The 144,179-nt window shown below is 44.8% G+C and overlaps 1 protein-coding gene across 2 annotated transcripts; it reads left to right on the top strand.

Annotated features, from left to right (window-relative positions):
- Positions 1 to 30,501: 30,501 nt before the first annotated feature.
- Positions 30,502 to 98,232, top strand: LOC116952215 (monocarboxylate transporter 2-like). Of its 2 annotated transcripts, none has more exons than XM_032971350.2 (5): positions 30,502 to 30,794; positions 64,807 to 65,186; positions 71,360 to 71,503; positions 84,851 to 85,696; positions 87,440 to 98,232. In XM_032971350.2, exons 2-5 carry the CDS (start codon positions 64,970 to 64,972, stop codon positions 87,670 to 87,672), a joined length of 1,440 nt encoding a protein of 479 aa, XP_032827241.1. In that variant the 5' UTR covers positions 30,502 to 30,794; positions 64,807 to 64,969; the 3' UTR covers positions 87,673 to 98,232. The 2 variants fall into 2 exon arrangements, with proteins under 2 accessions (XP_032827241.1, XP_032827242.1); XM_032971351.2 differs by lacking the exon at positions 30,502 to 30,794 and adding an exon at positions 53,619 to 53,776.
- Positions 98,233 to 144,179: the final 45,947 nt, after the last annotated feature.

Raw genomic sequence — 144,179 nt, 5'->3', positions numbered from 1 at the left:
ATGCACAACGCTACACCATCTGCAGTGTACATACCACATGCTTATGCATAGTTAATGTAAAAGTTGAAATATTTAAATGTATCTAGGCATGTAATTTAACGCCGTTAGTTCATTTACGAAGGGATTTTACATCATTTGGCGAGAAGTCTATTTCTCGCCGTCAAAATTGTCGTTTTAGGATTAACTACATTTTTTTTCGGAGAAGAAAAATAAATCATACCTCAACTTTAAATTGACTGCTGGCTAAATAAACAGCATCAATGCAACTCTTTCTAAATGCAATCGTCTGTATATTTTTACACTTTGTAAGGAAATCTGACAGGCAACCCGTTATCAGGAAATAAATAAATGTGCACTCACCGCGGTCTAACAGCTCCATAAGAGAGGTTTTTTTGGGGTAGATCACGTAAATATAAATGTGCCGTTAAACCCACCAGCACCCAATACAGCCAATCAGTGCGGTTTGTCACGTAAACAAAACATGCCAATTCGTTACTCGTTGAGCACAGTGTAAACCCATAATTTATACAATTTGAGTACGACGTTTCTCCCGTAATTACAACTAGCATCATCAGGCGGACAAGTCTGGCCGATAGGTTAGACGACGTACGTATACATGTAGCGTTAACATATCATGCTGCTGGGTGTATTTGCCAGCGAAACGTCGTACTCGAATTGTAAATGTCGTGGATTTGCTCTCCAACACACCGGTGTGCTGAAGTAATAACAAAATGGCACGTTTTGTTCACGTGACAAACCTCACTAATTGGCTGTGTCAGGTGGTGGCGGGTTTAACGACGCATTCATATTTACGCCATCTAACCCAACAACATCTATTATGGATGGCATTGATCGCAACAGCCTCGTACGTGCTAAATTGGTCTTGACGGCTCTTCGCGAGTTCGAATTGCCAAGCTCGACTCTCATTGGCGAGGGACTGTCACAGGGGGAGGAGCCGACGTAGGATTTGAGGGTGGAGAGCCACTCACATTGGATTGGTTGCCGGGGGGGGGACTTGAATGATAATGAGGGGAATCGGTTAGGAGACCGTGATGAGAAATGAATGGCGATTGGTGGAGAGTCATGGAAAGTTCCAGAAAGGATGGGGAAGAGGATAAAAGGAGGGTTTAGAAGTGGGGCTCGAAATGTGTGACAACGCGCTGTGCGGAAGACGTTATGAAGAAAAAGTTCCACGACTCACCTGAGCTGGAGCTCCTTCACACGCTGATGAGAAAGGACAAAAAAACAACGATAAGAATAGGCTTTTACCCTTTCTGGAAATAAAACAGGAGGTGTTACGATGTTAAAACACCAAATAGATACCTATTGTAAGACATCAAGTCTACATTAATCACACGTACTTGTTGAAAAACATGCAAACAAACATTCTCTAATAATATCTGCATTGTCTTTGAAACTCTTTGTTCTACATTTATTGGCAAAAAGGTCCCATAGATCCTTTGCACACTAACAACATATGCAGTGGTGTATTGGTTGACATGCTGTTCATCTGAGTTAAATTCCTGGCGATAACAAACATAAGTGGCCACTGATGTCTGACCTGGTCCTGGGGCCCCTACTTTAGTGACTCATGCTGACCAGCACGGTGAAGTATTGTCAAATAAATCAACCCTCTGACCGACATGGCGTGGGGTGGTCTTCGTCCAGAAGAAAATTGACAAAGAGCTATAAAGTTTAATCGTTTGTTGCTTAAGTCAAATTTAGAGATGCTGAGACAAAAAGAAGCCCCCTCCTTTTTGTGTTTATCGGTTTGGTAATATTTATATGGATATAGCACCTAATGATATCCACTATTGCCAAGTTGGAATTCATTTACTTGCTGATGGAAATTGAACATCTCTCTTTTATCATGTGATCGTGATATGTAGCCATGAGCAACAGCTTCAACGAAATACTGTCACTATCAATGTAAACGTGTGATTGGATACAGTCCTTTTTAACTTGTTACATTTGCCGGATAGTTTTGGGGAATTGCATCCAAGAGATGTCACAGACATGACAGGAGTGGGCATTGATACTGGAACTGAGACACAGAAGTCCCATGACCACAGCATCCGATTAGTACGGTTGGCTACGTACAGTGGGAAAGAAGATCAACATACATACAGTATATACATATGAAATGGGTTCTATCGAGCCGCACACTAGCACTTGGAGGCAACACGTTTTATTAACTAACATCACATATGTAGTGGAGTACGAAGGTGCGTTGTGGAAACAGCGTGATTACATGATAACAAATGCAGTACAGGTTATGTGAGGGCAATTAGGTTGGGAGAGCCAAGGACAGCTGTGATTGGTTGGTGCTGTTGCCGGGGCTGGAGAGGCGTCTTGATGTCTGGCGAGAAACAGGTGTACGGATCACGCGGGGTGCCGTTGGGACGCGGGTTAATTAATTGGGGTGGCCACTGATCCAGAGAAGATGAGTTGCGTGCGAACGTGGTCAGTACCGAAAACGGTAGCGGAGGTGCGTAGCTTCGTGGGCTTCGCGTCGTATTACCGACGATTTGTTAAGGATTTTGCCACGATTGCGAGGCCATTGCACACGCTCGCCGGTAAGGGTATGAAATTTCAGTGGGGAGATGTAGAACAACGATCGTTTGAGGCGCTGCGGGCCGCGTTGGCGGACGCACCGCCGCTTGGATACCCGGATTTTACGAAAACCTTTATTCTTGACACAGATGCCAGTGATACGGGCATAGGTGCGATTTTGTTCGAAATGGTGGATGGTATTTTGATTTAAAGCTTTCGTGACTGCAGTAATTCATATTCTTAGTTTTTTCGGTAAAGTCACGTTGAAGGGAAACAACAAAATAATAAAATATATATAAAACAATAAAAAATTCTCACGACGTTTCGACCATAACTCAAACGGTCGTCTTCAGGTGACTTTACCGAAAAAACTAAGAATATGAACTAAGAATATGGTGGATGGTGTTGAAAGAGTTGTGGCGTATGGCAACCGGGTGTTGTCCCCGGCTGAACAGAAGTATTGTGTAACATGCAAGGAGTTGCTGGCCATCGTGCACTTTGTTCGACTGTACCGACCGTATTTGTACGGCAGAGATTTTTTGATCCGCACTGATCACGCGGCACTACAGTACTCGTTGCGAGTTGACCAGCCGTTGGGGCAGATGGCCCGTTGGCTCGAGACCCTCCAGGAGTACTCTTTCACGATCCAGCATAGGAAGGGGACGCGTCATGTCAACGCTGACCCCTTGTCGAGATTGCCGCAACCGACTGGCTCGTGTCAGTGTGCGTAGGGCTCGCTGCATTGCGGTCCGCCGCTGCAGGACGTTCCGGCAATGGTCGCTGCAGCGGATTCAATTCGGCCAGAAGCGATTCCCGCTGTGGGATCGGGTTTGTTGGGGTTGACGTTGGGTCAGTGGAAATGCTTACAGGTGGATGACTCCTCCCTGACCAGGATGAGGCTTCGTGCCTCTCGCTCGAGGGGATCGGAAGATCGCCCCTTTCTAAAACTCGTCGATGGTCTCCTCGTTCGCTGGGATGTTGAAGCACGAAAGTTCTGTATTGTTGTTCCGATTGTGTTGCGCGGGAAGCTCATTAGTGATACTCATCACAAATTGATGCATTTGGGGGAGAAAAAGACCGCGCTGACCTTGGGGAAAGATTTCTACTGGCCGGGGATGTATAACGATGTTCAGCGAGTTGTAAAAGCATGCCATGAATGTGCGCGGCGGAAGGCGCCGGCGCGACCCTATCGTGTACCGTTGCAATCGATACGGGTTTCGCATGTCAACGAAATTGTCGCCCTTGATATATTGGGTCCGTTTCCCGTCACCCCCCGGGGGCATAAGTATCTGCTCATTAGAGTGAAGTACCTTACTCGCTGGCCTATGTCATGTCCATTGGTGGACCAATCTGCGGCATCGATCGCAGAGGCTTTCTTGCAGGGATATATTTTCGACAAGGGTGCCCCGGAGCACTTGCTCACTGATCTGGGCAGAAATTTTTCATCACGATTGCTTAAGGAAGTGTTTGATTCATTTGGGACCAAAAAGATTCTAACGTCCCCGTACCACCTGCAAAACCGACGGGATGGTCGAGCGCCTGCATAGGACGCTGACGTCTATGCTTTGCCACCAGGTTAATGCTTCACAGGATGATTGGGACCTGCATGTTGCGGCGACGCTGGCCGCTTATAGACTGGCCACGCATGCCTCGACGGGGTACTCGCCGTTTTATTTGATGTATGGGCGTGGACCAGAAGCGCCGGCCTTGGTCAAATTGGGTGTACAAAAACAGGGGAAGTCATCGACGGTACCTGCTCCTATGCAGGTGGCATTGGACCGTCTGAGAGAGGCTCAGGTTGCCTCGTTGGGTAACACGGCGCGACGACAAGCCGCCAACGAATGGTTGCATGGTACGCGGCGGCCTCGAGAGCCGTGGTGTGTTGGGGACAAAGCGTGGTTGCATTGCCCCATGGTACCGGTGGAAACGTCTCCACAGTTCCATCGGCCCTGGCAGGGCCCCATTGAGGTCGTTGAGGTTCTCCGGGACCAAAGTGTACGGATTCGATTCAGTCGTCAAATATGGTATGTTCACCCGGCGCGCCTTAAGAAGTTTGTATTGCCGTATGACGCGTCATCTCCCATCCCAGAGTGGCCTCTATTGGACGTGTCCGACGAGCCTGTGAGCAGGTCGCATGTGTACGCGCCTCAGAAATCTTCCTCCCGTGTGCCTGCAGGACCATCACTATTGACTCGACGAGGGGGTTCTGGCAGGTTTGCTGGCCGGACGCCGGTTGACCGGCCGCAACCTCGAAATACTGTCCGGCCCGCGCAGGGACGAGGGACGGTCCCGCCGGCAGATGGTCGCTGGGACAGGGACGGGTGTGCGTCGAGGACCAGACGCAGCCCTCACTTAACGGAGGAGCGTGGCCCACCCTTGCCCCACGGTGTCCCGTACAGGGGAAATGGGCCGGCAGCTGGAACTCGCTCCCGAGGACGGATCTTCCATTGACTCTGCGTGTTTCGGTTCTTGTACAAAGTTGTAATGTTTGTTCATTGTTATGTCCAAGATACTCCACTACCCAGAGGTCGAAGTATCGTCGTAGCCGGGACGGCTAGATTTTTTTTATCATGGGGGGGGGGGGGGGTGATGTAGTTGAGTATGAAGGTGCGTTGTGGAAACAGCGTGATTACATGGTAACAAATACAGTACAGGTTATGTGAGGGCAATTAGGTTGGGAGAGCCAAGAATGGCTGTGATTGGTTGGTGCTGTTGCCGGGGCTGGAGAGGCGTCTTGAAGTCTGGCAAGAAACAGGTGTACGGATCACGTGGGGTGCCGTGGGGACGCGGGTTAATTAATTGGGGTGTGATGAGAGCGTGGAAAAATTGGGGGGGGGGGGGGTCGGCAATTGGAGCGAGAGTTGGAGTTTGGAGAGCTTGGAGTCAACAGGGGGAAGTGAAGTGTGGAGAGTTTGAGAGACAGAGTTGGAAGACAGAGTTTGAGAGACAGAGTTGAGAGACATAGTTTGGAAGACAGAGTTTGAGAGACAAAATTTGAGAGACAGAGTTTGGAAGACAGAGTGGAAGGGAGACGGAGTTGGAGATGGAGCTTGGAGAAAGCATAGCGATAGTGAAGCTGAACAAAGACGAAGTAGTTAGTGGTGGAGAGAGCGTAGCGATAGCGGAGCTGGAGACGAGAATAGCCAGCAGTGGAGAGAGCATAGCGATAGCAGAGCTGAAGACGAGAACAGCCAGCAGTGGAGTGAGCACAGTGACGGTGATAGCAGTGAACAGGGATGAAGCAGTAGCAGTGGAGTGAGCATAGTGACGGTGATAGCGGTGAACAAAGACGAAGAAGTTAGCAGTGGATAGAACATAGCGACGGTGATAGCAGAGAGCGGAGACGAAGAAGTTAGCAGCGGAGTAAGCGAAGTAATCGTGGGGAGTAAACGAAGTAATCGTGGGGAGTGGAGAGACAAAGGTGGCGAGCGAGTCGAGTGAAGTACGGCGAGCGAGCCGTGGCGACCAGGATATTGTGGAATGTAGAGGACATGCTGAGAGTTGTAAATAAAGCGGTGTTCGAGTGAAATCGAACACTACACATACACTGATTTAAAGCTTTCGTGACTGCATGAATTCATATTCTTGGTTCTTTCGGTAAAGTCACGTAGAAGGGAAACAATCAAATAATACTTTTATTATTTTATTGTTTCCCTTTTACGTGAATTTACCGAAAGAACCAAGAATATCACATAAACTCTTAACACTAACGGGATAACGACATAGGGTGGTAACCCACTGTTCCTATACTTAACTATAAACACTTGGGGGAGATGGCTATTTACACTCTGGATGAGACAACTACTAAATCGTCCCAGGACAGCCAACACGCTGCCTGGTCCACGCGTGTGACGCCCGGAGACTGAAGACCACGATGACGAAGATTTCTTCCCCGCCAGGACCAACCCCGGTCCCCCCGGGGCTCGGCTTTTATCCGCTGTGGCGTGGCCAGGCCCCGCCCTTGGCCACGCCCCTTTTACAGATCCTTCGTGAGGGTTCAAGACCCACATCAAGTGTCCCTCTCACTCTCACCCTGGCCCTCGTTACCACCTCATCCGGTCACGTGCCCCCTCGTGTTTACTCAGCCTCTCCCCTGGTATGCCCATCAGGTGCCAGGGAAAGGCTCCGCCCATACAGTGCCACTCACACGGTACTGTCGCTACACTACAGTGCCATCATCAATGACATCACACACACAGTACCGCTCACACGGCACTGTCCGCTACACTATAGTGTCGTCATCAATGACACTACACATACACGGGTAGGCTGTAATTTTGTCATGTTGGTGGTGGTGGAAAATTCCAAAGTTTGTGAATTGTGATCTCCTTCTCTGAGTTGTTTTTTTACACGTCTAAATCAGTATACCGAGTGATAAGTGGATCTCTCCCAGAACAGTGCCAAAAAAAAGCGATAAAAAAGTTGTCCATCTTCGAGATTGACCGCGTTGCCAAAGATATTGGGAACACATGAAAAAAGAGATAAAAGAAAGAATGTCGACATCTCGAAGGAACTGAGGATAGGGAAACATTGAAGGCATTGTGGAGCAGTGACACCCGTCATACTGAGCACATGCAATCTGGATAAGCAGTGAGAGGTTCCCACGTACACTATACGCTCATAGCACTGATGCGACAAGGGCACGAGGATGGCTGAGTAAGATGTGGGTGTACGACAGCGTAGAGGACAGCGCAGAGATTGGGGTTCACACTCACAGAGGCAGATCGTCGGACAGACTCACCAGAGGCAGACTCATCGAGAGCAGACAGACTCACCAGAGGACAGATAGACAGACATACTCACCAGGATCAGACAGACTCATCAACGGCAGAAAGAATAACCAGAGGTCAGATAGACAGACTCACCAGAGTACAGACTCATCAAAGACAGACAGACAGACTCACCAGAGGACAGAGAGACAGACAGACTCACCAGGATCAGACAGACTCATCAACGGCAGAAAGAATAACCAGAGGTCAGATAGACAGACAGACTCACCAGAGGACAGACTCATCAAAGACAGACAGACAGACTCACCAAAGGACAGATAGACAGACAGACTCACCAGGATCAGACATACTCACCAGGGTCGAGCAGGTGGAGAGTCAGACTTACCAAAGACAGAGATAGGCTAATCAAGGACACAGAGATAGATAGACTTACCAGTTACAGACAGATAGATTCACCAGCGACACACTATGGTGGAGGTTGATAATTATATTATAGATGGGCTACTGACATGTGCCAATTCTTAGGGTTTTGCCTTCGGCATTGTGGGAAAAAGTAAAGTCTACAATTGCATCAGTGAGCATTCCCTCCTTATATAAGCATTGCATATATTTTCCCACACGCCTCCTTTGCAGCCATTAAATATTTCATGGCACTATTTTTTTTTATCGTGGGTAGATCACCATGTGTTCGAGCCGAGGTTCCATTGAGGTAATTTGAATGCGGCGTGCATATTCCCCACTAGAGGGTAGAGCCAGGCTCGCTTGCAAACAAGGTAGAGCACATTCATATGTATACTAGCGGGAAGTACCCGGCGTTGCCCGGGCGAAAATGACACATTCACACACATCAACTCACACACACACAAAGATACACACACAGCAACCTACACGCACACACACATGGACCCACGCACACATATCGACTCACACACGCACATACAGCCACACACACATTCACTTACACGCAGACATATCGACATACACACACATACAGCGACTCACACACAACAACAACCGCCATTCGCCACTAAGTGGCGGTGACGTCACCACGACGCTTGTGCCAGGCTATGTCCACCCTGAGGCCACGTGAAGTGTCGAACGCCCGCTGGCAGGAGGTCACGGGGCAGACCCAGGTGCCACGGGTCGACTGACTGAGATGACTGAGATGACTGGCTGATGCACCACCTGTGCCCTCTACTGTGCCAACCTGCTGTGCTTTAGCCACCCGGCGCTCCGCTAGCTGTTGTGAGCGTCGCTCCTCCGCCCTCCGTTGTTGTTGGAGGGCGACTACCTCCAACTGCGCAGTAGCGTCCTTCACGAGCCTCCTCCACAGAGGCCGATCTTGACACCGCTGTTACCAGTCATCAGCAAGTCCACTCAGCTCCACGTCCTCCTGTACCACATCACTCCATCTCCTCTCTAGCCCGTGCCGCGACCGTTTAGCCCCCTCAATCCGGCCGAACAAAAGCTCTTTAGGCATGCGGTGGCTGGGCATGCGGGCTACATGACCCAGCTATCGCAGCCTTACCCGCCGGAGGAGCTCACCGATGGGACCTTGCCCAGATCTTTCAAGGATTTGTGAGCTCCTCACACAATCCAGTCTGGTTAAACCCAGGATGGATCGTAGGGAGGCCAGCCTAAATGTTTCTAACCGGCGAAGATGTTCCATTAGGGGGGTCCACGTTTCGCAAGCGTAGAGAAGGGAGGGAATGACCGTGGCCGAGGAGACCTGAAGCTTAGTGCGGAGCGACAGACCAGGTAGCTTCCACACAGCGTTACACAACCGATGAAAAGATATTGCCGCTCGACTGATTCGGAGTGAGACCTCTGCTGTTAAACTGGAGCCGGTCACAGACACACAGACTGACACACACATGGACTTACGCACACACATCAACACACACACATCGACTTACAAACACAGCGACTCACACATGGACTTACACACACATATATCGACTCACACACATTGAATAACACGCGAAATTATATTATTATTTTCGCTTACACACACATACATCGGCTCACACACATCGATGTACACGCACGAAAATGTTGTTTATTTTCACTTAGACACACACACATCGACTCAGACACACACATATCGACTCACGCACACACACATCGACCTATACACACAAGGACGTACACACACATCGACTCACACACACATCGACTTACACACACACACACACACATGTACGCAGACATGCACATTGACTCACACGCACACAGGGACTTAGACACACACGTTATTGTTGTAAAAATTACTAACGTAATTCGTCCAAACACACCACAACAACAACACCAACCGGCATTCGCCACTAAGTGGCGGTGACGCCACCACGACGCTTGTGCCAGGCCACCACTCACAGACATTGACTAACACACACACACCAACTGACACATACACACATCGAATCACGCACACACACAGCGACTTGCACACACAAACATCGACTTATATACACACACACGGACGTGCACACACACATCGACGCACACAAACACATCTACTAACCCACACACATATCGACGTACACACACATCGACTAACACACAAACACATCGACTTAAATACACACATACATCGACTGGCACACACACACACATCGAATCACGCACACACAGCGACTTGCACACACACACATCGACTTTACATACACACGCAAATCGACTAAGACACACACACACGTGGACTTACACACACACATGTCGACTTACAATAGTGCATGCACACACATCGACTCACACACACATAGACTCACACACATACATAGACTCACACACACATGGACCTACACACACACACAGACTTACACACACAGACATATCGACTAACACACACAGATATATCGCCTAACACACACCCATCGAGTCACACACACACACACACATCGACTCACACACACACACACATATATCGACGCACACAACATCGACTTATGCACACACACAGACACACAGACTTATCGACTCACACACACATGGACTTACACACACACCCACACATGGACTTAAACACACACATATGTGGACTTATACAAACACATATTGACTAACACACACACACATGGACTCACAACAACAACAACAACAACCGCCATTCGCCACTAAGTGGCGGTGACATAACCACGACGCTTGTGCCAGGCCATGTGCACCTTGAGGCCACGTGAAGTGTCGAACACCCGCTGGCAGGAGGTCACGTGGCAGACCCAGGTGCCACGGGTCGACTGACTGAGATGACCGAGATGGCTGGCTGATGCACCACCGGTCCCCCCTACTGTGCCAACTTGCTGTGATTTAGCCACCTGGCGCTCCGCTCGTTGTTGTGAGCGTCGCACCTCCGCCCTCCGTTGTTGTTGGAGGGCGACTGCCTCCAACTGCCCAGTAGCATCCTTCACGAGCCTCCTCCACAGAGGCCGATCTTGACACCGCTGGTACCAGTCATCAGCACGTGCACTCAGCTCTACATCCTCCCGTACCACATCACTCCATCTCTTCTCTAGCCCGTGCCGCGCCCGTTTATCCCCCTCTATCGGGCCGATAGAGGGGGATGGCTGGGCATGCGGTCTACAAATACCCAGCCAACGCAGCCTTGCCTGCCGGAGGAGCTCACCGATGGGACTTTGCCCAGATCTTTCAAGGATCTGTGAGCTCCTCACACAATCCAGCTTGGTTAAACCCAGGATGGATCGTAGGCAGGCCAGTCTAAATGTTTCTAACTGGCGAAGATGCTCCATTAGGGGGGTCCACGTTTCACAAGCATAGAGAAGGGCGGGAATGACCATAGCCGAGAAGACCTGAAGCTTCGTGCGGAACGACAGACCAGGTAGCTTCCACACAAGGTTACGCAACCGATGAAAAGATATTGCCGCTCGACTGATTTGGAGACCTCTGCTGTAAAACCGGAGCCGGTCATGAGCATACTGCCCAGGTATGGGAAACTCTCCACTCTCTCCACAACTGCCCCATTACCGATTGGGAGTTGTGGTGGTGGAGTGTCCGATGGTACAAAATACCCAGGCAGGTGCTTAGTTTTGGTCAGGCTGATGGTAAGGCCCCACCTCTTAGTGGCACGCTCCAGTTTCAGCAGCAGCATCTCCAACTCCTCCTCTGAATCAGCAGCAATTACCAAATCATCGGCATACATAATGTGGTTGACCAATAGGGAGCCATCCCTTGACCGCACCCAGGCATCGATCAGCCTCCCATTATATCTGTACCAAATGGAAATTACCCCGGTACAGCTATTTGACCACTACGTGGTCAAAATAGATGTTAAATAATGTGGGAGCCAGAGGACATCCCTGTCGCACCCCAAGGTGTACAGGGAATGGCTCTGACTCCCGGCCACATAGTTTTACCCAGGCCCACTCAACATCATGAAGGTCCTTAATGATCGTGAGCAGAGGGTCAGGGACTCCGAAAGCACGAAGAACAACCCAGAGCCCAGGCCTACTGATGGTATCATAGGCCTTGACCAGGTCAATAGAGCAGAGATGTAGCTCTTGTTGGAATTCCCTACACCTCTGCTGTAGCAGACAGACAGAAAATATGGCATCTTTGCAGGACCGCCCTTTCCTGAAACCGTATTGGGGCTCTGCAAGCCTCTCCTCAGTGTGCCTAGCAAGGCGATGTTGAATTAATCCTTGCCAGGACCTTTCCCGGCACACTGAGGAGTGAGATGCCCCTGGAGTTGTTACAGTCTTAAAGAGGGGGACCACCAGGGCATCCTTCTAATCCTGCGGAACCCGTCCAGTGGTCCAGACTCTTGTTATGATGCTATATAGGGCAGTCTGTACACAAACGCCACCCTAACTCAGCATTTCGCTTGGGAGATGGACTCAAACACATATCGACATACACACACACATCAACTGACACACATCGACCAACACACAAACATATCGACTTACACACACATGTCGACTTACAAACGCACATGGACTCAAGCAGACGCACATTTTGATGTACACACACATCGACTGACACACATGGACCCACACACACACACATCGACTAACACACAAATACATCTACTTAAACACACACATACATAGACTCACATGCACATAACTACGCACACACATATGAACTTACACACACACACACAGATATCGACTAACACACACATGGACTTACACACACACACATCGACTGGCACACACACACATCGACTTAAAGACACACCGCGCATACACACACATGAACATACACACACAAACACAGCGACTGTCACACATTGGCCCGCACACACATTGACGCACACACACACGGACTCGCACCGACACAACGCACACACATATTTGGACTCACATGCACACTCTAACTTTTATATAGACTAAATAAGTTCGTAAATAATAGTTTTCTATGTACGTGACTTGAGCGAAAGAAGCAAGGGAGAGGGGAAATGCACACGTGTATAATAAGTAAGTAATTAGGAGCGACTGCGAGGGTGTTCCGCCATTTTGGTGCAAACATTTGCCGCGAGCAAGAGCTGCAAATTAATTAAAGTCAACAAAACAGGTGTTAAGATGTTAAAACACCAAACTGAAACCTTTTTACAAGGAATCACGTCTGCATTAACCACAATGCCTGTGGTCAGAATGCAAACAAACATGCGCTGATAAATATATGCATTGTCTTCGAAGCTGTCTCTGGTGTGGACCAATCAGTTTCAAGGACAATGCACATATATACTCTTTGTCACGTAGGTAGAAAACAATAGATCACGACGTTTCGGTCGCAACACAAGCGACCGTCATCAGGTGAGACAATCACAGCAGGGGAACTGCTGAAGCAAGGCGAGAGAGCTGCCGTGACAAGAGGCTATATAGGTAGGGCACGTGGGCGGGGCTAGGGATGGGCGGGCGAGAGAGAGAGAGAGGGGGGCGGGGCAGCGAGATCTGCGGTGGGGACGGGAGATTTCGTGCATAAATTATCATAAGTCTCGTTTTTTGTTTGCATTCTGAGCACAAGCATTGTGGTTAATGCAGACATGATTCCTCGTAACAAAAAAAGGTTTCAGTTTGGCGTTTTGACATCTTAACACAGCTGTTTTGTTGCCAGCAAAAAGGGGAAAAAAAACCTATTATCATATTTTGGTACTGGTAAAGGAGGTCCTATGATATATTAATGAAAGTCAACGAAAACAAAATGAACCTAACCTACCTGTAACTATGAGCAGATGCGCACCAATCAAGCGTAATTGAGATGACGTCACTGCTCAGTGTAAATATTATAGAATGAAGATGTAATTGGGCACGTTTATTGGTGGCTGCTTATGCCTCAAGAGTACAGAAAAAAGGCTATTCTTCAAAAAAACACTGGTTCATCCCTGTCATTAAATCTTACCTATAAAGGGCAATTTGTAATGAGTAAACAGTGATGGTAATAAATGTTTGAAGGTGTCCACACGAAAGAGAAATTCCCCCTCACCCCCACTGAACACGTGTGAGTTGGCATGGTCGAGCGCTAATTAAACTACAGTGGGACCTCGGTAAACGTCGTGAATTCGTTCCAGAGGGTAGGAGGACTTATACCGAAAGTGACGTAAATACCAAACGGATTTTTCCCGTGAGAAATAACGGGAAAGGAAATAATCCGTGCCAGAGTATAAGAAATTCTATGCATTACGGCATATTATACATTAATGGGGTTGTGTAACATAATGTAGACACTACTTATTACTAAAATGCATACATAGATTGTAATAAATGCATAAATAAATTGAAATAAAAATAAAAATTTACATCACTTTACCTTGCGACAAAACAAAGTTGATAGCCCACGAGGATGGTGGTGAGGAAGGGGAGGAGGAGGAGGTGATGTTATTTTTTGGAAGTAGAGTCCCCTTCCATTAAAACTTCAGGAAGCTGAAATTCTGGGGTTTTTTTTTTATCTTTTCTGTCTTTTTTCTTGACTTGGACCTGGTTGCGGCTCACCAGGTTTCAGTTTTACTAAAAACCTGTCCATTGAAGTGTGTTTTTGCCTTCTTCTAAGAATGTTCCTGAAGCGTGACATTGCCTGGTCATTCCACACAATACTGTTACGGCTTGTTAGAGCCGTAACAGTATTGTGTATGCGGTGACTCATCCCGACCCATACAAGTTCTAGCAAGCGCGTCATATCCCAAGCAAGAAGTCGTATCCCAAGCAAGAAGTCGTGTCCCAAGCAAGACGTCGTATCCAAAGACATTTTTTTCTCGTCAAAACACGACGTATACCAAATTCGACATATTCCAAAGCGGTCGTATACAGAGGTACGACTGTACTTTAAAGGTGACGGACGCGAATTCGGAATAGCGCTGGCTCAGCACGGGGCTTATGGCGTGGTACCTGTCTAGTTTTTTTTTATGTAAACCCCACAGTTTGCGAGCCAACTCCTTCGCAAGTTTCGGCCGCACACACACAGACAAGGACATTTATTAATAGGTAAACTAGCGGAAAGTACCCGGCGTTGCCCCAGGCTAAAAAGACAGACACACACATCGACTTACACACACTTACAGACATTGACCCACACGCACAAACACATCGATTTCCACACATATGGACTCACACACACAGAAATGGACTAACACACACATGTACTCACACGCACATACACATCGGCGTACACACACATATCGACTGACACACATAGAGACACAAACACACATCGACTCACACACGCACATAGAGCCGCACACACACATCGACTGACACGCAGACATTGACTTACACACACACACAGCGACTCATACACACATGGACTGACACACACATTGTCTCACACACATTGACACACACACTTGGACTTACACACACACAAATTGATTCACGCACACACATCGACTGACACACAATCGACTCACACACATCGACTCATACACACATCGACATACACACACACACACGCAGTGACGTACACACACATACACATGTGGACTTACAAAGACACATCGACTCACACACACATGGACTTACACACACATACATGGACTTACACACACATACACACATCGGCTCACACACACACATCGACTTAAAAATACACTCACACATCGACTCACTCGCACACATGGACGTAGACACACACATCGACTAAGACACACGCATGGACTTACACACACACATGGACGCACGCACACACATCGACTTACACACTCAAACATCGAATCACACACATTGATTTAGACGCACACTCAATTTGTAATTTATTTTCACTTACACACACGACTCACATCGAGTGACACACACACATCGAGTGACACACACACACACATCGACTCACACACACACTAACATCGACTCATACACACAGACACATCGACTCACACACACACATCGACGCAGACACGCACATGGATTCACACGCACACAAGGACTTAGACACAATAACAAATTCATATTCAACAAGTAAATTTAGAAATATGAGTTGTCAGCACACAAACAAAAAGATAGTGATATTTCCAAGGTGATTATTAAAATAACAGTTTTCTATGTACGTGAGTTTAGCGAAAGAAGCAAGAAAAAAGTACTTAACAGTGAGACACACACACTGTGTCTTTGTGTTGTCTCTCTCTCTGCTTGTGTGTCTGTCTTTGTGTCTCCGTGTCTGTGTCTTGTCTCTCTCTCAAATTTCACACTCGACTTATAATTTAGCAATCTTTGGAAGAACGTAATCAACCAGGCTATGCGTTAATTGTGTGGAAATGCATTACATTTCCAAATTTCACTAAGTTTATTTTATTAAGTTTGTCTTCTCTCTCTCTCTGTGTGTGTCTCTGTGTTGTCTCTCTAGTAATTCCTGCAGTCACGAAAGTTCCAAATCTCTCATTGCCATGCAAATTTCTCTACCCCCCCCCCCCTCTCTCTTTGCCCCCATCTCTCTCTATTTAAGGCCTCGACACAGAGGCGTTATTTCTGTGTGTCTATGTGTGTGTCTCTCTCTGTGTGTCTCTGGGTTATCTCTCTCTCTGTGTCTATGTGTGTGTCTGTCTCTGTGTGTTTCTGTTTTGTCTCTCTCTGCTTGTGTGTCTGTCTGTGTGTCTCTGTGTCTGTGTTTTGTCTCTCTCTCTCTCTCTCAAATTTAGCAATCCTTTGGAAGAACGTAATCAACCAGGTAGGGTGTTGACTTATGTTAGCCGACTCTCTGTGTTGTATTGCATTACATTTCTAAGTTTACTAGGTTTGTTTTCTCATTCATTCGTGCCTGATGATGATTGCTTGTGCTGCAATCGAAACGTCGTATTCTATTATTTAGTTTATTTTCTTTCTACGTGACTTTACCGAAAGAACTAGCAAGTGTGACGTTATTGTTGGGACAGAGTTGAGAGCGTCCCCCACTGTGGTCGGGGCAAGGAGAGAGAAACAAGGGCTGCTCGTTCGTCTGGCTTTCAATGAGGTTCTTGTTTTTCTACACCACTGTTTATTGCCAGAAAGGGGGGGGAAAAAACATATTATCATAATTTAATAGTGGCAAAGGAGGTCTCATGATACACCACTCTTGTTTTCCCGCGTCTCATTTGGGCGGCAGTGTCCTTTTCAGCGTATTTTAACTGAAATATTGAACACCGCATTGCAGTCCATGTGCACATTACCACTTTAACAGTTTCCACGTGACAGAAGTATGCAAAGTATTGCGATGGAATATTTGAAGTGGCAGCAGATATAATCTATATATTTTTTAAGACTGATGTGATCAAGTGTGGCTCAGCGATCACAGTGCTGAACTTGGGTCCAAAACCAGTGAATACCCCAGGTTATCAAGTGTAGTGAGTTTGCAGCCTCAGCCTGGTCACCAATAATCGTACGAAAAAAAGAAAACAGTCAAATCATATTCAATTTCATTAAGCACCTAATCTGGGTAAATCGCAGATTTGAGAATTAAATCTATTGTCTTCATTGTCAAGTGACGAACATCACACTCATAATTGCGGAGCAGGTTGGATAGTGCTTCCCTCTGCTGATGTGAAACGAAACCAGTTGAAATAATCTCAGAGGCAGCTCTGTGATATCCACTTTTTTCGGCATGTTCTCTAACATGAAGGGTCGCGTGGCTCTGCGAGAGACATGTAAACTGCGTGTTATCGCAATATCGAAAGCCCAAGACTTAGTTACGTAAAACATGAGTTGTTATATAGTGCTCTAATTATGATACGTACAGTATGTTCAGAATCTGTTTTGTTGATGCTATGGTCTCACGTGCTTATACAATGCCATCAGCGGCATGTTGCGTCGAATATTTAATAACCCACAGGCATTCCATTCTACGATTAACATTTGAAACGCTGCAAATCCAAATGCTTTTCATCACTGCTATACGAACATTATTCACGAACGCCCGATGTTTTGGCTGCTTTAATTTGACACAAAACTCAAGCAGGCACATTTTATACATATGTATAGCGCTAGCTTCTTGCTGACATAATACGAAAGAACAATGTTTGCGTTGGAATGTTGAAACTTGCCTTTCCAATGCCCCCCCCGCCTACCTCCCACCACACGTAACCTCCACGTGCCTGGTTGTCAGTGTTATGAGAGTAAACAGCCCCCTCCCCACGCCCTCTGTTTTCACTTTAAACTGCTTAGCCCCCACCATTAACAAAGGGGGTAGTGAGTGAGTTGCCCTTTTTTCGAAGAGGTCGCCAGCCTTGGCGCAAAGGAAACGAGGCACGGGACCGGCCCGAGGCACGGGACCGGCCCGGGTCACGTGGCGGTGCGGGTCACGTGGCGGTGCAGGTCACGCGGCAAGACCAAGTGGCGGCGCGTGACTGACTGCTACACAGTTAAAACTAAACTAAGCTTCTAAACTGTTTTATTATTATTATACTAGTTCATAGAACCTTTCTTCTCCGGTAAACATTTTTCTATAAGTGTAATAATGAACCTGATATGATTTTTTGTTGAGAATTTTATCTACGATCAAACAGTAACACCTACTCCAAAAATGTGGTATTTTTCCGCAAAAAAAGACTAACAATGTTGACTTGATTCAACTCGTTATGTTTAAAGACGTACCCATCGGAAACCAATCAATTTGATGATTCCGTTATTTTTTTTATTAGAAAGAACAAAATTAATTACCTTAATACTCTATGAGGGGAAGTGGCTATCGTTTACCGTTTTCGAATCATTCGATTTGAACATCACAAAATGCATATTTTTTTCGTTCAAACCCCCTTCAATCTGATATATCTCAAAAACATTAAAATACAGAACAATGGTTCTCGCTTTAATTGCATTTGCTGTTTAACGCTCTAGCAAACGAAAAAAAAACGCAATGTTATATTTTGAACGGTTTCTGAATGACACCACGTGCACAAGCGTGTTTATGTGGCACTTGGAATCGAGTTTTTGGGGGCCTTCAAATCAACAAATCTCGGATTTTCAGATTTTTCCTGTTGTTTGTGTCCTAAAAGCTACCTATGTACCAAATGTCAGCATTCTACCCTGTGGTGAAGTACCCTAGATGTTTTTGAGACATACAGATTCAGGTCTTTATTTACATAGATTATTCAGCTTGTGAACTATGTGTTTTTTTACTAGGTAAGGACCACCGAGCGGCACTTCTCTTTGTGTCAGCGAAAAGCCAGGGGTTCTTTTCACACAGTGGGTCTTGTTGTCTGGAAAATATCCACTGAAGGGCAGAGAGCATTTGGCCAACAACACCCGCAGTCTCCAATTGCACATGCCCCTATGATGGCAATGATGGTTACATGTTGAAATGGAGCAGTGTGTGATTACAGTAAAGCTGACGATTCATGGAGATTCAAACGAAATGAGCAAGGGAAATAAGTATTTCTTTGGTGCAATGAAATCATGTTCAACGAATCACAGCGGGACATCTGCGCGTAAGAGAGCTTCATGGCTCATCGGATTCCTCCAGCGTAAATACATTCTGGTGATGTTCGATCGCCTCCATTTATGGACGTATCGCACAGATGCAAAATCGGGTACGCCGATCAGAGGCGGCCGTGAAATGGTGAAGTGTTTGGTCAAAGTCAAACAACCCCCATGCCCCACGGAGGGCACGGAGGAGGACGGTGGCAATTATAAAGTTGAACGAATTCTCATAAGCATCTGATTCTGGTCGGGTTAATTTTTTCTTTAAGGTTCACGTCACAGCGTGGCGCATTCTGATGCGTAGCCAACTACTACTACTACTACAAAACCAATCCATCACCATACCCACGAGGTAAAAAAAAAGCGTGCGATAACATTCTGTCGGACTAAATCACCGCAAGCGAGCAGTGTCTGTTCCGCAGCCCAGACATACGAGTGCACGTGTTATACACAAAGCCGCACTTTCATAAACCGCTCAGATGACATTATAATCCGGGGAAACGGTGCACACGCGTACGCTGCCTTTGTTACTCGAAGGAGATAAAAAAAAGCTTAACTGATTCGTTGTCTGCAAGAAAAACATTTTTATATCGCTTTTTTTAGCCATGATTGTTCTCAGAGTCAAACGGTTACCATTACCTCCCCACCTGCTTTGTTTGCAGCTCAATTGGAACGTTGTTGCGATGCTTAAGAAATATCCTGACTGCATCTCAAGCTGGCAACCGTGGATCCTTCTTTGTGAACTTTTGGCGACGGTTCTGTACTGCTGAAACAAAACAAAAAACAAAGACTTTTGACTTCAAACTTTCGTGACTGCAGGAATTCATGTTATTTTGGTAAAGTCACGTAGATAGAAAAATAATAATAAAGTGAATGAAAATATAAAAACATTTAAATATATTTTGTATAAAAAATTTTTTATCTACGTGACTTTACCGAAAGAAACAAATAATATAAAAACAATGACTGTCCCGAGTCAAGTCCATTTTACCCCTTATCATGGCATTAGACTGATTGAGATTGCATTGTATAAATGTATGCCCGTATCTTTGACGCCAATAGTAGTCGTTTTTCTTTACATCGATTTGGGTACAAGAACATGCATAATATTTTTGGAAAATTTGCCAACGGAAGATCGCACACAATGGACAACAGAAAGTAACAAAACACAAAAATAGGGCATGTCTGTAAATGGCACGTCTGCAGACAATTTAATGACACATTTCACCAGCTTCATCACGCTGAAGAAATGCTTCACCAAAATCAGCAAAAAAAAGTGCGAATAACATCTCTGCACACACATGGGCGATGGAGATATGTTAATCAGTAGTATCCTTCGAGCAATGAGTTTTGGCACAATGCTCATGGAGTCAGGCGTCTGTCGTCTCGAGCCAAAACCATTGCGGTGTTCCGTGGCAATGTGTTCCAAAAGAAAGTATCATTGGACTGGATCAATGCCTACAACAGCAGCCATATTCTGTAGAAATGTGTTATTGTCATAGCTGTCCTGCAACAGGTAAAGTATACAATTCTCTGGCCAACAGCACATGCTAGTTGACCTGTCAAAATACTTTTTTTGGACAGCTTTTGTAAAAAAAATATTTATATTTTTTGCCACTTGACCTGGCATGTGATGTGGAATATGGAGTGCTGGTGGCCGAATAGAACTGATTGGAGCATAGAGTTTTGTTTAGCCTCGCCATTTTAAGCTTTGCCCAAAATATAATGAGACCTTATGAATGCATTTTCTTCTCTGGATCACAAATCATCCCATACATTCTGTAATAATTCCACGCCGGTGGGCAAAATCGCGTAACCGAAAAAGGACGCGTGACTGAAAACAAAGACGCCCCATATAGCCTTAACAGACTGTTGGGGCAAGTGCTGTTAACGAGCACCTATGAAGGCAGAGGGGGGGGGGTGGATGGCCAAACACCACGCCCGGCCGCCTTCGTCTCCCTAGTGGCGATGTTTACTACACACCGTACTAGGTATTCATTTGAGGCTGAGTCGACCTAGGGGAGGCCCAGAACCGGTTCAGATAATCGTTACCGGTGTTGGCCGCCAGGTTCATAGCGCAGCTCGCTAACCGCTGCACTACCGCTCTCATGCTTACCATCCACTAACAATTAAAAGCACCCCGGACCAATATCTCACCTGAAATACTACCGATCATGGAAATAACATACTCCACAAATAATGTTGACGTTTGGCAGAGGCAGGCGCTGCCAATGCCTCCGCTGTGGTGAAACTCGCCAGCCAGACGTTTTGGCAGGGGTGGCCTCTCACGCCAGTTTGATGGGTTCACTCCAAAATGAAGAGCACATGTCCCGTGCTGTAACAAAACAAAACTGGGCCATGTGTCACCAGAATGGCCGGTCCATTGCTAATCTCGAAAGCTATATAGATTGTCAACTTGTGTTGTTGTTTAACACAAACAAAACAATTATACCAGTGACTTACAAATAACCCTCAGACAAAATGAATGCAGAACAAATGTGCAAGCCAGACATTTTAAAGAAATCAAACATTTGCATTAATTCAAGAGCATGTAAAGGGCATTTTTGTTGTCAAACCAACACCCAGCACCAGTGAGATGTATTATGTATTGGATGCTTCTGTGTTTTGCTGATTTTACAACATTTTAAACACATTTTCCACAACACTATCATATTACAATATTTGTGAGGTCACCACCCCCCCCCCCCCCCCCACACGTAACACTATCAGATCACTTGCTGGATCGCACACACGCATGAATGCATGCATGCTTGCGTGTGGGTGCAATGGATGCACGAGTTGGAAACAATGTAAAATCCGTTGGACTGCAAAGTGTCCAGGAGATGGTGGAGCAGCGAATGGCTTCGTCGAAGCGGTTATTGCGTACATTTTGGGTTTTTGTCCGCGAACTACAAGTTGAAACATAACTTTTTTTAAATATATATATAATACCAGGTAAGGCCCCACTGAAGCTACCTGGCCATCGCGTATGATAGCTAAGCGAAGTGGCTTATCATCATGTGGAAATGTATAGCAGCCAAATACTCTAAACACCTCTCCGAATGTGGAGGGAAAAACCGGAGGACCTGGAGAAAGAAAAAAGCATGCAACCAAGGGGAGAGAGACGCGCAAACTCAAAATATATAGGCGTCAGGGTCGGGATTGTACCCATGACTTCCTGTAGGCTAGGCGAGATAGCTAACATCTCGCCACCACGGCGTCCTAACATTTTGCCCCAACATTCCAATGCAGGCCTCCTATGAAGCAGCCTTAAGACTCGGCCTGGATTTCCTCGAAAAAATATCCATCGCAATGCTCAAGGGAAGCCCATTGAAACTGAATAGATATTTTATTAACCTCACGGCGAATTCAAGGATTGTATTTTATTACTCGCCTTTTGCCCGTCCTAGGACGGAAGCTGTAATATTTACGTAAAGAAACGTTCGCGTAGAGTTATTTATTTGAATAACTTTCAATAAAGAAACGTCAAATTTAAAGCGAATTTGCGTTAAAAATGCCTTGCTTATGATAGTAATGACGAGGAGGGGGGTGCTTTTTCGCAGTGACGTCACGTACGGATGTAGCACTGTGCTGCGTATATTTATTTTTTACCATCACTTTCTGTAAACAAACGTCACATTTGAAGCGACAGTGCGAAAAACAAAATCTTTACACTCGACCTTCCTCCGTGTGAGTGTAAAAATCCAGCCGCCCATGATTATTTAATTATTAATGACGAGGGGGGTGCGGCATGTGGAGTGACGTCACGCGCGTTACACACATTTTTGGGCTATTATAGTAGTCATCATTTGTTAAAATTACTTAATAAAACAATACCTACTATTATGGGACCTCCTTTGCCAGTATCACAACACGATAATAGGTTTTTCCCATTTTTTATGGCAACAAAACAGGTTTTGATTTAAAGCTTTCGTGACTGCAGGGATTCATATTCTTGGTTCTTTCGGTAAAGTCACGTAGAAGGGAAACAATAAAATAATACAAATATAAAACAAAAAAGATTATGTTCTATTAAAATTATGTTTTATTGTTTTAAATTTGTATTATTTTATTGTTTCCCTTCTACGTGACTTTACCGAAAGAACCAAGAATATAACAAAACAGGTGTTAAGATGTTAAAACACCAAACTGAAACCTTTCACCAGGAACCATGCCTGCATTAACCACAATGCTTGTGGTCAGAATGCAAGCAAAAAACAGACTCTGATAATATATGCATTTGTTTTGTTTGAATTTTGACCACAAGCATTGTGGTTAATGCAGACATGATTCCTTAACATCTTAACACCTGTTATGTTGTCCTAATAACACCAAAATACTGTAATAACACAATAACATCAAGTCGGTTCGTGACGCAAATGTAACAGGAGCGAAATAAGATAAGGCCAAAAAAATGTTCCGCCTATGGGTTATAGGGTTTTGAAATGGGGCTAGTGTCAGCATGTTAGACAAAGTATTTGTCCTTCAGTCTGCCAGTCACAGCAGTTACCTGAGTGACTTTCATTGTACAGGGTTGAGTGAGGTCTCATTATAATTGAAACGAGCCAGGTAATAATCTTTGCATAGCCTATGACCTTCAACCGAGGTGATCAAGATTTATATGCTACCGTGCAGCGATTAGAAGGGAGAAGTAGGTGTATCAAAAGCTGGTGCCAGACTGTCCCATGGATGATGGTGAATTCTAACGTGGAGGACCAACAATTAGGTGTCCCGTTATCCTGAATTTGCGGATAATCCCAATAATTGGAATACATTGGCGGTCAACTCCTCCTATCCGCGAAAACATCATGGGTAATTGGGTATGTTGACAACATTTTCAGAGCGCATGCTGGGAAAAATGGCCAGTCAATACCAGCGGATGACCCGCGTGTCTCTCTTTGTGTCTCTGCGTGTCTCTCTGTATCTTAGTCTGTATCAGAGAGACACACACACACACCGATACACAGGGACAGAGCTTGAGATACAGCCATGTGGAGATACAGAGTTATAGAGAGACGAGAGACACAGACACAGGGAGATAGGAATATATGGAGATACAGGTACAAGGGGACACACGGGCAATTAGGATGATCCTTCACACACTGATTTCAATCACCAAGTGTTGGGTAACCATTAAATTAATTTGGGCAGTTATTTTTTAATAGTGTAAGTCATTTGGAAGTACTGTACATAAATGACGTCACGCACCTAGGGGGGTGGGCGGGGAGGTCAGACATTTGTGACGATGTGTGACGAGGGGGGGGGGTGAGTTTGAGAAATGTGACGTCACATCAAAATGCGCAACTTTAAATAAATATAGATAAGTTCTACTTAATTAAATAGACTTTTAAATAAATGTTTTCTCCTACAACATCAGAGTGCAGCGACACATTAAATACGCACTACAATGGGAATAGTTTAAAGCGATTTGAAGCATGTTTTATTGGGGGGGGGGGGGGGTAGAGCTTTGTGACGTCATATTTGAGGGGGGGTCTGACTTTTCGTGACGCCGTGTGACGAGGGGGGGGGGGGAATTGTCCAAAATCGCGTGACGTAATTTATGGACGACCCCTAACGCTTTCACGGCTTAGTTGGAGAGTGTCAGCAAGGACATTCACCAACGCACAAATAAGGTCCTTCATGATTACGAGTTGCAGTGGCAATCGAGATGGCACGTGATAGACGACACAACGGTAGCTTAGGGAGGCAACTCCCACATGGAGGGAGAGATGATGACCGGAGATAATCTGGAGCGATGAAATTACGGCACGTGGGCATTAAATAAACTACACAGGTCTGCAGGAAGTCCTGTCAATGTGAAGCACCCTCCGTCAGCGATGGGAAAATACTGAAAACAGGTGGTTTTGACAATTCCATCATGCTGAATGTGCCGCATCAACCAGGCATATATTTTTTTTGAGGGGGGACGATATTTTACTGGACATCTGAAAAAACTACTGGACATGTTTGAAAAATAGCTTCACAGCTCATAGGATCCCTCCAGCATAAATACATATTGTGATTGTTATTCCCTTGAAATGAGAATCCATTCTTTTCAAACTAAACATTATTCGGTGATACTGCATTGGCTTTTGTGCACAATCACAAATAACACACGCATCACATTCGTCACTAATGCTGCCTTACAAGGAAAGCAAAGAAATAATCGTTGACGGTTCGGGCAATGGACCTTATTCATATAAGGGCCGTGTGCTATTAATAAGGGCCATTGCCTGAAACGTTGCCTATTTTTTTTTTCCTTTCAAGGCCACGGTGTTATTAATAAATGCGTTGAGTTTGTTTGCCATTATTGTAATCAGGTCACATGGCAAAGGTCTTCAGTCATGCCAGCTTTGTGCTTTTGACACTGGATGAGGCTTTCAGCCATTTGGCTGCATAATGCTTGGCTTATTTTGGAGTAAACCATGATAATCACTGTGACTAAAAAAAACAAGTTTATGGTAGGCGTGAGGACACTGCTAAACAAAGCAAGGATTGTGAGGCCGTGTTTTACAGACTTGCATCCTTTTGTCAAAACCTGGGTATGTGCGTACAGTATGTTGAACTTATTTTGCACGTAGCCAACCGTGACCACTCTGCTGATGAGACACTACTGTGCGTCAAAACTAGTCCAGAGTTTGCTTGCACTGAATCAATGCTGCTGAAATTATTCACTCCTAGAAGCCCGTGGAGTCGTTTAAAGAACACTCGCATTGTGTGGAGAGACGGATAGGTGAGGGAGACATTGGCTGATTTTCTATTTAAATATTGATATTCCTCACAATGATACGAGTGATTATTTTGAGTTTTGTATGATATATCATTTTGCAAATAACTAGGAGCCAAATCTAAAAAGAGAGCGACATTGCCTTTAACATCTGGCAGTTCGGCAGCATTGATTCAAGCACGCCTGGCTACTGATGAAACAATGCACTGTATGTTGAAATTGGTCCAACATGTGCTTGTGCTGAATCCATGCATCTGAAATGATTCACTCCCAGAAGGCCGTGGGGCTGATAGGTTGTGTAAAGAATACCTGTATTTGTTTCATTTGGAGAGATAGATATGTAGAAGAGACATCGCTTATCGACTTCACGAGACGGCAGTGTGTGGGCGTGCTTTCTATGAATGTAATAAACTTGAAAAAAATTGGAACAGAAATCATTAAACAGAGCACAGAGATTTGTTCACGAGGCAATTCAGATCTACAAGCACAGACACAATTTCAACCGAGAAGATGGTTTCAAATTAAGCAACCATTGGAAAGATGTTCTAAATCGAACCGAACATTAAACTAATTTTCAATGGTACAGTATATTTTTCAAGTAGTGGTACCCCAAACTTTCGCAGCTTCTTAAAATTCCCTTTTCACACCATCAATAGGGAAAGTCCCCCCCCCCCCCCGCGCCAAACGGCAAGTCCACCGGCATGTACACCACCTCTATGCTAAGTCGGCCAATCTAATGCTAATTTTTATGCTAATTCCTTTGTCAAGGCACCTTGTTTCCTCGCACACAGCTTAAAGGTCGCGGTCTGAGCATGGCTGTGTTTCACTGCAGCGCTGTCCTCGAGACAGCCTGATCCCTTCACCTGATGAAGGCCGCTTGTGTTGTGGCCGAAACGTCGTGATTTTTTTCGATTTAAAGCTTTCGTGACTGCAAGGATTCATCTTCTTTGGTTCTTTCGGTAAAGTCAAGTAGAATGAGAATAAAATAATAAATTGATAAAATAAAATAACACAATAATATTCTCACGACGTTTCGACCACAACACAAGCAACTTTCATCAGGTGAAGGGACGAGACTGTCTGGTAGGACAGCGCTGGAGTGAAAAAGCCACGCTCAGATCGCGACCTTTAAGCTGTGTGAGAGGAACAAAGCGCTTGTTGATGCACGGCGTATCGATGACCCTGTAACCCGTCTGAAGAGATCGCCACGAACTCTCCCGAAGCAAAGTCGCCAACCAGTCGCAAAGCAATCGTGCTCGCCAGTCTGGGTCTCGCAGGAGAAGGGAAATCTGCAGAGCTAGGAGTCGAGCGTCTATCCTCAGTAAAATTCCTCTCGAAACCCAGACTGGCGAGCAATATAAATAGTAGTATAAATCCGGGGGCCTTAAGCCCACCAGTTCAGTTTAGTTCCATCTGCCGAAGTGGATGCATTTTTCTGAGATGGCATCAAGAGGCTGCAAGCATCTGGCAGAAGCATTTTGCTATGTCTGCGGCCAATTTATCAAGACAAGAGCGAAAAAGCCACTCTGTGGAAGCGTCTGCTAAGATGTGTGAGGCCTACAAGGTATATTTCGGCATGCCTGTCGGGGATCAAGACAAACCTTGGGCACCACATTTCACCTGCGAGCAATGCAAACAAAACTCTGGAAGGTAAGATGCCAATTGTTGCTCGGAATTTTAAGTTATAAATTTTGTTTTAAAAAATTCAATTGTGAAAGTTTTAAATTTTAAAATGCTTTACAATATTCAATATTATTGAAAAAAATATCATATAGGAAAAATGTTGCGATAATCTCTTACACATTAGTCATGGATGAAATACATTTATTTTTGTAGGATGGTACAGAGGGGAAAAGAGAGCCATGAAGTTCGCTATCCCAAGAATTTGGCGGGAACTCACCGACCACTCAAGCAACTACTACTTCTGCATGGTGGACCTTTCCAAACGTCGGACTGGCAAGATTGCACCTGCTATCATGTATTCGGACCTTCGTTCATCCATCGCCCCGTGCCACACTGCCATGAGCTCCCCGTACTCACTCCTCCGGAGAGAGAGCAGCCGTCTTTAGAAGAGAGCAGCAAGTCAGAGAGCGAGGAAGACGTTGCAGATCCAGATGACAATTTCAGAGGTGGAGCTGAGGAGAGAAACCCACACTACCCCAACCAAAAATACCTCAACGACTTGATTAGAGATCTTGGTCTCACCAAGTTCAATGCCGAGCTTTTGACTTCTAGGCTCAATCAGTGGAACTGGTTGGATGAAAGTGTACAAGTAGCAGATCACAGGAAGCGTCACCAACCTTTTTGCAGCTTCTTCACCCGTCAAGATGGACTCTGCTTCTGCCACAATGTGACCAGTCTGTTCGAGGCAATCGGAATCGCCTGTAACCAGAATGTGTGGCGCCTCATCATTGACAGCTCATCCAGGAGCCTCAAAGCAGTGCTGCTTCATAATGGTAACAAGTACCCATCTCTTCCCCTGGCTCACTCGGTGAACTTCAAAGAGGATTACAACAGCATCACGACCTTGCTCGATGCCGTGAAGTATGATGAGTACGGCTGGGAGGTCATCGGAGACTTCAAAATGGTGGCATTCCTGATGGGTCTCCAAAGCGATTTTACCAAGTTTCCCTGCTATCTTTGCCTGTGGGACAGCAGGGACACCAAGGCGCACTACCACAGGCGGGACTGGCCACAGCGGACCGAGTTCTCTGTGGGGAGGAACAACGTCAAGTGGGAGCCACTAGTGGACCCCCGGAAGGTGCTGATGCCACCACTGCACATCAAATTGGGCCTTATGAAACAATTTGTCAGAGCTGTAGATAAGGAGTCGGCAGCCTTCAAGTACCTTCAAGACTGCTTCCCTAAGCTGTGTGAGGCAAAGGTCCAAGCCGATGTCTTCATCGGACCACATGAAGAAGATTCTGGAGTGCAATGAATTCCCCAAGAAGCTCACTCGTAAGGAGAAAGCGCCTTGGAACAGCTTTGTCGAAGTGGTTCGTGGCTTCCTGGGCAATCACAAGGCCGAAAACAAAGTGGAGCTGGTTGAGACTCTGGTGAAGAACTATGGCACAATGGGCTGAAGGATGTCCCTCAAAGTCCATATCCTTGATGCTCATCTTGATAAATTCAAGGAGAACGTGGGAGCGTACTCGGAGGAGCAAGGTGAGCGCTTCCACCAGGATATACTGGACTTTGAACGCCGCTACTAAGGACAGTATAACGAGAGCATGATGGTAGACTACATTTGAGGGCTGATTGGTGAAAGTGATTTACAGTATAATCGTAAATCTCGAAAAACTACTCACTTCTAAATCTTTTCTAGTCATTGTTGTATTACTTTAGTATAAATACATGTTCATTTTGATTGATATGTTGTTTTTTCTGACTTTATGTGAACGAAAAGACACAAATTCGCCCGTTTTCTCATTGAAAATAGGTACATTTAAAAATATCACTGTCCTGATCACGAAAGCAAAATTTCTGGGGAATAATAGCCATTTTATATACTTTTTAGGCATAAGCATTTACGATATAACACTTAACTACCCAGGAACAAAAATTGTGTTACATCGTGTTCGGTAACGGTGCAGCCCTGCAATTGCTCACCCACGCCACTGCTGGTGGAAGAGCCTTCCCACCTGGGGGAGCTTTAGAGGGTATTTGGTCTACTCTTTCATGGTAACCAGACGTCTTCAAAGAGGTGTGGGAGCAACCACACTTTCACCACCACGCGCAAGCAATGAGCTGCCCGCAGTGTAGCCATGTACTCTACCTGTGTACTATACAGCTGGGTGGATAGCGGCAGGGGGATTACATAATCTGGCACTACTGCCACATCCGGGAGATCGAATTGAAGCGGCGACCTCTGGACTTTGAAGGTCATCCAAGTGCCATCACCATTACACACTTTGAGATAAATATATATGAAACAATATGTTGATCGTGATAACGCAGTCAGCAGTTCTGGGCACGCGTACATTTCCTCCTGATTTGGTTTTTTTTTCGCGTGGATTTTAAGTTTCCTTGGATACGTTTAGGTTGATTGTTGGTTACGATTGCATTAACTGCAAGTGATATCGTGAAACTTAAAACTCGTTCTAGCATTGCCACATTGGGTATTTTGACCATCAAAAAAATGTGAAATTTTGACCAATTTGTGGCCATGAGTGGCCACCCAAGAGGTTTATTTTGGAGAAATGTACTTCCCTCCCTCGAAGCAATGAGTCAGGCAGTGGTTAGTGCAATGCACTGTTAACCCAGTGACATGAGCTCGATGCCCGGCCACTGCCAACACCAGCGGTATTATCTGAAGCAGTCCTGAAGTATGGTCACACAACCTCCGTGACCCTTCATCCAGCAGTGGATTGACAAAACAATGGTAATCATATCTAGTTTCAAAACCGTTGCAGTCTTTTCTTTCCTTCTTCCTTAAAACCCATTCATACTTTGCCGAGATACGGGCTCGATACACGTTTCCCAAGAGTCCTAAAAAAAACCCCAAATACGGTATCTTGAACGCTGGTTCTCTGCAATCACCACTGTTAGCATTTACATACAACCCTGCCTTCCTTCACAGAAGGTCATCTTGGTTGAACAAAAAATACCGCAGGGGTAAGAGTAATAATAGTAATGACTTCGAGTGAGAGAGGGGGGGAATGGGTGTGGCGTTTAATGTTTGGATTTCATTGGCTCAGGAGTTGAGGTTTGTCATGGGCGTTTACGAAGGACGGAAACTCTGTGGATGTATGCGGTGACAGCGATCACCCGGCACGCGGCACGCACGCACGCACACACGGCCACCGCCAGCCATCCCCATCGCTGTGGTCAAACTTGTGCTCCCACAAGGGCATTTCAAAGCCGGAGGGGGTTGTCGCGAGTCGCGAAGTCGCAAGCGAAGTCCGGACACTCCGCCACTCGACACGGATTGCTGCCAGCCTTCTTTTGCACCAGGCAAGGACTTGATTTAAATGCCATTGAAGCAGGTAGTGTGTGATGACTGTGGTGGCGGCTGACTTGCGTTTGTATAAAGCCGCGCACGCAAGCAGTAACTTTTCCAGTCGCTCAAAAGGAACGAGTTAGCAAGAATTACCAGTGGTTGCGTTTTGCATGAGTAACTGCGATGAAACTGAACTCACGCTCAACACGAGGTGCGAATTAGAACACACTACAAAGTTCCACGTGCAGTTACTCAAAATGCAGCGTATGTCTACATATGTGTGCCTTCAACAGAACCCTCTTGTGTAGGATATGGAAATGAATAAATGCTGTTGGGTACGTGGTTTTATATATTTTTTAATTAGCCGGTACAGTACTGGCACTTTTATAACAAAACTGAACAGATATGTTGTTTAGCACATTTTGTTCGTGATGCACATGTTTGTAAGTTCCACGTGGTAAAAGAAAATTAATGTGGCTGAGCGTGTTATCATAACAATACGTATTATTTAGCGCGATCAGTACATACGATTGTGTCTGTGAACGCCCAACGGAAATGTTTTTTTTATTTTTAGCTGATTTTTTTTTCATAATGTGGCTCTTGAGAACATTTCGCATTGAGTCCCGGAAAGGAACTTAAATAACAGTGCAACTTATTTCGGCCACTTTGGACGCAATATTCAGCCGGGTAGAGCTGCATTTAGACCACGTGGCTGTGAATAATAAGGTTGTGATTTTAAATCGGTAGTGTCAACAACGCCCCTTCATCCCTCGAAGGGGTCGATATTACGAGAACCACTTTGTGGGACGTCAACATTGATTGCCCTTTGGAGTCATCCACCGTCGCCATAGGAACGTGGAATTTCCACCCGTTGGCTTATGCTGTAAATCAAAGATGGGCACTGACCCACGCTCGCTTGGGAAATAATTATTCTTTGACTTAAAAAAAAAACACATCGATGCAAACAAAGCTCGCGTGCATCTCTGAGATAAACCCATGAGCTTTTGAACACTGCATAATTAAACCCATTTCAATGATGATAAGGTGGGCGTGCTAATGGGCGGATCCTATTATCCGTGTTTAACCCCCGTGTTTTACTCTTATCCACAAAAAGAAGTGCGGATAACAGAATGGATGATGTTACATCCGGGAAAGCACATCTGGGTCAATTTGAGCGGATAATGTGACGAATTTGCTGTTAACGTTCTGCGTACTGCTATTATCCACCCGGAAGGACGGATAATAAAGAACTGATAAGCATTTCAACTTGTCACACGCGCAAAAATGTTCGCTCCCTCTCGTAGTAGCTGGTTAATGACACATTTACGCTTATGCAATCTAACCCAAAACAAAAAATAAACTTTAATATAAAGAGGTTTTTTTTTGCTGTGCACTGCTCTGCTTAACCAAATTGCAGAATTGCCACGGGATGTTGGCCAAGCATATGCGGTGCAGCAGATAAGTACGGAGAAACGAGTGTTGCTGTACAGGAAATGATTGTGGGCAGCTGTCAGATCCCCAATGGGGATGCTACCTTCTTCATCTGAACCGAGGTGTAGCACACCAGGTGTGCAATTAGTTTCAGAACATTCGCATTGCCAAGGTCATCCAAAAATAGTCCCCCAAAACGGGGAATTAAAAAAAAAGTGTCAGAACGTGATGGCAGCTCCCGTGGTTGGTAGATGGCAGGAAGTGAACACTGTGTTACAACAACAAATAATGTCCCTGGGTTGTAAGTGTTACTTCCTAATTGCTTATGCCTCAAAAGTACAGAAAATGGATATTATTCGCCACAAACTTTGCTTTTGTGAGCAGGACAGTGACATTTTGAAATGTACCTATTTTCAATGAGAAAACGTGCGGTGTGCATTTGTGTCTTTCGTTCACATTAAGCCCTGGTCACAAAAGCAAAGTTTTTGGGACGAATAATAGCCATTTACTATACTTTTTAGGCATAAGCAATTAAAAAACAACACGAAGACCCCGGAAACAAAAATTGTGTTACATAGTGTAACTTAACAAGAAGTGGCTTTGCATTGTTGTAATGAGTTGTTGAGTGTTAGTGTCATTATATATTTGTGCTTGTGTTTTATGTTCATAAATAGCTTTATTTCCCATCATTCAGAATGAATGCTATGCAGACCGTTTAAATTTAGTTACGCTGTAGACTGAGTTCAAAGTTTCCATGGCCATGCGTTTTACTGCTCGTGACCAAATTATCCCGAATACGCCAGAAGCTAAGCAGGTATGAGCCTGGATAGTGCTTGGAATACCGACCACAACCCATTACAGGTGCTATAGGCTGTGGGGCTACCTAATGGGCAGCAGAGGGCAGTGCAGCCACATCCAGTGTTGTACTAAACTTCTATGCTGTCACATCTATACTCCCCACCTTGACCAACCCGCAAAGGCCAGAGTGGTCAAGTATGGTCAAATAAGTCCCATGACCTGCACGGGATGGGCAGGCCCTCGTACAGCAGTGGATTGACAAAAGGGCTGTACATACACATGCATCTTACTAAAATAATAGTAGTTTTAATTTATAAACTCACAGGGACAGTACTGGGTTTATTTTTTAGAGAACAACAATGAGCGTCCGTGCATTATCTGCATCAGGCGAGACAATAAAGGCAAACATCTCCCGTATAGCCTTAGCAGACCGTTGGGGCAAGTGCTGTTAGTGAGCACCTAATTAAGGGTCCACACGGCACACACAGGAGACGGTGGCCTCCACCACGCCTAGCCACCTTTGTCTCCCCAGTGCACTCATTTAAGGCTGAGTCGACCCAGAGGATGCCCTGGACCGGTTCAAATATTCGGGAATTGAATTCGGGTTGCCAGATTCGTCGCGCGTTGCGCTCACCACAACACCATGGCTCCCAAATGCGAGACACAACGCAGACAAATACACAACACGGGATCTCTAACTTGCTTATAATCAGTACCCCATGTGTTCCATGTAAGACGTGTTTACCAATTATGAGGTGCATGCAACTTAATTTGTGTATTCACGGTACGGTGAAGGTTGAAAGGTGGACCGTGGTGGGTGGGTTGTTAGGACTAGAGTTTGGAACAACCTCGGTTTATTAAAGCCGCAAATTGCGGCAGCACATCTGATGCGCTAATAAGGTGGCACACGTTCTTTGTATTAGCTGGAAGCTATGAAATGGTCTCTGAAGATCAAAACGTGTTTCATAATTCGCTTCTGCAGATGACTGGAGAAATGTAGCCGGCGGTACAGCTGATACGTGTTTTCTACTTCCCATGCCAAATTTCGTCAATGAAGGCAAAAGAACATTGGCTGATCCCCAACATTTATTCATTAATTGTATATTCTGCAGCTGGTACGAGGAGGTGGGATGCCGGATTATTTAATATATATACAAATTGCATTTGTTTATTATCTGCGTATATATATAATCAGGTATATGTGGGATGTGATTACAAGTGCTGATATATAAAGTATGCTGCTGTTAACACACACCGACAATCGCAATCCTCCCAGTCAGCATCAGTTGAATTTCTACCCCCCACTCCCCCCCCCCCCCCCCCCCACTGTTCACCCAGCAATACGAATGGGTACACCACACTTACATCGATTTGGCAGGTTGAATGTGGTGGGGTAAAGCGTGGGTACTACCACGTCTTCGAAGAGATTTGGCTGGCATGCAAGAGAAGGCCAAAATACCCATGAGTTTTTCGGAGGCCCTTTCACTAGCCGAGTCATCAATAAGCAATTGCAGGGCTGCAATTGCTGGGCCTCCCCCTATGTCAACTCAAGCTTGAATATCTACGGAACCTTTTTTTTTTGCCAATATCAAGCACGATGAAACAAAATAAGAATTCGGCTTTTCCCTTTCTGGCAATAAAACAGGTGGTGTTAAGATGTTCAAACGCCAAATAGATACCTTTTACAAGGCATCAAGTCCGCATTAACCACACACAGTACTTGTGGCAAAACATGCAAACTCGCATATGCTCTGATGACATATATATGGCAACCCTGTACAACCAAGCCATACCGGGGCTATGCCGGGATCTTGCCGAGCCAGCCCGGTTTTTTCCACTGCAGAAGCTGAACTGTGCCACTGAAGTCTCCATGCAATGTACGTTATCATTATGCCTTTCCTCTTTGCCCTGCTTGGCCTTGAGTCATATTGAGATGGATTGCGAGGTCAGCGTATGGTGCTTTGGTTCTGGGCTGGATTTTCCAGTGGAAAAAGGTGGTTTGTTATTATTACTGGATAGAGACAGCTGCCAGCATTTGTACAACCTCTGTGTACACCCTTCAGTCTTGTCTTATCAGATCTTGGAAGGTATGCGTCCAGCAGCAGATCGATCGTGCTTGATGATTATGATATAATTTGTGGGCTATTTAGGCTATTCTGTGTGGAAATAAAGGTAACATTGCGGGTATACCGTCATATTTATGACCACATTCACCCAGCTGACTGCAGTATTCCCACTATGCTACTGTTAGGGCAAAGGCAAAAGTGGATTTAATAATCTTCTTTGGTTCTTTCGGTAAAGTCACGTAGAATGAGAATAAAATAATAATTCTACGTGACTTTACCGAAAGAAACAAAGAAGATGAATCCCTGCAGTCACGAAAGCTTTAAATCGAAATTTGGATTTAATAACTTGAGCATTGTTGGGAAAGGTGACATTTTTTACTCTTTTTCAGTTGGTCACTCTGTACAGTTCTTCCCAGCAGCTGGCCTCGACAGGACAGAAAGCGTGTATACGCAGATGACGAGCGTGCAAGGCGCGATGGGAGTCGTGCTTTTCTGCTGTTTGTGAGCAGCACACCTTTGTGTATCGTTAAATATTATTTGTTTCCAGCCTGCGCACGTGTTCCTGTTGTGAATGTTTTTTTTTCCTCATCATTAAAAGAATAAGTTGGATTTGAATGCACCAACAACATCGATTATGAATTCAAACAAATTGTATTGATCTGTTCTCTGGCCCCTCAACCGTGACTGCAAATGTCACGTGACGGGGAATTTTTATTTTTTGTTACCGAAAAGGCGCGGAGGACATTAAAACGTGACTTTGACAAGACCTTTGACAAAGGTCACATCCATAGAGGGCCATCTTGCCATGAATATTTTTGGCAGCTTTTTCGCAATCGGAGGGAAAGCCCCGTTTTAATTTAACAAGCAGTAATTTATATTATTATTTGGTGGGGGGGGGAGGGGTATTTTCTAGGCTGCAATTAACTCACCTCTAAGGCGTATCAAACACGGTATCCTCTGCTATGGAGCAAACAAAGAAATAAATTGTACAATATAGTTTTTTTTCCTCCAAAAAATCTCTCGCTGTTAACCATTAGCAAAGCAGATGGTGCCTGCACATTTGCAGGCCGGTGTAGCAAGTTGCCGGCATGAGATAATTGCGTGGCAAATTGATTAATTGGCTGTGCCAATCTCTCTTTTTTTTAACAAGGCCAGTCGATTGGGGACGTGACTGGAACTAGATGGTGCAATGTTAATTGCCCTCATCATCGACATGGAAATTCTCACAGCATCGTTGATATGTATTTTTCTCAATACTTTTTTTACAATAAAAAAAGCTTGAAGCAACGTACTCAAATCAAAGTTAAATTGTGTTTTCCCAACTTTAATAACTAAGGGGCAGTTCTCATCTCGTGTTCAGAGCTCTGAGACACTGGCACAAATTCCACTTTCCGATGACGAGGCTACGTCAATGTATAGACCAACCAAATTTGGCTTCCTACAAATTGGTTCCAAACTTTATCAACCCCAGTGTGATGTTTGGCTGAGCCTTGCCCTCAACTGGGATTTGAACTCAGATACTTCCAACTATAAGCCAAGTGCTCTAACCACCATATCGCACGCTCGGATGTCTTCAGAACATTGAAAGTATTGTGTTTGTAACACAGCCATTTAAGGTTAATGTTTAAGCTTGAACATTAGAGTGAAGGTTGTGCAACAATCTAATAAAAATGCCCGTTAAGAGATCATTCCCATGGGGACGTTGGGTGATGCCGTGGTGCGACGGTTAGATCAGTGGACTCCCAATCCCTAGGATCGTGTCTTGTGTTCCCCCAACCTCATTCTACCCAGCAGTAGAAATGGGCTGGTTGTGTGTGGTGGGCTAAAAGTGTGGGTATTCCCTCCTCTTTCAAAAAACGTCTGGACAATGTGAGTGAGCCAAATATACCCTCTAGGACTCACTCGATTCGAGGTCCTTCCGGCAGCAGTTGCGTGAGCAGGTAATTTCAGGGCTGCGCTTTTGCCCCGTTGATTTCTTATTAGGGTATATGCAAATGTTGTTGCTGTAGGGCAAGATAATGAAGTATATTTTGTTTTTTTTCTAAATTCCCTACAAAAACAGAATCACAAGTCACATACTGGAGCACCATCAGGATAATAATTAAAACAAAAAACAGCAGAATATGGCCATAAGTGGACACAAAAGTCACTGAAACCTATGGGAATTCCGTATGGGATTTCCCCCCCCCCCCCCCACAAAATTGGCAGTGATTATTCCTAGAGGGAATGCCGATGCTGGGCTCAATTCCCCACCGCTGTTTCCCACACCCCAATTTATGATGACAAGTCAAGTGTAAGCTACCTTTGGGAATGGACACAAGGGATTCCGCTGATGATGCTGACACTATCTGCACAAGGCAAAAACAATGATATGGCATTCCTGGGGGACTTTTACTAGAGGCGGGCAATTACTGCTTAAAAGGTTACCATTTCATGGTGTTTACGGGGAAGGGAGGGGGAGGAATGGGGGAATAATAATAATTTAAAGTCCACTGTCAATCCACTATTGGATGAGGACTCTCCACACCATTTCAATCGTTGGTGGTTCTTTGGCCAAACACAACCGATGTACATTCAAGAAGTGGTCCATACTCTCTGGCTCTTTCGGTAAAGTCACGTAGGTATAAAATAAATTAAATCACGACGTCTCGGGTGCAAAAGGGCTGCTGGTAACAGGAGGCTATATAGGTATATAGCCTCCTGTTACAGCAGCCCTTTTGCCCACTTCAGCAATTTTTTTCTTGCTGTGGTTCCATCTGATGATGGACGCTTGTGTTGTGCCCAAAACGTCGTGATTTCATTTATTTTATTTTATACCTACGTGACTTTACCGAAAGAACCAAAGAGTATGGATCCCTGCAGTCACGAAAACTTCAAATCTAAATGGCCCATAGTTGATTTTTGTTCTTGGTGCCTCTCCCAGTGCTCCGGTTTTACCTGCCCTCCAGACGGTGTCATTAAACCACCCAGGTCTGCATCCCTAACTGTCTCGAATACCTTTGGGCAGTTTTGAGCTAAACTATTTTGTATGACCAGGTTAAAAGCCCTGATGAGCTATTTTCTCGTTTTCAAAAGCGGCCATTGAGCGGCAGATTTGTGCCAGAAACAGCGCCACATATGTTAACAAAAATAAAATTGACTTGACCACGAATCGTTCATTATAGCTCACCATCGAAGTGGCTTATATTACTCGTGGCGATGTACAGTTGCGGACAAATAATCTAAACGCATTGTTTCTAAATGTGGATGAGGGCAAAATCGGAGGACGTCTACACGGCCACCATGGGGAGAGAGAGAGAGCACACGACCTCCAAATATACAATTGGCATCGAAAGGGACCGGGATTGAACCCACAAACCTCCTGAGTACCAGGCGATGGAGATAATCTCTCCTCGCCACCGTGACGCCTCTATAATAGTGCAGAGTCTGTGTTGCTGATAGGGCCTCCAGACCTAACAGGTTGATTGTGATGAATCAAAGGTGTACTTGTTCGTGTGCCCATACACACGAAGGTGTTGCTGCCATAGTAGAGGCTTCATTCATGAAAAATGTTTCGCGAATATAAATTTTTTTTGTAAATAATCAGCCTGCTGGGTGATCCATAAATGTGCGTCATGCGAGAGGCTCCCTAAACCACTAATTTCCCGTGGCATCAGTTTTTGCCCAATGGGGGAGGGGGGGGGAGATGTCCCTGGGGTTCTTGAAAGCTGCAAATGGATGCCAACTGGAGTCACGATTCACTAATTGTTTGAGACGGGAGAGTCATTAGTTGATGGTGGCAGCCTGGTTACTCGTGACTTCCAAAAATAATCATCACATTGTTAAAATATGGTGTTGTGCCTATTTGTGGCCATGTTCCAGGTCTGGGAATTTTACGAAAAATATTACTCCTATCCAAAGAACATTTCCTGAGTAGTTTGTGTAAGAAAATGCAGCACCCGTAATGTGGATGAGATGTCACCTGAAAAGGTTCCAGAAATTGAATCACAGTATTTATTTATCCTGGACAAATCCGATGAGCTATGAAGCTCAAGTAAATCGAGCACTCGCCTAAGATGGCAGTCCCGAGTCAGTGGTGGACATTCCACATTCGGATTCTCGGGAGCTTCCTCGTCTTTGGGACGAGCCCCGTTGACTCTCCACAGAGTGGTATTCACTTAACCCACGTGCCAGAGTGACGATGATGATGAGCTGAGCCGACCCCCTGACCTTACTCGAGGTGTCAACCTTCCCGTCTTGCGCGAGGTGTTCCCCTCTCACGAGGCATTGTCACCAAGTCATTTTAGTCGGCCTCAGATCAGGACCCTGGTGAAAGCAAATAACACAAAGGTTCATTTCTAGCCTCAGTTTTGGAAACGGCAAAAAAATAAACCTGCCGTGAGAGTGGTGATGCACATATCGCGTTGCTTTTATATCTGTACATAGCTCGTCTAGCATGTTACTTTGAAATGTAATGTCCCATATGCTTTTAACAACATTTCCTGTCGGGATTCCCCAATCGTAGTTTACAAGGTGAGATCAATAATTCTCGAGAACGTGACAGCTTCGCGTATGGGGTGTAACAACGCATCGACCCAACAATTAATCTTGATTCCTAAGGGCGCGATACGTGCATCGCACACCACGTGTGTGAGAATCGGTGTATTTTGAATGAATATATTTCATTGCAATATGGTTCATCTGACTGCTGCAGCCACGAGAGATGTTACCATTCACAACAACCCAGTAGTGAGCACGCAAACGTTGGGCCAACGTTTGCGTGTTCACTGGGAATGTACTCTCCGCTCCGCGAAGGCACTTTTAAATCTAGATTGAAAATGAATTTCTTTGGAACTGCTTTTTATGATTAGTTTGCTGTCCTTCCACCCGCACCTCCGATTAGCACGGTTGGCTACGGACGGTGAGAAAGAGGTTCAACGTGCATCCATTCACAATAACCCAGTGAACATGTAACGTTGGGCTACCGTTGGCCCAACGTTTGTGTGGGCAGTCAAGCTTTACCCAGTGAGGCGGTCGCTACGTCTGTATTGTCCCCTGTAGTTTTGAATTCTCTCCCCCAGCCATCGATGCTGTCGACTCCCTTGCCACTCTTTCAAGTCCATGCCCCTCAAGATCTTCCTCTTCTCCTCTATGACTGACCGACTCAAATCATGCGTACATCTCTGAATAATGTATATGCATACGCCTCTCTGTTCGCTCTTGAGTACATCCAGCTTTATTGTACAGGGACTTGACATACCGTACATATGTATCTTAGATGCTGTTTAAAATGTAATTGAATTGTATTGAAACCTCTGTGACTGTTGCGGTTATAGTAAGGCCTTCATCCAGCAGTGGATTTACCAAGGGCTGTAGATTGTTATTGATACTAAATATTTCTAGGTACTGTAGGTACTTATGTACCTACAGTACCTAGAAATAGGTACTTATGTAAGGGAGTTTGATAATATTGGGCATTACATACATCACGTAACCATGAAACTATAACGTAACATTAATTAAATCAATGATGACTTAACATCAAAATAATATATACAGTATGTATGAATCACTCTGACCTTAAATTATATATATATAATTTTAAGATATGGGATCTTTACCAAGGGCGTACTTATCCTCCTTGAAATGGCATTGTTTTTTGTACCTTTCTGTGTATAAACACAGAATAAGTTCCTCTAACCTTGTGTTCGAGTAATAGCAGCGCCCAGATACAACTGCTATCAGGTAATCTGAACGACCTTGGCTACAACTATGCCCAGTTTCCAGGCACTGGGATAAATTATTCCATTACAAAACAGCAACTCGCGCAACGTCAAACATCACGCTGCATTCCCCTTTACAGCCATAGGGGAAGGGCAAGCCCAGGCGGTCAACACCTTTTTTAGGGCCGGCGTGGGAGATATGGCCAACATCACGGCTGGGATACCGTTGTCTCGACCCCAGTGCTGATGTTTTGTACACATACCGTACCAGGTGGTTCAAGGGTTGAGTTGATATATGGGGGGAGGAGGTGGGGTGGGGGTGCCCAGCACCAAGTTCCGATATCACTCGGCGATCAGGTCTACTGTCGGCTGGAAATGTTTACCTGAAGTTGCCCCGGGCTGATATAGCACAGTGCACCAACCGCTACGCCACCACTTCCCCTACAGGTGTGCACCAAACAAAAATGACAAAGATCCCCCGTGTAGCCTTAACGGACACCTATGAAGGCCGGCACGGCACACGGGAAGGTGGGTGGGCCAGCACCACGCCCGACCGCCGTCGTCTCCCCAGTGGCGATGTTTTTTTACACAGAGCACCAGGTGCTCATTTGAGGCTGAGTCGACCTAGGAGAGGCCCAGATAATCGACACTGGTGTTGACCGCGAGTGGGAATCGAACGCCAGTCGCCGGGTTCGTAGCGCGGCGTAGCGCTAACCACCACACTACCGCTCCCCACAGGTGTGTACGCACGCCCAAGGTCATGCACCACATTATTTGGTGATCTTGCTTTGGCAGTGGTGCACAACAAAAAGTCAACACATCCGTCAATTACACGGTGGATTAAAAAGGAATATATATTATACTAGCTTTACTACCCGGCTTCGCCCGAGACTTGGATTCTTACTCTTTGGGTTTTTTTTTCTTTCGGTAAAGTCACGTAGGTAAAACAAAATAAATGAAAACAACTAAATTAAATCACGACGTTTCGGAGGCAACGCAAGCTTCCGTCTTCAGGTGGAACAGTCACAGCAAAAATAGCTGTATCAAGTGATAAACAAAAGAGTATGAATCATTGCAGTCACGAAAGCTTCCAACTTGGATTCTTGTCTCGGATTAACACACTACCTATGCGGAGGGTGGGGGGGGGGATGCGTGACGTCAGTAGGCACACTGCGTGACGCTGCCGCATGCGGGTGACATCACAGATGTGACGTCACCGCTCACTTGCCGTGCAAAATATATAAATTTTTGCGCCCCCCCCCCCCCAATACAAAAGTATTTTTTATACTTTTGCATTGCATACAGTCTGGAAGCTACCCACATGCCAAATTTGAAGTTTGTTGCATGTCGGGAAGTATGATAAACATTTCGAACAGACACACATTCACAAATTTCCCTTTTATATATAAGATGGATGACGTTTCATGAAATAGGCCTTCTTCATAGCACACAAAGTAACAGCGCGGTGTATAATTACTACCACATGAAGTAATTTACGTTCTTTGAAGAAAGTCCAATGGGACTAAATATCACCCGTAATATATTTTGCTTTCAAGGCAGTTTTGTTGACCGTGTTAGGGTTTCAGGTTACGTAACATATCGTACAATTATGAAAACACCGCACATCATGTAAAAAAAGAAAGACATGCATACAATTGCAACCACATTCAGTTACACATTGCATCTTGATATAACGTACGGATGGATTTATCTTGTGACGTTTGCGTTGTGGGTGGCAGGGTGGTGCAGTGGTCAAGACTTTTGCTTCACAACAAGAAGTCTGTGGTTACAATGTAGAATAACAAATAAGCTCTGATTTTTAAGTGCCTTTCATATCGAAATATCTCAAAGCGGTGTACATAAACAGTAAAAACTATACTCATAAGTGTAGATACAATCTATTTGAAATAGCAAGCTGATAATAACAATGGCAATGTCAACTACACTCGAAATGCCAATAACATGAAGAACAAACTTCTGACTCGGGCGCATGTCATTGTCGTGTTCGTATGTTCTCCCTCTGCGCTGTGTCGAGTTCGTATGTTCATATGCTCGAATGTGATTGTGTCGAGTTCATATGTTCGAATGCTCTTTGTCGAGTTCGTATGTTCATGTGTTCTCCGTTTATTCGGTGTCGAGTTCCTACGTTCGTATGTTCCCCGCCTGTTCTGCATGGGATTCCGCCAGGTTCTTACGTTTTCCTCCCACCGCTAAGAGCACACACACTCTAACTGGTGTCAGTCACACATACCGACGTTGACAATGTACCTGCAAATGACTCAATTGGGATTACACACAGCAGCGGCAGCAGCAACATCACCCCCCCCCCCCCCCCCCCCACTGCGAACACTTGACATGATCCTCCTAAAAGAGTCCTCAGACTTCGTATGTGTGATGCATGTTGAACTTCTTTCGCACCGTACGTAGCCGTCCGTGCTAATCGGAGGTGCCTTAGTGAGGCTGTTGTCCTTCACCGCACACCTCCGTTTAGCGCAGCTGGCTACGTATGGTGCGAAAGAAGTTCAGTATACTTACATACAAAAAGCGCAACAGTAAATAATCCTACTACTTAAACAAATAATAATATATGCTTAGAGTTCCCTGGCTGGCTGCTGGCTGGGCTCCTCTCCACCCCAACAATAATTCTGTTGTTCGTAGCTGTGGGGCGTTACCACCAGAACTAGCTGGGTGACTGGCTACACGGAATAATCCATGTAACAAATACACATCGGAATGACGTGAAACGGCTGAAGAATGAGAAGTTTGGGAGATGTAATAATGGAAAGCGACACCAGAGGTGGGAATAACGAATACAGAATACTGACACGGTTAATTTACAATCGCTATAACTTTTCAATGTACGCTCCTGTTAATGCAATTCTTTCGCCAGAGAATATATATGTATATTTGAACAACAACAACAAAAACCTCACGAAAATATTATCTCGCCAATTATATTTCACGTCGAGGATTGTGAAAAGAGAATGCAAGTGTCAGCTGTCTCTTATTTCCTGTTGCCGGGGCAACAGGCCCTCTATGAGGTACGATGTGAAACAATTTCCCTGCAGGCTCACCATCATAATCAAGTCTCACCCCCCCTCCTTACCATCCCCCCCCTCCCCTTGGCACACCCCTCGACAATCCCTCTGACCAGCACGGTGATATATCTTCAAACTACTCTCATGGCCCACACAGCATGCAAGGGGTGGAATTAACAAGAGGGCTTTAAACGTACTATTTAAATAGTTTTAGTTGAAAAAAAAGTTTTCATCACTAGTAGTATACAATACACAACTTTACGGTGTCGTCAAATCTGAATTGTTGTGGGTGATTGAAGTAAAAAAACGTGTATTTTATGAGGTTTTTTTTTCTGTAGTGTCTGAGTAACCGCTGTGAATAAGCACAGCGACTTTGTTGAGACTTTGGCGCATGCCCGTGTGAAATTTATAACCTTGGCCAGTAGACCACTGACCATTGTTTGCACCATATAGTCTGTTTGGAAAGCTACGAACAAACCTTTACCCTGGAAGGTGAGTTATTGATTTTCTACACGTTACCTTTAAAGAAGAGTATGTTGAAATTATTGTGTTGTGTGCTCGTACCTTTTGAGTTTGTCGCAATGCGTTTGGTACGCCTCCCTTTCCCGTTTGCGATGCAACAATTTGCTCCGATTGAGGATTGCGATCCGATTTAAAACTCTTTCCGTTTGTTTTAACACGAATCCATTACTGTCCATGCGACATTACACATTTGCACGCGGTACATTGATTCATACACATTTTGATGCGATTCCCTATATCATGTTCATCGAAGCGTTGTTGGACCGCAATATTTTGTGCAATAGAGGTGTTTTTGTTGAATAGCATAGAACCCTTCTTATTAAGGTAAAGGGGCAGCCCTGCAATTACCTGCTCATACCACTCCTGGAAAAAAAAGAGCCTCGATAAGAGGGAGCCCAAGAGAACTCCTCTGGACAGGCCCTCTCGTCATCCATGACCTTATTACCCACGGGACTTAAAGTTGCCTGCCAAAACTTCAAGCCCCTATTCGTCCTCTTGTTCCATCGTGCAAATGCGGTTAAAGTGGAATTATTTTCCAAAAATATACCCATTTAGTCAATGTTATTTTATTTTGCGGACAATTTCTGTACATTTTCACGTGACTACACAGATAATAGGAACAGCAATATAATGTCCCCCGCATAATTGCGGATAAATTGAGTTCTTAGGGAGCCATACAATCTATGTAGATCACACACTGTTGCTTTACATGGAAATATACATATGCTATATGCATATACCTTTTAGAGCAATGTCTCAATGTCCTTTAGGATTTAAGTGGGTATAAATAGGTAAGCTATTAACTTGTAATGACTGAAATTATTAACTTTTAAGGCATCATGTTCTCCAATCAAGCTTGCTGAAAATCTTTTCAAATATACAGTGTGTGTAAACAAAAAAATACTCATAAAATAGTAATAACGTAACACGAACTGAAAAGTCAACAGGAATGTCATACGCATTTCTCAACGCGCGTTTGCACGAATACAAGTGTACGGTTGCTGTCCAGGGACGCCCGGAGGTTACTGGAGGCCTGGCGTTTCCTGGAGGCCTGGGGCAGAATGCCACGTGCGGCCCCCTCATCCACTCGCAACAGAACATTGGGCCTGTGGTGGGTTAAAGGGGGGGGGCCTCTCCTGCGTGAGGGCCGGGCAAATTCAGCCTTTGCCCAAGCCTCCTTCTGGCGGCCCTTGCACTCTTACGTTACACACACTGCCTGTATTTTAATTATGTACATGAAAGGGGAACTCTTAACCGTGGCGATATTACCCACGACTCCAGCTGTAAGGTACACGGAAAACTCATTATCCACGGGCCCCTATCACTTCCTATTATTCTTGGTTATTCTGTATTTTACCCAAAAATGCATTGCGAAGCTGCTTATTTCTCGTATAAGAGGAGTTGCGTGAAAAATTACTCCTATTTTCCGCAGGTTATCCAGGATTTTTTCCCCGCAGATAAGAGTAATGTTCAATGTGGCGACTCTTTTTGACATGTAGATAACCCCACCCGGATTATAACATCCAGAATATTGGTCCCCCATATCACTGCGGATAACCCTTCTTTATTGCAAGTGCATTACTCAAAAAATGTGAATGCAGGGTGGCTTATGTCTAAAGATGATCCCTTAAGCTGTTACTTTGGAGTTTCTGGGTTCCAGTTAAGAGTTAGCTGTAATTCAGTTTGGCTTTCATGTGGATCAAGGCCACGGTTTCAATAAGTGCACAGATAAATCATTTTTTTCGTCTCTTTTAATTGAATTTGGCCCTGGCCCAACTGAGGACTTGTTCAACACGTTAAGTAGCTACCGAGTGACGCGCTCATGGGGAGATTACATGCAACTAAAACCTGGCTGACATTTGTGGTTAGACCTTTGAAGGCAAGAGGGCTGTGATGCTGCTGTAGTGCAGTATGTGACTTATGGTTATGTTTTTGTAAAGGGATTGTAAACATGGATAAAAAAAAATCTGCACTATCGCACAATTGTTATATACCAAACGGTAACGGTGCAGTCCTGCAATTACTTTCACACGCCACTGTTGGAGGAGCTCTCTAGAGGTAGCCTTGGGGAGGCCCTATCGAGGATATTAGGCCTACTCTTGCATGCTGGCCCAGACATCTTCGAAGAGATGGAAGTGCCCACACTTTACTCGACCTGCCAAGCGATGGCAGCATCTGCGGTGTAGCCGTTTGTACCGCTGGGTGGGAGATCGAATGGTTGACGTCCGTTTTGCAAGTCCGGTAGGCAAGCCATTTTACCATGGCAGCAGCTTCTGATATAACACACACAAAAATTTGTAATGCAATGCATTTTTACGTCATTATTATAGACACTTCTGCAAGCTGGCTTTATTTAAGCTGAAAACAAATTCCCTCAAAAAGGACAAAGTGTTCGAGTCGCACAACGCCCTCTTCGTGGCTTTACGGAATAATTTATTCCGTGAACAAAAAAAAACGGCGAACAGGTTCTTTCAAACACGAGAAGTCTGCTGACTTCAAAGATGCATGGCTTGGATCAGTTTCAGCAACATAACCATAGCGCACCAAAAATATTGGATGAAGCGAAACACTCCTTATCTGCCACCTATTACCCGACAAACTCCTATTGCCCGTGGGAGCTGTCGGATCCCCATCAACTCTTATTGTATGTGCCCCTATTACTATTATTTGTGGGTTTTTATCATCCTGATTTGTGGAATGGCTTCCCATTATTTTGCGGATATGAGGATTTCCCCGGCAGATTCATCCTTTTAACCCGCAGCTTATCTGCTGGTCTTGACTTGCCCTTTTTTCCCAGCATGCACTTCGGGAGTTCATCAGCAAAAAAAAAAATTCTGTTTATCTCCCCTGAGAAATGTTTCCCAACGGGTGAGCAAAATAAATGTGTGGATAACATCGCAGTCAACAGGAATCGCGGATCCCATCGTCCTCCACATCACTGCGAATTGTGGAGGGGTCTTCTTTGTTCTCTTGCCACAAACAGGTCTCTGCAGGGTGGGCTGGTAGAAGTTCGCAAATGAGATAATGTGACTTCAAAATGTTGGGTGCAATAAGACATATCAAGTCTCTGCGCTGTCTATTGCTGATTTTACACCCAACAGCACGAGATTTCACTTCGTTAAAGTATTGAAAGGGGACGGACGAACGGACACATTAATCTATTGCAGGCTGGTACACTCAGTTTACAACTTCGTTCTTTCCAGTATAACGCACCCTAAAGTTTCCGGTTTTAAACGCTTACATTGTTTTGAAAATATAATTACAATTAAGAATGTCTTTTTCAACGCTGTGGGATAAAAAAAGTAATACGTGTGTAAAGTTAGAAAAATAATTTTCACTGCGCATAAAATAGTAATGGTCACGCGACTGAATATGCAAGCACGCGCTTGTGCGCGTGTGCGTGCGTCACGCGTGTGCGTGCGTCACGCGTGTTCGGCTTGCATGCGCTCCTGTCAAACTAAATTAAAGCCTGGATTTTGGCAGAGAGCCACGCACAACATCTGCCAAATGCAATTTTAAATATTTATATTAACACTCTTCCACTGCTGTGGAGTTCGTATGAACTTCATTTACATAAAGCATTCATCGTGCAAAAACACGGTAGCGTGCTGTTCAGTATCAGTGCGGTAGGTCAGCACAATGTTCTTTTTTTGAGACCGACTTATATCGTATATGAATATAATATACAGTAATATTGAAACACTTTCTTAACATAATGCATTTAAACTTAATGGAAAACTGTACGTGATGGAGAGAAAAGAGTAATTGCGCTATGAATCCCTCCTAAAAAAAAGTCTTGAGACTCCCCGCGGCGTTCCCGAGTTAAGATGTTCACTGTTTTTGAATGAATACACAATGCTGCGTAAGAGATGCTGCCGTGGTGAAATGGTAAGCACACTGGACTTGCAATCCTGAGGATATCTTCTTGAGCGGCAGTTGAAACAACGCCAGTACGTATTTAAAACCCTGCCGCCTCTCTGTTGTCCAAGCAGCGGCACAAAACAGCTACGCCACAGATGCTGTCGATCGTTCGGCAGGTCACGTGCGGTGTTGTAAAAATGTGGGTACTTCCATGTCTTCCAAGACGGTCTGGCCAGCGTAGAAGAGTAGGCCAAATACCCTCGAAAGGGGGCTCTCTGGGGCTCCCTCTAGAGAACTCCTCTAGCAGCGGTGTGAGCAAGTTAGCTTCAGGGCTGCATCTTTAGAGGTATACAAAACGGTACTGAGGTTTATTGTGAAGACAACGTTTAAGCGGTATATCAGTGACATTCGTATTATTGTGTTAAATGTTTCGGAGTGACATACTGTATTTTCCAGATCACCAGCTGTTAAAAAAAGAGGCTGGGCAGTTTTCCACTATTTATCTAGAGGGAAAATCACTGCATATGTTTGTATGCGCAAGTACCCTTGGACACACTCGAAAACAGTGCCCAAGGTCTTATTGAGGATGTGTCCACCAGCTACATTGCTCACACAAGGGGCATTCCACCCACGTTTTAGGAATGGAATATTTCGTGAATGCACTCAAATTTTTCATTATTTCGAATGTTTTAAACCACAAAGTAACCCTTGGCATCCGTGCATTCGTTGTTCTTTTCGCAAGACAAATTGAGCCTTTGAATTAGCATAACATTAGCTTGGGTAGGACTTTTTTTGCGTGTAACCGTAATGTTCTTAAAAGTGTTTGCCAAAAAAAAACACACTGCAGTATTTCAGTGGGTGCTTCTAATGAATTGCTCTGCTAATCTCATGCCAACGGTGGCTTGTAAGTGGAATGTTTGTGTCAAAAACACACACACACACGTGTGAAAATTAACGAGAGTAGCTGGAAAAGCCGAAATATGCACTCTTTTTCAATGGATATTTTTCATTAAATTACTTCAAATGTGTCCATTTAAGTACAGCTTATGCACTTAAATGAACACATTGGAAGTAATGTAATCTTTTTTTTATTATTAATGCAGCAATGTACTTAAAAAAAAACTACACAATGGTCGCATCGTGGACAGAGAGCCGTGTAATAATTGTCTCCTGACCTGTGTAATTCATACATCACACAACAAAAATAACTGTTTCAATTCTCAAAGCAATCATTAAAAACACTCAGCGGCAACTATGCTTCACACCAAGACAAATGAGCGTGGCCCGTGATGCATTTAAATGACTGCGTGCTCAATTGAATAAAAACTGCAGTCCGTAATAATTTTCTTTTTCCCGTGGAATGCATTGTGCTTGTTTAAGCTTAGATGACATTCACGTGGTCAGTTAGTCTTGGGTTTGAATGACGGCTAATTGTAAACACACTAATTGTAAGCACACGAATGCGTAAACACACGCATGTGTGTTAATTGTAAACACACGCATGTGTGTTTACAATTAACACGAATGTGAAGGGGGTCTTTTTTAACGATTTTGACTTCCGTTTATTCGGGACCCCGGGGGGCCCGCCATAAGGTTCATTATTTAGGTAAACAAGCTCGTAATAAATTAGCTCATTATGCATTGTTATAAGGCATTATGGGTAATACATGTACAGGAGAACCCTTATCTGCCATGATACATCGGTAAGATCAATATTGGGCATCTTATCCATGGGGTTATCTGTGATTTTTCTCCACATCCACGGGATACAATTTCGTGATAACCGGCATATAATAGGATGATTCCTCTAAATCTGCAGACAAATTGTATGCCTTTTCGTCATACATCAGATGCAAAATTACGAATAGGAAGAAATAGGGCCACGGATAATAGCAGTTTGGGCAGACCCTACAGCCTGCCGCAGATAGAAGGAACCGCGGGTAATAGGGTCAGGAATTAAACGAGTACGTCTTGTACTCAGGGCCCTGTTGCTTAGGTGGAGTGCTCTTGCGATAACAGATGGCAAACTCCAGACTCGTCACGACCTTCTGGGTCCCATCAGAAGTCAGACTGCTGCAGGATAACATTGGTCTGAAAAAGCTAATAGGAGTACGTGATAAACAGATTTTATAAATAAAAAAAAGTATTTATATTCAGTGCTTGAATGTAATAAAAAAAACCGCGTTTTTTTAAGTCCTCTTCATAATGAAGCATCCGTTTAGCATAAGAATGGCTTTCCATGAGTGCCAATCTATTTCAAGATGTTAAGTCCCTCGCCTGGTATGCAAGAGGTTCGATCGTGACCCTTACGCCTGTATATTTGGAGTTTGCGTGTCTCTCCCCATGGTCGCGTGTTTTTTTTCTCTCTGGGTCCTCCGGTTTTTCCCCTCCACGTAGAAATCACACAATGTCTCGAGTATTTGGCCGCTATACATTTCCACGCGATGAGCCACTTCGTTGAGCTATCGTTTGTGACGGCCAGGTGGCTTCTGAAAACGAGCTGTATAGCTCAGTGTGCCTTAACCTGGAAAAATGAAAAGATTTGATGAGAAGTCACTATTTTGAGTCTTATAGTGAACAAGTGAATCTTAAGTTAGGGCAGACTGGGCTCTTGGTACAGACATGTTGGCATGGTATCGTGTCGTGAGAAGCTGTGATACATACTGCCAGTCTCAGACTGCTCACATACCATGTCCTTGTGCATCAGTCAGGGCCTTCAATAGACATTGATGTTACTTTGTATGTGTATCTCCGTTTGATTTCGGACACCAGCTACTCTACCGTTCTCCGTCACGTGCCACCTCACTGAGCTCTTTAAATGTGATTTCCTTTCGCGTAAAAAAATGACAAGGAACTCTAATTGTGTTGATGAGGTTTTGTTGAACTCACATTTATATCACGTGAAGGTAATGTTTAACGTTTGTGGCGAACTTAAACTGCAACTGTTCTTCATTTCGGGGACCAGCTGGCTCTACTGGTGTTTCAAACAGCGGCCTTGTTAAATGCAGTAATGAAACAGAGTCCTATACAGTATGAGAATCATTGCTAAGAACATGTAAAGTTTTAAATAATGTTATTCTCCTTAATTATGCTATTGTTATTCATGTTTTTAACACTGCGCGTTCATAAATACACGTAATTGTTTATGGTGACGAGTCAAGAAATATCTAAGTCTGAGCACTGTGTTTGTATTCTATTGACACAATAATTTCCAAGAATGAATGTTTATACTGCAGCAAGGTCCCCGACATCTTCAGATCGCCTTCTACGAAGGACTGCCAAAGTTCCTGGGGCGATCGCGATTTTGCCTGCCACTGTGCAGCTACCAAGCTTTGGAATTCTTTGCCATTGCTCACGAGGCAATGAGAATCGTTGTCAACCATTTAAGTCTGTCTTGTACGCCTCACTTCTTTTAATTGGCCCGTAAACCCCAAGTGTCTGGCCTTTTTACTCTGACGCATCGGGGATCCACGGATGAAATGTGGGCTCACAAATATTCAATAATACATGACGGCGTATTTAAGTCGCGTGGCGACTACCATCTGGAGGTAGTGCGGTCGCTATTGGTCCGTGAATCATCGTGATCGTCCGGCAACCCTACGGAAGCCCTCCCGGGCGAAGCGAAATGATCATCGGCCTTGACAAAAAAAAGTATTGACTCAGGGACAATGCTACAAGTCAGAAATCACAAGCAATAGCCACTCACAGTGTGTGCGTGCCTTAACAATTATAGCCATGGCCAATGGGACACGACGATGCAATTACAGAGAAGGCAGCAATATCAAGTAACTCTAGTAACTTGTAGCTAGACCCCACCGTATCTTGTCGTTTATGTCTGTGAACTATTTTGCGCGCGCGCTACACAATGACTCCAGAGTGAACCAATTGGCATCTGTTTTCCCTCGAGGAATTACTGTACCAGGTTTCCTTAAATTATCTAACTGTACGTAGGACACCCCACGGGCGCTCCCGTTTATTTTATAACCGGTTTGGTAACTTTAAGCAGACTATTGGTGCAAATGCTGCGAGCGGAGTGCCAACCCACATTTGGGCCCACACTGCACACGAGAGAAGGTAATGTGGTCAGCACCACGCCCGGCCGCCTTTGTCTCCCAACTGCATGACGTTTTCACACCACACCAGTTACTTATTTGAGTATAAAGTCGACCTCGGGGAGGGCCCGAACCAATTCAGTTCGTCACCGATGTTGGTTGTGGTGAGCGGGAATCAAAACTCCTGCCGCCAGGTTCACAGAGCAGCGTGCCAACCAAAGCGCCACCGCTCCTCACACAAACCGACCCCGTACAAAGACAAAGATCCCCCGTATATACTTTAAGAGACTGTTGGGGCAAGTGCTGTTAGCGAGCACATATGAAGGCCGGCACGGCACACGAGGGGGATGGGTTGCCAGAACCACGCACGGCCGCCTTTGTCTCCCCAGTGGCGATGTTTACACATCGCACCCAGGTACTCATTTGAGGCCGAGTCGACCCAGAGGGAGGGCTCATAACCGGTTCAGATAATCGTCACTGGGTGTTGGTGGCTGTGAGCGGGAAACGAACTCGGGTCGCCGGGTTCATAGCGCAGTGCGCCAACCAAAGCGCCACCGATCCCCACACCCACCACCTACACACACAAAGACAAAGATCCCCCGTATAGCCTTAACAGACTGTTGGGGCAAGTGCTGTTCACGAGTACCTATACTGCACACACACACACCCTACAACAACAACAACCGCCATTCGCCACTAAGTGGCGGTGACATCACCACGACGCTTGTGCCAGGCCATGTGCACGTTGAGGCCACGTGAAGTGTCGAACGCCCGCTGGCAGGAGGTCACGGGGCAGACCCAGGTGCCACATGGGTTGACTGACATGACTGGCCGATGCACCACCTGTACCCCCTACACACACGCCCCCTACACACACACCTACACACACCCCGTATACAAGCACCCACCCCCTACACACACCCACCTACACACACCCCCTATATACACACCCCCCCACGCCCCCCCTACACCCCCCCCCACACACCCCCCCCACACCCCCCCCACACCCCCCCCACACCCCCCCCTACACACCCCCTACACACCACCCCTTACACACCCCCCCCTAAACCCCCCCCTACACCCCCCCCTACACCCCCCCCTACACACCCCCCCCCTACACACCCCCTACACACCCCCCTTACACACCCCCCCCTACACCCCCCCCTACACACCCCCCCCTACACACCCCCTACACACCCCCCTTACACACCCCCCCCTACACACCCCCTACACACACCCCCCTACACACCCCCCCTCCTACACACCCCCCCTACACACACACTCACCCCCTACACACACCCCCCCCCCACATACACTCCTCCCCCCACTCAACCCTCTCAGGAGGGACAAGTTTGTGTTGGGCATTGATGCCGCCCTCTATCGCACACTCCACTCACCTGTGACCGTCTCATTGATGCCGTCCTCTATCGCACACTCCACTCACCTGTGACCGTCTCATTGATGCCGCCCTCTATTGCACACTCCACTCACCTGTGACCGTCTCATTGATGCCGTCCGCGCTCGTGGTAAGTCGCTCTTCATATCGCGTCCTTTAAATGAACACGCGTTGGGTAGGCGTATTCGTTGATTTGATGTTCGTACCTTGACAGGCACGTGCGTGGAATGAGTATTGAACACTCTCTTGAACTCGTGGGGCGCGTGCGTGAGATACTCGTAGCAAAAGTAACTACATATGTAGTACTACATGTAATACTACATGTAGTACTACAAATGTCGTAGCTACGGGCCCCGCACTTCCAAGGGCCCCGCACTAAATGCTTTCGAGCTATCAATTCCGGTTCCAGTGATTCTGCACTTGCTCTATTACTATAGTACTATACCGCCTTCAACTTTTATGAACGACTGGGTGTTTAAGGTTAGCGATGTGTCGTGTTATCTGGTCGTATAGCAAATTAAAAATTACTTTACTATGCAAGTTAAAAATGTTTATTGTAATATTTGTGTGTTTTTCAACGGTTTTACTTGACTCCTATGTTTGTCGTGGTCAAATCTTGTCATCAAAATTAATTCCACCTACTGTTGTCCAGTCAAGTCCAAATTGTGCACACGTACTCAGATCCGGTGACAACGCATGCCTGAATCGAAATCGGCATCAATTAATAAATTGGCTCTTTTAAACCAATTAACATTTTGTATGGACGGCTCATTAATTAAATATTTATTTGGACAGGTCAAAAACGCCGCGGTCCTTAAACTCTGGAATGGCCTCGCCCAAGAAGCAGGCGCCACGTGACTCTTATCATCGGAGAGTCAACAACTTCCCGTTGTCCAATCGAGTTATTTACTTTTTAGTGCACTTTAAAATAAAACCGTTGTTTTTTTACTTTTTTAAGGAGTTTATTTTTACTTAGGGCCCCTATATAACATGCTACAGGCCCCGGACTAGCTTCATCCGGCACTGGTTCCAGGCACTTACAAACAGCGGGGGAGTGTCAGTACACTGCGACTATAACGTGTCACAGTATAATATCTATACAACATACACTGCACGAGCTTGCACAGTGCTTAACACACATAGGTGTGTGTGTGTGTTGGTGTGACCGAGGGGTCACAACGTCCTTCACGGCTCCCGTTTCCCAAACCACTGCCTTCGCATCATCACACGCGAGCTGTTTGTGACCAAGTTAAAGGCGTCTGGGCGATCTGAGAGTGAAGACCCTTTAAAGTCTGAATGGGCGGTTTCAGTATTCGCCTGCGCGTACACAAACACAGTTTGCTGGAAAGCATTGATCCCACGGATGTACCCCCCCCCCCTCTCTCACTACGCGCCAATAATCCTCGCGGTTAACTTCGGTTAACTTCGGCTCTTCGTGTGTAGACGCTGACTTTATGGCAATTGGTAGATTACGATAATCCCGTCGTCCATAGGTCACCCGTGCAACAAAAAAAAATTTTGCTCGGTTTGACTCGAGATCGGCAGCAGTTTGTTCAATAAGGTCCGCTGCAAATTCTGGATCGGTTTCGATATTCGGTGCCTCTTCGGCGAACCTCGCGGCTGACGGGTTATGCAAGGGTCACACGAAGAGACGAATACGAGATGGAGGCCTTATATTTACATTCACTTTAGTTCCCCGCACTGTACGTCGTATTTGTGTGAATGCCTTATGGTTGTTTATCCATTGACGCACGGTAGGCGTTGCGTCGTCATTGTTACGATGGTTTTGTATTTAGTTGACATTCGGGGTTCGCTCCCTCGTGGGGTCCCGGGGGATGTTAAGAGTGGGCACTCATATCCGGTCGCTCAGGACGCTTGAGTTCCAATCTTTTGTTGAAGGATCAACTCGGCCAACGCGTAAACGAGTTCCCCTTCGAGCGGTCGTGGTTTCTTAACCTTCACCGCAGCCCTCGCGTCCCCAGCGGATGCCCGTGCACCCCAGGTTAAGAACCGCTTGCTTAGTGGGGAGTCTAAACTCATCCGAGGCAATGCGTAATTTCCACCGACGACTCGGGGGGCTACCAAAAGGGGCCGTCCATAAATGACGTCACGCACCTAGGGAGGGGGGGGGGTCAGACATTTGTGACGATGTGTGACGAGGGGGGCGGGGTGTTTGAGAAATGTGACGTCACATCAAAATGTGCAACTTGATACATATAGACAACACGTTCTACTTAATAAAAATAGACTTTTTATAAATGTTGAGAAATGTGACGTCACATCAAAATGCGCAACTTGATACATATAGACAACACGTTCTACTTAATAAAAATAGACTTTTTTAATCAATGTTTTCCACTACAGCATCAGAGTGCCAGCGCCACATTAAATACGCACTGCAATGACAATAGTTTAATACGATTTGAAGCATGTTTATATATTATTTTTGGCTGGGGGGGGGTAAGCTTTGTGACATCATATTTTGAGGAGGTGGGTCTGACTTTTTGTGACGAAGGGGGGGGGGGTAAAAAAAATCGTCCAAAATCGCGTGACGTCATTAATTGACGGCCCCAAAGAGATAGGGCGCCATCCAATCGCTAGCTTGAGGATGCTCAGAGGCACTACCCCCGACTTGAAGCGGCTATAGTTTAATGATATAATACTACATATAAATAGTTTAATACCTCAGTGGGTTTAGTGTTGTATTTGTATGTGTTGAGTTGATTTGTTTACATTTGCTTGAGACTTTGCACTACTATCATATTTTGTACTATTTGCTGTTGTAGCGCCCTTACCCGCCCCTACTGGACATCTGTGAAAAAGAGCTTTATAGCTCATCGGGTTCCTCCACTATAAATTAATATTCTGATAGAAAGAGGTGGTGGGTAGGCATGTATATATTTGAGGTAAGGCGTTGGTGTCTGGAATTCCTCCAACAGCGGGCTATAGTTCATCCTGATATCAGTGTAAGGAACACTCCGTTATTGGCTGAACACATCTCAATACACAGAGGCCTGCGAGAGCTTGGGCAGTGGTTCTGGCTGGCTCACTTCGTGGCAGCGCGTGTGGTTTTCCGCACCTCCGGGTCATTCTCTGCACTTCGAGAATGAGCGAATGCTGTGCGGCGGCGCGCGGTTATGAGTTGAAATCATTGTCATTGACGATTATTCTCATAACGTGATTTCTACAGAATTGAACTGAAAAGCGAACGCAGTGAAACGGGGGAGATCCTGGAAAGGTAACGGAGATGGATGGGATTAGCGGTACGGTTTGGGTCAGTGAGATTGTGCGTGTGCGTGGCATAGTTGGTTAGGGTTGGAGCCGTGATGTTTGGTGAACGGAGTGGACTTCATCTGCATACTGATTGCCTCTCCTCCCAACTGCAGCTGTGATGGCCGCGTTCAGGTGTTGCCCACTCTTTTTTTTAGAATATAGCAGATTTACAACACCCCTTTGGGTGCAATGGATTAGATGGGTTGTTTTGGATTTTCTTTTGGGAAATTGCCAAACCCACAGCCCTTAAGGTGATCACGAGATGTCAGTACAGCAAGTAGGGGTCATAAAGACCCCTTCTGTGTGAGGCCTTTAATTGCTATTTACTGCCATGAATAGATGTTCTCATTCCTCTGGTTTCCCCCACACCCAAAATGGGCATGCAGCACCCCTCCCAGAATATACGGTTTTCAAACTCATTGAGCCTTTCCTTTATACATCGGTATAAATAATTGGCACCACTGGACAGTATTTAGCATGTGACCCTTTTTGAGAAATTTGAGGAAAGCCTCTATCAATGCAGCAGTCTCTTAACCTATTTTGCTTGGGGCTGAAACAAATAATTACAGTCTAATCATACCATATAACGGGTTTTTAGTGTAAATCATCAATTTATGGTCTTCACGATATGTGATGTGAAACTCTTCTGCCCTTGCGGGGTTCCAAAACATAAAGCAAGTATCATTATGTCTTGTCTGACATAAGATCCAAAGTGTGAACATGTATGCCCCTGAGCCCGTTGGCGGGGAACGTTCATATTGCTGTGTTAGGAAGCGGTCACTCCAAGCAACAACCATGAATGGCTTCTCACAAAGTGGTATTCATTTTTTTCCACCCCGGAGGAATGAAGGGCTGAGTTGACTCCTCCAACCAGCATTTAAAACGCAACACCTCCCGATTGTTACTTGTGCACTCGAAGTATAGCACCGTCCTGGCTGATGATACAAAGAGAATGCAAACTCGTGTAAGTAACTCCTGGGCTTTTGTCGACGGGCACCGGCCGGTGGTTGATCAGAGAGGGGTGATGGCGTTTTGCTGCGCACGAAGGCACCACGGTTGGGGAGACGCTCAGCCGAGCGCAATGGCTGTTGGCGCGTCAGAGACGGACGTCTTCACGCGTGCGATTGCGCCGGGCGACGTTGGGCATGGAGCGTCGAAGCCCCCACTGAGCTTTGTTCTGTTTTGACGCCTGCGGTCATGGAGCGCGTTGGGGGAAGGCCGATGTGTCGCCCGATTGCTGCCGAGTCACTTGTTTGTGCAATTGCAGCAGAGATATATCAGTGGGCATTGGCGGTGTTGAAACTGTGATTCGTGCCAACCTGCATTTCAACAGGGTGCCTACCAGATGGTGGTTCCCCAACAGCTCAGCAGTGGCTTTCAACAAAACATGACCTGGTGCCCATCTGCTCAGAGCCGCGCGCCCGTTTTCGTATGTGTGTATCTACGTTGAACTTCTTTCGCGCCGTACGTAGCCGACCTTGCTAATCGGAGGTGCGGTGGGAAGGGCAGGAAACTAAACACGAAAAGCAGTTAGAAAGAAATGAGTTTTTCACAGGAGAACGGCAAACATTCCTGCAGCGCGTTGTCCACGTGTGGCGAGGCCTGGTCTCTGCATCGCGCTCCGGAACCAAAGCGTCTTGGCCACGGGATGCCCTTCACATCGGCATTCGCCTCCGACTCGACTCTGCACCGTGCTTCGGGGTGCGCGCGCACGCACAAGTTTACAAGAAATGCTGCGGCCTACTGGAGAGAGGAGTGCCTTTCTTTTTTCTTTCTCCCAAGACGATGCTCGAGCACATCCAGCTAAATGAAACGCTCTGGGCCTGGGAGGTTGTGCCCATTCCCCCGTACAGCCCGCGCTTGGCCTCCATCCGTTTGGCCCCATCCGAAGGAGCGCTTTGGTCGCGCAACGATTCCAAACAGATGGCGACGAGAAAATGGCTCGTTTCGTGGAAACGGTTCGAGCAAGGGGAAGGGGTCCGCTTCCTTGCGTGCTGCGCTGATCACTCGGGCGCTTGTGCACGGCTGGAGAGAAGTGCCGTGCCGTGGATGGTGGCTGCGTTGAGGAATGGGCAAGGTGCCGTGGTCCGGGGATCAAATTCCCTGAGCATAAAGTCTGGCAATTACTTAATTCTGTCCTTCCCCCACAGACTTGGTTAGCACAATTGGCTACGCACGTTGCGAAAGAAGTTCAACATACATACATACAAGTGAGGAGGATATATATTGTATATATCAACAGGAATATTATACTGGGTGTCTGTAAAGGTGTTGCCCATTATTAAGTAATTATAGTTCGGAAGCAGTTTAAACTGTGCGGTGGAATAATTTGGGTTTTGTGAAGAAAGTTCAAGTGTTTGTCTTAAATAAAAAAAATAGTGGTATTCAACAGCACAAAACAGAAGTATATTCCAATCAATTTCGCCAGAGATTTTGGCAGAAACTGCAATATGACTTTCAGATCTCGATAATAAAGATATCGCCATTGCTGACATGTGGGGGTTTGGAGAGAAGAAACTCGTATGATAAAACCTTAATGCTACCACACACTTGTGTGTATACCATTACCAACCTAACTAAAACTAGCGGGGGTGGCTGTGTAGCGGTTAGCGCACTGCGCTACGAACCTGGCTACCCGAGTTGAATTCCTGCTCATGGCCAATACCAGTGACAATTATCTGAACCGGTGCTGGGCCTCTATTCGGTCGAGTCAGCCTTAAATTAGTACCCAATGCGATATGTGAACATCGCCACTGGGGAGACAAAGGCAGCTGGGAGTGGTGCTGGCTACCCATCCCCTCGCGTGCCGTGCCGGCCTTCATAGGAGCTCGCTAACAGCACTTGCCCCAACAGTCTGTTCAGGCTATACGGGGGATCTTTGTCTTTTTTACATCATTGTGAAACTAACTAAAACTTCTATAATTAATGTTTTAATCATGGAGGATACGCTCATGGATACTCTGCACTAGGGGGTGACAATTTCCTATATATTTTTTGGCATTTTGGTGATTTGCATTATTTCATAAATTAACGTGTCCGTTCGCTATCAAAGGTGGCATCGCCGAATGATGAATCACGTCACCTTTGGCGAGAAAAGCGTGGGCGTTTTTCCTGTCATGTCATACTTTTGGGTCAATCCAAAACAGAGCATGTAAAATCTCATATCTAGATCTGATTTTTTAAACAAATAATTTGATCCATCTGAAAGTTGGTAGCACATCTCTCTGTGTATGCAATATTTATATTTACAAAACACAAGACGGTATATTAATTAATTATTTAGGTGCTTGTGCTGGCATTTACCCCTGACCCACAATAATAAGGCCACCCGCTCCTGGACTGATTCACTACGGCATTCCTCTCAGTGTGACTTTGTGAACACTCCGTTGTGGTGAGTTGGCCACGGGGTAGTGGGTATTGATGGTCTGCTAACACGTCTGGGGGGTTTCTCTCTCGCTAAAATAAAATACTTTTGTGAAAAAGTATTGCATTAACCATCAGATGAATTTCACTGGATAATGTACAGTTAGGTAAACAACTCTGTTCTTGCAGCATAACCATTCAGTTAATGCCTCAGTGGGCTTTGCCTGGTAGAATGGGGATGGTCTAGTATGTGTGTTTTAGGTGATTTGTTTACAAATCTTGTTCTTTGCACGACTATCGCGTGTTTGTGTTGATTGTTGTTGTAACGTTCTTACCCGCCCCTACTGGACATCTGTGAAAAAGAGCTTTATTGATAATTAATTGATTCCTCCAGTATAACTAAATATTGTCATTCTGATGATGGCATCCAGCCAGACATAATGAATTTCTGTATATGTATTTCCCGTGCAATTAAAACGGGAGGATAAATATAATGACACCTGTAGTTGTTTTACCTACCCTATAACTTTGTGAATGCTCAATGGGTGTTAATTGTGTGAAAAGAAAAATAGATTGCGGTGGTAGTAGGTGGCTGTTAATGAAAATGTATGCAGTTATCACTGCGAGTGTTGATCCAAATTATGATTCGCAAAAAGAGTCCCTTAAAAAAATGCCAACGGCATGTCCCCACAATTATTAACACGGTGGGGTTTCTGCTAAAAATATAGGCCTACTTCGTTTGAGTCTTAAGTTGCTCATTTAAAGCCGTCCTTACGTTAACCCAGTTTCTGAAAGTCATAAAAACGTGATAGGCACAATTGAGCATATTGGAGACTGGTGTTTGTATTCGGTGGGAAATTTGCGTTGAAAGACCGAACATTGGTCATTTTTGGTCACCTGGTAATTTGTCCGTTTAACACCGTTATTTAAATTGGAAAGTCCCTAAATCTGCTTGCTCTAAGAGTAACACATTTCATGAGTTCCATTGATGTTGGCGTAACGTTACAGTTTGAACACTGCTACCTCTGTCGCATATACACCTCATCTAAAGTGCATTGGTACAATATAATGTCCAGCCCTTGGTCAATCCACCGAGAGTAGAAGGCCTCCCACTGCTGTGTTGGCCACGGGAGTTGTTTGACCATACTTCACCACGCAGGTGGGTGCGGATTGGTGAAGGCGGTGCCCACGATCATCTCGGATATCACTCAACACTGACGCGTTAACTGTGACCGGGAATGAAACTCAGGTCACAGGCTTTCATCGCACAGTGATATAACCAGCGTGTGATCACCACACCCACCGTGTCGCATCTTCAATATAAAATAATGTACCCACAAAGGAAGTTACACGTTCAAGTTATGGTGTCTACTTTTCATTATCGAACTGAAACTCATCGCAGCAGGAGGTTCTGTCTTTCGTAGGAGCGGGGTGTTGTAATGCAACACATGTGCGTATGGCCAGAGGTGGTGTATGAGAATTGATATGGTGGTGTAACCTATCTTAAAATAACAAGGCAATGAAATCAAGCGTGGCTTCTGTAACGTTGACCAACGTGCCATTTTTTTTCCTCTCAAGAATGACAGCCCCAATAACGTTCGCTTCCGAAGTCGCCACATGATTGGATAACGTCACATGATGCGTGACATCACACGTGATGACACCATAGGGAAAGCGAGGCGATGTCACCACCGCCTTGGCCAAAAGAACGCTTGTTCGTTTAGCGCTAGTTTATTTTCTATTCCAATTTCTATTTTGCCGACCACTTTGATCAATTTGTCCGGTTTTGACAAAGGCCACTCATTGAAAGCAAGGCAACTTTGTACTTAGATTTCGTTCATATTGGATGACCTTCTCAAGAGTTGCCATGACCTTCCCAAGAGTTGCCGTAAACCCGTGTGATAGATGAGAGCAGGGGCGGAGCCAGGATTTTCAGCCCGGGGTGACATTCAACAAATTTTAATTTCAAGAATGATTAGAGAGTCAGGCTGTTGAGCTAGACTCCATCGGTTGGCGACACACTCTGACAGTGCAGTTGCACGGAGTCCGCCAGACCGAGTGTCGTACACTTATACGCAGAATGTTTCAGATTTTCGATTTTTTATATTTTTTTCGGGGGTGACAATTGTCTACCCTGTCACCCCCCTGGCTCCGCCCCTGGCTGAGGAGACAGATGGCTAGAACTAAACGCGTCAGTGTTTTCGAACTCGCGTGGAAAGTGTAACAAAAAAAGGGGGGGAAAAACATTTCCATGAACACTTCCATATACAGTGAATAAAAAAAATTCACAGTAGTCTGATGTTTCAGGTCATGACTTTCCTCCAGAGCAGAGAAAGGATGTAACGTGCAGTCTCCAACTCCTATCTGCTCTCTCCCTCTCTGGCCTTTCCATTTTTGTGCTATTAAGAAGTGCCATTGCTTCAAACATTGCCTTTTTTTATATATGTTTCCACTTAAGGCCACAGTGTTATTTACTAATGTGTTGAGTTTTATTATTATTAGGTGCATTGTTTCAATGTCACCGACCTGTGCACGTATGTATGCAGCTTAACGCTTGTTTTATATCGTTCCCACGGCACGTTTTATATCGTTCCCACGGCACGTTTTAAGGAAACTGACATCACACGCGACCCATTTGCATGGGAATACAAGAGGCAGGGGAGCAATTTTATATTTTTTTATGCCATACCTCACTTTTAATAGCCTTAATAAATAAAGAAACAGCATTTCTTTGATACCCGCACCATTTGTATGAGACAAGGTTAGGTAACAAAAGTACGATGGTTTTGCTTTGTAAGTTTTCAGGATTATTTCCGTCTTGAATCTACTGCAGCACCGGCTGACGGTGACGAATCACAGACAGTGACCTGGCAATGAGCTCAACGTCGATGGGATGAACAGCACAATGTGGGTGGCTAGGTGAGTGGGTAGGTGAGTGGGCTGGCGAGTGGGTGAGGTGGGCTGGCGAGTGGGTGAGGTGGGTAGGTGAAGTGGGTGAGGTGGGTGGGTGAGGTGGTTGGGTTGATCACGGTGACGTGCACAACGGGCTATCTTACTATTTTATTTTACCAGGTATGGCCCACTGAACTGTATAGCTCTTTCTCAGAAGCGACCTGGCCACAAACGGTAGCTCAACGAAGTGGCTTATCGTGTGGAAATGTGTAGCAGCCAAATACTGTAAACGCACGTTTCTAAATGTGGGGTGAAAGACCAGAGGACCCGGAGAAAAATCCACGCCACCATGGGGAAAGAGGCACGCAGACTCCAAATATACAGATGTGTTGGGATCGAACCCACGACCTCCTGCATACCGCACGAGGTACTTAACATCTCGCCACCGTGAAGGGGACAGAGGTGAAGAAGCACTCGCAACGAGTGCCCTTCACTTGGCTGCTTGACACAGACCCTCAAATGGACCACTCACAGTTGCACGTCTCCTTCAACTTTAAAACAAAGAACAAACTTGTTTCTACACACCTGCTTATAACACGCACACCGTCCCATGTTTTGTAAAGAGAAGATGATTGCAACGCATTGCATCAACGTGTGTCAAGGCACACGCCTTCCCATAGCCAACTGGGTGCAATTTAAAATGATGCAAGCCTCGGTTATAGTACGTGTGTGCGGCTTGTCTGACTGTTCCAGTTTGTGTGGTTTCGTGATTAGTGTGATACCCAGTGCACAACATTATGCTTGTTATTTTAATGACTTCAAAATCCAAAGGAAGCTGAGTTTTTTTTGGAGGGGTTTCATGAATTGATTAATTATACTGTTTGTTGAATTCACATTCCAGAGCAGCCTTAGGACCATGAAAGCTGTACCATGGACACATTGTAAGTCTTGTTTTTTCCCTGCAATTGAAAAATAATCAGAGGAGGTGGCTAGGAAGTTTTTGAGGGCTAGTTCCATTAGCTGCCACCTCTGAGACTTTGGATTCAGGTATCGTCCACCAGTGATGAAGCTACGTTCTCAAGTGTAGTGAGGTGATTGCCTAAGCGTGGTCACCAATGACAGCACAAAAATAAATCGTAGAAAAATGCATTCGTACGTACATTCGTTTTTTTTACTCAAACACTCCAGAGGGGCTTTCTCGGGCTTACCTTCAATTGAGGCCGTGCTGCCAGCAGCGGCATGGGTAAGCAATTGCAGGGCTGCACATTTACCTATATAAAGCAACTTAAAAATTTCGTGCACAACAAATTCTTTCACGTATCTGTCGCTCCCACAAAGGTTGTTGGGAAAGGATTAAAGTTGTGGCATTAGCATGTAGGTCACAATGGTGCCAACATTTCCATGCAGTCAGCTGTGCAAATATTAGCCGAGCAAGCCTTAGGTCCGGCTTCTTTGGAGCATTTCAGAGTGGACATATCAAAGACCTTTAATGCGCTGCACAAAAATAATAAGAATAACACTGCAGGTATTCCAAAAACCAGCAAAATATATTTAAAAATTTTCGTGCGTTCGTCTCTTTATTATTACTATTGTTATTCCTAATATTTTTGGTTCGTTTTTCCTTTTCATCAGATTGCTGCCGCTAACCCGCGGTTGGGCTGAAGACCGGCGAGGCTTGCGCGGAACACAACGAAAACCGGCGAGAAAGAAGGAATTCCTGTCTCCGTTGCTTAATTTTATTTTTTCTCTAAGCGGGGTTCATTTCAACTTGCGAAGTTAAAAGGTTCGAATAAAAATGCCTCCGCCAGTGAGTGCCACGGAGGGATACACGCCCCCTGATGGTGGCTGGGGTTGGGCAGTGGTCGTCGGGGCCTTCATCTCCATCGGCTTCTCCTACGCGTTCCCCAAAGCCATCACCGTGTTCTTCAAGGACATCCAGGAGATCTTCCACACCACCTACAGCGAGATCGCATGGATCTCCTCCATTATGCTGGCCGTCATGTACGCCGGAGGTGCGTGCGCTCTCATGCAATTTGTAATTTATTTTATGTTTTTAAACAGTTTGAAACGACTTTTTTATGTTACCAGGTAAGGCCCACTGAGCTATTTAGCTCTATTTTTTCAGACGCGACCTGGCCACAAATGATAGCCCAACGAAGTGGCTTTTCACGTGGAAATTTATAAGCAGCCAAATACTCGAAACGTACGTTTTTTCGAAATGTGGAGGGAAAAACCAGAGGGCCTGGAGAAAAATCCACGTGACCACCGGTGGAGAGAAACGCAAACTCCAAATATACAGGTGTCAGGATTGGGATCGAACCCAAGACCTCCTGTATACCAGGCAAGGCAGTTGATGGTGTCAGGGTGGGGGAGGGGCAAGGTAGTTGATAAACGATGATCGTGAATATAAAATCGTGTTGCTATTGGGGGACTTAGCAATGAAAATCGGGCAAATTGATCAAGAGTTCCTCTTCTAACCTACCCGTCCTTTCAGTTTCGAATGAAGAGACGTTGGCTTTATAAATAAACGCAACCTCCCTCTCCATGTTTTCCAAAGTGGCGTTGAATCACGGCCTAATCTCGTTCTCTGCGTACGGGGGCTGCGGTTCTATTTCAGATCGGAGCAAACCGAGAACGGCATGGTCATTAACACAGCCATCAGGGTCACCCTTAGACCACCTACAAGGGCAATGCATGCGAGGCAGCCTTGTGATGCCTACACTCATGGAAAGTATGCCGGACTAAGAATGTGCGACAGAAGCCAACTCATTAGTTTGCTGTAAGCCATTTACGAACTTCCCTTTGCATGCACGAGTTAAAATGAAAGTGAAAGTTAATTCGTTCGTTCTTGCCACCGAGTGCTAACGCAGCAAAGCCACTCGCGCAACGTTACAAACTTAAACGTCTCGGAACAAAAAAACAGAGTCCTCTGTGGCCTAAATTCAAACGCCCGGGTTGTGATGTGAACTGAATGAACTGTGGTCAAAACAACCAGTGCGGCATGCGGTCAAGTGGTTGAACAATGTTGGGCGACTTCGAGAAAACCGGAACGCTTCACAATTAATGCCAGACACCAATGGGTTTAATTATTTTTTAAGGACACCATTTTTACGCGCTACAGAGCCAGCCTGTGCTTTGCCTACACTCGTGCGCAATGCCTGCACGATAACGAGAGCGAGGCAACGCCCGGCCACCACCTGTGGAAAATAAAGAGCTTCGTAGCTTATCGGATTCCTCCAGTATAAATAAAGATTTCCGATTCCGAGTAACTCTGAACCAACGCGTGGGGCCAATGTGACATGAACTCGGCAACTTAAATGCGCTTCTCTCTCCCCTATCGGTAGGGGTTTTTTTTTTGTAAGTGATATTTTGTACGAATTTTGAGCGAGCGTCGCGATGACGGAACGCTCGCTGTCTGAAGAAGCTGACGTTTTTGCTGAGAGCCGGTCGACGTTAGGCTGACTATCGTTCACTGCTCCGGAATAAAAGGCATACGTGTTGAAACGTGAGTAGTTCTCCTGCTCCTCAAGTGAGTGGTCTAGATGGGAGCCAGGAAGACATTGATCTTATCCCATGACATGTTGCTTGCAGGGGTGACTACACATGTGTATAGTTGCTTATACGCATACCCTTCTCCATTAATAATTGTTTAACTGTAAGTGTAGTACAATTTATAAATTAATATAACATCTGAAGTGATATTCAAATTGTGTACGTTGTATGTAATGGGTTCACAATGCCTATGCAAGTCACTTAGAGATGCTTAACTGCGGAAATATCTTCCATAGCGATTCAATCTTTTAGGGAAATATAAACATGGCCTATCCAATGACAACACAACACGATGGCATATTACTATACATAGAGCCTTGGGATTTCCTGGATGTCGAAAGCAAGCACTGTGATGCCATCTTTCAAGTATGAACACATTATTTGGTGGTGATGCTGTTGCTGCGTTGGCAATGGTGCACAAGGAACAACAACAACTCCACACATTTGTCAATAACAGTGGCGTTTAAAGGGAAAATATATAAAAGGTGATGTTTCTGGCAATTGCCCTTCTTCATGGCATACAAATACAGGGGTCGGAGAGAGACAGAGTGGATCACAAGAGTTTGGGAGATTGTACAACACATTATCAGGGTCTCCTGAGGGCAGTGACATAAATCATTCTTACACATCAACTTCGAGACAATGGTTCAAGACCTCTCAAACGCTTGTCCTCCTCTGGCTTTTACCTATTTACATTAAAGTCAAACATTGCCGCATTTAGCCAATCTGTGGCAGGATTTAGTTCTGTATTTGCAACCCATTATAGGCCTCGGAGCATGCAAAATAAGAAGAGGTTTTACCCTTTCTGGCAATAAAACAGTTGTGTTAAGATGTTCAAACACCAAATATAAACCCTTTTGCAAGGAATCAAGTCTGCATTAACCACACAGCACTTGTGGTGAACATGAAAACAAACATGCTCTGATTATAATATATGGCATTGTCTTTAAAACTCACTGGCCTACACCAGAGACAGCCTTCTTTATGGCCTAAGAGGCATTCCAACTACAACTGCGGCGGTGGTGGGCAACCAGTTTCCATGATCGGTTTAACACGTAGCCTTTCACGACGAATATTATGCATAATAAAGTTTTTTTTTTGGGTTAGATGGCATAAATATAAATGTGTTGTTAAACCCGCCACCACCTGACACAGCCAATTAGTAAGGTATGTGACGTAAACAAAACGTGCCAATTAGTTACAATTAGAATACGACGTTTCGCTGGTGATTGCAACCAGCTTCATCAGGCGATTAACCGTAATTGTGAAGAAGTCATCAATTTTTTTTTTGGACTTCAATAGAGCTGAGGTTATGCCATCACGGTGAGCCTGTTGGTTGCGACGACCAGAATGGGGGTTAAATGTTGTGGGTTTACTCTCCAGCACACCGGTGTGTTGAAGTAGCCACTAATTGGCACGTTTTGTTTACGTGACAAACCTTACTGGTTGGCCGTGTCGGTGTCGGGTGGTGGTGGGTTTAACGACGCATTTATCTAACCCAAAACAAAAACAACGTTATTGTGGAGTTTACATGATGAATGTGACCTGTTGCAAGGCCCCAATGGCACCTTGACATTTTCATTTGAATGACTGCTTCAACAAACAGCTGATCACAAACATCTCTAAAACTTGCGAAGCACAATGAAATTAACAATAATTAACTTTAGTGTTAAGTTGCTACAAATTTTATTGAATATGGAGCAGGTGATTTATTTTATTTTGTATTTTATTTTATACCTATGTGACTTTACCGAAAGAACCAAAGAGTATGGAGCAGGTGGTGAATATGCTTGGCACCGACTCTTAACTAATAATTGCGAGCTATTTTTAAACCACTCACAAAAATCCTTCACGGGCCAAGTCGATCCCTTTTGGTGCGAGCTTATTTGTAGTCTTTAAAACGTTTGAACTTTAGTTTTGAAAACTTCTTACGGTCGAGCGGACCAATTTACGTGTCAATGCCGCAATTTACAGCGCGATTTTGTGCAGCGGATTAACGCCCGGAATCCGCATTCCTTTCAAGTTTGAAGTCGTGGAATGGGTTTTCACTCGACACACAATTCAAATGTAGAATGTGTCGCCTTATTATCCTGACATGGTGAGATAGCTCTGAGCTGCGTGCATGGAAGTTCCGCGGAATACTGAACCCCGTGACATTGTAACAGCTCACACTGCAAGCCTTCCCTCAACGCTAAGTTAACCTTTCGCGTGTCACAGTCAATCTGCAGGAGAGGCATGCCTTTTGACGTGAATATAAATTGCCTTCCTGCATGAAGGGCCATTGGTTCCAAAAAATGCGTGGCGGTGTAATGTCTTTGTACGGCGTACGATCTATTGGGGGTTTGCGCACAGATCACGTATCCGCATATCCGACCATCACATGTCCGCCCTGCCCAATTAACCGCCCGCGCCCAGTGCATCATTCACGTATGGCGCGACTTGTAATTTTTCTTATTTATAAATTGTTCACAAATGTGACCTTTCCCCTGTACAATAATTTATTCGTAATCTTGTGTACGTTTACTTCTAAAGTAGAGTAAATCATTCTCCCATGATTAAAACACCTTATTGCCCTTTATTTGTGTTCAGCAACCTATTCGTGTCTGGTGTCACTGTCATTTTCGATCAGTGTTCACCTTTTGACAAATCCGCCTATATCTCAGTTCCCAGCGAGTCGGATATGTGACTATTGTACTCTACTATATAAAACAGAGGTAGCGGTGGTGCGTTGGTTAGCGCACTGAGCTCTGAACCCGGTGACCCGAGGTGTTAACTACCTCGCCTGATTTAAAGGAGGCCGCGGGTTCGATCCTGACCCTGACGCCTGCTGTATATTTGGAGTTTGCACGTTCTCCCCGTGGCCGCGTGGATTTTTCTCCGGGTCCTTCGGTTTTTCTCGCCACGCTTTGAATCAAACATGCGTTTAGATGTATTTGGCTGCTATAAATATCCACGTGATAATCCACTTAAATTTTGATTTAAAGCTTTCGTGACTGCAGTAATTCATATTCTTAGCTCTTTCGGTAAAGTCACGTTGAAGGGAAACAATAAATTAATAAAAAATATATAAAAAAACAATAAAAAATTCTCACGACGTTTCGACCATAACACAAACGGTCATCATCAGGTGTTGTTTTGATGATGACCGTTTGTGTTATGGTCGAAACGTGAGTATTTTTATTGTTTTTTTAATATATATTTTATTATTTTATTGCTTCCCTTCAACGTGACTTTACCGAAAGAGCTAAGAATATGATAATCCACTTCTTTGAGCTATTATTTGTGGCCAGGCTGCTTCTGAAAAAATAGATATATAGCCTTGTGGGCCTTACCTGGTAAAATAAAAATAGAATGGAAATAAAATAATAATATGATTATAAATAGTTGAGTTAGTTTATTTATTATAAAAAATAATATTATTTTATTTCCAGTCTACGTGGTGACTTTACCGAAAGAACCAAGAAGATGAATCTCTGCAGTCACGAAAGCTTTAAATCGAAAAATAAAAATAGTTGAGTTAGTTTAGTGGTTGAGGTGTCAGTTACAAAGTATTTTGAATCAAATTCTTCTCATGTGGAATGAGGTAACCACATCTACTCTGTATAATATTGAAACCAAATCGTACTGTAATCCTGTATATTCCCTACTTGTAATGCCGTTTTCTCAATATTCGTTTAATCTGTGTTGATCGGAATATATTCTCAACATTACTACCTGGAACTAACACTCACTATCCATAGAGAATTGTGTTTTGCATCTCTTGCCAATGAGTTAAATGTGCATTAATTATAAAAATGGTAATTTTAATGAAGTGACACATTTCAACGTTTAATAAACACGCGCCCATTATGTTTACTGATTTGGCCACTTGGATATGCTCACTTCCAAGGTTTGTTTATTCTAACAACGTCTCCGCTAGGGGCTAACACGAATGCTTGTCTTGCCAATCGCTTGGCTCACGTTGTGAGGCTGAATGTCAGAGCTTTGGCGCATCAACGTACGCAGATGGCAGTGGAAAATGAAACGCAAAACGAGGAAGACAAAATCGTGCATTCACATCAGTTCTGTCTGATGCTTTCCAACAAGCCGTATGTCCTTGGATGCGTGGCAACGTTTTGTTTTACATTAATTAATGGTTTCCGACCTGCGACGTCGTGGATAAAAAGCGTGGAGGCTCGCGGAGAAAATGTAAAGTGTTGCAAAGTATCGAGCGTGTGGTCAAAACTGAAACGTGCGCAAAAAGCACACGGAGAGATTGCTGCACGCTTGGAGCAGCATCGTTGATCCATAAGAGCAGCAAGCGGGCTTGGGCCGGTGGGCAAAACTAATGATGGGGGATGGCAGCCAAGGGAAGGAGGTGCACCAGACAAGATCCGATCGTGTCCGTCCGGTGCTCGCTGAGCTGCATTGGCTTCCGGTTCCCGAAAGAATGGCGTTTGGAAGGTCGCACTCGTTACGCCCAAAGTGCTCGCCATAAAAGTGTAAGCAATTGCACAAAACCCCGGTTATTCTCACCGCCATTGTGCGGGCGCTTTCAGACGCACTTTTTGCTCCGCGTGGCCACGTCCATTTGTGAACCCTTTCGGCGACCTCGGTCGTGCATGCATAAAAAATATTTTTTTTCTGTTTTCAGGTCCCATCAGCAGCATCCTCGTGAATAAATACGGAAGCCGTCCCATAGTGATTGCCGGCGGAATCCTCGCTGGAACCGGAATGATAGCGGCGTCATTCTGCAATACCATTTTCCAGCTCTACTTCTGCATTGGCGTCATCGGAGGTATGGTCTGGGACTGATTTTTCCGTAATTTTTCATGGGCTGCCCTAAGGCAAGTGCTTGAGTAGTATGCACAATTCAGCACGGGTTTAGTTCAAGCACGTTTTGTTTTAATCTCATCAAGGGCTCCTCAGCCGATAAGTTTCACGTGAATTATCCATAATATGTGCGATTGATCGTTGCGGAGGAGGTTATGTGACCGTCACACCTGGTGCAGCGGTTAGCGCGCCGAGCTACAAACCCAGAAACCCAAATTCGATTCCAGCTCACAGCCAACACCAGTGACGACTATCTGAACCTGGGCTGCCCCAAGGTTGATTCAGCCTTAAACGATGCGCTGTGTAAACATCCGCACCTCCGATTAGCATGGTTGGATATGTGCGGTGCGAAAGAAGTTCAACACACATGCATACATAGACCTGCGCTGCGAGGTTTTGTCGTGTTAAGCGGTGATAATGATCTTCTTGGTTCTTTCGGTAAAGTCACGTAGAAGGGAAACAATAAAATAATAAAAATACAAAACAATACAATTCTCACGACGTTTCGACTGCAACACAAGCAGTCATCATCAGGTGTGAAAACCACAGCAATCAAATTTGAAAAAAGTGGCGTTTTTTTTCTTAACGTTAGTACCACGGACAGCGATTTTGGCAGTTGTTCAGATGGACGAGTCCATCTATGTTCGGAAAAGAGGAGGGGGGAGAAGAATAGAATGGAATGCGATCTGAAAGTCACCGTAAGCGTGAACACAATCAATTAAGACCCGAAATGGTTTATCACAACCTTCCAATTATTGCTAAGCCAGAATCCATCTTCTCGGTTGAAATTGGTCATTATGATTTGACACGCCCTTGAGCAGATCTGGGGTAAGACCGTGCAGGTGTGTACACTCCTCATTGTTCATAACGAACCACATCAAGTTCCTCTTTCGTTGGAGGCGCCCACCTCCAGGTTATATTTCTGTAACATCAATGTTCTTAAATGGACATAGCCACTGAGGCCCTACATAAAATGTAATTATAGCTGAAGAGCCTCATGACTGATGGGCGGCTTTATTTTTTATACAACGGTTTGCTTTATAAATACTTAGATATTCCAGTAATAATTACGCATATTTTTGCCAATACACTGCTATGTCTTTTGCAATCTGTAAATTCTGTACCAAAGAATACATTGCCCAAGACTGGTGGCCAAACTTTAGGGTGTGATGGTGGAGGTTGTCTAGGTCGTATAGGTCGTCTGTTTTGATGAGGCCAAGGTCAGACGAACCCGTTTGTGTCCATTGTGAGGCCCTTATCACAAATCTAATTTTGTTTTGACGCTCCTGTGCATATGTAACAAAAATATATATATATAATAATCGGTTAATAGTTTTCATATGAATTGAATTGTGAGACTATACTGCGTGCAGTTAAAAGCACTCCAGAATTTAAACAGCTGCCCTGGAGGCATGTACGATCGTGGCATTGCTGGATAAATTAATTGTGAAACATACAGCCAGAGGACTGCTACCAGCAGTTAATGTAACTGCTGCTGCCAGCAGTTATATTAACTGGAACGCCATTCATTAATCAACATCCAATTGTTTTTTCTGCTCCGTCTATGTTTGTGCTCCGCGCACAGTGCGGAGTTTGTTTTCCGAGCTTCGGCTTCAACGGCGAGAGCCGCATGCTGAATATCCATCGGCTGACTTTTTTGAAGGCAGATGTTTAGCGATGTATTAATCAGCCTCAGCACGGCCCACCCGCCATGCAGTGAGCCCATTAACCCGTGGAACCTTTGTTGGTCTCGCGAACACAGAGGATCGGCGCGATCAGCACAATCTCGTCGCTTTCTTTGCCATTTTATATCTCCTCGTTCGGATGTGTACGACTTCGCCGCTCGACTCCACCGCAATCCCTCAGGCGTGCCCTCGTGCAAATTTGCCACATCCTTGATTTATTCGTGTTAACGGAATGGGATTATGTTTTTTGCAAGTCTACGTTAATGGAATCATATTTCCATTCGGCAAAGTGTTATTAGTTTAATTACCTAGAGCAGGCTCCAGCATTCCTAGGGTTTCAGAATTACACTCATTTTGTATTGCATGCTGCGTAATTTTGTTGTTGTTGCCTTGTTATAGTTCTTACGTTATTCTTTCGTCATAAATGATCTGACGATAAATTAGACAGCCTTACAATTTTTTTCCAAAATTTTGTTTTTTTTTCAAACAATATCCCCTTTTTAGTTTTGCGTGATTTTTTTGCATCAATTGTATTATTTCGTGGAGAAAAATATGTAAAATGTCATTGCTATCATCGCTATTATGTACACCTCTTCCAAATCAAGCGTGGCAAAGTAGGACCAAATACCCTCCAGAGGGGCGCGCTCTCTCTAGAGCACCCCTCTGGTGTAGGTACCTTCAACCAGCAGTGGCGGTGAGCGAGCAGTTGCAGGGCTGCATCTTTATCTTTTCTTCTATTAATCGTGGTAGTGCATGTACCGCAGGGATGAATGTGTTTCGTACAAATACCGAGAGGCAATTCATATCTTCGTGGTGAATTTTGTTTGTCCTTTAAGATATTCTCACGAATCCCATGAGACTGGGAAAAAAAAAACGGGAAATAGTTTGGACGTGATAGCAATTGCCATACCAACGAGTATATAACTTGTTAAGTTAATCACACCCACTGAAGAAGTAAATTCGTCTTTGAGCAAGTTCATTTGAGTTCAAAATTGTGTTTACCGTGAGATTAGGCCATACAGAATGACTGGCGCAGCGCACGTACGTGTGTATCAAATAATATTTCCCGCTTCTCTCCTCGGTGGATCACCGGGTATTGTGGGTATGCCGAAGGGCATCTATTCATATTGCATGTTACAACCTACGTAAGCGGCGAGTAATGATGTTCAATATCGTTCAGCGGCACATTGTGTACTCGAGCAATCATTGGGAAAGCCGTAATTCATGGTGATGTTGAGATTGGAGTTTCATGAATTACAACAACAACAACAAAAACCACCACCCCCGGACAGACCTGTGTAGATTTGTCGCCTTGATCACACCTGTACCACGAACCCGTTCCCACGAGGCCAAGCTGGGTGGGGGGAGGTGCCGTTACATTACCGCCTGCTCTCTGCATTTTCAATTTTCGTTTAAAATGCAAACATGTGATAATACTGCACCCCCCCCCAGCTTAAAATGGAGCACCAGACTGTTTGTTTTTGCCATTCATTGTTGACCGTAACCCACGTGGATGGGGATGAGGTCACGGTTCTAAGCCACGTGAAAGGGACGGTAAGGCTTGCTTTAGCGAGGTGGAATCCGACAGTCACCCCCTCCCCCCCTATTCAATGTATTCCATTAACGAATCTGTGTTTGATTACAACTCGGCGTGGGAGTCAAGGTGGGTGCCGATCTGTGATTGGTGGCGCGTGGCAGTTTTTTTATCAGACAGAACCAGCGGAACATTTGCCTGTACTTAAATGGACATTCAGCTGCATATTGTAATGCACACTTATCGAGAGGCAATGCAAGATAATTACATTCGAGCTTTGCAACCTTTACTACAGCAGACTCTTTATCTTATAATGAACCACATTCATCGCATTCAACAACAATCTAATGTTAGGACTGTTGAGCAATTTGCCACCATCATTTCAAAACATGTCGTATGAAGCTCTGCTATTTGTTTTGTCCACAAAGATGTAGAGAGTCACAATTTGGTCGACATGCGCGTGATCGGTTGCAAGGTTATGTCAGTGGTTGAAATTGGCCATGTGATTTCGTCTAATGCCATGGTGCAACACAATTCGCTTGTATACAGAGGAGTACCAAGATGCAAGGGGGATTTGCAGAAGCTGTGATGGCAGAGTAGTGAAGCAAGCCATTGCTGTACGGGAGTAAAGAATCGAAGAAGCACACGGACACGAAATTGTGTCCAACAAAATACATTTCATAAGAAAGTTTTCTTTTTTCTTTTCGGTTAGATCACGTAAATATAAATGTGTTAATTCCACCACCACCCAACACACCAGTTGTAAACGTTGTGGGTTTGCTATGCAACACACCGGTGTGCTGAAGTAGTAACTTATTGGCACGTTTTGTTTACGTGACAACCCCTAACTAATTTGCTGTGTCGGGTGGTGGCGGTGTTTAACGACACATCTATATTTTGCGTGCTCTAGCTAAAAAAAAAACATCTTTATTACTCATAATAATGGTGACATGTTAAAAATACATTTCACGAAAAAGAGGCATTTTTTTAAATTCTTTACTTTAACTGATGCCGCTTTGGTGCACTGAACTTGCAATCCCTGGAGGCTCACCGGTTCTGTCTCCCTGCACGGCAGTTAAAAAAAAAACAACCGGCAAAGATTTTCGACATCTCGCCACCACCGCCACCTCTGTCTCTGCCCACCCGGCAGTATAAAAGGGTGCACCCACAGTGAGTCGATCTGCGGGAGGTTGCAGGTTGTGGCGTGGTAAGAGTGTGTGCCCTGGGAAAAACAACCTACTCGGCACCTGGGGGAAACACTCAAAACTGTGCAGTTTACAGGCTCGTGACCTACTTTTCTGTTCTGCCCAATTCGGGCGTCTCATAACTCTACACGGTGGGTGCGTCATGCAGGCACATGTTCTCAACAATGGCCCACTAAACCCTTGTCTCCAAAGCACAGGATTACAGGCGCGTGTGTGCCAACACACTTGGCATATCCGCAGAGTAATCGGAGAGAGTCCATGACCCACATTTCCATCGGAGTGGCGCTCCAACTCCTTTTTTTTGGCAAGCCGCTGACTTTTGGACCACCCCTCGTAACGATGATAACGGTCTTTACGATGATAATGGTCAATTGGAGATTGCAGTGATGTTTAAAGTTCCAAGTGACCGCTGCATTGCTTGTTCATCGCTGTTGCTGAACTTTGAGGATGCTCAAAGTGCAGAGATATTGCAGCAATCTATGGATTGGACAGTGAGGGAAAAAAAGTATTTGATCACCTGCTGATTTTGTACGTTTGCCCACTGACAAAGAAATGATCAGTCTATAATTTTAACGGTAGGTTTGTTTGAACAGTGAGAGACAGAATAACAACAAGAAAATCCAGAAAAATGCATGTCAAAATTTTTAAATTGATTTGCATTTTAATGAGGGAAATAAGTATTTGACCCCCTCTCAATCAGAAAGATTTCTGGCTCTCAGGTGTCTTTTATATAGGTAACGAGCTGAGATTAGGAGCACACTCTTAATGGGAGTGCTCCTAATCTCAGCTTGTTACCTGTATAAAAGACACCTGTCCACAGAAGCAATCAATCAATCAGATTCCAAACTCTCCACCATAGCCAAGAACAAAGAGCTCTCCAAGGATGTCAGGGACAAGATTGTAGACCTACACAAGGCTGGAATGGGCTTCAAGACCATTGCCAAGCAGCTTGGTGAGAAGGTGACAACAGTTGGTGCGATTATTCGCAAATGGAAGAAACACAAAAGAACTGTCAATCTCCCTCGGCCTAGGGCTCCATGTAAGATCTCACCTCGTGGAGTTGCAATGATCTTGAGAACGGTGAGGAATCAGCCCAGAACTACACGGGAGGATCTTGTCAATGATCTCAAGGCAGCTGGGACCATAGTCACCAAGAAAACAATTGGTAACACACTACGCCGTGAAGGACTGAGATCCTGCAGCGCCCGCAAGGTCCCCCTGCTCAAGAAAGCCCATATACATGCCTGTCTGAAGTTTGCCATTGAACATCTGAATGATTCAGAGGACAACTGGGTGAAAGTGTTGTGGTCAGATGAGACCAAAATGGAGCTCTTTGGCATCAACTCAACTCGCCGTGTTTGGAGGAGGAGGAATGCTGCCTATGACCCTAAGAACACCATCCCCACCGTCAAACATGGAGGTGGAAATATTATGCTTTGGGGGTGTTTTTCTGCTAAGGGGACAGAACAACTTCACCGCATCAAAGGGACGATGGACGGGCCATGTTCCGTCAAATCTTGGGTGAGAACTTCCTTCCCTCAGCCAGGGCATTGAAAATGGGTCGTGGATGGGTATTCCAGCATGACAATGACCCAAAACACACGGCCAAGGCAACAAAGGAGTGGCTCAAGAACAAGCACATTAAGGCCCTGGAGTGGCCTAGCCAGTCTCTAGACCTTAATCCCATAGAAAATCTGCGGAGGGAGCTGAAGGTTCGAGTTGCCAAACGTCAGCCTCGAAACCTTCATGACTTGGAGAAGATCTGCAAAGAGGAGTGGGACAAAATCCCTCCTGAGATGTGTGCAAACCTGGTGGCCAACTACAAGAAACGTCTGACCTCTGTGATTGCCAACAAGGGTTTTGCCACCAAGTACTAAATCATGTTTGGCAGAGGGGTCAAATACTTATTTCCCTCATTAAAATGCAAATCAATTTATAACATTTTTGACATGCGATTTTTTTGTTATTCTGTCTCTCGCTGTTCAAATAAACCTACCATTAAAATGATAGACTGATCATTTCTTTGTCAGTGGGCAAACGTACAAAATCAGCAGGGGATCAAATACTTTTTTTCCCTCACTGTATTTTCAGTTTGATATGCAGTGCTATGATGCTACACTGAACTTTAAACATCAACATCTATGCACTACATATAGTAGATTCATATCAACATTCATGCAATACAGCAACAACATACACAGGGGCTTGAGATGTAGTTGAATGGTATTTACATTCTCTATTAATTCAAATTGGGTTGTGCAAGTATTCATGTGAATCTACCATGTGTAGTTATTGATACGTTATTTATAGGCATTGACCAATTATTCCCCCCCCACCTTTCCACAGTAATTCTACGAGTTATTAAAAATTCTAATTTAGGATTTAATTCAAGAATATTTGTTTTATATTGTGCTAAATTGAACCCATTACGGATGTCAAAATAATCATGGGAGTCCTTGTTGGAGAATGTAAATTATAAAATAAATAAGCAGCAAATAGTTATCCTCTATACTCAGCCCATCAAGCCACACGGCCTTCTGGGAGCGAATAATTTGAACAGCATTGATTCAAGAAAAGCAAACACTGGATCGCTTTCAACATGCATTGCCTCTGGACTGGGTTCAGCATATATGGTCTCATCAGGCCAAGTCTTACTCTGCTGGTGAGACAATGTACGTTGAAACCGGTCCAGAGGTTGCTTGTTTTGGTTCGATGCTTTTGAAAGTATGCATGCGCAGAAGAAGGCCGTTAGGTATGGCATCTTGAGATGTCGGTTTATTCCGATTTTATTTGAATCAAAATTGTATTTAAATTAAATTGTCGTTCATGCACACACACACAAGTCAAAAGTTTTTGATTCTTAAACATTTTTGACATGCGATTTTTGTTGTTGTTATTCTGTCTCTCACTGTTCAAATAAACCTACCATTAAAATTATAGACTGATCATTTATTTGTCAGTGGGCAAACGTACAAAATCAGAAGGGGATCAAATAAAATGCATGTGTTGCAAACAAAAATGTAACCTAATCTTTGAATCGATGGATCGTTCTATCACCAAATGGTGTGGTGTTAGTCGATTTGCAAGAGAGTAAAATATGTCACACTGCCTGCAGCACACCAACACAGATATCACTGCAGAGGCAAACCCCACATCTCATCTTGAGTTTAATTATATAGCATTTTGTGGTTTGACGTTAATAATAATATTAATGATTTATAGCACAGTGATTAATCTGTTCGCAATGGTTGAGTGGTTCGAATATGATCTCTGCCTTGTGCACCACTGATGCACCCAGTCCTGCTGCAAGACTGAAAATAAATAAATCAACGTGTTATTGCGTGCTCCTGTCCTTACCTTACATTCCAAATGTAAGGGTTAAATGATAGTGTGTACTCAAATTTGCATGTAACAATGCACATGTGCCTGTCTGCTTGTCAGAGTTAAGTAGCTCTTGAACTAATGTCCTCTTGGCATTTGGATAATTAAGTATTGCATTAATTAATGTATTCAATTATAAACAATTCAAGATCATTGTATTTGTTCCAACACTCCAAGCGGGTTCCTGACAGATTGAACGTGGGCTGGCAATCCTCTCCCGTTTACAGCCCTGAGCTAGCGGTGGAAATTCCACATTCCTATGGCATGGAAGGGAATGCAAGTTCCTCTTTAAAAAAAAGCAACCGCTGTTGACTTCACAACAAATTAGTACTCATATTATTTGGGTCTTTCGGACAAAGTCACGTAGATAGGTTCAAATGAATGACGAGCGCTTCTGTTGTGATCAAAACCTCATGGTTTTTTTGTTCATTTTATTTTTTATTAATTTGAACCCCTCTACGCGAGATTTTACCGAAAGACCCAACAGAATATTGAATTCCTGCAGTCACGAAAACTTTACGTCAAATTGCTACTCAGTTTACCAACCCCTGATGGCCTTACTACGCCGGCGGGGCCGATCCCCCCCAACCGGGATTAGAACCCGCAACCCTCGGCTCGCGAGCCGCGCGTTCTGTTGCCGAGCCACTCGGAAAGACGCAAGTGTTGAGAGCGGTGGCAGCAGTAAAACACTCGCACTCGAGCAATCGTTAGGAGAGGCAATTAATACGCGAGCTGTACGCTCGGGCGTACGGCGGCAAGCGTGCGTGTTAAGACTTTGTCGCTGAATCTGATGCGCGAAGGCTCTCTGAAAGTGAGTTTATTCGAAACTTGTGGTTCTGTCCATCGGGCGGCGTGATGTCTATGCAATCTGCTGGATGGTTTTAGATGAGGCTACTTCGAGCTTGTCACGGCGATTGTCTTTTTGCCGAGCCATTTCATGCACATCGCTTGCACCGAGATTCCAAAATGGGGACGGGCAGCTCAAGGTCACGAGATAGCGGCTGTGATGTCATCGTGAGCATCGGCATCACATGTGTGGCTTACTGTAAATACTTTGGTGTGTTGGTGCGGGGTGTTGCGAGGATTCTATAATGTTGACACGGCACTTTGTACAACCGAAGTAAATGGAAAAGCATGAGCTGCTTAGTTCTGAATGGTAACAACTTGAGCTCTGTTTTACCAACAATAGTCCAACTGCCCCTATCGTATGACCAGATGAAACCGGCCGCATGTCTTTAACCAACAATCCAACCAGAACCTGCATGTCAGCTCGTGTGGAGCTGCTGGGATGGATTTCCGCATCGCAGGATCACGAGAGGAGGCGGAGGCTAGGGGGACGCCTTCATCCAGCAGTGGATTGACCATGACTGACCATGATGGTTATGATCATGATATACATAGTCATTTCCTAAAGAGGTTGAGTCTAGCATAAAATCTAGAACGTGTGCAATAAGGAGTGAACAAAAAACCGGGCAAAAGCAGATTTGGACAAGTTAATGTTTATGGGACGGAGCTGTGGCACCGTGGTCAGCACATGGCGCTCTGAACCTAAAAACCTGAGTTAAATTTTCAGCCACGGCTCACATCAGTGGTGAGTGAAACCTAAACTGGTGGTGCTGCTCTCCCCCCCCCATCACTATCTCGCGCTGACCACCATGGTGAAGTATGGTCACAACTCTCATGGCCAACATGGTATAGGGAGGCCTTCATTCAGGAATGGATTGACAAAGGGTTGTAAGTGATTTATTGATTTCAGAAAATATGTATACCGTGAAAATGCATCGGATGTATGCATCATTGACTCTGGCATACAATGTCCCACCATTTTTTTTCACAATTGGCAACAGGCTAACAATTCCCTCTGATAAGGAGTGTAAATTGAATCTTTGAACCCTGACAATCTGCCGCCTCCGTGGTGGCACGCGTTAACGCACCGCGCTACTTGAATTGTGCAGCCCATCGTTTCTCGATTGGCTCGTACAATTCGTACCATGGGCACTAAATATACTTATTAGGTTGGCAGTGGATGTCATATAGAGATAGGATTTTTAACCTGGTCACAAGTGAGGTGACATTTCCCCTCGTGGCTCATTAACACCACGGGACATGTGCACTGAGCAACGATCCTTCGGAGGGCAGTAGGGACACATTTCCAACTCCCACATACGTCTAAATTTATATTGGACCGATGCACGCCGTTCATCCCTCCAACCGTTGCAAGCCGCCACACACTTCATCTGCGCGTTCGTACTTGCCTGCCGTAGAGCGCTACTCAAAGGCTGCCTGTTAATCTTTACGGCCACCCAGTGTGGCAAGCGCCAAGGTATGCCTCGGAGTTTAATGACCTTGTTGACTGCTGCGTGTGCGCAGTAAAAACGTCTCCGTGCAGGGGTCAGCACAGCGCACACCATCTGTCGAACTGTCCCCTGCGTATGCTTTCGGCACAACTTAATATACGTGCACACTCGGTGGATGTGAAACTCTCTAACCGATGACTTGTTCTTCTTGCCGAGTAGCTTTGTCGTTTCAGGGTGTGAATAGTTGTTGAATTTAATCGCCCTACGACCAAATGACCCCAAATTGCGCTTGGTCTGAACAGATCTCAGGAAGCTCAGCAGGATTTTTTTGGGGCCTGGCTAGTACTTACACAGGAGAATATTCTGGGAATACCAACCCTTGTTGGTGTGGGCTTATGAGGTGACCAAGAGGGTAGCAGTACAGCAAGTAGGCGTTGAATCCATCTCCTTGTGTGTATGGATTGTCTTCAGGTGCTCTCGTTTTCTGCCAGATGCCGACAATCATTTTTATAATTGACCAAACTTTCCTTGGAGAGCCTTGGGCCTCAGTGGTGTGTTCCTGGATGAACAACGGACATTGTTTACGACTATAATAAAGTAGCGTAATTGTAAATAATGATAGTAATAATAATCGTGTAAGCTTGGGCTTAATTTATTTTAATGTTTTCAAATGTGCTGTACAGTAGTAGCAAAAAAGAAATTGGCACAGCATAATAAACTGGCACTTACTGTAACACTACATATTCCATTGCATATCACACACACACGCGCCGTTGAATATGAATTCATGGCCAAAATAATTGCAATGTCAAGTACCTTATTGCTCATTGCAGATGGCTTTCAATGCTATAATAAATGTAAGCCGGATTTGCTATGAATTATTTATACATTGGCATTCGTGTTTACAGCACAAACATGCAAACATCTCACTTTTAAATATGGTTTTCTAAGTATGTCTTCTTAATTTGACGTAAGTATGCCTTGGCACATTACCGCATTTGCAACTCAGAAATGCGTTCTTAATTACATTTGCAATATAATAGCATTAATTCAGAACACAATTCGGGGAAGTTCATGAGGACCAAGAAATGTATTATAGAGAGAAATTATACACCTATTGCCTATAGATTAAGTTTTAATTAATCCGTTAAAGCCAAGGATAATGTATTATTGATGCAGTCAAAAGTAACAATACTTGTCTAACAATGAATAATGAATGTTAACGAACATTTTGAAACTGCACCATGTGAATGTCACATTTGATCTTTGTACGTGTTGTGGTAACTTTTTTTTATTAAATGCATACAGATATTTAGCATGCTGTTATCGCGATTAAATGGCAGTCTCGTCCCACTGGTATTACAAGTACACACATTACACACATCAAAAGTATGCTACAATTACACACACGTACATTAAATACATTTTACATGACTAATTACGATGACACTCCTCATGGATATAAGTCAATGAAAATACTTAGATTGCATATTGTACATATATATAATCATTTATATCATGACCAAATCACACAGAGTGGGCCTGATCGCGTCAGATCTCGGAAGCTAAGCAGGTATATAGGGCCACGACAGCGCTCGGATGAGCGATCACCATGCGCGAGAAACCAGGGTGATAGGCGTTGTGGGATAATGCAGCAAAATGTATATGTTGTCCTTCCTCCACACTTCCCATTTGTATCTATGTTTTACGTCTTTCGCACCGTACGTAGCCAACCGTGTTAATCTGATGTACGGGGGAAGGACAACCGACTTAAACACAAGATTAGCATGGTTGGCTACGTACAGTGCAAAATAAGTTGTACATACGTACATAAAGCCATTACTGTTGTGTACGACCATCCACTTTCACCAACCCGCATTGACTAGCATGGTGACGCATGGTCAAATGTACCTCATGTGCTGAAATGCTTGGGAGGCCCTCATCCGGCAGTGGGTCGAATGACATTGGAGAATTAGTTTGTTTTATACGTATGCAGTGACAAATAAAAAATCAAGTTTTGGGGTCAACTGCACCAGTTTTTCTGACACTCAAAAAGTCACAGTGTATGTCTATAATATAAAAGTTCAATAGCTTGGTAGATGTGCACTGTTTGAAATTAATCATAAGCATGTTGCTCCGCATAATGTGTGCTCTGAACCTGTATATAAGCTGCGCGCAAGTCACGTTCTTTTAATAACAGAGGCAACAAACTCAATTACCAACTTTAAAAGTTAAATAAAAGCAGACATTAAACTTGCCAACAACCCACAAAAAGAATATTAAGAGTAATGTGGGCGGTAAAACTATGTTAGGTTTATTTTGTTTATTTTAACATGCCAGCAAAATGTGTTTCTACCGCGCAGCTTTTCGCGGTTGTGCAGCGTAGCTCTCCGATGCATTCTCGATTTGTACCGCGTATTTTGTTCGAAGCAATGTCCGACGTTTCACTCCACGTGCTGGGGAGTTTTCTCACTTCCCGAAGAAGCTCCCAGCACATGGAGCGAAACGTCAGACGTTGTGCCAGTCAACACCATGGCACAGCCTGAAAGCAGATCGGAGAGAAAAAAAATATTAAGCATTTTAATAATAGTAACAACAACACTATCATTTTATATAACATCCAACAACGCTGTACATTAAATATGAGGATAGAATCCCATATACAGATACAGTAAAACCTTGGATTGCGAGCAACTTGGTCTGCGAGTGTTTTGCAAGACGGGCAAAAATTTAACATAAATTTTTATTTGATAAACGAGCGAGGTCTGGCAATACGAGCAGTACGTATACGCTTTGTCTGCCGAGCATCACGTGATCACAACTGATTTACGAGTGCTTTGATATACGAGTGCTTTGGATTACAAACACGTTTCCGGAACGAATTATGCTCGCAATCCAAGGTTTTACTGTACTACCAAGCCAATGAAAATCCCATTGGCTTGGTATTAGTTCATTAGGTCTACCAGATTACAATCCCCAACTTCCCAGCCAAGCTGGGAAACCTTCACAGGAGGGGCATCGGTGGTGGAGTGCCAAAAAGTTACGACGCCTTTTCATCAATCGGTCCAATGTCCAAACAAGTGATTCTATATTTTTCAGGGTATGTCTCTTTAAATTATTTTCCTTGGAGAAAAATCCCACCCTCTTGTGCCCATTTATGCAATGCCGTGAAAGTGGTAAATACTCAACAGTTGCACCATTCTCTTCCAGGTCTGGGCTTGGCATTCAACCTGCAACCCGCACTCACGATAATCGGTAAGTATTTTTACAAGAAGCGCCCCATCGCCAATGGAATCTCGATGGCCGGGAGCCCCGTAGGCTTGAGCACCATCGCTCCGCTCAACCAGGTCCTAATCAACAACTTCGGCTGGCGAGGGAGCTTCCTCATCCTGGCCGCTTTGCTCTTCAACTGCTGCGTGGCCGGTTCTCTCATGAGACCCGTGGGACCCACTCCGGCCAAAGACGCTCGGAAGAAGGGCAAAGAGGAGGTGCCGAATAACTTGGAAAACCCCCTGCTCGCGACCTCAAACTCCGAGGCGAAAGACAAGAACGGCGACTCGTTCTCCAGCCGCTTCATGCAGCTGCTGGACCTGACGCTCTTTAAGCACCGCGGCTTCCTCATCTACCTCTCGGGAAACGTGATCATGTTCTTCGGATTCTTCGCGCCTGTCGTTTTTCTCGCCCCTTACGCCAAGCACATGGGCATAGAAAACTACTCGGCCGCCTTCCTGCTCTCCGTCATGGCCTTCGTCGACATGGTGGCGAGGCCCACGACAGGCCTCCTGGCGAACCACCCGCGCATCCGGCCCAAGATCCAGTACTTCTTCAGCTTCGCCGTCTTCTTCAACGGCTTCTGCCACGTCATGTGCCCCTTCGCGTCCGACTACACGGGGCTCGTGATCTACGCCGCCTTCTTCGGCATGGCTTTCGGCATGGTGAGCGCCATGCTCTTCGAGACGCTCATGGACCTGGTCGGGGCTCAGAGGTTCTCCAGTGCTGTGGGGCTGGTCACCATCGTTGAGTGCTGCCCAGTGCTTCTGGGTCCACCCATCGGAGGTAAGGGCATTGGACACGCTTCAAGCCCAACGGTGATTCTTCCTGCCTGTGCACTCACTTCGTGCTGTTGTGCAGCATTCTCGGTAGCAACAACAACATGCATCTCTCCGCATTCATATCCGGCAGTAATTTTTTGATGAAGGAAAACTCAGGACCGGTTTCGACCTCCTGGGTCTCATCAGTTTTCCTGATTTAAAAACATGCCGCCGTTGAATAACAATGGTCTGGGAAGCCATTAGGCCGACAACTAAAGAGCATATTGAATTTGTACGCGGAGACACATAATGGAGCCGGAATATTTATACGCCTCCTTTCGTACGACTTTTTTCGTGAAGGGTTAAAATTGAAAGAGCGACATTATGTGTGGGATAATTTTGAGTATTCCATTGTGTGACAGGAAGAGCCATTTAATGACATTCCTTAGCATTGTGTTGCCATTATTATATATATTTTTTATCATGGATGCAAGGATGCAGGTATTTATACTCGGTTATTTCTTTCACGTTACGTGCATCGAGGGGGGGAGCTGCATTCGTGGAATGGTTTAGCCCTACTGGACTATGCGATCCAGTGGTCGCCGGCAGTATACACCGGCACACCACAGTGTTGTGGGGTAAAGTGTGGGGTATGCCCACCTCTTCCAGGACGGTCTGGCCACTTTGAAAAGGGGGAACAGAGAGGTGAGCGCTGTGGAGGCCCGTTCTGCTGCTAGCAGAGGCGTTGAGGGCTCAATTGCAGGGCTGCACCTTGAAACAAATACAGTAAAACCTTGGATTGCGAGTAACTTGGTCTGCGAGTGTTTTGCAAGACGAGCAAAAAAATTTAAGTTTATATTAATTTGATAAACGAGCGAGGTCTTGCAATACGAGTAGTACGTATACGCTTTGTCTGTTGAGCGTCACGTGATCACAACTGATATACGAGCGCTTTGATATACGAGTGCTTTGGATTACAAACACGTTTCCGGAACGAATTATGCTCGCAATCCAAGGTTATACTGTATATGCTTCTCAATCAGCTTGTTGAATGGGCTTGTCTGCTGTTTATTTCTACTGTTAGATAACTATTCGCATGCCAATTTAAAAACTGGTCATCAGAACACATTTTTCAATGTAATTATCAGCCCCCCCCCCCCCCATGGTGTAAAGGGTAGTCTTCAACCCGAATAAACTCTGGCCCCTGTGCTGTTAAGAAGCACCATTGCCCAACAAGTAATCAATTACATATTTATTTTTAAGGCCACAGCGTTATTGACGGATCGAGTCCCTTTTTTCTTATTGCTTGTGCACCACCACACCTCCGATTAGCAAGGTTGACTACGTTACGGTGCGAAAGAAGCTCCAGCAAACATACACAAATTCAAATGCAGCGGCATCACCGAATAATTAGTTTTAATTATCCCCCCCCCCACCTCCTGCTGTTGCTGTGTGCCTTAATTGGCTAAAACTTTTAAAAGATATCTCTTGATTTTAAGCTTTCGTGACTGCAGCAATCCATACTATTTGGTTCTTTTATTTTTAAAGATACATTTTGTATTTGAAATGATATGGTTTTTTTACCTTTGTTTTCATTCATTCACGTTTATTACGAATTTATTTTCCTCTCTGTCACGTCAGTCAATGAAACGGTGCGTGGTTTTTATTGATGAAAACCGACGTGAAGAGCTTCTCGGCTCACGGGCTATTTGAAGATGAACAGAAACTGAACTTCCTCCACTCCGCCTGTCCCCCCCCACCTCCCCAGGCTGGCTGGTGGACGTCACGGGCGACTACAAGTACATGTACTACGTGTGCGGCGCCATCGTCATGGTGGCGGGCATCTACCTCTTCATCGCCAACGGCATCAACTACCACCTGCTGGCAAAGGAGAAGCGCGAGCGGGAGAAGGCGGCGGCGGCGGGCAGGGAGATGGTCGCCCCTGGCACGCACAACTCCCCGCCGCTCGACGCAGCGGAAATCAAAGAGAGCAATGCCTAAAGGGTACACGGGCATTGTGGGGGGCAAGGGCGGGGGGGGGCGGGGGGGGGGGTGGGTAGATGGGTCACGGTAACACGGGGGAGAGGCTCTATCATTTGCATCGTCGTCAATCACACGCGCGTGGTCGAACCACTCGGGGCTCCGGAGGTGGCTTGAGTGGATCTCGAGGGGAGTTGCCATGGCTGCGGCGTCATAGCGCCCCGGCCGCGTGCCCGCTTGAGCTTCCCCTGGGCTTGAATCATGTGCTCCGGACCCACGGCTCTCGCTGGAGTGTGTGTTGCCGGTGTTCCACCCAGTGGTTGATGAGCACTCGACACGAAATAACTCGACGCGTTCGTCAATGGCTCTATTGCCGATAATTATATATGTATATTTTTTGTTAAGCCATTGTGTTATCGGCGAGGTGCTGTTGCTGAGTGTTTTTGTTGTTGTCATCCGTACTTGCGTACCGCTGCCAATGGCGCAGCAGCAGCAGCAGCAGCATCACCAAATAACAATAATGTGCACCAAAATAATGATGTCATTCGGCTTCATGCTTCGGTATGGCCTCGCTCAGAAGCAGAGTGGAAGAGCAGAGAAAACCACTTTCGTCTGTTGCACAGCTGCGGAGCATAGTTAGTAAGGTAGACCAGTGAAGTTGTAGGAGGTGGAAGACCTATATAATGCTGTATATCCGGATTTATTCCCAACGTGACACGTTCTGCACGACAGCCTCTCTAATTTGACATGCACAATTACCCGCATAAAACTCGTTTATACAATCGGGATATAATTAGTGATGAATTCATTGAAAGCTAAGAGAAAAAAAAAACAATCAATCTCCCAATGATTTTTAGTGCAGTGGCATGTTAGAATAAACAACTTTGAATGCACGTTGTGAATTATGTATTAAATATATTATAATAATAAAACATCCAGAAAGGATGTAAAATAACTTTCCGCATTATGGCAAATAATGGATTCTCTGTTGTGAAATGATCACGTTTTGAAAGACCGGCCTTAAAAATAATAAGTTTAATCCTTTGTTATTCACAAGAAGAATTATGATTTACTTCTAAGGAGGCATTCGTCGGTTAAGGAAGGCATGATAGCCTCATTGGAGAGGCATGGGGGATTAGTGGGTGCCAAGGTGGCGAGATGTTAGCTCCCTCGCCTGGTATGCAGGATGTTGTGCGCGTCTCTCTCCCCGTAGTCGGTGGATTTTTCTCCGGGTCTTCCGGTTTTTCCCTCCACATTTAGAATCAAAACGCGTTTATAGTATTTTGTCTGCTATACATTTGCACATGATAGGCCACTTCGTTGAGCTATCATTTGTGGCCAGGTCAATTCTGAAACAGAGCCATATAGCTCCGTGAGCCTTACCTGGTAAAACAATTAATAGTTTAAAATAAGTTTTATTAGTGGCTAGGGTGCAATAAATAGCATGGCATCTCAAGTTGTTTACTTATACCTTGTATACTGTTCTGGCACCAAAGCAAATCTATAATTAAATCTAAGTGTAGTGTAGTCTTAAACTTATATCATTTAATATAAAAAAACAGGTAACTTTTGTCCATCATTGAAAAAGAAAAATGTGAAACATTCGTTAAAATATGCATCATTTTCATTCGAAATTCGTTAAAATATGCATCATTTTCATTCGACTTGTTAAATATATATTGGATTGAATTTTAGATTGAATTTTAGCCACAGCCTCGTCGTGTCGTTCAGTAGTTCCAAATGTAACCCTACCTCCAACATTAAAACTACCCCCGCAGAATTGACCTTTATAGTTGAATTAATATTTCAAATGTTAGTACAGTATTTAGTTTTTTTTTTAAAAAATACAGCGGTTTTATATTATTTTCGGTAATGAAAACAAATCCTTTTGAATAAAAAGTAAGATGTCCGTGTGGTCCAATGCTCATTTAGAAGCGGTACTGTATTGAATGGGATGCTGGTTTACATGGCTTGATATGAACCGGTAAGGTACGCCCACAACATGAGTCGCCATTGTGCACTGGAGCATTATGTTACTCACAATTTTGTCAACGTCTTAATTTGTTATTCTCATTCTTGGTTCTTTCGGTAAAGTCACGTATAAAGGAAACAATTAAATAATAAAAATTTAAAACGATAAAACTCTCACGACGTTTCGACTGCAACACAAGCAATCATCATCAGGTGTGAAAGCCACAGCAAGCAATCATCATCATCAGGTGTGAAAACCACAGCAAGAAATTTTTCTTGCTGATGATGATTGCTTGTGTTGCAGTCGAAACGTCGTGAGAATTTTATTGTTTTATATTTTTATTACTTTATTGTTTCCCTTCTACGTGGTGACTTTACCGAAAGAACCAAGAATATGAATCCCTGCAGTCACGAAAGCTTTAAATCAAAATTTAGTTATTCTAAGTTGGGGCCCCCTTCATCGTGATAACATTTAGACATGCACCTGTGTAGACCGCAACGCCCAGAGGCAGCATTGAATCTCCGGAATTGGATGCTCCCCGTGCGAGTTTGAGCCATGCCAACATGCCTTCTTCAGTTGAATCCTCCGTTAAAGGTGAATGTGCAAATATAATTACTTAAGTGCTTGGAGAGGCGAGATGATGAAAACGTATGCTTAAACTTGATTTAAAACCAAAACTTTATATTTAAGACTAATTAATCCTACATTTCAAAATAAGAGCAAGCGGTGCACTATTTTCGTACTGTATTTTACATACATGTACGTGTTTGTGAACGCAACTTAAATTATGTATTTGTACATATTAGTTATTTTATAGCGACCGTTATGTACAAACGTGCACGGAACCGTCTTGCATAAAATGGTCCCACTTAAAATGCTTTGCCACACTCCCGTCGGAGTGTCTGAGAGTATTCCTGACAACTGAACGAGAGGGAATTAAATGCCTTTCAAGGAACTTCCTTGAAATAAATGCAATCACATCGGGGGTGACTTTGAGGCCTTGAAACACCTTCACAGAAGAAAACCCCACACACGTGCTCGCTATTAAACACTGAGTTCTGCATTACAATATGGTCTGCCATTATTAGACGTTTAAATTGAAACGTTACATTGATGGATCGTCCTCGAGTTACGAAGCGCATCCAGAATTGCTGGATCGTCGCTCCACCTCCTATTGTGTTTGTCAAATGTTATGTAATCGTTTGACATACCAGCCAATCATTGTGTGTGTGTGTGTGTGATTGTCCACATCTTTGAAGCACTCTTGATCGATTGTTATGATGTAGCCTGATGTTTGTCTTTTGTATCGTTATTTAGGGATCTTAATGCCAGGTGGTGTGTGACTTGCCCTTCAACCTTGCAGCAGTGGTTTGGCCATGGCTGGTGAAGGATAATGATAACTGTTGTTATCGTCATCTGTGAGCAGTTTATTTTGTGAAACGGCCTTGTAAATTAAACGTAACATCGCGTCGGATTTGACAAACGAGGGGCCTCGTGACGCCTTTTAACCAGTTGTTTTTGAAGAGTCGGCGGTGATGCATGTCACGGTTTCTGTATCCTGTGCAATGTCAGGGTGTAAACAATTGAGTTGCCTGCCCAATTTGGATTCGACAAGCCACGTTTTGTAATCCCGTACAATTTTAACAGCGCTGTCTCGAAACCGTATTTATGTTTCTACAAACACTTCCTGTGCCTTAAACTTTGCGCATCGTTGAAATGGATGTTTTGTATAATTTAAAAAAAATACAGCATTGACCTTGACCCCGATGCAACGACTCGTGTCTCCGTGGAAGTTCATAAATGATAACATCACTGGCCAGTTGCAAGTTGACATTGCTATTGATGTAAATGCCTACATTAAACTCCTGAATTATTTTGCGGGTACACGTGTTGGAGACAAAACGAGGTTGCGAGGCACATTTGCAGCGACTGGAGATAATTAATAATAAAAAATCACGAACCGAATTTCACAATAATGAGTAGTCGAGGTGTACTCGTGTCACTGACAGGTTAAAAGTAAACACGTATGCATCAAAGGCAAATATGAACTGTAATGCAGCTGTCGTCGGGATGATCTAGGTGGCATACATGCATAACCCCTTTTTGTATATGTATGTACGTATGTTGAACTTCTTTCGCACCGTACGTAATCAATATGCGCTTTTACTTGGGGAAAAACTTTGCCGAGTCCTAAGATAATTTTTTCTCAGGAAGGGGTCCTGCTTCGGTCTATTTCAGGAAATCCTTAGTGAATATTTCGTTTCGTTTTTTTTATCTTAGTGAGAGGAAATCCACAGGAGGCCACGCCCACTGAATCCCTTCCTCTCGCCCCGCCCACTGTGAAAGCAGACGCTGCTCCGTGCAGCTCATTTCCACTTGCCTCCTGCCTTCTCATTCTCTCTATCTCCTCCCCTCTTATCGTCACCCTCTCTCATTTTTGGATGGTCATCGAACAGAGACGGTCCCTGCATCGCGCGCTTTCAGATGCGCATCTGCGGCCGTCTGGAATGCTCTTCCTTCCGATATTAGGAATACGCTGGAGCTATGCACTTTTAAATCATCTAGATTGACAAACTAATTTCTTTACAACTGATTTTTGTGTTTAGTTTGCTGTCCCCCCCCCCTGCACCTCCTATGAGCGCAGTTGGCTATGTACGGTGCGAAAGAAGTTCAATATACAAACATCCCCAACATTTTGGCCTGTTAATTTCTTCTCCTCATTCCTACCTGATGCTCCTTCCTGCTGCTCATCTTGAGCTGTGCCTTCCTTGTACGTCTTTGAGAACTTCCATGCTGGCAAACCCTTCCCTTTCCCGGTCATCTCTTCCCTTTCCCGGTCATCTCTTCCCTTTCCCGTTCGTCCTGTCCTCCCGCTGTCTGCTGCCCATTTGCACAACTGACTCTATTCCCCTTCCCATGATGCTGTGCCACAGGTAATACGTTTTGTATATACCCATAAAAATAACAACGCAGACAGGACATTGACCGACTTTCTATACTGCTTCCTGCAGGCACCTTGCTACCCTCAAGTTGGGTATATTGTGCACACGAGTCTCACCCAAAGCCGCTAATTCTGCCCCAAATGCAGTAACGTGCAAGCGGATAATTTTTTAATAATAATCATCAAATATTTAAGTGCACGCACACTTTTAGAATGCAGTTAATTTGACACTGCAAAAAAGAAAACTTTCCTTGTATACATCGCTGCCAGAGGGGCAAAGTTGGGAAACGTGGTCCATCGGCAAAGGACAGAGAAGGGGCCAGAGATTCTCGTCTTGACAAAACAGCCGCGGCAACATCGTAATCATTACGGACGGGAACAAAAAGTACAAAATAGTGTTTTTTTTAGGAACGTATTAGCCGCGCGGTCAAAAATTGCGAAAATACCCAGGTACATTTTGGAAATAAGTTACTTCCTCTTGTCAGCTGCTTATATTTCACATCGGATTGTGGGTAGAGAGTAAGGTTAAGAGTTCCATTGGTAGCGTTAGCTCCCTGAGAGCGATTGTAAAAGGGCGAACTTGATTTGAAGCTTTCGTGACTGCAGGAATTACTGTTTGGTTCTTTCGGTAAAGTCACGTAGAAAGAAAATAAATTAAATAATAAATCACGACGTTTCGATTGCAACACAAGCAACCGTCATCAGGTAGAAGTAAATTTGAGAGAGAGACAAAACACAGACACGGAGACACACACACAGACAGACACACAAGCAGAGAGAGAGAGACAACACAGAGACACACAGAGAGTATCTATGTTGTGTGTCTCTCTCTGTGTGTCTCTGCTTGTGTGTCTGTGTTTTGTCTCTCAAATTTAGTTCTACCTGATGACAATTGCTTGTGTTGCAATCTAAACGTCGTACTCTATTATTTAATTCATTTTCTTTCTACGTAACTTTACCGAAATAACCAAAGAGTGTCTAAGGGCGCTTTATGCATTTTAATTATTATTAAATATACACACACAATAATGTATCAAAGGGCTTAGAATACAAATATATACTCCCATGTTGATTGTCTCATGGTATAATGAAATGCTGTTTGAGTAGCTAAATCTCCCATTGTATTAAGGTTAATGGACATGTTCCACTCTCACCCGCCCCGACTGGACATCTGTGAACAAGAGCTTTATAGCTCATCAGATTCCTCCTGCAGTATAAAATAAATATTCTGATTCTGAAATTGACGTCATTGTTTTCGTCCCACGGTTCAAACGGCGAAGCGATGTCTAAGAACGAATAGCTTCAGATAAACTTCTGCGCATCGAAATTCACATGAAACCAATATATGAAATTTGAAGCCCTACAATCATACAGATGATATGAGGGAGATAGATTTCTGTTGTCAATTTCGCCCAGGTAGGCAGATGTTTTACTGGTAGGAACGAAGTTGTAAACTGAGTGTACCAGCCTGCAATAGATTAATGTGTCCGTCCGTCCGTCCCCTTTCAATACTTTAATGAAGTGAAATCTCGTGCTGTTGGGTGTAAAATCAGCAATAGACAGCGCAGAGACTTGTCCTACCAGCCCACCCTGCAGGGACCTGTTCCACTGTCGAGAGCCATGAAGCATATTATTCTTTCGTGGTTTGTTCATGCACTTTTACAATGACGGACTGGACTCTGGTAAACCTGCCGTATATCTGGTTCGGTCACTTGAATTACTCGAGAAATAGATACCAGCTCTCCTGAGTGACGTGAGGGAGACATTCGTAAAACTTGTTTTTAGGCCACATTCTTAGGGGCGACGTGTGGTCTTTAAAATGTCTTCGTCTAGCTTAAACCAATGACGTACCATGCATTATTCACGTGGATATTGTATTGATACAATGTAATGTTGGGAACAGAGTATTGCTTTGCTAATATCAGCAATATATACGAAACTTCATTGATGAGAAAACCCCGTATAACAAGAAAAAAAATGTGCACAGGTTGGAAAACGGGATGTTTCAAACAACGTGCATTTTGTAAAAAAAAAAAAAATCATTAGCAGTTCCTGAAGCAGAGCATTGTGTGGTTTCCTCTTGTCCACGGTCACGCATCAAAATCAATTTGAGCAAATGCGACCAGCAACGGTGGTGCGTTGATGGACGACTGTCAACTGAATTTTGATTTAAAGCTTTCGTGACTGCAGGGATTCACATTCTTGGTTCTTTCGGTAAAATATTGTTTTATATTTTTATTATTTTATTGTTTCCCTTCTACGTGACTTTTACCGAAAGAACCAAGAATATAACTGTCAAGTGAATTTCGCCTGCATTCGAACTCATCAGCATCAGCCAAGTTCATCGTCATGGTGATATTGCGATTAACTCACGAACTCACCTGCACTGTTAGTCGGGGATGGACATGGCACAGTCCCAGGACCTACGCATTCGATTTAAGACGGCACAGCTTGTATTCTTTTGCTGATGCCCCGTGGTTTTCTCACGCACAGTGGGAATCGAAGGATGCCAGCAGGACTGTGTTATGCTTTAGATATTTCCAATAAAGATACTTTTTTTTTGTACGAAATGCTGTCTTAATATTTTCACAATTTTATGTTGTGCAAAATCCAATGAGTGTTATTGTTTTCTTGGGTTAAATGTTTAAGTTTTCTGATGTGGAAGGCACTCCAGTATTAAAATATCTGAGCGAGGAGAGTGATGTTTTAAATCCGTAGACTCGTGGTGTGTTTTGGTGGTTGAGGGAGTTGAGTTGGTCCGGATGGATGTGGCTAAATATGTGCACGAAGCAATGCCACGTGACCATTTTTTTTGCTTAATTTTACCACCGTCACTGCTAAGCAGAATACCCCACGTGTCAAATAAATCAGAAACGATAGAAACACGTCCATTATACTGGTTATTGTGGTGGAGCCTTTGTAGTAATCATAATCAGCAGCAGCAGCCATTATACATCCACTGCTAGATGGAGGTCAAGTCTGAAACGTCAAATGTCGTGCTCAGCTGCTGAAGTACGTTGCACTCCCTTTCCATATAGTTTGTGTTCGTAACAGTGTTGATCAATCTTAGCATGGGGGGGGGGGTGGGTTTTGGTTGGGAGGTGCTAATTAATAACTGGCATTTGCAAATGGTTCACGACACAGCGGATTTCTTGTTTAACGCTCTTGGTGTATAAATTAATTAGTTATACGTTACAATGTTGGGTATAGTTAATTATTTCTCGACAACAACAGGTGGGTTCGTCAAGCATATTCGCTATTGTATAAATACATTTCCGTAATGTTTCAGCTATAATTGTGGGGTAAATGCAAGTAATGCACTCTTCTTATTAAACGCCTTCTGCAAATCTGCTTGGAAATGATTATAGTTGTTGTAGTGCATTTGAGCAAATTATAAATAGTGCGTATGTTACATTATCGCGTCTGAAAATGCGATATAGTGCACCTACTGTTAGCAGTATGTGTTTGGGTTTGTCGTTCTGATGTTTTAAATGTCGCCTTGCTTTTAAAAATAGTATTTGAAAAATCACTATGATTTGCTGATGCATTGCTTCTGTGGATCTTAAGAAGGGGAATACAAATACAGCAGTTGCGTTTTCAAGGCTTGCAAATAACAATGCATTTTTTGGAACCTAACTCTGGTAAGATTTAAAAAAACAATGTTGGGGATAATGGTGAGCTGGCTTTACTGTGTATTTTATATTTGACGAATTTAATATAAGATGGTCTTTTATTGTTATTATCGTTGTAGAATTGTTAAAACATATAATTTTAATGACAGGTCCAAACGTCATGAAATAATTCTTTATAAATATAAGTGCACTGCGTGAAAACAATTATTAACAATAACATGTATAATAACGTTCCTTGAATGTATTGATATAGTGTTGTGTATGTGTTTGTAATATTGTAGAATGAACAACCAAAAGTGTCTTTTCAAAATGTTAAACGCAATTTTTAAGCCTTGCCGAGTTTTTTTCGACATGGCAATTGTCCACAAGAGAACGGCATCGTTGATAAATGATGCACAATCCCAATTCAGAAGACAGTATTACGCGTGTTATTTAGAAGCTGAGACCACATAAAACTTTCATTTTATTACTAACGCCAATGTAAAATAAGTACCGTAAGCCATTGCGTCAAAATAAAAACTCACTCCTACGCATTTTAAAAGTAATGGGCCACTTTTCCTGTGAGCAGTGCATTCTCCATCTTTCGCAAATAAAAGCCAACAGAGGATTTCATTCGATTAATTATTAAAGCTCTATTAATGTAGACGCACGAGAAGTGCCTCACGCGTCGTTTCAATGATTGCAAACATTAAAGCCGGGGGCGCGGGGGGGGGGGGTCAGTTGGCTTTTGAAGACACTAGAATTTCGGCGGGCTACTGCCAGCGTATCCTAGCTCCTGCCTATAAAACAAATCTGCACCACTCGATTGTATGTAGGGTGTGTAGGCATATATTCCTAAAAATAATATAGTGTGGGGGTTGGGGGGTCGACAATATTGTAAACCTATTGGATTAACTTTTAACCCCCACATCTGGGAGGAGGGGCGGGGGGGGGCACTTTCTGTAACTTTTTTTGATTCGGGCCTTCTGAATGGCTCTCATAATTCAGTTGGCGGACAACCGCGCGGACACACGGAACGCCGGGCTTTCATGCCAGATGACATACCGCCCGTCCTGAGCCCACATCCGCAGTGGCCCAAAAGGCTGTGAGGCGCGAGGTATCTTGAGCCGTTACCTCCCAAAGTTAGTCACGAGCACAAATGAGCACCATTAAACTTTGACCCCCCCCCCCTCAAAAGGTGTTCAAGAAAGAGAAAACCTGGACTACCGCACGCTTTGCTGCTGCAGAGTGGAATTCAAAGAGAGACTCTTGTGTGTGGTTTTTTTATTTCCCAAAGGAGGGGAATTGATGGGAAAGCCGACGGTTTTGTCCACTTTTCAATTGATGCTCGCTGTCCGGTCGATTTTGCGGGTGTCCGGTGGATAAAGAATTGCTCCTGAAGATACGTGTACTTTAAATGCATCATGCCACAACAGTGCCGGATTAAGCTCGTGCGGGGCCTGTAGCATATGTTATAAATGGGTCCTAAATAAATAAACACATCGATATTAAAAACACAAAGTTTTACTCGCAAAGTAAAGTAAACGTATATTTAAATTTGCTATACCGCCAGATGATACGACAAATCGCTAAGCTTAAACACCCAGTCGTTCATAAAAGTTGAAGGCCGTATAGTACTATAGTAATTGAGCAAGCGCAGAATCACTGAACCGGAATTGACAGCTTGAAAGCATTTAGCGCGGGGCCCTTGAAAGTGCGGGGCCCGTAGCTACTACATGTGTAGCTACTTTTGCTACTACGATAATCCGGCACTGTGCCACAACGCAATAAGCTTCGCATACATTGGGCAGCATCAGTTATTTTCATTGGCAAAGCACACGTGACCTGTGTTGTGCCCTATATTGGCCGCATTGAAAACCTGACAATGCACTTGAGGTAAATGGAGAGGGGGGTGTGGGGGGAAGTTTTAAAGTACGGCAGTATGTAATGTGTAAAACTGCTTAAAATGTTTGAGAATACACGAATTAAAAAAAAAATATCGTCAAAATGTGTGTAAGTTCATGATATCTGCCTAAAATAAATGGATTTTCATGCTCTTCGTGCTCAACGTGAAAAGACTTGCCAAGTGTATGGGTGTGTCCCATGCCTTAGGCCACATAGGTATTATGCTTTCCTTGAAATCACCCACTGATTTCAGCCAGGCTCCAGTCCATTATTTGTCCACTGCTGGATGAAGCCCTCCCCGTGTCTGCATGAGGAACTTCACCACAGCCGTGGTCTGTTCACTGCTTGGTAAAGGCTTTCCGCATCCCCCCTCCGTCATATCTCATGGTCCCACGGGGCCACGATCCGTCTCGCTCCCGCACGCGGAGTTAACAAGTTGGCGAAGTTACACAATTCTAAAGCGCGGCATGGATTTCCTTTGATTCAGAGGCGCAGAAACCCCAAAGACGAGCGGGGGCAGGTCGCCAGAACCGGCACTACCAATCAATTGCCGAAGCTCTGCGGCCCTCAATTGAGATGTTTGGCCACCTCCATAAATAAGTGATTGTGGGAGGAAATCGCGTTAAAATGTCATCCGTCCACCGTGTTGTGGTTGTTTTCCTCGGACGTCTTCCCTTCCCTTAGCTGTGATCCGTCACCAGCCTTGTCCATCGGCCACCATCCCTGCTGGCTGTGTGTCCTGCTCAACGTCAATCAATTACCTATATTGTGTCCCCTCTTCCGTCTCCCAGTGTAATTCCAAGCAAAATAAAAATACGGCAGTGGAAAGATATTGAATAAAGAAGGATATTTTAAAGCAGTGATGAGTAAACAAGATACGTTTTTTTTGTATATTGTAATATTCATTATTATAAGCAGATTAAGTTATTGAGAAAGAGAACGGGTGGAAAAAAAGCAGACGTGGTAAATCCAGTGTACTCTAAATTAAACTTTTTATTTAACCAGGTTAGGCCCACAGCTACGCAGCTCTTTTTAAGAATCGATCTATAGTGCCTCTGAAATTTCCGCTGGCACTTGTTTTATACTTTGTGTGAGAGACAATATCGAGTAATTGATGATAACAACATTATCGTTTCATGTTTAACTGGTAGAGCGATTTGAACAGCGTAGCATTGGGGCAGTGTGGGACAGCAATAACCACCAGACCCAATTGGCTCACCACCAACTCACCAACCACTCACAAAGAGTTGGAACCTCGGGTTGAATTTCAAAGACGGCATTGACAGTGGTGTAGAACCATGAGCTCAATATACTTTTCCACCATCGTCATCAGAAATATGCGCTCGCATATATGCGACATGCTTCAGGCATTGGCCCGATTACAAAGCAATAATTATTTATAAATGGGGCATTCAAATGTAGGGTTTTTTACTTTTTTACAAACTTATGTTTGGTTTTCTCGTTTCAAAGTTAGTTAATGATGATAATGGTACAGTTATTATTTTTTTGTACATATATATCCGTGCACACTATATACTTTGTAGCCCTACTTGCGTTGGGAACCTGAGGTGATCCTGCTGACAAACCAGCCACACACACCCAGCAAGAGACACAATGCTACAGAGAGCTCCTGGAATATTTAACGTGTAATTTTTAATTCAGTTTTTTTTTTTACCAATTCAATAAGTTTTGGGGAGCGCAAGTTCTCTCTCCGTTTGGTGGTGGAGACATTGTGAGCACTGTATCGATACTATACCCTCCGTAGACGTGTCTGTGCTCTTTACTTTAATCGTGGCATTCTCTGTGCTGGACAGGGTGAGTTCAGCAGGCCTGGTCTGTGTGAGTCGAGGTGAAGCCTATCTGCTCTTGTCTCGTTTTTGTTCATCCCTCTCCCTTCGCCTCGGCCTCTCTGCGTGTTCGTACTGCTCTTCCCGTAATTGCTTCGCGTTTGTTCCTCGTATTCTATTCCTCATTATCTGTGTTTTGTTATTCGCTTGCACAATGGACGACCTTTAGGTATTTACGTTTTTTGTTGCGTGTGAACGGATTGTTGTGGAGCTGCTGAGGTGTGCCTGAGAACTCGCTCCACACACAAAGTCACTCACCCTACACCCAACAGTTCTCCCTGTACACAGAGTACAAATACTACAACAATGAGTAACAATCCATACTCTTTGGTTCTTTCGGTAAAGTCACGTAGGTAGAAAAAATAATGTTATATTATTATTCTTTCGGTAAAGTCACGTAGTTAGAAAAAATAAAAAATAATATTAGATTATTATTTTTTCTACTTACGTGACTTTACTGATATTGCAGCAATCTATGGACTGGACAGTGAGGGAAAAAAGTATTTGATCCCCTGCTGATTTTGTACGTTTGCCCACTGACACATAAATGATAAGTCTATAATTTTAATGGTAGGTTTGTTTGAACAGTGAGAGACAGAATAACAACAAGAAAATCCAGAAAAACGCATGTCAAAAATGTTATAAATTGATTTGCATTTTAATGAGGGAAATAAGTATTTGACCCCCTCTCAATCAGAAAGATTTCTGGCTCCCAGGTGTCTTTTATACAGGTAACGAGCTGAGATTAGGAGCACACTCTTAAAGGGAGTGCTCCTAATCTCAGCTTGTTACCTGTATAAAAGACACCTGTCCACAGAAGCAATCAATCAATCAGATTCCAAACTCTCCACCATTGCCAAGACCAAAGAGCTCTCCAAGGATGTCAGGGACAAGATTGTAGACCTAGACAAGGCTGGAATGGGCTACAAGACCATTGCCAAGCAGCTTGGTGAGAAGGTGACAACAGTTGGTGCGATTATTCGCAAATGGAAGAAACACAAAAGAACTGTCAATCGCCCTCGGCCTGGGGCTCCATGCAAGATCTCACCTCGTGGAGTTGCAATGACCATATGAACGGTGAGGAATCAGCCCAGAACTACACGGGAGGATCTTGTCAATGATCTCAAGGCAGCTGGGACCATAGTCACCAAGAAAACAATTGGTAACACACTACGCCGTGAAGGACTGAAATCCTGCAGCGCCCGCAAGGTCCCCCTGCTCAAGAAAGCACATATACATGCCCGTCTGAAGTTTGCCATTGAACATCTGAATGATTCACAGGACAACTGGGTGAAAGTGTTATGGTCAGATGATACCAAAATGGAGCTCTTTGGCATCAACTCAACTCGCCGTGTTTGGAGGAGGAATGCTTCCTATGACCCCAAGAACACCATCCCCACCGTCAAACATGGAGGTGGAAACATTATGCTTTGGGGGTGTTTTTCTGCTAAGGAGACAGGACAACTTCACCGCATCAAAGGGACAATGGACGGGGCCATGTACCGTCAAATCTTGGGTGAGAACCTCCTTCCCTCAGCCAGGGCATTGAAAATGGGTCGTGGATGGGTATTCCAGCATGACAATGGCCCAAAACACTCGGCCAAGGCAACAAAGGAGTGGCTCAAGAAGAAGCACATGAAGGTCCTGGAGTGGCCTAGCCAGTCTCTAGACCTTAATCCCATAGAAAATCTGTGGAGGGAGCTGAAGGTTCGAGTTGCCAAACGTCAGCCTCGAAACCTTAATGACTTGGACAAGATCTGCAAAGAGGAGTGGGACAAAATCTCTACTGAGATGTGTGCAAACCTGGTGGCCAACTACAAGAAACGTCTGACCTCTGTGATTGCCAACAAGGGTTTTGCCACCAAGTACTAAGTCATGTTTTGCAGAGGGGTCAAATACTTATTTCCCTCATTAAAATGCAAATCAATTTATCACATTTTTGACATGCTTTTTTCTGGATTTTGTTGTTGTTATTCTGTCTCTCACTGTTCACATAAACCTACCATTAAAATTATAGACTGATAATTTTTTTGTCAGTGGGCAAACGTACAAAATCAGTAGGGGATCAAATACTTTTTTTCCCTCACTGTATATGTCCTATAGCCATTGAACCTGGCAGACCTGAGTTTGACTCCTGCCCATGGTCTACATCAGTTGTGAGTTATATCTCTCCTGGTCATGCCTTACACCCTTTCACCAACTCACACCAACCAGTGTGTTGAAGTACGGTCAAACAATCCCCACGACCGAATTGCATGGGGATGCCTTTATCCAGCAATCGATTTACAACGGAATGTGCATTGCAATATCCTAAGCAAAGCAGTAAACTAATTGGCGCGTTTTGTTTACGTGACAAACCTTTTTGGCTGTGTCGGGTGGTGGAGGGCTACGACACATTTATACTTACGCGATCTAACCCAAAAACCTTTATTATTAATATAATTTGTAATGAAACAAGATGGGGGGGGGGGGGGGGGATTGGAGGGGTGCACCTGATTGGCTCACGAGTGACGACATCACATTATCCCTCTATTTAAGACCGAAACAGGAGGAGGATTTCTCCACGAATCTGTCTGTTGCCTGATGACCCTGGTTGTAATTACTGCCGATGCGTCCTACTCGAATTATGAATGTTGTGGGTTTACTCTCCGACACACCGGTGTGCTGAACTGGTAACGAATTGGCACGTTCTGTTTACATGACAAACCTTACTAATTGTCCGCGCCGGGTGGTGACGGTATTAACAACACATTTATATTTACGTGATCTAGCCCAAAAAAAAACGTTTATGTATCATATTGGTCGCGAAAGCCTACGTGTTAAAGTGGTTGCTAACGGCAAGTATCTTCAAGTACCCATAATAATCTCCCAAACTCCACTGCGTCATGCTGGGACACAGCAGGGTTGGGACCCCGGTGTCAGCGAAGCTGACATCTCGCCACCATCAGGGTCACGGTGGCGAGGAGATGTTAACTACCTCGCCTGGGGTACGGGAGGTCGTGGGTTCGATCCCGACACTGACGCCACGGCAGCGAGGAGATGTTAACTACCTCACCTGGTATACAAAAGGTCGGGGATTCAATCCCGACCCTGGTCGCGTGGATTTTTTCTCCGGGTCCTCCAGTTTATCCCTCCACATTTACAATCAAAATGCATTTAAGAGTATTTGGCTGTGATAAATGTCCACGTGATAAGCCACTTCCGTCTAGCTATCATTTTTGATGGCCTGCTCGCTTCTGAAAAACAGCTATATAGCTCAGTGAACCTTATTTGGTAAAATAAAAAAAAATGGTTTAGTTTTAGAGCTGCTACAAGATGTGATTGGTGGGACTTTGTTATCAGGTCTTTGGAAGCAGCAGCAGCAGCAGCAGGAACCAGTCTCTCTTTTTCTCTAAAAGAGAATAAAGTCACAGAGTTACATGTTGTGTAAGCACAGAAACAACAACAACATAGTTAAGAAAAGGCGTTGTACACAATTTAATCCGTTAATTACGAGCATGCAAAGGCCCCGTGAGATGTACGACTGTCTCTTTCAAAGGAGAGCTAGGAAATAGGCAGGGCACACAGTAAATGTACTTTGTGTGTTTTTTCTCTCTCATGTTTTCTGAAATCACATTCAACATTGTTTTTTTTGTTATTCCCACGTGCTTCATATCATCCAAGAGTACATCATTAATAATTTAGCAAACATACCATAATCTGCTGTAATTAATACAAAAAATGCACGAGCCCAATTTAAAATAAAAAAATCTTTTTAGCAATATATCCGCTAACTTTTATTTATTGCAACAAAAATTGGCCCATAAACTGGATGGTCGATGTTCACCACTTATAAACACAAGCAACATATTATTTGTAAATCAAGTTATTATATTGGCCCCAAAGTAAGAGCTATTTAAACGCTTTTTTTACATTTATTTTACAGGGGAATATATCAGTTACATTTTATAGTTTATCGGGAAACAAGTATTGATAATTTTGAAATGTGTAAATTAATAAATGTCGATGCACCTTTGGCCAACGTGATAAGGAAGTGTTGTCACCATTTAAACATAGGGCCGGTGATGGCCATTTATTTATTTTGGAATGTGTTTTGTCATTTTCTTATTAGTATTGCAGATTATTTATTGACCAACTGATGTGCTTATTACTATTTCTGCCCACCCCCCCCCCCCCAAAGACGAGTAGAGAACTCAGTAAAAAATATATTTATTACAGGCCATAAACACAATGCATGCCATCAGTAATGATCCCCTTAGGGAATTTCTCAAGAATTGTTTTTTTTTAAGTGAGGCCACCTTTCAGTATTTTCTTACTCCCCCCCCCCACCACCACCAATGCAACCAACTCTTACCCCCCTCTCATACTTCCCCCTTCTTTTGTTGGGAGCATTAATATTAATGCTGCTCAATATATATGCCAGAGAGAGGTCGGTAAAACACCGGATTATTGTTGGCGGTAAAACCTGCCTTTCTATTAACGTCTACAGACACGGCGGGATGTGCCTTCTGAACCTTGGGATGTTCAGACCCTCATGAACTCTGCCATCCACGTGGGAATTTGGGGGGGGCCCACCGCACAAACCATAAATGTATGAGAGCGTGAGCCGGAAGGTCTAGGAAAATGAATAATACATTTTTGCAATGCCGTATATTCGAGCGCTTACAGTATGCTCAAGAATTTGCTGACACACTCCTATGTTTGTATATCAAAATTCCCAAACTGCATGTCCAAAATGCTGTAAATATGAAAACATACACTTGGCCAAGAATTGTATCAAATATTCAGGAAAGGCCGACTTATTTTCTCGCTAAAAATATTACAAATATCCAAGCAAAGTTCGGCATGGTGTTGTGCGTAGGAATTAGGGACTACCTTATGTGAGTTGATGTTATACAATTAAGTCTTTCGTATCTAATGGTAGGGGTAGAGGGAAAAAATTGTTCACACGGAGGGCAGAATAGGACTTTCGAATCCCTTTGGTAGGCCACACATGAATACCCATCTAAGTATTATCCAATATTAACATTAATTAAAACATGTGGCTCCTCTACCGCACTAATGCGAGCGATCATGCCTGTACCTGCTTTCCTCATGCAGATTAGAGGTTTGCGGTGATGGATACATATCGTTTGCCGGTCGTTTTGAAGTGGTAGGCCTCATGTATGTATGTATGTATGCTGAACTTCTTTCGCAGCGGATGTAGCACACCGTGCTAATCGGAGGTGTGGGGGAAGGACAACAAACTAAACACAAAAAGCTAATCTCAAGAAATTAGTTTTCAATCTATATTTAAAATTACATAGCTCCAGTGGCTTTCTAATATTGGAAGAGCGTTCCATACGGCCACAAAAAAACGCATCTGAAAGCGCGCGATGCGGTGACCGTTTTTGTTCGATGTTCAGCCAAACACCATGGCTGCGTGATGGTTTATGGTCTTTGACAAGATCAGCAAGGTACTCTGTCTACTGGCCACGTGAAATGAAGCAGTGGACCAGACTGTGGGCATTCCAGGAGAAAAAAAAAAGCATTAAGACGAACAAGCTGAATCCACGAGAGAAAAAAAAATGTGCCCGATATTTTTTCATTATTTTTCCGTGTGCCCCATTTTCTTCACACATCAAACGAAGCAAACGCACACTGCCAAGTCGAATTCGTTCAACAAGAAGCTCAGATGTGCGATGCAATCCCAAATTCAACCCTAACTATAATCAGTAGCGTCGAGTCAGACGCATACGTGTGCTGCCCATTTGTCGCGGTCACTAGTTACGCTGATTGGAGCTCACAACAGAGCCCTTGCACAGCTGAAAGGGGTGCAATTATCCCGTGAGGAGTCGACTGTAATCACAGAAAGGGTGGCCAGAAGTTGAACTTTAATTCAGGGCTATTGACGAGGAATCCCAAATGCAGAGAAGTAATGTTTAAAGACGGCACACCTTGCAGAAAGCAATCACCGTACAGAATACAGTGCGCAATGCATGTTTGGGAATGAACGCGAGTATTTTATATATACAATCATCGGATTTACCCAGTAAAAACAAAATAATGTTTTATTCCATCAATGCGAGGCCCTTCCGTGCCGATGATATTTTTCCGCCAGAATTTATTCCAGCAGACAAACCCTGACGTTCGGAATCCACACTCTCAGCCACCTCGCCACCATCTTCCCTCAACATCCCTGCTTGGAGTTGTTTCACATCTGCCGTCCGTTCTAACTTTCACCTGGAGAAACGTTGCCAAAACTCGAATTGTCCTCTCCCTGCGCCGAGTCCCCAAGGCTCAGCAAAGACTGCAGTATGGATGAAGAAGAACGCCTCCCGTTCACGGCAAGTTGGCCTCCAACAGAAGGCAGCGGGGGCTTTGAGCAAACCTGGAATAATGAATTACTTACATCTGAGTCCGCGAGTTCAGAATCGGAATGTTGTTTTCTTGCCTGGAGGAATCTAATGAGTTATAAAGCTATTTTTTTTAATCACAGATGTACAGAAAGGGCACGGGGTCAGAACAGGGGAAGGACAACAAAAACACGAGTTGGTCATGTCCATGTGAATATCCCTTCTCTATTTGTTTCCAGGCTTGCAACGCTGCGACAGTTTCTTCATCATTTCAATATTGTTCTTTCTTAATGGTGCTCCATTGTGGACGACAAAACAACCAACAGAATGAAACCACATCACCCCAAACACAGGGGGGTTGCTTCGACAGCACAATTTGTCAGCGCACTGGACTTGCAACACAGAGGTCGCTGGTTCGACCTCCCAAGTGTGTTGCAGTTGAAACGATGGGTGGTTTACTTAAATCCTCGCCCTGTCCTACCTCTGTCTAATCCACCCAGCTATGGTACACCCAGCAAGTCGTGTGCGGTGGGGTAAAGCGTGGGTACTCCTAGCTCTTCCAAGAGCTGCCTGGCCAGCGTAGAGGAGTCGCTTCCGAGCGCCCTTTTGTGGAGACCCTTTCTGGCAGCAGTGACATGAGCGAGCTATGGCAAGGGCTGCACCTGTGGCCTTTTGAAGCACCGACAATGCCACAGGTGCGGCTATTCGGGCATGAACTGACACGTCAAACAAAACCGACAGGGAGATCCTGCGGTTGAGTAGCATACGAGAATCACGCTACCGACAACCAACGATTGGTTAATGCGTGAAGGCATCTCGTCAATGGGTGTCGTTGGAATGACCCAATGCCCTCATGTGGAACATGTACCAAGTGCACAGTGTATTGGCATTCCGATGAGCTTTACAGAGGCAAAGGACGTATGCATCTCTCATGCAGCACTGTCGAATGCCTTCGTGCATATTTAAAATGATACATTTTTAAAACGATGTAAATAATTATACGGGTTGGCAGTGTTTTTGGACAACTGAACTTGATAACGAAGAGTAGCAGAGCGCTGTGCCCCAAGAAGGAAGTTAGTTATTAATCGGTGTGCGTACGAGCAGCTAAGACACGTGGCTCTGAAACAGGGTCATTAACAATGACAACAATGGAACAAAAAAACTGAAAACTCTTTGGAGAGATGGACGCTTTGATATTTGTATTTGAACTGTATTGTATTGACAGAAGTCGCGTGCATTCGGGTACCTCCGAATTAGCACGGTTGGCTACGTATGGAGCGAAATACGTCCTACACACATACAGAAGGAGGAACACATGAATTAGGGAACATGCAGGTTAAATAAACGTTTACGGTAAGTGAGTTTGGGCAGAACATGGCACTAGATTGGTGAATGAGGAGGAGGGAGGAGGAGGTAGGAGGGGGAGGTAGGAGGAGGAGGTAGGAGGTAGGAGGAGGAGGTAGGAGGGGGAGGTAGGAGGAGGAGGTAGGAGGAGGAGGTAGGAGGAGGAGGGAGGAGGTAGGAGGAGGAGGTAGGAGGAGGAGGGAGGAGGTAGGAGGAGGAGGGAGGAGGTAGGAGGTAGGAGGGGGAGGTAGGAGGAGGAGGTAGGAGGAGGAGGGAGGAGGTAGGAGGGGGAGGTAGGAGGGGGAGGTAGGAGGAGGAGGTAGGAGGAGGAGGGAGGAGGTAGGAGGAGGTAGGAGGTAGGAGGGGGAGGTAGGAGGGGGAGGTAGGAGGAGGTAGGAGGGAGGTAGGAGGAGGAGGTAGGAGGAGGAGGTAGGAGGGGGAGGTAGGAGGAGGGAGGTAGGAGGGGGAGGTAGGAGGGGGAGGTAGGAGGAGGTAGGAGGGAGGTAGGAGGAGGTAGGAGGAGGAGGTAGGAGGGGGAGGTAGGAGGAGGGAGGTAGGAGGGGGAGGTAGGAGGGGGAGGTAGGAGGAGGTAGGAGGGAGGTAGGAGGAGGAGGTAGGAGGAGGAGGTAGGAGGGGGAGGTAGGAGGAGGGAGGAGGTAGGAGGAGGTAGGAGGAGGAGGTAGAAGGTAGGAGGTAGGAGGGAGGAGGTAGGAGGAGGAGGTAGGAGGAGGAGGTAGGAGGAGGAGGGAGGAGGTAGGAGGGGGAGGTAGGAGGTAGGAGGTAGGAGGTAGGAGGAGGAGGTAGGAGGAGGAGGTAGGAGGAGGAGGTAGGAGGTAGGAGGAGGTAGGAGGAGGTAGGAGGAGGAGGTAGGAGGAGGTAGGAGGCGGAGGAGGAGGTAGGAGGCGGACGACGTAGAAGAAGACGACGTAGTAGACGTTTAACACGTAGGCTTTCGTGACCAGTATTATTCATAATAAAGGTTTTTGGGTTAGATCGCGTTATTTATAAATGTGTCACAACCCTCCACCACCCGACACGGCCAATCAGTAACAAATGTGTCACGTTGGCATCAGACAAATAGTTCACTGCTGTAGCCCACCGGTGTGTTGAAGAGTACATCCACAACATTTATTATGGACGTAGTCAAAGACGACGTAGAAAAATACGACCAGTGACGAAGTGTGCAGCCAAGAAACGGAACGCGCCCGAGAAATACGTCTGCCAGGGAGATGGAGCGAGGTGCATTGTTGCATTGCGGAACCTTTGAGGGATGGCGACAAGTTGGAGAGGCTTTTATTTAAAAGTGGATTGGTCGTGGCTGACGATATGTGATGATCTGATTTCACACACAACATTCTGCTGTGAAAATAAAACTCAGTTTGCACGTATGAATGCATAATAATTCGAGTTTGTTTCATGTATTGATATATAAAGACTTCAGTGAAGAATACCAGTAGCAGGACAGCTCAGAGCTGTGATGGATATATCATACGGTCGTAATGGCTAATGGCGATAAGTAAATTCATATTCCACGTCACCTTTTTTGTAGACCTGTAATTAGAGATTAAAATATGCCCTGCAAATTTGAAAAAAATAAAATGACGGCACATTGAAACCCCGATTCACATTTGCGCAGTGACTGATGAAGTCGCTTAAATATATCAAGGCAACGCCGACGATACACATCCCGTTCTTTTGAAAGCCATTGTTACAAGTGCTCACCGTGCCCCCCTCCCATTACGTTTCAACGCAATTCCATGGACAACCATCAGGCACTGGGCTTGAGCAACGTGGCCATAGTTTTGGACGCCACGGTGGCGAGATATTAACGACCTCGCCTGGTATGCGGGAGGTCGTGGGTTCGATCTCGACTCTGACGCCTGCTGTATATTCGGGGTTTGCGTGTCTCTCTCCCCGTGGTCGCGTGGATTTTTCTCCGGGTCTCTCCGAGTTTTCCCTCCACATGTTGATTCAACATGTGTTTAGAGTATTTGGCTGCTATAAATTTCCACATGATAAGCCACTTCGCTGAGCTCTCATTCGTGGTCAGGTCGCTTCTTTAAAAAGAGCTCAGTGGGACTTACCTGCTTATATATATTTAAATGGTTTAGTTTAATTTTATGACTGCAGTCGAGACACACACCGTTACGTTATCCTTAATGCATTTAAATGGCACGGACTTCTCAGATTATGACTAAAGACTGCACTTGCTGTTTAAGGAGACGTGATCTTCCCGTGAGGAAATCCATTTGACTTCTCAGACAATTGCCCACAATCAATATCCCCGGCTTTAATTTAATTATCAATCGGCGGAGTGTGTTAGAGCTAATAGGCTGCGTGGAGCCACCAAATCGCACATCGAGAATCTCAGATGCTGGATTACCTCCATGTAATCCAGCATCGCTGCGTTGATTTTCTCTTACAGCGGTTGAAGGACTTGCCACGTCTGTTTTGTTGTTGTTGTTGTTGTGCTCGGTTGATTGTTGTCTTTCTTTGGCAGCAACTTGGCCACTCCTGGGGGAGGGGGATGTGTTCTCGAGCTTCGGATTAATTGGGCAAAATCCGAAAATATTACCTCTGTCCGATATTTTGGACGATCCAAGTATTGTTTGTAAGTTTGTTTCGGATTGGTATGAAAATCGGACGTCACAGGAATTTACATCACTTCCATGGCAAGGAGTTTCTCGAGAGCGCCCTTTTAGTGGATGACCTTCTGCCAGCGGTGGCGTGGGAAAGAACTCGCATGGCTGCGCTTTTGTGCCTTTAGTATAATCGCAAAAAAGTGCAAAAAAAATGAGGAAAGCGACTCTCTCAATTGTTCTTTGTACGCTAGACTGCAGCGCTGCCAATAGTCGAATCATGTTCTAAGTGTACACGAAGCTTGGCGACTCAAACGTAATCCCCTCTTCACCATCAATCCTTCAAATCATCAACACAAATCATCAGTTTATTTTGGTATAGCCCTGTGAGCCACTCGGCTCTTGAATCGGGTGCAACCACAACAAACAAAAAAACGAACAAGAAAAACATCTTAAAGTGACTATGTGACTGTGCAAACAGAAAATCCATGGAAAAATAAAAACAGCAAAAATATTCCTCAAAAAAGCACCGTACACCAACGCTGTGTGCAAAAAATCTCAGTGGGATGCAAGTCAAACAACAACCACAAAAACTTAGATTAAGGCCATCAGTCTAACTCCGTACTACAACAAAACAAACATGTTCAAACCAAAAAACTTTTCCAAATCACCAAAAAATAAAGCCATAATTGCAACGTAACAGTGATCACAATGACTGTGACCGAATTTTTACAATAAACTACATAAATAGCATGTAACACCAAACCCTACAGCCATAGCTGGCTGCATGAGTTACTACACAATAGAAGCATCGGTCGGAGTATCAAATTTTTCAATGCACCTTTAAGATCAGCACGCTAAATCAAAATACAGATAATACTTTGCAGCGTCATCCGGAGCGAAACATTTTATTTTATTTTTCGCCAATGAATAGCAGTGGCAGCTTGGGGTGTACAACTCTTCTAGAGCAGTTTTGAGAGAAGATCTCATTGGTAGCGATTCAAGTTGCAGTTTATTGGCAATAGCATTCCAGACTCTGGGGGCATCAATAGCAAAGGCCCTTCCTCCAGTTTTTGTACGGCAATAGGGAATGTGAAGCTGGTAAATGAGCGAAGACCTGAGGTCAAATTTGTTCTTTGAAACAGAGAGGAGATCCAGCAGGTAGTCTGCGGATTTTTTTGTAAGTACATCGTGAATAAATAAGATCTGGTGCACAAGCCGTCGAACATTAAGAGATGTTAAGTTTGACCCAATGTAGAGATCATAGTGGTGAGTCCTATATGGGCAGTTCAATGTAAATCTTAAGGCCGAGTGATAGATGGAATCAAGCTTCTTCAGTACAGTACTTGGGGCTGATTTATACACGATGTCACAGTAGTCAAGTAGAGGAAGTATGGTAGCTTTTATCAATTCCAAACGGAACATTGGGGGGAAGCAGTGCTTGTGTCGATACAGAAAACCAATTTTTATTTGTCTTTTTACCAATATAATCAATGTGATCTTCAAAATTAAGTTTTGAATCCAGGATGACCCCAAGATACGTATAGATCTTGACTTGCTCTATTTGACAATTATTTAAGGAATGTAATTGGGGAAAAATAACTTCCTGCTTTAGTCCTGGTGAGAAGCATTGCACCTTGGTTTTGGAGGTATTCAGGACTAGTTTAAGATCAACTAGCTGATGTTGTAGTTTGTTGAAATCACCCTGTAGCTTAGCAATCACGTCATCCGGAGAGCGGCCAGCAGCAATAAGTGTCGTGTCATCTGCAAAAAGATTTACCCTGGAATGATCCAGGTCAGTGCCCAAGTCATTGACATAAAGAGAGAACAAAAGGGGCCGTGGATGGAACCCTGTGGAACACCTTTTGTTATCGTAACACTGTTTGACCTCCAACCATCTGTGAATACAGTTTGGGTGCGAGAAAAGAAGTAATTTTGCAACCATTTTGCTGCGTTTTCGGAAAAACCGAGGCAACTTAGTTTACTAAGCAGGGTGTTGTGGTCTACTGTATCAAAAGCTTTGGACAGGTCTAGAAAAAGACAGGCACAGTACTGCTTATTTTCAAGGCTACTGTAAATGTGATTCAGAGTGTCTAATGCAGCAGATGTGGTGCTGTATTTTTTTCGGAACCCAGATTGTTTTAGATGTAGTAGATTGTTGGTGGACAGGAAACTGATCATTTGGTAGGTCAATAATTTTTTCAAAAATTTGGATCAACGGGGACAAAATTGAGATAGGTCGGTAGTTATTTGGATCATCTTTAGGGCCCCCTTTGTGAAGTGGATGGACATAGGAATGTTTCCATTCTAGAGGAACTGATGCTTCTTTGATGGACAGGTTGAAAATATGGGCTATCGGTTTGTATATTAGCTGACCAACAGTTAGTAGAGCAAAGACAGGAATACTATCTGCTCCGGTAGAGGAGGACCCTTTGAGGTAGGACAGTTGTTTCAGAACATTACTTTCGTGGATTGGCTGGAAACTAAATTCGTTTAATGTTTGGACAGGGGTGTAGAAATTCGCTGGATTAGGGGTGACTCCCAATACATTATCAAAAAGATTAGCAGCTTCAGAAAAATGAAGGTTAAAATTGTCAACTATTTTTTTGGGATCTGAAAAATATTCCCCATTTCGGTTAAGCTCAACGGGCAGATTGTTTGTTTTGGATGTCTTTTCGATACATTTGATTGTTTTCCAGAAAATCCTGGCATTTCCATGTGATTCCAGGAGAGTGGAGGAAAAGTAGGCATTTTTTGCATGCCGTATTTTTTTGACGCATCTATTCCTTAAAATCCTGTATTCTAGCCAGTCATTGACCAAATTACTTTTCTGAGCACATGCCCAAGCCTTGTCCCTAGTTTTCATGAGCTTTGTAATCAAAGGATCAAACCATGGTGGGCGGTTGCCTTTAGTTTTAAATCTAACCAACGGAGCATGTTTGTTAAGAATTTGGAGAAACGTGTACCTGAAGGTCTCCCAAGCCGTAGTCAGGTTGGCGATATCACAAACCTTGTCAATATCCGAGTGAAGCACATCATTAGTAAATGCCTGAGTGCTGAAGTGTCTCATAGAGTGCTTCTCAACCAATTTAGGGGGGGCTTTGGGTCTGGCTGATGATCTCACACCAACAATGAAGGAGTGATCACTAAGGTTATTACCCAGTCAGTGTGAAATTTTGAGGGGCATTTGTCAATAGGACGTCAAGCAGAGATGACTGTCCCGGATTTTTTAGGTTGGGTCTTGTGGGGACATTTATTAATTGAAACAGGTTAAATTCATCTGTAAAATGTGTGGCCGTGGCCAGCGGGTTTAGCCAATTCCAATTTAGATCACCCACTAAAACTATTTCACCTTTAGGGAGGCCCCCAAAAAGCTCTCTCAGTGCAGATGCAGCTTCAACATCCTTCCCACTAGGCGGTCTATAGCAGCAGACTACCAATATCTGTTGATTTTTTGGAAGAGTTATTCTGAGAGCCAAACCTTCAAAGCAACATTTTTTGAACAAGGGGTGAGCTGGTGAACATGCAATAGTATTACGAACATAGATGGCAATTCCACCTCCTTTAGATCCTCGGTCAAGCCAAAAAAAATTGTAGTTGTCAATCGCAATCTGCAAGTCATTGACGGCAGGAGTGAGAAATGTTTCTGTTAGGCAAAAAATGTCCGGGTCAAGATTTGCCACTTCTAGTTTTAGTTGACTTAATTTAATTACAAGCCCTCTGATGTTGACATGTAGAACACCTACAAATTTCCTGCCAGCAAAATCTACAGAATTATACGAGTTATTTATATTTGGGCCAGGATGAAGCTCAATACCACCCAGGAATAAGATAAGTAGAATTAATAGTTTGCACAAGTATTTTCTGTGAAAGGATGAAGAGCGGTGAACCTTGGACGAATAGCAGCAGCTCGCAGATGGTGTTATTTTTAAGAGCAGAATGAAGTTTGGAAGGAGTGCTGGTGAAGTAATGGGACAAAGATAGGGTTTAAAAGGATACAATGATGGAGTGTAGAAGTGTCTATGAGCTGTTTCATTTGCAGGTGTAGTGGCAAATCGAGCAACAAGTATGGACGCAAAGTAACGAGGGTAGCCGTTTGTAGAGTTGGGTGTGGCACTAGATATGGCCGGGAACGACAGTAGTATGATACACAGCAGGAGAATTGCCGTCTTTAAAATAACAAAGATCCACAACAGTTAAACACGCAACTGAAAAACGTACAGGTAGGCCGAGCGCGAGTAATGTCTCATTGCACATGTACGGCTTCTCGCCCGTGTTCTTGAGTTTGTGGTGGCGGTCAGCTCCAGGTCACGAAGTTGACTAGCCGTTCAAGTTCTTGCTGCTTGTAAGCACACCTTGGTGCGTCGCTATTTCTCTACGCTAGCGTGCATGTGAACTAACACGTCACTCTTTTTTCTTTCAAGGAGCATCTTCGCGAACAGGGCAATAACTTGATCAAGCAGGTGAAGGGTAAAAACCTCAAGGAGCGGGTTAAGACGGTCGAGGGCTTCCTGCAGAAGCTTCGGCTCCTTGATAACGGAGAGCGTTTCTGAGCAAACCGGGCAGCAGCAGATTAAGGCAGACCCAAGGAGCAGCAGCTCAGGCAGGCCCAGGGAGCAGCAGCTCAGGTAGACTCAGGGAGCAGCAGCTCAGGTAGACCCAAGGAGCAGCAGCTCAGGCAGGCCCAGGGAGTAGCAGCTCAGACAAATGCCGCTGCAAAATCCATTGCCTTGCCACATATGCCAGCGCAAGCGGCCGTAATGCTGTGACTTAGCGGCTACAATCCGATTAGTCAGCGTTTTTTTTTAACGCACGACAACACCCCTCCAGGAGGTGTGGATGGTGCAGGAATGCATGCTGGATATTTGTACATTCACTCATGTTTTGTACACAAGACGTACGGTCATTTGTGTGCCCGCACAATTATATGAAAAGCACAAATCTACGAGGACGCGTCGCAAGACCCGCAGTGAAACATGAACGCAATAAGAACGCCTCGCACCATACATCGATATGTTACGTGTTCAGAGTGCAAGTGGCAAGTACACACACGCACACACGCGCGCGCCCACGGGACCCAAACAAAAACACACACTGGGTTTCCAATTCACCTTTATTTTATTTTTTTTACTCAGATAAGTGCCATTTATTTTAATGAAAGTTCTTCGTAAAAATCTATAGGGAGGAACGCCATTGTACAAAAAAAACACTTATCCTACTTTCGAACAGGTAAAAGTTTATACATCCTTTATACGTGTTTTATATATATATTTTTTCCAATCAACTGCGTTTACGACCCAGCGATTTTAAATAGATGAGTCAAAGTAAGCCACAAGTGAGAGAATACATCTACGTCGCAAACAGTCGACGGTTTACTGAACGCGGGCGACCTGTATCCTTTAGCCGAGCCCCATTGGGAGCATCACCAAAAATGTTGCGGCCTCTGCTGATCGGAGGAAGGTTGTCCGAGCCGGTGAATTAAGGCGACGCTCTGGGCAGTGCCGGATAAAGCTAGTGCGGGACCTGTAGCATATGTTATAAAGGGTCCCTAAATAAAAAAAAAATACCCATAAATATTAAATCACATTTTTTTTTACTTGCATAGTAAAGTGATTGTCTTCTTGGTTCTGTCGGTAAAGTCACGTAGAAGGGAAATAATGAAATAATAAAAATTAAACATAATAAAATAACATTATCACGACGTTTCGGCCACAACACAAGCAGCCGTCTTCAGGGTGAAGAAACAGAACTGTCGGGACGACAGCGCTCCAATGAACACTGCTAAGCTTGGCAGCGTATTTGAAGCTGGGTGGGAGGAGCAGAGCACCTTTACAAAGGAGTTTACATATCAACAGAAGTATTTAGCATTGAAGTAGCTGTGTTAATGTCATAGATTAGCAGGATGTTAAAGTCAGAAATTAGCATGCAACTGGGAAATTATATGAAACATTACACTGAAAGGTACTAAGAGATTAGCAGGATGTTAAAGTGAGAAATGAGCATGTAACTGGGAGAATAGCATGATGTTAATGTGAGGATTTAGCATGTAACTGGTCACAGAAGTGGCTATGTTAAAGTCAGAGTTTACATATCAACAGAGGCATTTAGTATATTAACGCTAAAGAACTGCAACTGCCGACCTATCATACAAGAAACCGATGTGAAAGAACTAAATATAAACTACATCAATATAATCAATGTACTGAATATATTCTACAATAAGTTGAGCTATTAACATTAAGTAACTGGGTATACACTACACTATATAATGAATACCATATAGTAAACTGATAAAAAACTAAAATATAAACTACATCAATATTATCAATAAACTCAATATACTATCAAATCAGCTGAGCTACTAGCAATAAGTCACTATACATTACAATTCTATGTCGAAAAAAGTAGCGGTTTCTTTTCAACGTTAGCACCACGGAAAGCGGCGAGCGTTCAGACGGACGAGTGCATCTATCGTTCATACGGACGAGTCCATCTATGCTCGGAACGGAGGAGGGGGGAGAGAGAGAAACAGCCACGGTGCGCTACTCTGTCCTGTGCTGCGTTACAACTATGCTATAAACTAGACTACTATACATTACAATATTATACCTTCCAATCTAAACTACACTGTATAATATCGTATACACAGCCCAATATAAGCTCTAACATTATGCATTATATTGATATGCCTCCAACTAAACTTTTTTCTACATTACACGACTATACACCGTACTATACACTGCCATCGATAAACCCACCATTGAATTATATGCGTTACTATACACTACCCTATACTTTAGACTATAATAATATTAGACGTAAAATTACATTATGTATTATTCTACCAACCCTACTGTATACCACACTGCTGTATATTCACTATACAATTACGATACTATATATTGCCTTATAACTTATGTTAAACATTACACTGTTATACTATTTATTATTATACAATATGCTATAAACCATATCATTGACCGTCGTGTGAAAAGTGTCAGCGAATGGACTGCGGTCTGAAAGTCACCGTAAAACACAATCAATCAAGAACCGAAATGGGTTATCACGTCCTTCCAATGATTACTAAGCCAGAATCCATCTTCTCGGTTCAAATTGTCTCTGTGTATATGTGGATGGCCTCATGAACGAATCTCTCATGGTAGCCAGATGGCTTGCAGAGAACCTCCGTCTTGGAGAAGTCAATGTCACGTGAGCCCACTGAATTATAACAGTGATCTGCCATGGCTGAGGTGTTCATCCTACGGTGTTTCAGGTCTGCTTTGTGTTCACGGATGCGGTCCGAGACATGTCGTTTGGTTTCTCCAATGTAACTGCGATGACAGAGGCAACTTAGTTTGTAGACGCCCGGGTACTGTGTGTCTGGAACCACATCTTTTACAGACGAGGCCAGATCATGGATTTTATTTACTGTGTTGAATCGGACCTGGATCGTGTGTTTATTCAGGATTTTGGAGATCTTTTTTGTGACCCCCGCAATGTAGGGTAAGGTGATGGTTTTGAATGGCTCCTCAAGAGGATCCTTCTTCATGGTTGGAGTGATGGCTTTGCGGACTGTGTAGTCGGAGTAACCATTAGCCTTGAGAGCTTGGTGTACGTGCTTGAGTTCACTAGCAATGTGTTCCTGGTCGGAAATGCATTTGGCTCTATGATGTAGAGTCTTGATGAGGGAATTCTTCTGGGATGGATGGTGGTGGGAATCCGGTTTTAGGTAAGCATCCGTATGGGTAGCTTTCCTGTAGACAGAGTGGCTCATTGAACCATCAGGTCTCATTTTAATTAGGACATCCAAAAAGGGTAGCTTGCCATCTTTTTCAACTTCCATGGTGAATCTGATGGCTGGGTGTATGGAATTGATGTGGTCGAGGAATTGGTCTAGAGCCGGCCGGCCATGTGGCCAGATGACAAAAGTGTCATCCACGTACCTCTTCCATAAGGTCGGGCATAGATTGGCAGTCTGGATGGCGTCAGTCGCAAATTTCTCCATGAAAACGTTGGCTACAACCGGAGATAGGGGAGAGCCCATTGGGGTGCCCTCAGTTTGTTTGTAGAAAGTTCCATTCCAGGTGAAGTATGTGTTAGTTAAGCAGTGTCTCACCAGGGGGGTGCATCAGTATGCAGTCCTTGATGAACCAAGTCTTCAATGATTGTGATGGTGTCAGTTACAGGAACTTTGGTGAATAAGGAAACCACATCAAAACTGACTAGCAAGTCGTCTGGGGACAGGGAAATACCATTGATTGTCGATATCAGGTGAGTAGAGTTTAGTTCCACAGAGGTGTTTTTTCCAGTGAAAGGCCGCAGGATTTCAGACAAAAAACGAGCCAGTTTCTAGGTGGGGGGGTTGATAGTGGAGACAATGGGACGAAGGGGTGTATCTTCTTTATGTATCTTTGGAAGGCCATATAATCTTGGTGGCCTGGCCGCAGAAAGTTTCGACGAGAACTGTTTGGTTTGATCAATTAATGCAGTTGAATCAGAAATGATTTTGTTGGTATTAATGACGAGGCTGTTGGTGGGGTCTCTTCTTATTTTTGTATAGCTGCCATCGTTGAGTAGTTCCTGAATTTTGTTGTTATATTCTATTTTATCCATGATGAGAGTGGCATTGCCCTTGTCATCCCTCTTTTTTAATTGAGATAATTCAAAACGCTCGTCTTTGCTGATGTTGCTAGCTGGCATCTTAGCGTTTTTGAGGGTTGCAGCGAATTCAGATCTTGCTACGTCTGCAGCGATGTGACCCAGGCCCTTGAGAGCCACGTCGACATGGGCAATGATATAATTAACTGGTATGTGTCTAGGTGTGACTGCAAAGTTTAGTGGGCATTCCTCTGGCTGTCTCCCTGTGGGGGGTGAAGCTGCAGTCGTGCCCTTCGTCCACGACACTTTTCGATGCTCGCACGGATTGGGCTTTTGCTCGGGTAACGGATCGTGGTCTGCGCGTATTGGTGTTTGAACGAAGAAGTGGTGAAGATGAGGTCACCGGCCTTGACTTTGCTGATGATGCATTGTACGTGCGTTGAACTTCTTTCTCGCCGTACGTAGCCAACCGCGCTAATTGAAGGTGCGGGGGAAGGACAACACAACTAATCACAAATAGATTCCGTGGTTTTCACAGAGTCACTGGACATACTTTTGTTGGCTCTTGAGGCCCTGGATTTGGATATGAAGCCAGTGAGGTTGCATGTCTCACGGATTAAAAAAAAAGCTATATTTTGGCATTTCCATGACTCTTTGTATGGTGTTGTGCAGTCTCTCTAAGTCTGTAGAGAGAAAGTTAATGTCTTGCACAGGTGCACTTGCCTTGATAGCACTGACCAGTGCAACGGAGATCCACAATATACAGTCTCAAGATCGCTGGGTCTAGGGGTTCATGAATGTTCTTAATCGCAGTGTTTGGTGTTGCCATCATATTCCTAGAAGGCCAGAGCTCTGGAGCTGAGCTGTGGACCATCGGTGTATGGTTGTAAGCACGACCTTGCTCCTTTTTTACTCACTTACCAGAACTCTTCACCGAATCTTTGGCGATCCGATTTGGTTATGCTTTTGGTCCCCCCACAGGCCACTGCAGGAAACGAAGACGAGGCTTGCGACGCCTTGTTGCATGACGTGGAAACGCCAACTCGGGTGGAGCGTGCGTGCGTGTGGCTCCCCCCCCCCCCCCCCTTGCGCCCCAGGTTGTCTGCGCTGGAAAAGCTCGTGGTGGTGCTGTTTAAAGGCTGAAGGAGCCGGCCACAGGCGTTGTGACAGCGTCACGTCCACCGTGGCTCTCGAGACTCGGGGATAGGACGGGGGCTGACTTTTTGGGGCTTCGCCAGGAGGGATCCCTAGGAAGGGGGCTCGCTTGGGGGGCTTTGTTAGGAGGCACCGCTGAGAAGGGGGCTTGCTTGGGGGGCTTTGTCACGAGGGACTCCTGGGAAGGGGGCTCGCTTAGGGGGCTTTGTAAGGAGGCACCGCTGAGAAGGGGGCTTGCTTGGGGGGCTTTGTCACGAGGGACTCCTGGGAAGGGGGCTCGCTTGGGGGGCTTTGTCAGGAGGCACCGCTGAGAAGGGGGCTTGCTTGGGGGGCTTTGTCACGAGGGACTCCTGGGAAGGGGGCTCGCTTGGGGGGCTTTGTCACGAGGGACCCCTGGGAAGGGGGCTGTCTTGGGGGCTTTGTCACGAGGGACTCCTGGGAAGGGGACTCGCTCGGGGGCTTTGCCAGGAGGGACCCTGGGGTCTGGTGCTGGAGGGGTAGATGCTGCTATGCACTCTCTCGATGTATGCTGCCACACTTGAATTGATAATAGAACAGTACTCTAGTATAAAGATTACACAAATCACTGTCATATGGCACCAGTTGGAGCCATTAAATATAAACAATGCATAATTATAAACGCTAAGTTAATCAACTAACGCGTGCACTTTTTTTGCATCCTACTTCGTAATAGAAATTCACAGACAGAAGATAATGATAATGTTGCTTCAGAAAAATCATAGAAATAATCAACGTAATCTCTATTTTCTTGGTTCTTTCGGTAAAGTCACGTAGAAGGGAAACAATAAAATTATTTAAGAATATATTTATTGTTTCCCTTCTACGTGACTTTACCGAAAGAACCAAGAATATGAATCCCTGCAGTCACGAAAGCTTTAAATGAAAACTTAATCTCTCATTAATATTTATTATGGGTATAGTGGTGGCCCACTGATTTCATGCACTGCACTCTAAACCCGGCAACGTGAGTTTGATTCTCACCCATGGCTAACGTCAATGGTGAATAATAGCTGAACTAGTCCTCGGCCTTTCCCTTCAACAATTCTCATGGACCAGCGTGGTGAAGTATGGTCCAACACCCACCCATGAATGACAACACTTCCGATTGGCACCGTTGGTGATGCACGGCGCAAAATGGGTTTGGCAAAAACAAACATACATAGTGGGGTGGTGTTCACCTATAGCAGTGTATTGATGTAGGAGCTGTAAATTCTAATTATTGACCTTAAGCCAGGATTCAGCACATGATGGGTGTCCCTGAGCAGACCGCGCCAGATGTTTTATGGCGAAAACACATTTGGATATGTGGCGTGTCAAAGTGTTCGGGTAATCGACACTGGTAGCACAGTGGTTAGCGTGCTTGCGCCACGAAACCTGCTCACCTCCAACACCAGTGCCGATTCATAATTTGAACCGGTCCTGGGCCTCTCCTAGGTTGACTCAGCCTCAAATGAGTACCTGGTGCGATGTGTAAACATCGCCACTAGGGAGACAAAGGCGGTCGGGTGTGGTGCTGGCCACCCACCCCCCTTCTCGTGTGCCACCGTTGCCGGCCTTCATAGGCGCTCACTTAACAGCACTTGCCCAAAAAACGTCTGCTGAGGCTGTACGGGGGACCTTTGTCTTGTCACGTGTCTTGCATAGTGAAATACAAAGCCGAAATAACCCCCACGTGGGTTTGAGCAGCAGTGGTTGTATAAAAGAATTATGATGCGTGATGTGTCTCGAGTCTCAATACAACATGAATTATAGAGAGTGTGTGTTTTTGTTTTTGTAGAAACCCCTCTAATTTACCGGATGCAAAAACGAAACATTCATAAGGAGAAAGAAGAAAATTAAGTGTATTTCATACTCTTGGGTCTTTCGGTCAAGTCACGTGGATAGAAAATAATAAATCACGACGTTTCGATCGCAACGCAAGCAATCGTCTTCAGGTGAGACCCAAGAGTATGAATTCCTGCAGTCACGAAAGCTTTAAATCACGATTTAAGTGTATTTGTTGCTGTAAACAACTATTTTAATATCGCGGATTTACGCTGCCCTCATGACCCCAAAATAAAAATAAACATTCATGAGAGATGGCTCAGTGTATGCAAACATGGGAAAGTATGCATGAGAAATAATAATTACGATTTTGATACATTCACGACTATAATAAAATGCTGTTTTTTTTATTAAAGATTTCATCATACTGTGATATAGATACTGCTACTGTTGGCGGTGGTGGCGGCAGTCATTCGAGAGCAGCACTACGAGCCCAGTGATTGAAGTTCAACTCCTGGCCACGGACAACAAGACGCGAGTGAAACCTGAGCCGCTCCTGGTCCCTCATTTCTTGAACCTGCCCCAACCAATGTGGGACGAGTTAAGGAACCCGTAAATTTAACCGGGGGGGGGGGGTTTATATAAACCCGAGTGATGAAATACGACCCAAAATGACTCCCACGACTGACGAAGCACGAGGAGTCGTTCATTCAGGAGTGGATGAACAAAAGGGGCTTTGGTATTATTTAATTATCTATCTCGGTATATAATTTGACCAAAGGTCACAATTTGGGGTTGACATCTGAATCAAGAGTGAATTGTTTTGTTAGCCTCGTGGTCAATGTGAGCGGCTCCACTGTGTGCGTGGGTCACTTAAACCCATTATTCCACATGCAACAAATATGAATCGACCACAATGTATTCTCACACTCACGATCTGATGGATGTAACATGAGCATGATGATTACTTTTCATCAATGCGTCGTTCTATGCCTCCGAAATATCCGTCGCAAATTAATTTCGAATGTATTTTTTCCCCATCTGTATCCGTTGTGCTCTCGCCATCATGTCAGCAGCCCCGGTTTTCGGTAGAGCGGTGTGAGCCGTCGTGTTAGATAATTGTCCGTGGGAAGTGAATATTACGGAGCTACTGCCGAGATCCCTTCAAGTGACCTCTGGGCCACACAGTCGGGGGTCAGCGACTTCCCACCCGCCTTGCCACATTACAGAAGTTGAAAATTTGCATTAGTAAGTTTTATTATCTTGATTTGAAGCTTTCGTGACTGCGGGAATCCGTACTCTCTGGATCTTTCGGTAAAGTCAAGTAGATAGAAAAAAATAATCAAATCAAATAAAACACGACGTTTCGGTGGCAACACAAGCGTGTGTTGCGACCGAAACGTCGTGTTTTATTTTATAAAATTTTTCTATGTACGTGACTTTACCGAAAGAACCAGAGAGTAAGTTTTATTATGACGGGTTTTTTTTTTTACATTTATTGGTGACCGAGTGAAAACCACCCATTCGCTGCAATTGCAAACTCTGCTCAATCACAGGCAGAAACCTGGATCCGAACCCAGGGTCTCAGAAGCGCAACCCGGCCACCCCCGCAACGCTGCGATTGTTCATTAACAATAAACAGCGCAACAGTCGACGTGCTAATGAAAAAAAACAGTCTCTCGTACGTTCCCACGACGGCTTAAGCCGGAGCGCGGCGGGGACGTTAGCGGCACGTCGGTCGGGAGCGCGGGAGCGCGGAGGAAGGCGAAAAAGTCACCCTTGGCAGAACCGGGCTGCCAGCAGAGATTTCCAAAAGTTTCCCATCAATGCGTGTGTCACCACTCACTTTGTAGCCCTATAGACACTGAGAATTTATTTGTTTTATTCCCCTCCACCCCCCCCACACACGCACAATGCTCAGCGGGATGCGCTCCGCATTCGAGATTATTTGTTACTGCCCAGCGCCTGCAGAATCTGTGGACCTTCGAGGTCGGCGCCGTCTTAGGTGGGGGGGGGGGGGTGGCGCTCGTTGCAAGCGGCGACCACACAGAGCAAGACACAGCAATCAGACGCAGCACGGCACGGCCTGCAGACGAGGCCATACTGGTGGCAGAGAGGACAATGTACCACCACCCACGGGAACATCCCAGCTGCACCGACGCCATGCCCGTGCCGAGCAAGATAGGCGCAGCTCGGCTAGGCGGCACCAAGTTGTTGTATGTTTTTATTTTTCCACCGCAGAAGCTGAGCCGCGCCACTGACGCCGCGCGTACACGGACGAATCACAGCGCGCGTAATTGTCGCGGGAGCGGTGCTTCCCACACGGTGTACCGACAGACCAGATGCAGATGTCCTCATAAGCTGGCTCGGCTCGGCACATGGGCAGAGGAAATCCGCCCCTTCCGTGGGGTGCCCCTGCGGTGACTTGCTCCGGGTGTGCCAGTGGATGAAGTGGTATTTATTGTTTGCCCAGCAGTGCATTTTGTGAGCGGCCTTACTTAACCACGCAAGGTTCACTCAGAAGACCGCAATTGAATGCAGGGTGTCGTGAGAGCAGACTGCTCACCGTGCGTGGTGTGTGTGTGTGTCTCCTCGCTGTGACGAGGTGTTAACTATTTCTCCTGGTATACAGGAGGTTGTGGGTTTGATCCCGATCCTTACATATACGTGGAGTTTGCATGTTCTCTCCGTGGTAGCGTGGATTTTTCTCCGGGTCCTCAGGTTTTTTCCCTCCACATTTGGAATCAACGCGCGTTTGGAGTATTTGGCTGCTATAAATGTCCACATGATAATAGGCCACTTCGTTGAACTATCATTTGTGATGGCCAGGTCGCTTATGAAAACAAGATATAGAGCTCAGTGGGCCTTACCTGGTAAAATAAAAAATATATAGTTAACAGTTAATATGTATCACTCAGGTCAGTCACTTCGACGTGCTAGGAGGATATAATATAAATAATAAGTGTGGCATTTAGAGTTGCGTTTTGATGTTTAAAAAACATGCCCGTGCCATTTTGGATGGATAATATACTTGTGCATTACAGGCGGTCTATGAATTCAACACAGTGATACTTTAACACGTAACTTTTACACCCCTATAAAATCATGGAAAGGTCGTGTTGACAATAAAGTTTGCTTTGAGGAAAAAAGAATATTAAATTAATAAGCACACATTTGTGTTTGGAGGAGGGTTCCAGAAAGGACGTTATACGTTTGGAATTGTTTAGGTCCATTGGTTTTTACTCGTGAATGCATTACACAAACTGCAGCCGGAAAACAATAAAGTTTTGTCCAGGCAGGAGAGTGACAGGGATTTTGAGGTTAATGGGGTAAAGTAACAAGGGAACAGCCACTTCCCGACATTTGTAGATGCGACTGTTTACGGTGGCTTAGATTGTCGCTCTGAAGAACGGGAGGAGATTGTTGATCGATGAGATTTGTTGATCGATTATATTTGCCGTGATATTTCAATTGGCAGGGCGCAGGCTGCCATCTTCCGCTGCTGTCGATGTCGCTATGGGACTCCCACAACATCCTAGAACAATGATTTCGAGTCCACGCGTTCGTCTCTTAACAGAAACGCCAACTACGGTTACGGCAATAACCTTTAAGTACAGAACGTCGCACAAACAGTCGGCTCAGTGCTGCGTCAGTAGCCAGTACCTCTAATCCTAATTAATATCGCTAGCAGGATGCACCCAACTGCCAGAGCGTGCCTGGTAAGAAACTGACCCACGAGGGCCCATACGAAGCGAAACCAAGGAAGCCCAATGCACGATTTTAACTGCAGTGGAACGGCACGCGATTGGTCTGCAGCGTTCCAAAAGTTGTGGCCCATTGCCTCCCCGGCGGTGCCCCATGTCGTTGCGTTCAAGGGCGATGCGATTATAGCAACGCCGCCGCCGGTGGCGTTCCACGGGAGAAGGACGGGCGCACGTGAAGACGCGTCGGGAAAATCTCGCGCTGCGTTTGAAAAGGGGGTCGGAAGGGGGGGGTGGGGGCGGAGAGATATTCAACAACGGTCCCTGCCCCTGAGTTATGATGATTGGTACTCGGGAGGAAGAAAGCTTTCTCGCTGTGTAAAGCATCTCGACTGCCAAGCCGTGAACGTGACCCGAGACACCGAAAAAACTAATTTTGAGAACGGCCATTGATGGTGTTGTGCTAAGAAAAAGGGGGAGGAGTTCGTGGGGAGAAGGTCGGGAGGAGGTAGTTTGAGGGATAGCTGCAAAGGTGGAGCAATTAAAAAAAACAGGAACGAGTTTCACGTTACAATTTCCATAGCACATATCCCCATAATAAAAACCTAGCGGAACCTGAACATTCCAAATGGGTAAAGTATTTTTTTTGGGTGGGTGGGGGCACACATTCTACTTGTTAAATTGTATTCTGGAACATCTGACAAATGTACTTTTTTTAAATCTAACATTCTGCACTGAATAAATTCACGCAAAAAATGAATCGCCCTCAAAATGCAGACAATGGCGAGCTACGCCTATCGGACAATGGTCTGGTTACACGGGACATAAATGGACTTTTAATACCCGGGTCTCAGCGGTGATGACTGTATTTTAGTTTAAGCGCGTGGGTGCACATGCGCACGGACGTGCAGATGTCACGTGGTGATTCCACGAGGAAGTCTGCATGATTGCTCGCGTGCCCGTTCGGTGTCCGTGGCTGCCCGTCATGGGAATAAGGGGCCGTCCATAAATGACGTCACGCGATTTTGGACGATTTTTGACCCCCCCCCCCCCCTCGTCACCCAGGCGTCACAAAAAGTCAGACCCCCCCCTCAAATATGACGTCACAAAGCTCTGCCCCCCCCCCCATAAAAAAAACATGCTTCAAATCTTGATTTAAAGCTTTCGTGACTGCAGTAATTCATATTCTTAGTTCTTTCGGTAAAGTCAAGTTAATATATATTATATATATTTTATTTTGTTGTTGTTTCCCTTCAACGTGACTTTACCGAAAGAACTAAGAATATGCTTCAAATCGTTGGAAACCTCATTTGCCAGTAACAAAATATGATAATTGTGGTCAATGTAAACATGACTCCTTGTAAAAAAAGGTGTCAGTTTTGTTGCCAGATAAAAGGGTAAAAAAACAATTATCATATTTTGTTACTGGCAAATGAGGTTTCCAATGGTGTAAATGCTTAACCCCGAGCTCTCATACTCTGATGGTGCATTGTCTTTGAGTTGTGCGCCTTTTGGCGTCTTCTGGTCCAACACCATGTGAGACGAGGCTCTAAAGAAAGCTGTCTCGGGTGTGGACCAATCAATTTCAAGGACAGTGCCACATACATTATCAGAGTTGTTTTTTGTTTGCGTTCCGACCGCAGGTATTGTGGTCAATGTAAACATGACTCCTTGTAAAAAAAGGTGTCAGTTTTGTTGCCAGATAAAAGGGTAAAAAACCAATTATCATGCTTCAAATCGCTTTAAACTATTGTCATTGTAGTGCACATTTAATGTGGCGCTCCACTCTGATGTTGTAGGAGAAAACATTTAATAAAAAGTATTTTTTAATTAAGTAGAACGTAAACTTTAAACATAGCTAGAACGTGTTGTCTGTATTTATTTGAAGTTGCGCATTTTGATGCGACGTCACATATCTTAACCCCCCCCTCGTCACACATTGTCACAAATATCTGACCCCCCCCCCCCGAGGTGCGTGACGTCATTTATGGACGTCCCCTAAGGGGGGGGAGAGGGGGGCGATAGCGGTCCACGCGTTTGCACTACGAACCCGGCGCCCCGAGTTCGATTCCCGTTCATGGCCACCAACACCAGTGACGATTATCTGAACCGGTCCTGGGCCTATGCCTAGGTCGACTCCGTCTGAAATGAGGACCTCGTGCGGCGGTGTGTAAACATAGCTACTGGGGAGACAAAGGCGGCCGGGCGTGGTGCTGGCCACCCACCCCCTCGTGTGCCGTGCCGGCCTTCATAGGGGCTCGCTAACAGCACTCGCCCCAACAGTCTGTGAAGGCTACACGGCATGGAAATTCGAGTGGCACAGTGTCACATCGCCGTGACCTTTGAAAAGGTCATGCACTTTTTTTGGTTCTATATTTGCTCGTCCTTAAATGCGTACCTGTTGCAGTGTGTAACCATTAGCACTGGGCAGACGAAGCGGCGGGGTGTGGTGACGGACACACTCACCCCGTCGTGCGTCATGCCGCCTTCAGTAGGCGCCCACACAGACCCTTGCCCCCCCCCCCCCCCAAAGCAGTCTTGATAGAGACTACGTGGGACATCTTTGTCTCTTGTGCCTGGCTATCCCATGCATGACTGGCATTTTAAATCAAATTGTGACCTACCTAGTTTGGGAGGCATTTAAGGGGCCATAAAGGGCAAAATTTATATTTATTATCTCTGATCTACGACTAAGCTAAAGGGTGCCTTCTATGATATACGATTACCTCATCCCAGATGCTCCAAGGCTACACAATAAGCAGAGTTTTGTTATCCACTGTGGTACGACGTAGAGCAGCAACGGCAATAGAAAAACGTGTTTTTGGGAAATTAATTACTTCATCAAGAAAATATAGAACGGCGTGAAATTTAACCCTCTGGGTGAACATTTGGAAATAGGGACAATATTGGCACTCCATAATACAGGTTGTTTTTTTTTTTTGGGGGGGTGGGGGTTACGTCGAGTGAATATAAATGTGTCGTTAAACCCGCCACCACCCGACACAGCCAATTAGTACGGTTTGTCACGTAAACACAACGTGCCAATTGCTTACGAGTTTAGCACACCGATGTGTTGTAGAGTAAACCTACAACATTGACGATTGTAAATATCGGCACGTTTTGTTTACGTGACAAACCTTACCGATTGGCTGTGTCGGGCGGTGGCGGGTTTTACGACAGGTTTACGTTTACTCGATCTAACCCAAAAAAAAATCTCTATTATGGATAATATTGGTCGCGGAAGCCTACTGCTACTTGTTAATATTGGCACTGAAAGACTATTGCATGCTCATTGCACAGGAACTCTTTCCGGTAAGTGTGCAAATACCTTTTCCCTACGTGTCCGATAATCGATGCTTCATCTGCACCCTAATCTGCGAAGACTGCCCGGTATTGTGTTCCAAAGCGAAATTATTTGTGGAGCAGAACTCTTATCTGCGAACCGATCACCACGACTCCTATTACCTGTACAAGCTGTGGTATCTCCATAAAACTCCTTCTATCCGCAGCCCTATTACCTGTGATCATCAGCGGTTATCCCATTCTGCTTTGCGTTGTGGCTTCCTAATATCCGCCAACGTGTCGCACGTGACATACGTTCATTGGAAAATTCACTCTCATATCTGCGGGTTATCCATAATGTTTACCTGCAGATAAGTTGAGTAAAATCATGGATAACCCCGAGGATGATGGGGTCACCCACATCATGGATGATAGGAGTTCTCCTGAAGATGAACTCTGGTTTACACGTGGTACTTAATTATGATTTACTTACTTTACATTTTGAATGATGATGGTCATTTTGAATGATGATTTATTCTCGATACGTTTCATCACAGACATTTGAAAGGGCACCCCCTAGTGGCAGCTGTCTCTGCGCGGAACAATGGGACGTTTGGCTAATAACGAGTGGCGAGAAACCGGAGGAGTACTCAGAAAAACCCACAAGTTTGTTGTTTGCGATCGCCTTCCCCTGGCTACCTCGTAACGCAGTGGGTTTGGGAGTATCGGGGCATCGTGCGTCAGCCTCCGACCATCGCAATCTAGATTTGAAGTTGTCGTGACTGCAGGGATCCATATTCTTTGGTTCTTTCGGTAAGGTCACAACCGCCGGATCACAGGCACGTGCCGCCACCACCATCACACCCAGACATATATGTCTAACGCTCTCGGCCTTACGTGACGTGTGGTTTCAAAAATGCGCACGTGACCACCTCATTGAAGCGTGACTTTTAATCCGATTTTTTTTTTTTAAAAAGGTCAGTGGGATTGAGCAAGGGCAGAGGGTGCACGGGCGGCCACTGTGAAATTGCCAGGGTTGCTTGCTGGACGCAGCTGAGAACATCGGTAACAGTCAGTTGAAGTCTCTGTTCAACTTTGTTGGCTTTGGACTGCAATTCAACCATCATCCCGCCATAGTTATAAGCGTCACTGCGGATCGTGAGAAGGTGCCATATATTATGGGTGACATGGAACGAAACGCATTTCACTTCCGTCGCTTGTGGCGTGTGTTGTGACCTTTGTAAAAGAGCGGCGGATGTAATGACAGCGGCTGGGGTAAAGCCCCCTCCCCCACCCAACGATTAAAATTCTTCCGTTTGCAAATGACAGCACGTAGCACACGGCGGGGTGAGACGGTCTGCACGCGTCACCGCCACAAGCAGCCCCGCTACCCACGTGTCGCGTTTGCCGGTCGAGAAACGCGTCACGAGGAAGAGGTGAAGGAGAACGCGGGGGTAACATTCGTTTGCAACGTCACGTTTACGTCCGTCACGTTTATTCATAGCTGCCCATCAACCTTCCACGGAAACGCCCCCCTCCCCCCCCCCCCCTATTTTTCCAAAAAGTTCGTGACGGTAGTCAACGACGGTGATGAATATTAGGATTTCAAACTTTGTTTTTGTTACAAAATCGCATCATCTCGCTCCAGGTTATCCAAATTTGTCATTGATCTTTGGGTGTCCTTCCCAATGCCCTCTCAGTAAACTGTCCTCCTCCATCCTGCACATGTGGCCCACCCATCACAACCCCCTAGTCCTGATTAAATCCAGAACCTCCCCCTCCACCCCGTCCTTTAGCGCATTCTATTCTTAACTCAAGTTTTGCTAGCCCTACGCTTCCATTCAAGTTGCTAGCACCCTCTTATTATTGGTGCAATGCAAGCATTGCACCAATAATAAGTGGTTCGGAAGTCCAGAAGTTTCCTTTTTCGAGTTTTGTTTTGTTTTTAAAAGTCCAGCTTTTAAAAACATACATTTTTACATCCAACGGCGCTCTTCTCATTTATATTGGGGACCGCCATTTGCCGTCCACGTGGCAAAGAAAAAAATGACAGATGAATTGAGAGACTAATGTCTCTCTTAAAATCTAAATTTAAGCACACTTCATGTCAAAAGTCTTTTTTTTATTTGTTAACAGTCGTGTCTTTTCTATAAATCTACATTCTGGGATTTTAACTTCTGGAACGTTTTGCACTGAAGCAAAGTAAAACACAATAATCCGCCGAACATGAAGTCTTTAAAATGTGCAAATTGCAACTAGAGACTTGCATTAACGGCATCCGGTAAAACAAATTAGATTAAATGAAAGTACAAAGTACCGTTCCTAGAGTACGAGTGTGAGTGGGCGTGAATTAGTGATTAGCGATGGCATTGTCAACACTTTGGACTGCAGATAAAATCTCTCGACACGATGAAATATATTTAAGAAAACTTGACGGCGCGATTTCTGCAGTGCAGCGTGAAAGCGCGGAGATGGTGCGCAAAGATGGGGGTTTACAATTGAATGGAGGGTTAATCTGAATCATTGTTGTGCACGCACAATGGTTACTGAATCGTTTAAACAATACGAGAGGCCACTGCGTTAATTCATGTGCCACGTACAATCACGCGTCATTTTCCACTGGCCGTGACTGTTTTTTTCTCGTTAAGCCTAATTTTGAGCAATAAACATTAATGGCAGTTGTCATCAACCTCGCAGCACAAAATCTATTTCAAATTGTAGAGCGCACGGTCCTTTGAAAAAGCGTTTATTTCTGTTTGGTAATTTGGTTCACAATGTATTCTTTTGATTGTCACGTCGGTGTCAAATCACACGTTGGATGGAGCACCCCCACCGGATCTCTCACGTGAGCAGTGCTTCAACCCTTTCGTGCCAGAGAGTGGTCCGCTGAAAGTGGACATCACGGAGCTACGTCGGATCACTTCGAGTGAGCTCTGGTCCACAGTAGAGAATGGCATTATCCCACTGTGCCACTTAGAGTAAGAAAGACGTTTTAAATCAGCCAGTTATGTTGTTTAAAGATGGGTAGCTGGTAACATGGTATGTGTTTCACCGCCATATATACAACATACTAATTCAAGTGCTTAGAGTTTTTTTTTTATGATATTAACAAGATAACCTTCGCCAATGCATCAATGGATGGATATACATTGTATTCATTTATTAACTGATAAACATGGATTGATACAATTATTTAATGATTTATTTATTGAAAATACGCATGTAATTATTTCATTGGCGTGTTCCATTTTTGTCCGGTTATAAAGCACCGCGGTTTAAAAAAACGGCCAAATTGCATATGCACATGAATAAGATGATACCCGCTCTGCTGTGAAAAGTGGGTGTGTTATCAATCACTGCCAATCTTCTTCAGGTCACTGTAGCCCTGAGGCAGGGCATGGTAATTACTGCCAAATGAAAGCTTCAGATAACCATGCTGCAAGATAAAAGCAGAGGCTTTTCTGTCTCTCCTTGCATCCCTCTCATTCTCTCTCTCTCTCTAACCGTTGCACTTTTTGCAAGTTTAGATATATAATTATATACGTATAACATGTGCAGGCAGCAATGTGTGTCAATAACTTTAGCTAAACATTTATGACAGGCAATTGTGTGGATATTCCTGGAGGGATAGCAAGCTGAACAATTTTGTGCATCTGCATTTGAGCCGGCTTAAATGGCGTTGAATGTTTCTAAAACGCCATCCTTTTGCGTCAACCACTCAACGATCTTGTGACACCATCGGTTAGAAAAAAAAAGGCAACGTGTATGTATATACAGGAGGTCGTGGGTTCGATCCCGACCCTGACGCCTGTATATTTGGAGTTTGCAGGTTCTTCCCGTGGTAGCGTGGATTTTTTTCTCTCTCCAGTTTTCCCCCTCCACATTTATAAACATGCGTTTAAGAGTATTTGCCATCTCTCCATTTTCACAGGATAAACCACTTCGTTGAACTATCATTCACCCACAGATCAATGGCGAAGTCGTTTCTGTAAAAGAGCTTAATAGTTGTGGGCCTTGCCTGGTAAAATAAAAAAAATAGCTAGTTAAATAGTACAGTACGTTGAATTTCCTTCACACCGTACGTAGCCAACCGTGCTAATCGGAGGTGCGGGGGAAAGACAACAAACTAAACACAAGAAGAAGTTGGCTCACGCAATCCACCAACTTTACAATTTCAAGATTCCAGCACTTGTGAAATAACGACAGTTATACCAGTTGTTATCGAGGTTTGCTGTATCAATATATTAATTAAAATATTTATTTTGAAATAATTGATTGATTTTCGTTTTAATTATATATCATCCGCCTGTTACGGAATCACCGGGAATGCGCCCGATCTCATCAGACCTCGGTAGTTAACCGGGGGTTGAGCCTGGACAGTGCTTGCATGGGCGACCAGAGTCCCCAAGAAACGGATGTAGTCAGCCTTGTGGGTAGTAGAATGAAGGCAGCAAAGTCAATCGATGTTCTGCACCCCAGCCACTCAACGCCACCCGCACCTTCACGAACTCGCACTGACCGGCATGGTGCAGCGTGGTCAAAATATCCCTCGAGGCCCTCCGCCAAGGCATGGGGGGAGGCACCTCATCCAGCATCGGATTTACAAAAAAACAGGCTCGACAAAATGCTGAATTCTGCTTGGATTTTAAATCTTCAAGGACGGCAGTGAAGTAGCGATGGTGGCAAATTAACGAGCAGTGATTAGTAATAGTATGGGCCGCGATCACATTGGCGAGTGCGTGTTATGAGAAATCTAAAGGTAAGCTCATGTTTCAAATATGAGACCACGCAGCAATGATCCTTTGACAGAGGTACATTTCCTGAGAGGCTTCCAGGGGGAGACCATTATTTCAATGTATGCATATTTATTTAATGAATGTCATTGTTTCTTTTAAAGCCGTTGCAAAAATGAAACTCATAAAATGTGTAGGCTTGAAGGGGAATTGAGGACACGAAAGTTGTGATTTTTTAGTGTTAGGTATAATGTTACACTCAATGAATAGTGGACTGAGAATCGATGATTATTTATTTACTATTTATTTTTATTTCATGAAAACAGAACATACAACATTTCTGGCGGTGGATCCTAACGCTTAACTCTCAATGGGGTATTTTTTGCAAATCCCGAGTGAAGGAGATTTCATTTCCCGATTGCATTCCACAGGACTAGCGGAAACGTAGACTTCCCACGTGAGTACGGCACTCAATGTATTAACCCCCACAGGTATGATGAGCCGAGTCAACAACCCCTGATGGGGATTTGTACTCGCGACACTCTCAATGCAAACCGTGCATTCTAGCCACGGTGCCACGCGGTGGAATACTGGATTCTTCTTCTTCTTCCTCTTCCTCTTCTTCTTCTTCCTCTTCTTCTTCTTCCTCTTCTTCTTATTATTCTTCTTCTTCTTCAGTTCTGTGTCGTCTGCTCAGCAGCGATGGCAGGGCTGAATGGACGCCTTCCACTGTCTCCTGTCTTTAATTCAAGTGTTCTTTATTCCAAATATTGAATCGCAACGTCTGATTCTCTGTCTTCATACATTATTCGATCTCTCTTTACGTGTAGGTTAGAGCCAAAGATGCTATCCTGTCCGATGTGATTCCCGTTTTAGGGTTTGGCACTGGTGAGATGTCAACTCCCTCGGCTGGTATGCAGTTTGTCGTGAGTTTCACAGATGTTTTATATTCGGAGTTTGCCTGTCTCTCTCTCTCTCTCCCCGTTGTCGTGTGGATTTTTCTCCAGGTTCTCCGGTTTTCCCTCCATATTTTTGGAATCGACGTGCGTTTCAAGTATTTGGCTGATATAAATTTTCAAGTGATAAGCCACTTCGTTAAAGCTATCATTTGTGGCCAAGTTGCTTCTGAAAAGAGCTATATAGTTCAGTGGGCCTTACCTGGTAAAATAACAAAAGTTTTCGTTTAGTTTATGTCCACCAGTTCCATCAGAGTTGTTTTCTTTCATAGTCTCCTGATGCCCTTGTTCCTCAATCTTTCCAATCTCAACACACTCAGCTTTCTTCTTAGCTAGCTTATTTACACATGCAGCAATTATATTCGTATTGCCAATCTTCATCAATGTCCTGGGTCCCCGATTCACCAAACTGCGCCCAGCAGCGTGACGAAGTATGGTCAAGCAAGCCTGACGTCCGTGTTACGGCATGTTGAAGGGAGGCCTTCCATCCAGACAAAGGGATTGGCAGAGGGCTGTAAAATAATGGTTCAATCGTCTTGAAAAGTTACCAATTTAGAATACAATTTTGCAGGCCTTTTTTTTTTGGTCTTAAAGGGTGTTTGAAAAATTGCGTACAACAACCCTTAATTTCGCAAGCTTAAACCCTTGATTAAATCAATAGCCAGGATAAACAAACTCTAGGGAAGACAGTGGGAGGGGAGCACTTAGTTCAGATCAGTACACATCCTGAATAAAATATAAAAGTACTTGGTAAAATGGTTTATTCTTCATAGAGGTTTATTAATTATGCACGTCATGACTTTAACAGGCAAAGCTAAGCGAGAGTTAACAAATAGATTATATATAATATTCTCAGGATGTTAATTATCAAAAAAAAGTTCGCGAAAAATTGCGTTCATTTAAAATGGGGCCGAGTTCTTGGCAACTCGGCATAGGACAATGATCACAATTGCTAAGCGGACTTCATTAAATTAGTGAGACTTTCCCCCAAAACGATGCTCTTGAAAACTTTCGTGCATTGCTTGTTTACAAAAGTGTTGTTCAAGGAAGCACAACGTATCATCATCAGCCACGATCAGTCCACTGCTGGATTAAATATTTTACTATTTTTAATGTTACCAGGTTAGTTCTAGATTTAAAGCTTTCGTGACTGCAAGGATCCATACTCTTTGTTTCTATTCGGTAAAGTCACGTAGGTAAAAAATAAAACAACAAAAATCACGACGTTTCGGCCACAACACAAGCGGCCTTCATCAGGTGAAGGGACCAGGCTGTCTCGAGGACAGCGCTGGAGTGAAACACAGCCACGCTCAGACCGCGACCTTTAAGCTGTGTGCGACTTGACCACAAATGATGGCTCAACGAAGTGGCTTATCACGTGGAGATGCATCGCAGCCAGGTACTCTACACGCGTGGTGTTGATTCTAAATGTGAAGGGAAATACCGGAGGACCCTGAGAAAAATCCAGGCGACCGCGGGGAGAAAATGCAAACTCCAATCGTACAGGCGTCGGGGTCGGGATCGAACCCACGTTCACCCCTATGCCAGGCGAGGGAGTTAAGGGGCGGTGTATACATGACCTCACGCGATTTTGGACGATTTTTGACCCCCCCCACCTCCCTCGTCACACGGCGTCACAAAAGTCAGATTCCCCTTAAATATGACGTCACAAAGCTCTGCGCCCCCCCCAAAAAAAATATACATAAACATGCTTCAAATCGCTTTAAACTATTGTCCTTGTAGCGCGTATTTAATGTGGCGCTGCACTCTGATGTTGTAGGAGAAAACATTTATTAAAACGTCTATTTAATTAAGCAGAACGTGTTGTCTAAATTTATTTAAAGTTGCGCATTTTGATGTGACGTCACATTTCTCAAACCCACACCCACACCCCCCTCCTCGTCACACATCGTCACAAATGTCTGACCCCACCCCCCTCCCCTAGGTGCGTGACGTCATTTATGGACGGCCCCTAACACCTCGCCGCGGTGGCGCCCATTAAAAGTCTCGCCAAGCCGATCGCCGTCTCTCGTGATCGAGCGACGGAATGATCCACGAACCGACGGTGCGGATCCATTCCTTGTGGCTGCCACTCCGCAATTATTCTTAGCCGTCGGTCCATTGTCCAAGCCCCTGCCCTTCTGCGTTCTCTAAAACGGTCCGAACGATGTCAATGATCCTGCACGCGTTTCAGCGAAGTGTGAAATAACAATTGTCCTTAAAACTCTCTGTACTGTACACACACACACGCGCGCGTCTTGAAAAAAAAATACACACCAAGAGTAGTAACAAATCACAAACAATCTCGACTCCAAATTATAGTCGGTAAAACAAAACAATAACAACAACAACAACAAAACACGCGCTCATCCAACTATCAACGTTATCGTAATATTTTTTTTTTCCCCGGGACTTACAAGGATTACGGTCAATCTAGAATTGAAGCTTTCGTGACTGCAGGAATTACTATGCTCATTGGTTATTTCGGTAAAGTCACGTATGTAGAAATAAAATACACATTTAAATAAATGACCATTTTTTACTTTAGTCGCGATTAACTGAAATAAAAATACAATTTGAATAAATGACCCAATTTTCATTTTTTCTGTGATTAATTCAATTTTTTATTTTATTTCAACATACGCGACTTTTTTTTACCGAAAGAAACAATGAGCAAGGATTACGGTCGTGTGAATGCAACTGCTAACTCTACGCTGGGGAAAAGAAAAAAAAATACCGCCAACCCTCCAGTACCCCTTCGTCTACCCGTGCGCCTTGTTGATTGATTTTCCCGGAGCCTGTTCATACGCTGCACCCGCCTTGCCTTGTTACGCCGACGCGCGACGCTTAACGCACGCATGGTAACTGTGCACAGATTTGCTCATTTCGTTGCCAACCTCCCCCTCTACCACACCCGTCGCAATGGTAACAAAGAAAATGCGCGCACATTGCGTCCCGCTGCAACATACACGGGCAGAGTGGACCGTGTTTGTGTGCGTGCGTGCGTGCGTGGCACCGGGGAGCGGCGGTGGAGCGGTTAGCGCTACGCTGCGATATTAACTGGGCCACTCCGGGTTCGATTCCCGTTCACGGCCAACGCCGGTGACGATTATCTGAACCGGTCCTGGGCCTCCCCTAGGTCGACTCGGAAATGAAATGGGCACCTGATGCGGTGTGTAAATATCGCCACTGGGGAGACAAAGGCGGTCGGGCGTGGTGCCGGCCACCCACCTCCTCGTGTACCGTTCTGGCCTTCGGAGGTGCTCGCTAACCGGACTTGCCCCTACAGTCTGTTAAGGCTATACGGGGGATCTTTGTCTTTGTTTTTTTTTTTTGTGTGTGGCCTTGGCTCAACGCCAACACTTGTACAGACGACGATGCCCCCCGTGCAATTAATCTTCCACGCACCTACGCTTGCTTCATTAAAGCTTTTGTGGGACGTTCACGGTGAAAAAGGCGAGGTCTAAACGGTGAAGCTTTCCTTGAGCCATTTGTCTCTCCCGACAGCGTTTGTCTCCCCCCACATCGTCCATTGACACCCACCAGCAGCCTGCCTGCAAGCCCGCCCCGTGCGTTGTCGAATGTCTCTGCATTGGTGGCGGATGAAACCCACGGGGTACGTACGGGTCACGTGGAAGAGGTGAACAATGGACTTCCCCGTCGATGGACGGAACAAAGAGACACAGATCCCCCCCGTAGTGCCTGTAGCAGGCTGCTGGGGGCAAGTGCTGTTAGCGAACAGCGCGAATCGAACTTGGGTCGCCGGGTTCGCAGCGAAGCGCTACACTACCGCCACCCACTTAACGCGCACGCACACACGCTTAACGTACAGACTTGACGTACATGCACACACGTGTGCTAGGGATGTCTCCATGCATTGTGAGCGCAACTGGAATGTGCAAGCCGGAGGATCGCCGCTTTGATCTCACGGAGCGGCAGTTGAAAGGAGTGAATTGAGTTTCTTATAATCCTCCCCTGCCTCTGTCCACCCAGCAGTATAAATGGGCCCACAGCCGTTTGTCGATCGTCAGTTCGCGTGCGGTGGGAGTAAAATGTGGGTACTTTCCCACCTCTAATCCACCTCTTTGAAGATGTCCAGTATGCACGTGTAGCCCAAGATACCTTCGATAGAGAGGGACTCTGAAGTATTCTTCTGACAGCAGTGACGTGAGCAAGACAGTGCAGGGCTGCACCTTTAACTTGAGTTCATATGGTTTCTCTGGCTCATATTGTTGTCATCAACAACAGCAGCAGCTTCAACAACAACAACCATTCTGTTGGCTAACATTCTGCCACAAGTTTATTATAAAATTTCCTTCAGCTGTCATCTCTTTAATGATAATGTGTCCTACTTACAGACACTTGTTTTCTATAATCGTGAGTGTGATGTCTTGTTATTTTCTCTGATGTGTAATTCGTGCCTGTTTTTAAATAACTTTGTCTAGCCTATGCGTAATCACAAACACACGAATGTACACGCTCATCCGTATGATTATTATCTGCGTTTGTGTAGCCTTTCCCTATGTGAGCAATGCATGTTTAAGATATGCATTCCATGGCTGACAGATGTATTGATTATGTACGCTAGAAAAACCGGCCTTCTTCTACTCAACACCTGCCAAAATAAATACATTAATTAGCAACATACTAAATAAGAGACAAAAAATATAATTATGCAACTTCAACTTTTTGATTGATTGGGTGCATCATGTTTGAACCTTCCAAGAGATTTAACTCCACGGTGCAGACATTTATTTTGTCGCAAGTCTGATAACCCAGACAATAAGGTCTAGTGAAACCTAATCAACTCGGATGTTCTTGTTTAAATCTCAACGATGTGGCTTTAAACATACGGCAGTTGCGTCAGAATATCAGCCTGCGCCGAGAATAAAATGCATTCCGCCGAAGCGATAAGGACTTTTGTAATCTTGTACACGGGTTGCGATTTTATTTGACTGTCGCATGCGGAGATACGAGAAAGTTTATGTGAAGACAGAAAAAAAATCAGGTAACGCTATCGGCGGCACGAGCACATTAAAACTCTGCCCTTGAACAATATTTCAGATTCCTCAGTTACGGGCAATGAAGTTAAGACACGTGACCCATTTACTGAGCTGTCACAGGACACAATGTGGCTTTGTGCTGAGTTGCAAAAAGGGAGCAATCATAAGATACCACTTGTGATATGGACGATGATGATAATGAACATGAACAAATCATGATGCGGCCCGTGATTTTAAGTAATGAAGTTATGATCTAGACGACGACGAAAGGTTAATTAAAATTCACGTCGATTCAAAAATCTATTTTAAAAAACATACATGTTTCTGTTTGTAGCGGCCTTTAGTGGCTGCAGTGAACCACATTATCTACAACACGTGAATGGAAAAAAACAAAAGCATCCATACCTACACAGGCAATCGTGGGTTTAGAGAATCAATGTAGATCAATCCACTCGGAGCAGCAATTCTATCTGAAGTCAGCAGCAGAGATCATGGGCGGCACCACGATGACGAGATGTTAATTACCTCGCCCGTTACACAGGAGTTCCTGGGTTCGATCCCGACCTCTGACAGGTGGTATATTTGGAGTTTGCGTGTTCTCTCCGTGGTCGCCTGGATTTTTCTCCTGGGCCCTCCGGGGTTTCCCTCCACTTTAGAATCAACACCACGCGTTTACAGTATTCGGCTGCGTTACATTTCCACGTGATAAGCCACTTCGTTGGGCCATCATTTGTGGCCAGGTCGCTTCTGAAAAGAAGCTATATAGCTCAGTGGGCCTTACCTGGTAAAAAAAAAAAAATAGCTTATAGTTTAATTTCATGCGCTAATTTTCAACCACTCGCCTGAACAAGGCGAAGTCCAGTAAGGCGGTACCCGCCGTTCAGCCACTAGTGGGCACGATCTCACGCGCATTTCATCACGCACGCGTTCCTGCCACATTAAGCGCAGTGCTGGAAAAAAAAACACTGATGGGTGGAGAGGGGAGGAGAAATCAAAGGGCATCTTCTGTGATACGAACACACTTCGGGCCTTCCTCTCGAGGGCTGTGCTTAACATCCAGCATCAACTGTAATAGCGGCAGCCAATGCAATGACACAGCCCAACAAAAAAAAAACCCGCCACAGCCCACAAGTCTCGGGAAGCCAGATTATTTTGCCTTTAATACGCACGAGCAACCCTCGGGTTATTTTCTCCGAACGCGCCCCCCCCCTCCGCCCGCCCCCCCCCCCCCCCCCCGAAAGCAGCGCTATCAATCAGCTGGTCTGGCTCGGAAAGGCAGGCCACGCGGCACCCTCTTGACGTCTCGGGTCGCAAAACTTTGGAGGCTGTAAATCTCAGGTCTGATACGGCATGGGGTAAGCACCGCCGCCAAGGGGTAACGCCTTCCCCCGACAGGGGACGAATACACCTCGTTGGGTTTGAGTTTAGGGAACAATCCCCGCTTAGCCACTTTTGCCCGGCTGTTTAACAAGGGAGATCATAACAGCGACAACAACAACAAAAAACAATAAAATACAAACGTCAATATTGCAGAGAACAAGGGAAGGGTCCTCATGGAATATTGCTCCATCTGCTTGTAGATATCTCATATATCACAATACTGTAGTCTATATTGATGTATTATTTATTTTCTCTCGGCAAACTGTGAGTAATATAATAGAATCCTTCATTCGCCCACGAAAGTATTGCCGAATCACGGGACTCTTTTTTTCAGGAGGGACCATTGGTGGGACGTTTGGCCAATTCCTTGCGACGAGGTTCTGACTCCACGTGGAAGACCCGCCATGCGGTTCTCCCGCACGTTTGCGGGTCGTGGCAGCGCGTCGTTCCGCACGACGTTCGACCGACGTTCCGCTGCACGTGCCGGGAGATTCTCCTGCAGCTGCATATGACCGAATAAAAGCTGCCGGCGCGCGGAGTGAAACGTCGGACACTGCGCAAAAAAAAACAACAACACGCGGTACGACTCGAAAACACAGCGGAGATCTGTACAGCAGCACAACAGCGTAATAAATCCCGACGCGGCATTAAAAGTCCACCATGTGTGTGACATTGATAGCACTGATGGCTCTAGGGTGGAGAATTGGCTGGCTACGTACGGTGCGAAAGAAGTTCCACATACATACGTAACGGTGAGCACTCTTCGCTACGAACCCGGCCACTGGGGGTTCGATTCCCGCTCACGGCCGACACCGGTGACGATTATCTGAACCGCTCCTGGGCCTCCCCTAGGTCGACTCAGCCTCAAATGAGTACCTGGTGCGGTGCGTAAACATAGGCCACTAGGGAGACAAAGGCGTTCGGGCGTGGTGCCGTACCGTCCTTCAAAGGTGCTCGCTAAAAGCACTTGCCCCAACTGTTAAAGGCAATACCGACGATCTTTGTCTTTTTTGTTTGGTTGTTGACTAAGATCTCTGCACAGATTGATTCAGGAATCCAGTGCTGTACTGCCAAGTCCTGGTCACCTCGCAGCCCGAGCCAACAGCAGCTGGCATTCCCAGGCAGTCTCCCATCCAAGTGCTGAGCCTGGCTGACGCCGATTTGGCGACCGAAAACGAATTAAATTGGGGACAATCGTGGTGATGCTCTCTTGAGACACCGATCGTTTGACCACAACGCTCCTCGCAGTGAATTTACCACTGAATGGTAAAAGATGCATAACCATAGGCAGGATGGTCGATGTCATTTCTTTGTCTGAATCCAGGTATTGTGACGCATTTACTAGGAAGCGACTGAAGCTATAACCTTTTACATCTAAATTTTGATTCAAAGCTTTCGTGACTGCAGTAATTCATATTCTTAGCTCTTTCGGTAAAGTCACGTTGAAGGAAAACAATAAAATAATAAAATAAATAATACATAAATATATAAATATATATATTGAATATATATTAAATATATATTATATATTTTTTATTATTTCATATATATTTTATTATTTTATTGTTTCACTTCAACGTGACTTTTACATCTAGTTAGTTGTCTTTCACCCGCACCTCCGATTTGCACGGTTGGCTACGCACGGGTGCGAAAGAAGTTCAACACACGTGCATACATTTATCTAAAAAGCTTCAAATCAAGATTGATATCTACATTAGTAACTGTGGGTTACATAAATGTAATAATGTATAATCTCTTTATCAATACCCTGCTGGATGCAGGCATCCACATGCCATGTCAGTGATGTTTTTATTTTGTTAAACCATACTTCACCACACTGGTCAGTGTGCATTGGTGAATGGGGTGGCAGGGGCAGAAGGCCCAGGGCCAGGGATCTAAGCTGGGTCACCGGGTTATACTGCAGCGTGTGAACCCCTGCACCACCGATTCCCTTTACATAAACTCAAACTCTTCTTACTTCACCAGGGAAGGCCCCACTGAGCTGTATTGATATTTTTGAGAAGCGACCTGGCTATCACAAATGATAGCTCAACGAAGCGGCTTATCAAGTGGAAATGTATAGTAGCAGCCAAAGACTCTCAACGCGTGATGTTGATTCTAAATGTGGAGGGAAAAGTCGGAGGACCCGAAGAAAAATCCACGCGACCATGGGGAGAACGTGCAAACTCCAAATATACATCAGCAGGCGTCAGTGTCAGGATCGAACCCACGACCTCCTTTATAGCGGGCGAGGGAGTTAACGTCTCACCACCACAACGCCCTGATGCTGCAACAAAAACCTAAGGTGGAGCATGTGACTCAGATTAACCATGCCAATCCTGAATAATGCAATTTCTTCAAAAGATAACCTATTGCAAAATACATTCGTGCCAAACTTACATTTAAAAAAAGGCCTCATTTTATTATATGAGCACATCATTCATATAAAATGTGAAAGGCATATTAATGCATGCGTTGTGTTCCCTTTTTTATTTTTCCAAAATACAAATGTCTTGTTTCTATATATTAACATAATTTTTACAATGGTACAAAAAGGAACCTGAGAGCTACCTGCTTCTATTTCAGTATCGATACAGGCAAGAGGGAGATAAAGATGGAAACACTTTACAACTGAAATAGCTTGCTGCGCTGTTTGGAGACCATACATCTATCATATATAATGGAGGCAATAGGGCATGGGGTCACCTCTTTACAAGAGCTAAACTTTCTTGAGAGACGAAAGCGACACGGGCATTGCATCGGATCGCCGCTGCGCCAGGTCGTTCGCTCTGCGACTCCTGCGATGGATGACTTGGACGGAGCGCACACCCAAGCGTTGCATACTTAGAGCGGCGTGGGGTTGCGGGATTTGAACGACATTTCGCAATTGAGTCTTTGAATGGGAATGAGGCTATGCGCCCGTGTCATTATGTATACCGCAAGCTTGTCCGTTGATAGTCCCAGGTTGCAGTTGCAATGTGACCACTTTATTCGGCAAGTTGGAGGCGTGCCACTTGCTTGGCACGTGCAGGGGAAAGTCTTGAGAGGTGCCCACTTCGCACCGCGTGAGACGACACATCAAGGGGATCTCTGACCTATCCGTGTGGATTATTGACCCGAGTCTCATCGCTTCACGTAAATAGGCTGTGATTTTTTTTTATTTCTCTCTGTCTCTCGCCACGCTCCTTTTTGCTCCCATTGTGCCTCGGTTTTCAAAGGGAGAAATGAGGCGGTGCCCGTATCTGTCGGTGATCTTGAGATAGAAATTCCACGTTCCAATGGCACCAGCAATTCTACCCATACGCAGTAGATCCCCTCTTAACGACGGTGATTGGTTCCACGAAACCGGCCAGCTAAGTTATTTGGCCGTAAAGCGAGTATAAGAAATACACGTTAAAGGC

The sequence above is a fragment of the Petromyzon marinus genome, chromosome 46, assembly GCF_048934315.1.
Source record: "Petromyzon marinus isolate PM22_M1 ecotype Great Lakes invasive population chromosome 46, UKy_Petmar_22M1.pri1.0, whole genome shotgun sequence".
NCBI lineage: Eukaryota > Metazoa > Chordata > Hyperoartia > Petromyzontiformes > Petromyzontidae > Petromyzon > Petromyzon marinus.
Note: the sequence above shows the minus strand (reverse complement) of the source record. Positions and strands in the feature narration are given on the sequence as shown.

What these genes read in the sequence shown, in the direction of transcription:
- LOC116952215 (XM_032971350.2), top strand. Translation starts at nt 64,970, where the DNA reads ATGCCTCCGCCAGTGAGTGCCACGGAGGGATACACGCCCCCTGATGGT. An exon ending in GGCCGTCATGTACGCCGGAG is followed by an intron (nt 65,187 to 71,359) that starts GTGCGTGCGCTC and finishes TTCTGTTTTCAG; the next exon opens with GTCCCATCAGCAGCATCCTC. An exon ending in TCTGGGTCCACCCATCGGAG is followed by an intron (nt 85,697 to 87,439) that starts GTAAGGGCATTG and finishes CCACCTCCCCAG; the next exon opens with GCTGGCTGGTGGACGTCACG.